The sequence below is a fragment of the Quercus lobata genome, chromosome 12 (genome assembly GCF_001633185.2).
Source record: "Quercus lobata isolate SW786 chromosome 12, ValleyOak3.0 Primary Assembly, whole genome shotgun sequence".
NCBI lineage: Eukaryota > Viridiplantae > Streptophyta > Magnoliopsida > Fagales > Fagaceae > Quercus > Quercus lobata.
In genome coordinates, this window is record NC_044915.1 from 13,486,532 (window position 1) to 13,620,248 (window position 133,717).

Consider the following 133,717-nt stretch of genomic DNA (forward strand, 5'->3'; position numbering starts at 1 on the left):
CAAAGAGGACATCCATTCAATGGATAAAAAGACTATTATGGGCACTGATTACGCAAGATTGAGTCTTAAGACCCAATCTTTGTTGAAAAGTGTTATTGCCAACTTGCCAACAGACATACAATCTCGTATTCTGGAAAGCAAGGCTATGTTTAAGTCTTCTGACTTATGGTCCGGGCATTTCAAGATACTTGTTACAACTGTTATTCCTGATCCTGCTAATTCAGATGATGTTGGTGATATTCTTCAACAAGCTGATTGGAAAGAACACTTTGGGAGTAGTTTCAGAGTGTATGAAAAGAAACACCCATTTCCCGGCCTTCTGGTCAATTATGATGATGGTTCAGATGATGATAAGAGGGGTCCTAATTGGCTCTCTCAAATGTTTGAGTATGGCTTTATTAGACTCATAAGACTAACAAGCCATGACCAAACTAGCCAGCTCCCACAAATCATTCAGACTGCTATTAAACAATTTGAAAGTCCTTTTGTTTCGATCAGATGCTGGAGCACTTTGCCTCAATGGGAAAGAAATAACTGGATGAATGTCCAGCCCTCAAAACATCTGATTCTCATTAATGGATACACGCTCCAAGGGCAATGGTATGAAGGAGACTCTTATTTATCCTTCAAAAATCCTTGGGCTCTCGCAGACTGCTGGAGTAATTATTTTACGAATCAAATTCGTGAAGTTGCTCAAAATTTATGGAAGAATTATCACTTTATGGGGAATTCAGGTAGAATTTCTGTTTTTGGTCCAAGACCCTATGCTAATGCCATTCCTCATTTGCGGATAGCAGATCACTATAATCCAAGAAGTTTTCTCACTCCAGGAAAAACTCCAGAGTTTGAGCCACTTCTATACTGTGGATTTTGTAACCAATATGTTCTCTATCATGAGCATGAATGTAATGATGATCCTCCATGGGAACCTTACGATGACTACCCATCAGATGCTACTTCCACTGATTAATGAGTTTATTCCTGAGGTGGCTACTGTTAAAGAGACTGGTGATACTTTATTTGTCTGGCTTGCACAATAGCCAAGATAAAATATTGCTCTTCACAAATATGTTGCGGAAAATCCGGTACTGGTTCATAATACTCCGGATTTTGCGGAAGATTTTGATTCTCTTATTTGTCTAGCCTGCACAATGGCCAATGCTCCAATATTTACTACTGTTAGAAGCTGGTTTTCCACTATTATGATGCTTCCAAAAGATGTTCACGTGAAGACAACAAAATGCATGCCTATTACTTCTTTTTGTTAGTCTTTTTCTTATTGGCTTCTTTTGTCTCTAAAGGACTCCAATGATGAAGCCTTGTTCCTGCACTTATAGGGCACTACGGAGGATTCCCTAAATCCTCACAAGATTGGGTCAAAAAAGGAGAGATTCCAAATTTTACTATTCACCTGTCACTATTCATCTGTCACTATTCACTGGTACTGTTCATCCGTTACTGTTCATGACACTGTTCACTCCGAATTTTGCCTATTTAAGGGGGGTTGTCCCTTATGTTTTAAGGCTTCTCAAGCATAGGAAGAAGCATAGTTTTAGTTCTGATTTCTCTTCCCTTAGAACTAGCCTTCTTAGAGAGAGAACCCACTTGCTTCCACTACTACTATTGTTCTACTACTACCTTGTTCATCCTTGATTACTATAAGCCTTGTAATCCTACAAACCTTGTAACTAGGACTAGTTCAAGCTTTGTAATTCACTACTACTACTGTAAGTGTTTATCCTACTTTCAATAAGAAGTATTTTCAGTTCTATGTTCATTTCTTTACTTGTTGCTACCACCACCTTGGACGGATTACCGCCATACCGGATGGTTTTAAATTGCTTTCATTTATTTTGAACTATTGTTATTATTTACTTTGAATTATTTTGATATATACTGCTTGGCTGGTTCTACCGCCTTATTATTGTTCTTACATTCAAGTTACTTACTTCCAACCTATTTCCGTTTACAATATTACTGTGCTTCCATTTTGGAGGACATAATTTATTAACAAAAGCAAGTTGGGGATCAATAAAAGTATCAGGAGTACCTTTAGAAAGAAGAGCTTGTTGACTGGATTCATCTCCATCACTGTGCCCATTTTGTTCCTTACTGGATTTATTAAGATTTTTATCAAGTTTTAACATTGTCAATTCTTGTTTGAGATTATTGTTATCACTTTTCATGCTTTTAAATTCATGTTTTAATTCAATTATCTCTTGTTTAACAATATGAATTTCATTATGGAGATCATTAACAGTTAATTCTTTAGATTTCTTTTTATTAAATCTTTCTAAAGTTTCTTCAAAACTTATAGTATTTACTTACTTCCAACCTATTTCCATTTACAATATTACTGTGCTTCCACTCACACTCTTCAGCAGCGTGTCCCCTTCCCCCTTTATGGTATCAGAGCCACTCTTTTCTGGCCGGTGGTAGTGTGGTTGTGTTCTTTGTCTTCTTGTCAGTATCTACCCGAACGCTTGACATTCCGTTGTTGTGTTCCCTTCTTACCGTCGTTGGCGCCACCCTAGTCGTAAAGTGAATTCCTAGGACCTAGCTGTAAGGCCCGTTTGAGCCAAGTGAGGGCGTGTAGGGCTTGAGAGGTATGAGGTTGGTTAGGGTATGTGTTACGAAATGCAACGGTTGTGAGAAAAACATGATAACTGAGTGTTGAACCTAGGATAATATGGATAAGTTGTGGAGATCCAACTCCTCTATCAGCTCCAGGACTAGTTGTCCTCCTGATATTGTAAATGAAGAAGATCACACTATTGATGATAATGAGGTGATCCCTGATTTTCGTAAATGGACTATTCCTAAAGTTGATACTAAAACTGTTTATAAAACTAGTTTTGTTGAAAGTACTTTTCATTCTGCTTACAAAGCTAGAACTGTTGAACAAATTTTCTCTATTTCAAGAATTCATGAAAAATGTTGTTTGTTTACTAAAAAGAATATTAATGACTTCATTGCCGCTAAAAAATTCTATTATTTGCATATTGGTATGGTTCAAGTTGCTATTAAACCACTCACCCGAAAGGGTATTAATGCTTCTGTTCTCATGTGTTTAAGAGATGCTAGATTTAAGATCTTTAAAGATAGCATTCTTGGTATGATCACTGCTTCTTTGTATGATGGTCCTGTTTATTTTAACTGTTACCCTGATCTTACTCTTGCTTTGGATGATCCTAATATTGTTAAAGCTTTGACTTTGAATATTGCTTCATCTGGTTATCACATGGAAGAGGGTAGTAAGCCATTTGCTTTGATTTACCGCATTTATTATAAACTTATGGGTACTCAAATGAATCCTTGTGCTATAATGCCTAGAGAACCTTCAGGTAAAACCATGTTAATTCAATGTTCAACTCCTGATGCTAAAATCCAAGTTCCAAAAATGATTCAATGGCAAGATGTTAAACTTCCTAATGATTGGTTGTTAGAACAAGAAACCCCTCCTGCTAAACCCATTTTTGATGAGCTTGATCTCACCCATATTCAACAATATCTTGATGGTACTGTTAAAATAAGTTTTCAAAACAATCCACCTTTGAGGATCAACGAAGGAAGACATTCCTTTGCTGGATCTGAAAGTATTTCAAAAAGAGATCGCGAGATCAATGAATTTTTGAAAAAGAATTTGGAAACATCCTCTGATTTAAAGCTAAAAGGTATTTCAAGTGATAAATCCCAATTTAGCTCTGTTTACTATTCAACTAAACCCGAAACTTCCACTCCATTTAGTAAAACTGCTAATGAAGATGAGGAAGATACTGTTTCTGTTACTCCATCTGATCTTGATTCTCCTATTGAAACTCCTCCTGTTTACCAAAATCAATTAAGAGTTTTGACTGTTTTAAATGATGATTTTGAAATTGATTGGGATGCTTTGTACAATGAGTTTATGCTTGCATCAAACAGAACCAAGAGAGAATATTTCCAAGATAAATTTGCTCAGTCTGATAAAGACCGTGTTAAAAGAAAATGGTTGGAAATGATGAACCAATTAAAAAAACATATTTTGTTTTTTGATTTTCTTGAAAACCATTATGTTCCACATAATGAGGTTTCAAAACAACATTTATCTGTGATAAAGAAATCAAATTTTGTTAAGATTGATAAAACCATTGTTAGGTCTAGTCATCCTCCTCTTGATTCTATTTTGATAACTACCAAGAAAGATGAAGTGACAAAAGAGGAAGTGAAGGCCTCTCCTTTCAAAATTGCTGATGATCAAACTCCTATTGTTAGCCTTATTGAACAAAACAATTTTACGAATCAATCTTTGCATATTATTGGTCAACAGCTTGACCGTATTGAAGAAAAATTTGTTGAAAAATCTGTTTCTGCTTCTGAAAAATCTGTTCCTGTTAAAACTGAGAAACCTTCGATTGATTTACCCAGTCAAAGAGAAAAAGTTGTGTTTAAAACTTCTCAGTCCAAGACTCTTGAAATTGTTGACAAAATGCTTTCTGATCTAAAGATTAAAACTGAGGGTACTGGTACTTCTACAAGTACTCCAATTAATCGAACTATTTCAAAAAAAGAAATTGTTTCTGAAGAAAATACAGATTCTGATAATGTTTCTTCTGTTCCTGCTAAAAGAATCTTTGATGATGATTTCCCAGAAATTAAAAGATTTGTTGGGAACTCCAAACCCATGTCTTTTACAAAAAATTGGTACCCAAAACCTACTCCTCCTGATATGCAGTTTGAAGAAAGATCTTTTCAAACACAGTTTTCTGTCTCTGCTGATAAGCTCTATGAATGGAATATTGATGGTTTGTCTGAACAGGAAATCATTAATAAAATGAGTCACATGTCTATGGTTGGTATTGCTTATCAAAACAACCATGATCTTGATCAACCTGAAATTGTTAACTTGCTTCTTACTGGGTTTTCTGGTACTCTTCGTGGATGGTGGGATTCGTACATCACTGAAGAATCCAAAGAGTCTATTAAACATGCTGTTAAAAAGAATGAGGAAGGTTTGCCTATTTTTGATGAAAGTATTGGTCGTGGTATTCCTGATGGTGTCAATACCTTGATCTATACTATCCTCAAACATTTTGTTGGTACTCCATCCAATATTTCGTCTCGTGTTTCTGATTATCTGAATAATCTGAGTTGTCCAACTATGTCTGATTACAGATGGTATCAAGATGTTTTTACTTCCAGGGTGATGCTCCGGAAAGATTGCCATAAGCCTTATTGGAAAGAAAAGTTTATTGACGGTCTGCCCCCTATCTTTGCTCATAAGGTAAAACAAGAACTAATGGGTAAAAATGATTCTATTGATTATGATAATTTAACTTATGGTGATATTTTCAGTACTATTAAAAAACTTGGTATTAATATGTGCAATGATGAAAAATTGTTAAAACACCAATTAAAGAATAAAAGAAAAGCTAAATATGAAATGGGAAATTTCTGTGAACAATATGGTCTGCCTCCTATTGCTCCTTCTAAGCAAAAAAGTAAAAAACATGATAAAAGCCATAAAAAATACAGAAATAACTTTGTTAAACCTAATGATTTCTATGCTAAAAAGAAAAATGTTTCTAAAAAATATGTTAAACAAAGATCAGGTAAAGGTAAATGCTTTAACTGTGGTAAACCTGGACACTTTAGTAAAGATTGTAAAGAAAAACCTGGTAAGTTGAAAAACAAGTTCAACATGTTAAACATTGATGATAATGTGCAAGAAGAATTATTCAGAATCCTCGAATCAAACAACTCGTCTGATTCTTTGGAAGATGATTTTTCTTCTTCATCTGATTCTTGCTATCAATCTGCTGATGATTCTTCTGATTCTCCTAATATTAAAATTGGTTGTAGAGACTCCTGTTGCAATGTTATTAATGCTCTCACCAAAAGTGAAGAAGATGAAAAATTGATAATTCAGCTAATCAATCAAATTGAAAACCCTGAACTCCAGAAAGAATATTTGGATAGGTTTAAGAAAAACTTGATAAGAGATGAAATTGGTAAAAAACCAAAATCAACCATAAGTTTTGAAGAAACTTTGGAAAGATTTAATAAAAAGAAATCTAAAGAACTAACTGTTAATGATCTCCAAAATGAAATTCATATTGTTAAACAAGAGATAAATGAATTAAAACATGAATTTAAAAGCATGAAAAGTGATAACCATAATCTCAAACAAGAATTGACAATGCTAAAACTTGATAAAGTTAATAAATCCAGTAACGAACAAAATGAGCACAGTGATGGAAATGATTCCAGTCAACAAGCTCTTCTTTCTGATAAAGGTACTCCTGATACTTTTATTAATCCCCAACTTGCTTTTGTTAATAAATTATTTCCTCCAAAATGGTTTACAAAAGTTAAAATTGTTGTTTCTCCTGATTATCATTTCACTGTTATTGCTATGATTGATTCTGGTGCAGATATGAACTGTATCCAAGAAGGATTAATTCCCTCAAAATATTTTGAGAAATCTACTGAAAGATTGGTTTCTGCTAATGGTTCTCAAATGAAAATTAAGTATGAATTGAATAATGCTCAGGTGTGCCATGATAATGTTTGTTTCAAGATTCCTTCTGTTCTTGTCAAAAATATGACTGATAAAGTGATTCTTGGTCTGCCATTTATTAATGCTTTGTATCCCTTTCTTGTTGAACATGATGGAATTACTACTGATCCATTCGGACAGAAAGTAAAATTCAAATTTGCTTCAAAGTTTGAGATTGATATTGATAATCTGTCTTATAAGAAAGACTCTCCCATGAATGAACTTGTTCAAGAACTAATAAATTCTGATGATTTTAAAGGTAATTTTCACAATACCAAAATGTTAAATACTATTCATTATCCTAACATTATCGATGATCCTTTGCAGGAACTGGACAATGATGCGTGGATAAATACCGCTAATAAGTGGGATAATAATAATATTCATATCTATACCACTAGTAAGTGGATCATTATGGAAAGGAAAAACAAGGGAAAAGCTCCTGCACAGGACTATTTTCAAAACAAAGGCTTCCCAGCGGGACGACCTTTTAAATTGCATGAAGGCGTATCTTCTGGTGTAAAATCCAGTGGATCAATATCCCTTCAAAGAGATGTCCCAGCAGAGGTGACATACTCTAATGGTGATATATTAATTGCTTTACAGGAAGTTTTGTCAAGAAATCTACAATTCCACAATGGAACCTATTCAGAATTACCAGATTCTATTAAATTCATTCTTGATAACCTTCAGTTTGCTTTTACCAAAAACCACAGTAATGTTTTTCATAAAACCCTTAGAGCCCTTGAAATCCACCTTGTTAACCTTACTGCTCAAAATGAGATTTACATGAGCCATTATGGTAACCTTATTCCAAATAATGACCTTGCGTCAAATATTGACTTTGTTCCAGAAAACAACCCTATTTCAAGAAATGAGGCTCTTGTGAGCCGTCTCAAAGCCTACATTAGTCAACTCTTTGGCAAAGAGGAAATCCATTCGATGGATAAAAAGACTATAATGGGCACTGATTATGCTAGATTGAGTCTTAAGACCCAATCCATGTTAAGAAGTGCTGTTGCCAACTTGCCTTCAGATTTACAATCTCGTATTCTGGATAGCAAGGTTATGTCTAGGTCTTTTGACCTATGGTCCAAGTATTTCAGAAAACTTGTTACTGCTACTATTCCTGACCCTAATGAAATAGACGAAGGTGATGATGTTTTTATTCAACTTGAATGGGAAGATCACTTTGGGAGCAGTCTCAGAGTGTATGAAAAGAAACATCCATTTCCCGGTCTCCTTATTAATTTTGGTGATGGTTCATATTTCACTGATGAAGATTCAGATGATGGTGATGATGATGATGATCCTAATTCTAGCTGGCTTTCCCAAATGTTTGAATATGGCTTTGTTAGGTTTGTAAAGTTGACAAGTCATAAACAAGCCAGCCAACTTCCACAGATCATTCAGGATGCTATTAAAGGGTTTGAAAACTCTTCCACTAGACCTTTTGTTACCATTAGATGCTGGAGCACTCTACCAAAATGGGAAAAAAAATAACTGGATGAATGTTAACCCCTCAAAGCATCTTATTCTCATCAATGGTCATACTCACCAAGGGCCTTGGTTCGAAGGCAATTCCCAATTGTCCTTTAAAGATCCTTCTGGTCTTGCAAAATGGTGGAGGTATTATTTTAATAATCAAATTCGTGAAGTTGCTCACGACCTATGGAAAAATTATCATTTCATAGGAAGCACAGGTAGAATTGCTGTTTTTGGTCCCAAACCCTACGCTGATGCCTTTGTTCACCTACAAACAAAAGATCATCCTAATCTAAACAGTCTCCTTATCCCAGGAAAAACCCCAAATTTTGAGCCAATTTTATATTGTGGATTCTGTAATAAGTATGCTATTTACCATGAGCATGTATGTGATTCTCCACAAGGTCCTTTTGATCCTTTTGATGGATATCCCTCTGATGCTGCCTCTACTGATTGATGAGGTCATTACTATCTCAAGACTGGTGTTACTTTATTTGTCTGGCTTGCACAAACAGCCAAGTTAAAATATTGCTATTCACAAATATGTTGCGGAAAATCCGGTACTGGTTCTTAATACTCCGGATTTTGCGGAAGATTTTGATTCTCTTATTTGTCTAGCCTGCACAATGGCCAATGCTCCAATATTTACTACTGTTAGAAGCTGGTTTTCCACTATTATGATGCTTCCAAAAAATGTTCACGAGAAGACAACAAAATGCATGCCTAGTTCCTTTTGTTGGCCTTTTTCTTAATTGGCTTCTTTTGTCTCTAAAGGACACCAATGATGAAGCCTTGTTCCTACACTTCTAGGGCACTACGGAGGATTCCCAAAATCCTACAATATTCCTCACAAGATTGGGTCAAAAAAGAGGAGATATTCCAATTTTACTATTCACCTGTCACTATTCATCTGTCACTATTCACTGGTACTGTTCATCCGTTACTGTTCATGACACTGTTCACTCCGAATTTTGCCTATTTAAGGGGGGTTGTCCCTTATGTTTAAAAAGCATAGTTGGAAGCATAGTTTTAGTTCTGATTTCTCTTCCCTTAGAACTAGCCTTCTTAGAGAGAGAACCCACTTGCTTCCACTACTACTATTGTTCTACTACTACCTTGTTCATCCTTGCCTTGTAATCCTACAAACCTTGTAACTAGGACTAGTTCAAGCTTTGTAATTCACTACTACTACTGTAAGTGTTTATCCTACTTTCAATAAGAAGTATTTTCAGTTCTATGTTCATTACTTTACTTGTTGCTACCACCACCTTGGACGGATTACCGCCATACCGGATGGTTCTAAATTGCTTTCATTTATTTTGAACTATTATTTTGATCTATACTGCTTGGCTGGTTCTACCGCCTTATTATTGTTCTTACATTCAAGTTACTTACTTCCAACCTATTTCCATTTACAATATTACTGTGCTTCCACTCACACTCTTCAGCAGCGTGTCCCCTTCCCCCTTTATATATATATATATATATATAAAGATGTACATAATAGGGGAGGATCTTGATTGAGTGGTCATTAGTTTTAATTAGAAAACTTCCCATCGATTGTATAAAATTTAATAAAATATGTTACATAATATATATTGAATATTTTAAATAATTAACTTTTATTTTTTTTTAAATGCATGCTAATTAGAGTTTAAAAAATATTAATAAGTAAATTTAAATCATAGACATAAAACACAAGAAATGATGTTATTACCACTAGACTATTACTTAAACCCCAACATTTATATTTTCTCTATGATAAACTTGCATATTTTATTCTCATTTTATGAGAAAGTTTTTATTTTCATGAAACTTTTAAACTCATGATTATTGAAATTTAGGGTAAATTATAATCATCCCTAATGGTTTGACCCATTATAATTTAGTCTACAAAATTTTCAATAGTTACATTTGACCCTCTAAGATTTAGCTTAAAATAAAACCATTAGAATTCTATCCAAAATAACGTTTAGGATTTCAGTTTTGTTCAAACCTTAGTGGTGAAAATGTTGGAAATAGAAAATTTCATGAAACTAATTTTTGAAAAGAGCATATCACAAAAATGAAAATAACTTGTCCATTAAATGCTAAATCTATTCATTCTTTATAAAAAAAAAAAAAAAGAAAAAAAAAAGAAGCTAAATCTATCAATTTGAATGAAACCCTAACCATATCATTTTATTACAAAGGAGTCAAAACTCAAATGAAACATTAGTAAATTGTAGATTAAATTGTGATCCAACCAATCAACAACAGGAAAATTGTATATATTTTTTCATTAAATTTAAGATCTATACACTTTATTTTAGGGAACTCATAATTTTATTTTCGGGGGGAGGGTTCAAGTAGAAAAAACTAAGTTCTAATTATGTTTTATATGAAAAACTAAATTTTTTTAGTAACTATATAATAATTTTTATACTGATACACAGGACACAATGGATCCTAATAATAAAGATAAGAGGGATAGTGATTAGGGCCCTTAATAAATAAAATACTGAAGTCCTTAGGCCGCGTTTTTATCTCAAGAAAACGCGGCCTCAGAACCTGTCTATAGCCCCGCGTTTAAAACGGGGCTTTAAGGATCTTTGAAGCCGCGTTTTTTAAAACGGGGCTTTAGGCCAAACCTTAGGCCGCGTTTTTATCTCAAAAAACACGGCCTCAGAACCTGTCTATGGCCCTGTGTTCAAAACGGGGCTTTAAGGTTCTTTGAAGCCGCGTTTTTTAAAACGGGGCTTTAGGCTCAACCTTGGGCCGCGTTTTTTATGGCTACGGCTAAAAAACGCGGCCCAAGGCCCCCGCGTTTTGTAGTGGGGTATCCACGTAACAGACCCGTTGTAGTTGGTGTTGAAGCTAAGAAAAGCATAGCTTGCCAATTGGTATTACGGTTTAGAAGTGATAGCTTGAGTGTTTTCATTGACATTATTATTGTTGTGTATGCATGAAATTGACTAATGGAATGCAAACGATTTCATGAATTTACAATAAATGAAGCCTCTATATATATATATATATATATATATATATGCCTGTATATAATTTTGGATTTTTTTGGAGTAACACAACAATATCATGGTTTTAAAACATAGACCGTTCAATGAACCGTAAAATAGAGAGGTTCAAGGTTTTTAAGGTTGAACCGAGGTCGAACCGTGATGATATCATAATTAATTTTATAATTATTTAAAATATAAATAAGTATATTAAATTAGTAAAAAATGAAAAAAAAGAGAGACTAAAATAGTCCAAGTAAATATATAGTTCTATCTTTCAAATGTATTTTTTTACGTCATAACTTTCATAAGATAAATAAAAACTAAGAAATCCTAAGCAAATATAATAAACAAAACATATAACAATATCATAGTTGATCTACTAATTATAAAAAAGAAAACTATTAATTTACATTGTAATATTTACATTATTACATAACACTTACGTTATAAACTAAATAAATGTATATAATATTATATTTTTTTTATGTAAATATATTCAATATTGTACACTTTATATAAATGTGCAATCAATCAGTTACAATATCAACCAATAATTATTTAGCAAAAGAAACATGGCTGATTTATCAAAATTACTGTTGAAGTAAACAAATAATAAGCCACTAGTATCAAATTTAAATCTAACATAAAATATTACTAAAATATTAAAAAAGTGAGTTGATGAAGTCAAAAGCTGCCGTGGTAACAAAACTAATAATTAAATATAACAAATATTGGTGAAAATATGAATTTATGTGGTCTTGATAGAGTGTGGTACACAAAGTGGTAGGCCTCATTTCTCATTTCCTAAGCTAGAAAGTGGAAACTACTTTTACCAAATAGATAGATAGACTTCAAGTCTTCAACAAGCAAATGACAGAATGAGATGACAGTTCTCAGCACAAGAGTCAAGACTTTTCCAAAATTACAACGCGAATGTAATTGTTCGATCCTTCGTCAAAAGATGAACGAAATGGGAAATTAGGCATAATTTCCCAACTATTAAGTTAGTAGTTCTGGATACAAAAGTATATTATTTACTAGCATCTCGAATATTTTAGACTCGATTTTGGCCTATAAATCGAGCATCAAAGACTCGATTTCTATGGTTTAATTACTTCCGACGTGGCATATTTTTCCATGTGGATACAAAGAAATCGAGTCTCTAAGACTCGATTTCTAACCCTTATAAATAGAAACAAGTCAAAGAGGAACCAGAACATCAGAGAAGAAAGCAGAGCAAGAAAAAAAAAAAAACCAGAAACAGAAAGAGAGATCAGCTTCAGATCGGAGTGGGTCGCGCGCGGCCTATATGCTCGCATGACCCAGGCCACGTGCTGCCTGGGTTCGCGCGACCAAGGCAGCACAGGTCGCGTGAGCCCAGGTCGCGCGTTGCCTGGGTTGCGCGACCTGCGCTGCCTGGGTTCACGTGACCCGTGCTGCCTGGGTTCGCGCGACCCAAGCAGCGCGCGGCGTGGGCTCTCGTGACCCAGGCAACGCGAGCCTAGGCAGCACGCAACCCAGGCAGCGTGAGCCCAGGCCGCGCGACCCGACTCTTTCTCTCCCTCTAATCTGAGTCTTTCTCTGCCTCTAAGCTATTTATCTCCCTCTGATCTGAGTTTTTGGATTGATTTGTTTGAGATTTTTTAAATTTGTTTTTGGGCATTTTGGCTTGTCTATGAGACTTAAAATTTTGAAAAATTTTATTGGGTTAGAAATCGAGTCTCAGAGACTCGATTTCCAACTAGGCTCCACATGGAAAAAAAATCCACATCGGATGTGATCAATCTCATAAAAATCGAGTCTCAAAAACTTGATTTATAGGCCCTAAATCGAGTCTTTGAGGCTCGAGATGTTAAAAAAAAAATTTCTTTCAAAATTGGACCTACTAACTAGATAGTTGGAAAATTAGTGTTAGTTACCTATTTTTCCCTCAAAAGATTTTTTGAGATATCTTAGATACGACCGGACTGTTCATAACTCTGTATAGATTTAGTTACTTTTATATAATCTTTTTCAGTCCAGAGTGTATTATGTTCCCAAAGAAATTTGACACGCTAGAAAATCTCGACAAAAGTAATACTAAATACTAATGCCCTAAACTCCACCACGTCAGGTTTGATTTCTTATAACGTGAGAATACTACTGAGACACGAAAAGGACAAGACAAGACAAGAGAGAAACTAATCACCTTCTTCTGTACAACAACAATCGGAAATTCAATAAATAAAGCAAAACGTGTGAAGGTGAAAAAAAAAAAAATGTCTATAACATTTTTACAATAAATTTTATGTGATAGGTTGTTGCTGGTTGTTATTGTTCGAGTAAAAAAGTAATGTTAGTATTAGTTTCAAATTTGAACCAATAACAACTAATCACCTGTAATTTATTGTAAAAATATTATAAACATACCATTAAAAAAAAAAATAACTTTAAGAATAGATATATGGGCACATAATGAGATAATCCTTCAAACTTTCAATTCTGTTTTTTATTTTTTGGTAAATAAGATTGTTTTTGTCAGAAGTGGGATTTGAGAACCCATGCCCTCGTTAGAGGACCAGAGCTTGAGTCTGGCGCCTTAGACCACTCTCTCTCTCTCTCTCTCATGCCTCTAGGACTTTTTTCTCTTTCTTTCTTCTATTAGTCATGCCTAGAAGCTTCTCTAGAGTTCTCTTCAAACTCATCTCTCTCTCTCTTTCACAATAGATTCATTTGGACTCTTACCTCATAAATTTTCATAAATTCTTTAGATTCATATTTACTCCTCTATCCATGAACGGCCTATTCGCATTAATGAAGTCTTTTTGATTCAAATCCTACTTCAGATCTCTTAACAAATGCTTCCCAGCTTTCTCATAAATTTTCATAAATTCTTTAGATTCATAAATTCTTTAAATTCTTTCATAAGTAGATATATATGGAATCAGATACAGCATTTCTATGCAATTTGCAATGAAATTAAGGCAAAGCAAGTCAACCCAGTTTCAGGAATTGTTTTACCTTTTGGTGGTAGTTTCGCATCACCATTCATCACACCCTCGTCACCTCTCCCACACCCTCCATTAATCTCACACACCGTACGGCATGATCACCTCCCCAACCACCGAATTTACTCGCACAGCCTCATAAGTAGATATATATGGAATCAGATACCCCGCGTTGGCATTATATGGAGCTCTCAGTCACTGTATCTTCATCTTCCTCCTCAGTCAATTCACCATTTTCATCATCCTCCTCAGTCTTTGAACCATCTTCATCATCCTCCTCCAACTTCGTTCCTGCACCTAAGGTAAGTGTTTAATATTTCTGTTAAATTCAAAAATGGTATGTTTACCGTTATTGAAATTTGTTCTTACTGTGTATGTCCTATTAGATGGCAGAGACATCCAATACTGCGAATTGGCCTGCACCACTGGAACAGAAGTTCATTGTAACTTTGATAGAAGAAACAGGTAAAGGGAACAGAAGTTCATTGTAACTTTGATAGAAGAAACAGGTAAAGGGAACGTTCGTAATGGGATAATAAAGAAAGATTGTGGGCAAGCTGTCACCGATGAGTTTAACAAGCAAGCTGAAAAACACTATAGCGTCAATCAAATAAAAGGAAAGCTTAAAAGGCTCAAAATCAAATACAATTTGTTTTCCCGACTGATTGGTAGAACCGATATGGAATGGGATTCTAATACTAACACCGTCAAAGGTAGTGATGCGGCGTGGTTAGATGCATTGAAGGTGAGTGTTATACATTTAATAAATTTTCACGCCGTTCATTCTTTAAATTCTTCATGTAAACAATCCCAGATATACTAGTGTCTCTAATCCCATGTATACCACATCTTGTTTGTTTCTAGTCGAACAATAAGTACAACGGCTTTCATGACAAGGGGTCGGACCACTATGGGTTGCTAAGACAGCTCTTCTCCACGGTTGCACAAACATCCTCTGCGCAACACTCTGCAGATGATGTGGACGAGCAAGACAATAACCCAAAAGGGAAGCAGCTTGCTGGCACTGACACCTCCACGGGGAAGAAGAGGAAGTCAGTGTTCATTACCCCTGAAAGTCGAAGAACAGTTGATTCTGCACGAAGTCAAGACTTCTCAATGGCAAGGGTCACAGAAATTTTGATGTCTATGGATCCTGATAAAGATACCAAGTTCAAGGCCCTTAAAATATTAAAGAATGACTTTGAGTGGAGGCAAGCTTTCATCACCTTTGATCAAAAGACACGATGGGAATGGATCGAGTATCTTCAGACTAGGGGGACTAGTTTACCCTAGGGACTAAGGGGGTGTTTGGTGAGTGTTTTTAAACAACAATTTTCAGTTTTTAAACAATATTTCACGTATTTCCACACATTTTTTCACCCACATATATTTCTACAAAAGTTTTTAAATAACAATTTTCAGTTTTTAAACACATGTACCAAACGGGCCCTAAGAGCATCCACACCAGCTCATGTAAATTTATCATCTATTTTACACGGAAAAAGCTACCTTTTCTATTTTACATTATCACATTTCTAAAACACCCACATCAGTTCATCTATTTTACAAATCTATTCTAATTAAATAATATTATTTATTATTTTATTATTATTAGGTATTAAAATCGTTTTTCTTTGTTTCCTCACCCATTCTCTCTTTCCCTCACCCACTCAGCTTGCCCGTTTCTCTCTACTCGCCCGTTTCTCTCTTTCCACTCCCAGCTTGCCCATTTCTCTCTTTCACTCACCCACTCCTAGCTCGCCGACCCAACCGATCTAGCTCGCCTATCCAGCTTGCCGTCGTCGTTGCCTCAGCCACCAGTTGATTCCACTCCCAGCTCGCTCGTTTCTCTCTTTCCCTCACCCACTCCCAGCTCGCCGACCCAGCCAATCCAGCTCACTCCCAACTTGCCGATCCAGCTCATCGCTGTCGCTACCTCAGCCACCAGTTGATTCGGCCTCCCTTTCGCTTTCGCCCTCCCACTCTCCTCCACAACCGACCCTTTGCCTCCCACCTCCAACCGACGACAGCAATGGAAGATCCGGCGGCAGCAATGGAAGACCCGACAGCAGCAGTGGCAGCAGATCGGGTGGCAGATCCGACTCCGTTGGGCTGGGTTTTCCGGTAGGTGCGTACTGTTTTTGGGTTGGGTTTCCAAGTGAGTTTTAATTGATTTTGAGTTGGGTTGATTTTTGGTTTTTTGTTGATTTTGGGTTGGGTTGATTTTTGAGTTTCTGTTGATTTTGGGATATTTTTCTATGCTAGGTTGCGGTGTTTGGTGGTGGCGCTGGCTTTGGTGGTTGGGTTTGTTGTAGTTTGGTGGTGGCGGTGGCACTAGCGCTGGCGCTGGAGCTGGGATATTCTTCTTCCTTGCCGCGCTAGTTTGTTGCAGTTTGATAGAGGAGGGAGAAAAAAAGAATAAAAAATTATTTACACATTGAACAGTAACCGTGCATTGTTCATATACACATCCAGGTGTATATTTTACACATCTTTACACCCACTGATGTGGGTGTTTTTTTGCCTAAAATGTGTAAAACTTGCACCTTTTTCTATTTTAGAGGATTTTACATGAGCTGATAAGGATGCTCTAAGAACATCCACACCAGCTCGTGGATACTCATCTAAAATACAAAAAAGTGCTCCAGTTTACACATTTTACCCAAAAATCCTTCCACATCAGTTCATGTAGAAATGTCTAAATATACAAGATGTCTTGCAAAATGAATAGTAACCGTGCATATATACACGGTTACTGTTCACCGTGCAAACAATTTTTTTATATTATTTTCTCTCCTCTGTCAAACCACTTCTCTTCCCCCCAGCGTGCCAGAATAACCACCCAACCACCAAACCTAGAGCCACCACCAAACACCGCAATCTAGCACAGAGTATTAACCAAACTCAACTGAAAATTAACCCAAAATCAACAGAAAACCCAAAATCAACTGAAAATTAACCCAAACACATCCACAGACAAATCAACATAGAGATACACTTGCTCAAAAGTGAAAAAAGAAGAAGAAGAAAACACAGAGATACACTTGACCGGAATGATCGGAGCTCGTGGGTCTCGCTTGATTAGAGCTCGTGGGTATGGGTCTTACCTGATCGGAGCTAGAAAGATACAATAACTGATCAGTGCGTGTGGATCGGAGCTAGGGAGATCTCGGTCAAATCTGATCTGGTCGGATCTGATCGATGCTTGTGGATCGGAGCTAGGGAGATTGGTGCTTGCCTGATCGGAGCTGTGGATTGGAGCTGTGGATCGGAGCTAGGGAGATCGGTGCTTGCCTGATCGGAGCTGTGGATCAGAGCCATGGATCGGAGCCAGGGAGATCGGAGCCATGGATCGGAGCTGTGGATCGGTATAGACTGAGAGGGAGAGTTGATTCAGAGAGAGAGAGAGAGAGAGAGAGAGAGAGATTTATCAGAAAAAATGAGAAAGAAAAATGGGTTCATAGAGAGAGAGAGAGAGAGAGAGAGAGAGAGAGAGAGAGAGAGAGAGAGCTGTATCAGAATAAATGAGAGAACGCGCACGTAGGTTGGTTGAGGAAATAATAAAAAAATTGAAAAAATTGATTATTTAAATAAAAGAGGTGGTAAAATAGATGAACTGATGTGAGTATTTTGTAAAAGTGAATGTGTAAAATAGAAAAAGTAGGTTTTTAGTGTAAAAATGGATGTGTAAAATACATGGACTGATGTGGTTGCTCTAAGGGTCACAGATTTTGGTGTGGATTTGTACTTTCTAGGAGTTCATTTGTTTAGTTTTGGAAGAAATCCTAGTGGACACCTGGAGAAAGTTGCTCTTTCCCTTTGTTTATCTTATAGGGCAGCATTAGCACCAGCAGTAGTTGTAGTTGTACAACTTTGTGTATGAACAACTTCACTTTGAATATGTTTTAAAAAGGTTCTAGTCGATTTTGTTTTTTCTCCTTTTCATTGTGTTTTGGAAAACCTTGTTTAATTACTTTCTGCTTGTAAAATGGTGGGAATTAAATATTATTAATAAGTTATACTTACAGACTTTCTGTATATGTTAAATGTGTTCACCTCCACTGTTGATCTGCCTCCAAGTTCCCACTATTTGGCATTCATTGGACCAATGATTTCCCTAACTATTTCTGGGATTAGTAGAACCTACAGCTAGATATTAGTAAGAGAATACAGGTTCAGATGCTTGGGGTATGCTGTATCAGATTGCCTGATCTTTGGATATGCTATATCAGATAGCTGAATTTTGTGTCTTATGAGCTCCTTGTGAACTCATTTCTAGAAGAATTACCGTTTCATACTTTCATAAATATGGAAATACACACAGATGACCTCATACCGTTTGCTATTTGGTATCTTAGTAAATAAGTCTGGAAGGAAATCAATCAGCAGAACGAATAAAACTTTGATTGCCAATCCTCAGCTGCTTGACATTCTGAAAGTAAGCATATGAAACGTTTTTCAACCCCCCAAGAAAAGGGAGTCAAGAATTTTAAAGATAATGTCACGTTCTTACAAAATTGCAGATTAGCTTGTTTAATCAGTTAGATAATTTAATGAACGTATTTTACATGACATCTACCAAGCTCACTGTAGTTGGCATCTACCATACTTGGTTAAGAATTTTGTACAAAAATTTATATTCTTCCCTGAAATTATTTTTTTGCCTCCTATTAACAACTAGTAATAATTTTTTTTTTTTTTTTTGAGAAGAAACATCTTGTAACATCCTGTTACTTAAGATTTGCTGTGAAAATACTGCAGGTATAACATTTCACATTTTATCTAAATGACTTATTGGCAATACACTTTCTTGTGCATAGTTACAGCTTTCAAGGTTAGATAATCAAATCTAATTTGGAAAATTTAAGATGCAACCTAATGAATTGTACCTTAATTTTCTTTTTTTTCACCAACGGTGTCAATATCTTTTTTTTCCACTTCAAATCACCAGTGCGTGTTTTTTATGTTTTTCTTCTTGGGTTCGCTTAAAAGCAGGTAATAATGGAAGAAAACAAGGAAGTAAAACTGAATTTAAGCTTGCCATAAGCTAAAATAAGAATAAATCAAGCTTGGGGGTTGGATTGAATAATATTTTTATGTAGTTTTAATATCCATATAATGTGGATATTGGATTATGTGTCTTCTTGAGAGAAGTTACCTTTGTATAAATAAAAAGCAATAATCCAAGAAGATTGAGTAAAACTATAAATAGAAACTACAACGGGAATTGTGTTTTGCCTTTATGATAAATTAGTTAATGTTTACTAAGTTAATGACCACTACCACCTTTTGTTTGTTCAGTTGCATGTATGGTTTAGTGGGGGTACATTGTATTCAAGGTTTTCAGACTCGGACTGTTTATTGAACCGTTAAAGGGAGAGGTTCAAGGTTATTGAGGTCGAACCGTGATGACGTCATGATTAATTAAATAATTAATTAAAGCCTAAATATAGATATTAAATTTATAAAACTAGCAAAATTGACAATATATCTATATATGTGAGGGAAATTTAATGATTTTCAAGCATATATTTAATAATTAAATAAGAAAGTTAATAAAATAAAATAATAACCATGAAAACATTAAAATTTCTAATTAATTTTTAAAGTAAAGTTGAATATCTTTGAAAGATTTTAATTATAATTTTTTTTTTATTTCTTGTAAGAGTTAATTAAGTAGAATAAAATTGTAAAAAAAAAAAAAAATTGCTAAGGGGTTGGACCACACAGTTCTCACCAGTTTGTACGGTCCAACCCCGGTTTTAGCGGTTCACGGAATTAACAAAAAATTCGGTTCTTTATGCTTAAAAAATCGGTTTTCATCCCGGTTCTCAGTTTTTACGGTCCGATCTCCCGGTCCGGTCCTAAAAACTATGAACAATATATATGTGCTACAATTATACAAAGTTACTATTTACTAATATACATTAATTTCTATCTAAAAGAAGTTCTTCTTGCACCATTAACTTTGTCCGTAGGGAGAAATCTATATTTTGTGCAATGTATCCAATAGATTCATTAGAGTTTTAAAATCAGGCAAATTGTGTGCCTTTATAATCCTTTTCAAATTCCTATTGTTATTTACCAATCCTCTTATCAAAATTTGAAAATCTTTATTTAAGCTCTGTTCAATTTCTAAGTTGCAAGCATAAAACCTTAACTCTTATGGATGTGACATGTGAAAAAACTTTATCAGAAACATATGTGGCTACCCCCTCCCAATTAGTCTATTCTCATCAAATTCTCTTGTGGCCTCTAGTATTTATTTATATGAACAACAAAATGAGTAACAATTTTTCTGTAAAATATCTCATAACTATAAATATGCATTTTAGGTCTCTCCAACTTTTAATTCTTGATGCATTTCGCAAGATATATTTATTTCAAATTGAATCTTCATTATTCATTTTTATTTGAAATACTCTTTTGACGGAGGCTTATCATTATTGCTTAAAAACATTATCATCATTAGCCTTATTCTTTCTTCTTCTTCTTTTTTAACTCAAAATAAAATTTTTATTCACTAATCAAATATCTACCAGCAATCAATCAGAAGTTTAGGATGACCATTAGTTTTTAGTTTATGTTGAATTTTATTGTTATTTTTTTAACGTTTATGTGTATTGCTATTGGTAGCACCATGCCCCCTAAAAGCCGCACATTAATGATATATATCATTGAAACAACAAACCCAACTCTAAGAGAAAATTTTGATCTCAACGAAACATATTTTATGGTTTGCTAGAGTTCGTCCAAGTGTAAGTAAAAGAAAAGAGTTCAATTTAATTCCTATAATTGTAATATTCCTAATAGGATATCATTATCTCCACTCTTGGCAACCCTCATATCGAAGAAGTAGCAAAAGGCAAAACAAACCATTGCCAATGTGTTTTATCATTTCCTATTAATTACCTCCACTCTTGGCAGCCTTAATATTTATGTTGATGTGTATTGTTATTAATAGTAATAAGTCGCTAACATGCGCAATGTGCACGAAAGTTATACATATAAACAAAACATGTCGTACCAAAATTAAAAACAATACAATATCACTAATGTAGAAGGTAAGTTAGGGAAAATAGTCATTTTTTAATAAAAATATTAATAACATTTTGTGCATAATTAAAAAGCATGTTAGAAACTGGAAATTAAACTTTCAATTTTTGCTAACTTTCTCAAACATTTTTAAAAATTCTTTCTACAATCCAAAATACCAAAACGCATCTAAATAATTAATAAGACTTCACAAAATTGCGTTGTAAAACCAAAGTGCAAAAAGATTTACTTCAACACCTTTTATGTGACATTAAGACCAAAGTTGGAATAAGAGATGAGAAGAAGATATAGGGGAAAAATACTTTAGTATATTTTGGGATCCTTCTTATTTTTCTCATTAAGAATATATCATTTGTAATTAAAAAAAAAGAAGATAAAATATAATTTATGTTGTGAGAAAAAATTGCAAGAATGCATAATTAAATTCAAGATTGTTAATAAGACTTTGAGAAACGCAAGGTGGTTGATCCTAAGTAGAAGTGTTAGTTGTACCTTAGGTATTGCACCTAATGCAATAGCTTTAGATGGTTGAGATTGATGGCTGAAAAAAAAAAAAAAAAAAATCAATCTCAACTATTGAAAAAAAATAATTAGAGATTTTTTTAAAAAGTTAAAATTTTGTGATAAAAAAAATATTGTGAGAGGAAAAGAGGTTAGTTGCACCCGGTACAATACCTAGCATACACCTTGTACATGATAACTGTCACTCTTTTCCCTTTAATTAAAAATAAAAAATAAAAACCTGGAGTACAAGTTGAAAGGAAGAAAACAGGTTGAGGAAAATTTTGAAAAAAAAAAATTTGTGTAAATACCATCAAAGATTACATAAGATTTGTGAATATCTTTTTTATAAACAACATTTTCATTGATTTCATTATTCAATGATAAATATCTAAATCAAGTATATGAATATTTAAAGGCAATTTTTTTTTTATATTCTTCATTGACTACAATGTTTAATTATAAACAATTAAATTAAAGTAAATAAATATATTAAAGCAAAATTATATGTATAGTTAAAATTACACCCAAGATGAATGGGTAAAGTCAATCTATTCATATTTTTAATGTATACATCTATATATATATAATAATAGGTGAAGCTGAGAGAAACTTAAATTAGAATTCCAAATTAGAGTTTTAATTTTGTGCCATGTGTCATAAATTATTTATTCTTAAAGAGTTTTATTTCTTATTTTTAGAATCAAATGTGGGACCACATGTGGGTTCCAGTTAACTCAGCTGGTAAAATTTTTGATTGTTGTATAAGAAATCTGAAGTTCAATCCCCGCCTACACCAAAAACTAATTGGTGTCTTGGTTTAATAATAAAGAGCTATTATTAGGAGCGGACACCATAAGTTAAAACTCTCTAAAAAAAAAAATGTGGGGCCACATCATAAATATTCATCCAAGTGAGTTATTAAATACAAAAACTAAAGAGTCTAGAATAAATGAATCGTAAAAAAATAAATAAAATAAATAAAAAGTGCTTCACAATAATTAAAAAAAAAGGACAATTTACATTTTATACTTAATAATATCCTTAAATTTTTTTTTAAAGAATTAATAAAATATAAAAATGACTATCAATAGTATTTAAATTATACATATAAGAATTATATTATGCATCTTATTATATATATTTATGTGTATCCATGCATATTATTATATATCTTTAAGTGTATCCATGCATATGCATGAGGTTACAAGCTAATAATAAATAAATAAAAAGAATGATGATGTAACGGATGAGGTGCCGCAATTAGAGCACCACAATATTAAATACCATGCTTCCATTTTAATATAGTATAAAATATAGATTTTGAGTTAACTCCACTTCCGAATGTCTTGCTTCTAGATCATGACCTAGTTTGGGATGACAATGCAAATATATTCAAAGAGTTAATCTAGTAGTTTCTAAGTTTCATGAAATGCTAGATTCGAAATCTCTAGCTAATGTTTTAGGATCAAGAGAATTTCTCCCAATAGTTATACACTCCAAAAAATGGTCAAGCTGTTTTAAGGGGTTATGGAGACTTGCCCAAAAGTAAATAAATAATAGATGACTTCCACTTGACTATATTAGAATCCCATGTTTTTCTTTCTCAAAAAAGAAAAAAAAAAAAAAAAAGAATCCCATGTTTTTTGTTTTTTTGTTTAGAAAAAAAATCAAGGGAACTTCTAATTACATGTTTTTTTTTAAAAAAAAAATAATAATAGTTGACAGCCAGTAGGAATAGCCAATAAATGGTTTGACCTATTCGCTTCCTAAGTCATTTGGGAGTCATAAATCAAACCACCATGGCTTTAAAACATTAAATATTATTTATATTGTTCTTTGGATTTTTTTTTTTTTTTTTTAATTGAGAGAAGTATTGTACTTTGGAAATGATAATCCACGTAACATATGCCGTGACCATTTTTATTTATTTATCTTTTTTGGAAGAAATATGATGACCAAGTTGTTACAAACTTTAGCAACGTTGATACAATGTCTGCATGTCAAAACTAAATTATATATGACAGATTGTTATGGGTACACTTTGCAAAAATTATTATTTTTTTGCTTTTCTTTTTGGGTCTGGGCAACCGGCAACTGATGCTCTTAGAGTATTTGCAAATATACCATTTTAGAAAAATACTTTTACCACTTTTATGAAAATTATAAAAAACTATTAAAAAAATAAGTTACTTTTTTATTTTCCTAAAAAAATTTCTTAAACCAATATCCGAAAACATACACTAACTTTTCCCTTTCTTTTTATCTCAACCTTAAAATAACCATATTTTTAAAAAGTAAACTATTTTTCATCTTTTGGTCACACATTTAGAAAATAAGCTACCAAACAAACCAATACTTCAAATTATTGTCGCAGGAGCATGTGCATATTGAACCCGAGAAACAAATACGCATGTCATGCTATTCACATTTTGTATTGAATAATTAATTAAACTTCATGATCATATAACATACTTATATGAGTAATGCACATAAAAAATGATAAAATTTTTTACATTGAGTTGACAAATTTTTACTAATTCTCACATTAACCCGTTACTTATATCACTTTTTTTATCTACTATTAACAATTTATCACGTTAGCAAGAATCAAATTTAGTAGATTCCACATACAATAAACAAAGTGACAAATTAGTTAGTGTGTTCCTGAAAATTAATTACTTCTTTCAGAGTCAGAACTCACATAAAATCTAAAGAAGATGGCAGTGCCTTTTAAAACGCATCAAAAGAGAAAGGGCTTGGTACTTGATTGATAATATGTTGTTTGTGTCTTCTGGAGAAGGTCGAGTTTCTCAAATGCAGAGTTCTATAAGGATGATATACGCTGAGCCCAAATCAACGTGGGGTTTTGCTAGAACTCATTTTAGGCCATTTACAATGCAGGCTTGGGCCCAAAAGAAATGGGTGGGACTCTAGCTAGCCTGGGCTTGCCTTTGAAGGCTGGTTCACATAAAAGAGGGATGGTGGGATACGGACTCAATGGCGCATTGAAATCAGTAATGTGTTGGGTTGAAGTGATAATCTGCAAGTAATGGTATTTATTGTGGTGTCTTAAGTTTATGGTTTGAATCAAATCCCCACCTTACTCCACTAATACCTATCAAAAATGAATACTCCCTCCGTCTCACTCTATTTGTCCTTTATTCCATTTTGAGATATCCCAAAATATTGTCATGTTTCTAAAAATAAAAGTTATTAATTTACTAATGTTCCTATTGTACCCCTATTTTATTAATAATTCACTTTTTTGATAAATTTATTTAAGGGTAGTTTTGGAAACTTATACATTTTTAAAAGGTAGACAAGATAATAAATGATGTCCCCTTAAAAAATTTGACTTTTCAAACAGGACAAACAAAGTGGGTCGGAGGGAGTAAATCAATAATGTCTGGGTAGGAATCAATAATCTAAGAAATAATACGATTTTTAGATATGTTGAAAACACTTTCTTTAAGGTGATAGTTTCTATCGAAAGAGATTTATTGTTACCTTAAAAGCAATTCACACTAGGATATAACAAAGTCACCAACTAGAGATAGTAATTATGAAGTTTCAAGCAAAGAGAGTTTCTTCCAAGATTGTGTATTTGAGTTGACTAAAAATGACAAAGAAAAACAAATGTAATTTCTCACTAAAAATTGTATTGGACTTGACGAAAAATGATGAAGGAAAACGAAAATAAAGTGAATATGTTTTAGACCCTTAATTTGTAGTCAATATCTTTAAACATATTTGTAATTTCTGTATCAAAAACCACATTCCATTTAAGTGTCACCCTTGTGGATGTGCTCCAGAACTACAAGTCCAAAAATTCACTTAGTTATTTTATTTGTTAGTGTTTGTGTTATTTTATATAACTTAAAGTTTATTTAGCTGAAAATATATATTTATACACCTCAAAAGCTTGGCAATCTTTCTATGTGCAACAAGTCTATTTAAATAGAAACTTACTTTCTTCCACTTCCATTCACAATTTATAGAACTTGAGAAAGATATCTAATCAAATAAATAATTAGGGGTCCATCCCACTTATAGTGAGAAGCCCAACAAGTAAGATCGTGGGCAAAACAGTTAATTTTCCTATTTACCAAAAAAAAAAGAAGAAAGTAAGAAAGAAAGAAAGAGAGAAAGATAGGGAATTAATAGTCCGTTTGGATTGAGAAAGAGTAAGGGGGAGTAGAGTAGAATAAATTTAGCATAAAATTAGCTTATTTTTAACCAACTTTACTTTACTTTACTTCTCTCAACTTCCCCTCCATCCAAATAGGTCATAAGGGAAGTAAATATAATAGGCAAAAAAAGAATAATAAAATCCTGTACATTGAGTAAAGCTAAAGGTTGTTGGAGAGTTTAAATAAATTTAAAACCTTTGTCTCTAAGAGAGAACTTTATACATATATACACTTAAATTAAATTAATATAAAATTTTATCTCAAAAAAAAAAAAAAAAAAAAAAACAACACACAACAAACAAAACAACTACTAAAGCCTCAGTCATCAACTTATTTGTCCATTGCTATGAAAATTGTACGGTATACTATAGTTAATCTAAAAGAAAATAAAACTTTCCTAGAAAAAAAAAAAAAAAAAACTAGTACATACATAAGGACAGGACTTAAATTCGTAGTAGGCCCAAATATATTTTATTGACAGCCTTAGGGGAAGGCCTAGAAGATACGCAGGGATAGGAGGGTTGTTAAGAAAAAGAAAGGTGGGGAATTCCATCACCATAGAAGTGGCTACTACTAAATGGGAATCCAATTCACCTTCTCTAGACTTTTTGTGTATACAAAAATGGAAACAAATGCTTTGGTTGGAATTGTCCTAATAAGCATACTCCACCTTCTCTAGACTTTTTGTGTATACAGAAATGGAAACAAATGCTTTGGTTGGAATTGCCCTAATAAGCATGCTTTCCACGTATAGATGCATAACAAATCAATCAATCTAACCCTCCCACATGGATATGATAGACATAATCTCATCAAGTGGTTCCACTTTCACAACCACACGAAACATGTGTCTTATATCAATTTCTTAATTTTTCTCTATTTGGAATATTGGTTTAATATACTAATATTTGTATTGGACTTGACTAAAAATGAAAAATGATATATCATAAGGTTCCCACGACAATAGACGCATGATTTATCCATAAATGAGTGTTTAGGGTTGACATTTAGGATCCGTTTGGATACCGTTGAAATTGAAAACTGAAAAATATTGTAATAAAATAATTTTTAAATGTGTAAATAGTACAGTGTGACTTATTTTTGATGAAAAGTTGATGAAAAGTAAAGTTTGTGGGTCTCGTAAATAGTGCATGGGACCCACAAATGTGCTGAAAATTGGCTGAAAAGTCAATAATTTCAGCTACTGTTCATGAATAGTGCATGAACAGTGAAATCTATCCCCTCTAAAACGCGTGCAGTAGAAAAAAAAAAAAAAAAAAGCAAACGCAAATGCATCAACTGGACCCAAACGCACACTTAGTTCTTGGATAGTGTGCAAGAAGCCCATGAATGACCCATGGTGGAAAAATTAAAAAGTTCAAAGTAAGAGGAGTTAGTTGGACTCATTCATGGACATAGGGAGAAATTGTTGGTTATGCACATATAAGTGGAAGTCCCACATAGAGGAACGGTTAAGGAGTTGAAGAATTAATATAACATAATTGAATCAAAACCCATATGCTCAATCTTCTCAAGTAACTAGTGTCATATATGTTATGTTAAGACCTAAGTTGGAGTGTCACCAAGGTCTAATCTCCCACAACAACTTGAATATACAGGCAAGATTCTACGGGGGTTAAATCTCCATTCCTTATAAGACATAATGGCGTTAGATTATTCCATCCCCAAAAAAAAAAATTCTTCGTGATACCTTGTTGCAATTAAACTATGTCTGCTCATGCTAAAAAAAAAAAAAAAACCAGTAAGCTTTTCATGTGTTTTTCCATACCACAAATTTACTGTTTCGTCTTGTTTGTAATGGTTGATTAGAGTTTGTCAAAGTATAGGTAGAAGATAAATGTTCAATTCAATTCTTCGAATGGTAAAATAAATAAATAAAAATTCAAGGGTGGGGGTTTATGAGGGGGCCATCTATGGAGATGTATCGGCCTTGTTAATATTCCTAAAAGGATGGGTCCCTGGAGTCATTACCCTCGTCTCTCTCTCTCTCTCTCTCTCTCTCTCTCTCTATATATATATATATATATATTTATATATATCTAGAATGGCAACCTTTAAGATATGTATGGGCTCTTCCATACTAATGGAAAACCTTATTTGAAAAAATCTCAGGTAGTGTCGCATTCTTTAAATGATTATTATGTAGTGTTAGCATCAACATAAAAGAGGAATAACAACAGTATTTTCTGTTATGGAGGCCAACTTCAATATGCCTCCATGATATTAAATGGTATTTTATTAATAAAAGTTATTTTTATTCTCCATTATACAAATTGGGATTGCAATATTTGCTTTTTTTTTTTTTTTTAATTTAAATAATTTTCGTGATTTACATAATAGAGTCTCTAAAAATCATCATGTTCTCCAACAGCCATCAAATTCAGAAATTTGTCACAGGCATCAATGCTTTGAAATCTCATTTTTTATTGTACATGTTATCTTATATCTCAAATACAAATGCAACCAAAATTGATATCAACCGGTCCATTCAATTTGCCATTCCCAAGCACCCCGGATAAGTTTACTATTTAAAATCCGAATTGTTAAAGCCAAAAATTCGTAACAAAAGAATAATTAATAATCCATATTATGATTTACTCTTGCCAACCTATAATTATTGGTAAAAAAAATTAAAAAAAAAATGACGGTTTTGGGTTAAGGGTATTGCTTGAAAATCAAATTCATAATCAAGAAGTATCATCATCATGATAACAAATAATCATCATTATTAATTTTAATATTTATGTTTATGTTTATTTCTTTTTATGTTTATCTGTGTTGTTATTAATAGTCACTAACATACTTGAAAAAATGGTCATGTTGTTTTAAGGGAATGGAGACATTACCCAAAAATAATTATATAATAAATGACTCCCACTTGAATATATTAGGATCCCATGTGTTGATTTTATTTATTTATTTATTTATTTTTTTGCAAGGGAAGTTCTAACTTCTAACCACGTTTAAAAATATATATATATATATATATATGTATATATTTATAAAAAAAAATTAACATTTTTTTTTTTTAGGAACGAAAATGGGGGTGTTTATGATTATATTAAACCCCCGAGCAGAACACACACGCTTAGGGATGTGATGTCCACCAATGAACTCTTGCTGGTAGCGAGAATCGAATCTGAGCGTGTTAGGCAGAGCGAATGAACCATACCTAGCTATGGCCAATAAACGGTGCAGAACGCACAATGGTTTGAACTATATTCGCTTCCTACCATAAATCAAATTATCTAACCACCGTGAATTTAAGACATTAAATATTATTTATATTGCACTTCAGAAATGATAATCCACTACGTGACATATCTGGTGACCATTTTTATTTTCTTGGAAGAAATATGGTGAACAAGTTGTTCCAAACGTCAGCGAAGTTGATACCATGTCAAAACTCATAACTAAAGTTATGGGTCCGTTTGGATTGAGCTTATTGTTGCTGAAACTGAAAACTGAAAACTGAAAATACTGTAGCAAAATAATTTTTAAATGTGTGAATAGTATCGTGAGACCCATGAACAGTACGTGAACAGTGCATGAACAATGCACGAATAGTGTTTTTTGTCCCCTGCACAGTGATTTTACTGTTCACTGCAGAGCAAAAAAAAAAAAAAAAAAAAAAAAAGGCATGAAAACGCAAGGCTGAAACGCAACTTTCAGCCCTGCCCAAACGCTCACTATAAATGACAGATTGTTCTGTGTACACTTGGCAAAAGTCTAGGGATGGCAATGGGTCGGTTTCGGGCCGGATTTTTACATACCCGAACCCGACCCGTTTATTAAACGGATTTTTTTCCCGAGGCTCAGACCCGCCTCGTCGGGCTCCACAGGCCCCGCCCAGCCAGGGCCCTAAAAACAGTGGCCCAATCCGTGGCTCAAAAAAAAAAAAAAAAAAAAAAAAAAAAAATTATTGTTTTCTGAGAAAAAAGAATCACAGCAGCACAAACAACAAATCCAAGTAAATCTCAAATCAAATCCACCAAACCCATTCAAATTTCCTATTCACAAACCAAATACATTTGAAATCAAACTATTTTTTTGGGTTAAAAACGACAATATCATTAAACTAAACAACTACATCCAAATCAGTACAAAGTCCGTTGAAATAAACTCCATTATAGCCATCCTCTAAGGTCTTAAGCAAGTCCACAGGCGGATTGGAAAACAAAAGGAAACCTGCCTCTTGATCAGCACCTATTCTAGCTAAAATCAAACTATTCACAGAAACCAAATACATTTGAAATCAAAATCTAAAATAGGCACATGCAAGGAACATCAAATCTTAACAACCAAATCTAAATCTACCATCCAAGAATCAAAACCAAAATTTCAAGATGATGAATGAGCATCACCACCACCGTGACGAAGCCAAAGCCGAAGCCGACAAGGCCCAAACCCTAGCCTCCTCACTGTCCAAGCTCTCCGCCTCCTCTTGCGGCGTACCCTCTGGCAAAGACTTTCACTTCTTCAACAACTTCGACGACTTCAAGAACCCCATCCATGAAATCTCCAACAAATCAACGTCGATGCTCCACACTATAAATGATAATGCGCAGGTTTGGAGACAACAAGAAGGACCGCCCAAAGCTGCTGCTGCTTTCCCTGAAGTAGACATGGCTAACGACTACGATTGGGAGAGGAGAGGAGAGGAGAGTGAGTGAGAGTGGGAGGGGCGGCTAGGGTAGTTGGCTGAGTGAAATGAGAGAATAACGTAGGGTTTATAAGTTTATATATATACTAGGGTTTTTTTTTTGGTAATTTCAGTTTTAAGCGGGTCGGGTTGGGTCCGGGTTCGGGTCAGGTTTTCATAAAAATCTGGACCCGACTCGGACCCGCTTCAGGTTTTTTTAAAAAAACCCAAACCCGACCCTATTTTTAATCGAACCAGATAAAACCCAGCCATTAGGGTCGGATCGGGCCGGGTATCCGCAGGTTGGGCAAAAATTGCCATCCCTAGGCAAAACTAAATTGTTTTACTTTTCTTATTGGGTCTTGTTAACGGCTCAGAGTATTTTTTAAAAGATCATTTTTTAGAAAAATATTTCTACCACTTTTATGGAAAAAATTAAAAGCAGTAAAAAAAAATCAAATACTTTTTTATATTTCTATAAAAAGTTTTTAAAAATATTTCTTAAAGCAATGTCTTTAAGGTATACATTAACCTATGGACAAGATTTAGATACAATACTTAGGTGTTTTTCTTTAGATTTCTTTCTTAAAATTCTGCCACATGTATTTTTTCTTATAAAATGAAAGTATATTATTTTAGTTAAGTAGCCACATGGCTAAATCTTAAAAGAGGAATCTAAAGAATATTATCTAAGATATTATACCTAAGTTTTGTCTTTATCCTATTCCTTTATTGTTATCTCATCCTAAAACAAAATAGCAAAACTACATTTTTAAAAAGTAGGCTAACTTTCATCTTTTTGTCACACATTTAGCTAATTAGCCATCGATTTTATATATATGGAGAGAGAGAGAGAGAGAGAGAGAGAGAGAGAGAGAGAGAGAGAACCAATACTTCAAATTGTTGGCGCAGGAGCATATGCATATTGAACCCAAGAAACAAATACGCATGTCATGCTATTCCGATTTTGTATTGAATAATTATTCAAACTTATTGATCATATCACTACTTATATGAGTAATGCTAGATACACAAAAAATTTGATTACATTTTTCACATTAGTTAAGTTAGTAAGCTTTTAGTAGTTCTCACGTCAACTCACTACTTATATCACTTTTTAACCTTCCACTAAAAATTTACCACATCAATAAGTGCTAAACATTTTGTCTCTCTAGACTATCTCTTACTTATATACTTTCTGCTTGATTGTTTTCTCTTTATAATTTTTTAGTAAATTCCACATACAATGAGCAAGTGACAAATTAACTAAATTGTTCATGAAAATTAATTACTTCTTTTCAATGTTAAAACTCTCAAGAGATTCATTTCTATAATAACTTGGTGTGTGTGAGAGATGGAAGGACTTAAAATTGCATATTCCCGAAAAAATAGTCAGATAATAAAAAAGGTCTGAACTTCGATTGTCCCAAAAAAAAAAAAAAAAAAACTCATAAATTCTAAAGAAGATGGCAGTGCCTTTTAAAACTCATCAAAAGAGAAAGGGATGGATAATATGTTGTTTATGTCTTCTGGAGGAGGTGTCTCTCAAATGCTGAGTTTTATGCGGATGATATTCGCTGACCCAAATCAACGTGGGGTTAAAACTCATTTAGGCCATTATGGGCTCTCGCTTAAGTCCAAAAAGTCGATGGGCTAGATTACGTTGTTATTCTAGGCGACATCAACAATGTAGGTTTGGGCCCAACAAAATACTCAATGGGTGCGACTCTATCTAGCCTGGGCTTGCCTTTGAAGGCTGCTTCACATGACTGGGGAATGGTGGGATACAGACTCAATAGCATATTAAAATCTACAGCCAAAAAAAAGAAAAAAAAAAAAAAGAAAAAAAAAACATATTGAAATCAGTAGTGTTTTCCGTTGAAAGTGATAACTGATAACCTACTAGTAATGGAGGTTTTTTTTTTTTTTTTTTTTTTTTTTTTTTTTTTTTTTTTTTTTTTTTTTTGTGCCTTTTGTTTAGGGTTTGAATTACATTCCCTCTTTACTCCATCAATACTTATCAAAAATAAATAAATCAATAATATATGAGTAGAAACAATAATCCAAAAAATAATACGGCTTTTAGGTATGTTAAAAATACTTTCTTTAAGGTGATCATTTATGATGAAAGAGAATTATTATTACCTTTTTTTTTTTTTTGAGAGAGTTTCAATATATAGCGTCCACTTCTGATGATAGCTCTTTTATCATCAGACCAAGACACCGATCAGTTTTTGGTGTAGGCAGGGATTAAACCTTAAATCTCTTATACAACCATCAGAGACTTTACTAGTCGAGTTGACTAAAACCCATAGAATTACTATTACCTTAAAAGCAATTCACTCACATGATATAACAAAGTCGCCAACTAGAGACCCACGAAATGTAGAGAGCTTCTAGAGAGAATTTTGATAGAGAAACCCCAGAGAAAAACAAGATTGATTCATTCCCAATCTTCACAAAGAGACTCTTCAAATTTCTCTACTCTCTTCCTCTCCATTGATACATCCTTTAGAGGTTCTTGGCCAAATCTTTTTCTCACCATACCCATATCTGTGAGAAGGTTTATTTGGTGCTTTGGGAAGCAGTTAGGAAGGGACCAATTCATATTGGTTGATACTATGGATTATAGCGGAATCCAGTAAGCTAGAAAAGAAAAAAGTTCGACGCAACTTCGTTAGAGCAAGAAGTTTGGAGAGCTTAGGTACATCGGGTAGATTAGGCTTGGAGGGTCTATTGCTGTTCATGTATCTCAACTACATTTTCTAGTGGATTATTGACTACTTGGAGGGCAGCAGAAAGGTTTTACGCCAAGGGCTTCGGTTTCCTCTCCATTGATACATCCTTTAGAGGTTCTTGGCCAAATCTTTTTCTCACCATACCCATATCTGTGAGAAGGTTTATTTGGTGCTTTGGGAAGCAGTTAGGAAGGGACCAATTCATATTGGTTGATGCTATGGATTATAGCGGAATCCAGTAAGCTAGAAAAGAAAAAAGTTTGACGCAACCTCGTTGGAGCAAGAAGTTTGGAGGGCTTAGGTACATCGGGTAGATTAGGCTTGGAGGGTCTATTGCTGTTCATGTATCTCAACTACATTTTTTAGTGGATTATTGACTACTTGGAGGGCGGCAGAAAGGTTTTACGCCAAGGGCTTCGGTTTCCTCTTCGATAACACATCAAGTGTTGTCCTTGTATTTGCATCTCTCTTCCCTTTATCTTTACCATTTAATTACTGCTGTGATTGTGAGTATTTATGGTTTAGATTGTTTATCAATTCGGTTATTAGCTTATGTTCATGTTTCGCACATTTATTGTTTGACATTAAGCTTGAATTAATATGTTTGTATTTGGAGTCTAAATGTTCAAGGGTGTTTTATACACATATTGAACATTCACATTTTATTTGAGAAATTAGACACATGTACAATCAAAAGGAGATTTCAATGCATTGATTTCCAAAACAATTTTCTAAATTTGATGGCTATTGAAAAACATGATGATTTTTAAGGAACTCTCTTTTTGCAAGTGGCGGAAATTATTGAAATTTTAAAAAGGTAAAAAAATTATTGCAACTCTTATTTTCATTAAGCAGTAACATAAAATTCTTGAGAAGGATAGAAAAAGTATTTATTATAACCAATGTGTTTGTTTAGTATCTACAGACTCAGAAAAACCATAATTCACATTGGTGGATTCCGCACAAATCATTGAGTTTTCCAATATGGCTGTGATAAATGATTTTGTAGTAATTTTCTATGATAAAATTGAAACAAGAATTGCCTAAATGAATAGAAAATGGTGAACACCTAGGCATCTGTCTACTTCCCCTTTTATGGCTTCTTCAATATGAAGGATACCAAGAGGAGGTTAATGACTCCGGGGAGCCATCCTATTAGAAATATTAATTAGGCCGTTGCATCCCTATAAAACCCCATCGTTGCCTCTTTTTTTTTTTTTTTTTTTTTTTTTAATTTTATATATTACCTTTCTAGGAATTGAATTGAACTCTTTTCTTCTACTTACACTTGGAAGAAGTCTAGTCGACAATAATACATCTTTTATTGCGATGAGAATTTCTCTTATGGTAAGGTCTGTTGTTTTCAATGATATATATCACTAATAAGTACTTGTTAGAAGGCATAGTGCTATTAATAACAATACACATAAACATAAACAAAATAACAATAAAAATCAACATAAGATAAAAAATAATGATTACCCTAAACTTCCAATTGCTGGCAAATTTATCTTTGATTGTTGAATAAAAATCTTATTTCACAGTGGAATAGTAAATAAGACAAGATATGATGACCTAGGAAAACCCATGAAATAAACCAGTTTCACAATAAAAAAACCTAGGGGGAAACCTTCCCAAAAAGCAATTCACTATAGTAAAGAGAAGTTTCAGATCTAGTAAAAAACCTTTGTCCCTAGACTTTACAATCCTTGTAGATGAACTTACAGTAGAAATCTTCTACCACTTCAGAACCTCTGAACTCTTCAATATATGAACGCCACTTTTTTGCACGAATCCCAATACGTGACTAACCAATGATGCACAGCTCCCAGTACGTGACTAACACACCAACTTGAGGAAGATTGTTGGCTACAAAGTTCTTCAGCTCATCAACAATGAAGATCAAGAAGCACTTGGTTACAAAACCCTAAGGCGCAAAGACACAGTAGCTTCTTTCAGAGAGAATAAGGCACTCGGTCACTTTTTGCATGTGTTCTCTTTATATTCTTTTATGTGATGGCCTTTAAAATAAGCCTTATATATGTCTAGGATTGTGAGGGGAAAAAAAAAAAAAAAACCCTACAGATACATGTTAGCATAGGCCGAAAATCATATTTGAAAATTCTGATTTCGTAAATCTTGATAGATATTTCTGTCGAGACCTCGATAAATATATCTATCGAGCTTTAATGAACAACACTTCTTCACTTGTTTCTTGAACAGATTTGCATAACTTCAATACTAGACTTGAACTTTTGTTCCTTGAAGTACTAAACCCATCCTAGATCTACCCAATTATAAGTAAAGTGCGTTTTGTCAAAGGATTAGCCAATTTACATAACATATGTTTCTAACAATATCCACATATGTCCTAACAATATCCACATATGTCTTAACAATCTCCCCCTTTGGCAATTCGTGACAAAACCACAACAAACAAATGAAGTATGAGAGAAGTCATAAATCACTAGACTTATAATCACTTATTGAGTACAATAAAATCTAATCCTAACACAAACTCTTGAAAAACTTTGCAAAAAGAAAGTTCATGGCATGATAGATTTTCTGAAACATTTTAAACAAAACTCATCAAGACATCTTAATGTGAAACAAAAATAAAAGATTGCATACATAAAGAAACATGTGTATAAAGATAAAAAAGAAATAACACATGTAGAGATAGATGAAGAAGACATACATCATCATCATCATCATCATATATATATATATATATATATATATATCAAAGATAAGCACAATGTATGTAAAAATGGTCACAAGACGGGTGTACAAAAAGCTAAAAGAAGCTCCTAAAACAACAAGGAGGAAAACACTCCCCCTAACAAGATGAAAACATCTCCTTCTTACAAAGGCATGTATTTCTCCCCTTAACATGTAGAATCTTAAAAAGAAACCACATTTTCTCCCCCATTTTGTTATGATTGACAAAGGTATAAGAAGCTATAAAACTTCACTTGAGAAACAAAGATGATTAAAGATGATCAAGGGGGCAAAAGGAATCCATAAAAAATGCATGAATGTAATGAAACAAGATGCTATGGATGACAAGATAATAGAAAGATGCAAAATATGTGAAAAACAATGCATGCACGAAGATCTTTGATAGATTGAGAAGCTGTCAAGCTGCTATCGAGTAGAAGCCATCCTCAATGGATCAAGAATCTATTGAGGATCTATCGGCCAGACAGAAAGTTTCTCGATGCATCGAGAAGCTATCAAGAAAAACTCCAGATATTTCAACGGATCGAAATTGCGTTAACTTCTGTCCAGAGAAGAAGAAAAAAGGGCTTGATAGATGCGAATCTGTCGAGGATTTGTCGAGAAATTGTCGAGCTTGAAGAAAAGGTGTTTTCAAAGAAGGGAAAAAACACATAGAGGTGAATGCAAAAAGCAAGCTACTCAATCATAGATTCAATCAACATGTTAAGCTCTCCAAAACATCTCTCAAAAAAAAAAATGCAAAGCATTCATAGATCCAAAACACACGCACACACACACACACTAAACAAGTCTAACCAATTTATATTTTAAAAACAAGTTAAGATAGTTTACTGAGCATACATTAACACATGTATCCCTTGTAATAGCCAAATTACATTGTACCTGCACATGTATCAAAAGTAGCAAAGAATTTGTGGGTTGTGTGTGAAAACATCACAAGAGTGCATAAGTGTCTCATATTATGACAATTTGAGATATGAGAAAATCAATTTAACTCACACACAATCATAACTGCTTGATAGGGACTATCACCTTCGAGATATATCCTTTAACTCTCATATCTCCTAGAAACATGCTTGCAACCATATTTAAAAGCATTCTGATTCTTTTTGCTTTTATTTTCTTTGCATATATATTTTTTTTCTTTTGAGCATATCATGCATGGGCATATAAGAGAGAGAAAAGAATTACCCAATTATGTTAAGTCAAAAATATCACAATTTTGCTATGCTGAAGCACACAGATGTTATACATGATTGGCGAGCTTTAGTGGTGAGATGGTTATTTATGCCTTTCTCTTGGGATTTTTTAGTCCTTCTCGTCAAAAGGAGTGGTATAAGTGTTAAGTACAAGAAATTACTTAATCGTACATATCACAAACATGAGCCACAAAGCTCACTTGCTTAATTGCGCATTAAAATGCTCATTTAAACTACAAAAGATACAAAATTTAGAAAACTTTGTTTCAATGGCCATCCAAGGTGCACAAGTACCAATGTACACAAAACACACATTATTTTTGTATTTTTCTTATTTTGATATTTCTCTTTTTATTTTGAAAAACAAACAAAAATAAAGACTAAACAATCCAACAAAAACAGATAAACAACATGAAAGCATGAAAGAATGGTGCATATGCATGAAAGTGTGATTTCAAAAACAGATAAGAAATCAAGCAAGAAAGTCCTACTTTAGATAGAAAGAATTAAAGTAGAGGACAAACAGAAAAGACAATTAAGTCTTAGGCTCCTTTCTCACCCATACAGCACAAGTCTTTGGCCATGAAGATGAAAAGGCACATATTGTAGTATGTCTACTAAAGGACATAGAAGAATTAAAATTCTTCTGAAATCAAGTTAAAAAACTCAAAACTTTTAATAACTTTCTAAACAAAAGTGTAGGTCCTTGAGAAGAACCCTGTGACCATTTAGACACTTGCTTTTGAGGATACAACTTAAAGCAATTAGGACGAATGTATCCAGAAACACCACATTGGTGACAAACATGAGCAGTTTTAGGACTACTAGATTTCCTAGAGTGAGGTATAACAAAGGATTTAGAATTAGACGAATTAGTTATGGATTTCATACCTTTATCACCTTTCTCAAACTGGGGCACGAAGACAGTCCTTAATCCAGAAGCCGTGGAAGAGGAGGGCCAGAGGAAATAGCATATCCTAAGTCAGTCTTATCAGAACTAGCTTTTAAGCACTCAATACCTCATCAAGCTTTGCACTAGACATCCTCTCTATTTGAGTTTTAGCTTGACTAAGCTCTACCTTAAAATTCTTGACCTTCTCTTCCAATGAGGTGTTCTCTCCACAACAAGAGTCTCAACTAAACTTGTAGTCTCATTTAATTTGACTAACAGATTAGCTTTTTCAGTTTTGACCTCATTAAGCTCTTTTCTAGAAAGATGAGAAGTCTTTTCAGATTTTATAAATTCAGTGCATAGCTTATCATAGGCTTCTTGAAGGGTCAACTTATTAGGTACTTCATCATCAGAAGAATCCTCATTGTCACTTGCACTCTTTACAATCACCTTATCGGTTGTGGCAGCAAAAGCCATAAAGTGACCATATTCATCTACATACTCATCAGAGGAGTCATTCTCAATATCACTCCAAGTAGCAACCAACCCTTTATCTTTTGACTTCTTGGCCTTTTCCTTCATTAGATAGTTTAGGCACTCTATCCTCATATGATCAAAACCTTTACACTCATGGCATTTGATAAGGGGTTTCTCACTTTTACCCTTCATAGAGGATTTAGATTTCCTAGGTAGTTTGTCCTTATCCTTTTTCATAAATTGAAGAAGTTTGATAATCTCATTAGTTATGAAGGTTAGATCCTCATCCTCATCTTCAGAGTCATCAATCTCTTCCTTTATACCCTTAAGAGCCAAGTTTCTACTCTTTCCACCTTTTCCCATTAAACCTAATCCCATCTCATAGGTTTGAAGGTTCCCTACAAGCTCAGTCAAAAGAATTTGATCAAGGTCCTTCACTTCTTCAATGGCAGTGATCTTGGCATGGTATCTTTTAGGTAAGGACCTAAGGATTTTCCTAACAATTTTGGATTCTACTATAGATTCTCCAAGGTTAAAGGCAGAATTCATAATATCCTTGAGTTTAGCATAGAACTCATCAAAGGTCTCATCCTCTTCTATCCTTATTTCTTCAAAACTACTAGTGAGTCTTTGAAGCTTCTCAGTCTTTACTACCTTGGTACCTTCATAGGTGGTCTCAAGAATGGTCCATGCTTCCTTGGTAACTTCTGTGGATGATATTTTCTCTAATTCCTTATTGATCACCCCACTAAACAAAGCATTCAAGACCTTACTGTTGAAATTTGCTACTTTGATTGTTACTTCATTCCAATCCACCAGCGCTTCTTTAGGCTTAATCTAGCTAACTTTAACAGCTTGCCATACTTTTTCATATAGAGCCTGCAAAAAAACTTTCATACGAACTTTCCAGTATGCATAATTAGTTCCATCAAATAAAGGAGAAAATAAAAGAGATTGTCCACGATCCATGACAATGGGGGTCAAGGATCACACTCAGGAAATTCATCCAATCAAAGTGTACCCGTTCTGATACCACTTGTTGGGAAATTTAGACCCCGGTTAATAGAATTAACAAGTTTTAAACCCAAGTTGGTAATTAGATTTATTATGAATAAACCTTGTTAAAACAAACAAATATCAATATCATGTCAAAACCATGCACAATAGAATAGTAAATAAGACAAGATATGATGACCCATGAAAATTAATGAAACAAACTAGTTTCACAGTAAAAAAACCTTGGGGGAAACCTTCTCGAAAAGCAATTCACTATAGTAAAGAAAAGTTTCAGATCTAGTACAAAATCTTAGTCCCTAGACTTCACAATCCCCGTAGATGAACTTACAGTAGAAATCTTCTACCGTTTCAGAACCTCTGAACTTTTCAATTTATGAACGCCACCTTTTTGTACGAATCCAGTACGTGACTAACCAATGATGCACGGCTCCCAGTATGTGACTAACACACTAATTTGAGGAAGATTGTTGGCTGCAAAGTTCTTCAGTTCATTAACAATGAAGATCAAGAAGCACTTGGTTACAAAACCCTAAGGCGCAAAGACACAGTAGCTTCTTTCAGAGACAATAAGGCACTCGGTCACTTTTTGCATGTGTTTTCCTTGTATTCTCTTATGTGACGGCCTTTAAAATAAGCTTTATATATGTCTAAGGTTGTGAAAAAAGAAACCCTACACATACATGTCAACATGGGCCGAAAATCAGATTTGAAAATTCTGATTTCGTAGATCTTGATAGATTTTTCTATTGAGCAGCTATCGAGACCTTAATAAATATATCTGTCGAGCTATCTGTTAAACTTTAATGAACAATACTTCTTCACTTGTTTCTTGGACAGATTTGTATGACTTCAATACTAGACTTGAACTCTTGTTCCTTGAAGTACTAAACTCATTCTAGATCTATCCAGTTACAAGTAAAGTGCATTTTGTCAAAAGATTAACCAATTTACATAGCATATGTCTCTAACAATATCCACACATGTCTCAACAAATGTGATATTAACATATCTAGTGAAATGCATCAAAAATGAAATTTAAGAGATAGTTTAGAGAAATATATTACCATTCCTTCTACAATTTGGAACAACTATTCCTAAACCAATTAGTATTTTGAATTCCTAAATTAAGTTGTAATTCATTTTTTGTTTTTTTTGGTTTGGTAAATAAGGATAAATTTTATTCAAAGAGGCAAATGAGGGACTATGGGACCCTGCTCGTTGGCATTAATCAGAGCCCAATCCAGAATAGAGTCGATGGGTTACACATTTACACTTCACAATTATACAATGAGAGGCCTAACATGCCCAATTGTGGGTCAGACCATTAAATGAGTGTTCAAACGGTAGCTTGTGAATGGATTTGCATCCTTGATTTGCAACAATGGAGAATGGGAGTTTTGAACGTGGAAGATGTGAAAATCTTTCCAGTAATCTTTTATTAGATGTTTTGAATGTGGATTGGACTAAAATTTATAAGTTTCACTTATTATTTTCATTTTTCACTTAAAAAAAAATCGTTTAATTTTTTCGCCAATCATGCAAATTTGCGCCTAGTAAAAGATAGTACTTGGAACCTTATAGAAGCACATGGTGAAGTCCTTACATTGGAAGAAAATGACAATTTAGATGTAGACCCTTTCCTAAAGGAGATGCATTTCTAAAAGGCATGGTCTTTTGCATTCCATGTTCATTGATAGACTTACATGAATTAATACACCTAACTCAGAGTTGAAATAAAAAGGTGTCCTAAACATTGACGCCAAATGGAAGGTGTAAGTTTGAGTGATCCACAAAAACAAAAAACAATTATTGCAACAGAAGCCTTGGAGAAGGAGACCCAAACAAATAGGATAGACTACAATTCCATTCTTGCCATGGAAAAGTGTATTCCACGTGTCTAGGGCCTTAACGAAAAAAACTTAAAATCAGTAAAGATAAACACGTTCAAACATGTAGCAATATTATATTTTGATATAAATTGTAATTTTCACTTTCAAAATAACTAAGTATTATGTCAAACAAAAATCAAACAAAAGCTATAAGATGGAGAGAAAAGGCTTGTGATGGAAAACTCAAAAACACACACAAAATCGTATATTAACCATAATTAGTGTTATAAAAAAAAAAAAAAAATACAATGATTCATCAACCTAAAGTTAAGTTGCTAGAAAGAATAAATAATCGAGAAAGAGAATAATCACCTTTTTTTGGGATAGACCTGAATTAGATAAATTTATAGAAAATAAGATGAGAAGAAGAATAGTCAAAATAAAAGATATAGTCACACCAAATTACCCAAGTCATGTTATGTAATTGAATAACATTATATTCTTATATACTATCTTTATAATGTAATATGATAGCATTTAACAATCAAAGAAAAGAAAAGAAAAGTAACAACTTAAAAACACAAAACCAAAAAGTTTGGAGCGTTAAATACAATTTAATCCTATTTATTTTTTGTAGGGGTATGCATCAACCTAAAATAGAGTTCTAAAGAACACACAAATTCATCAACCTAAAGTAAAGATATAAAACATAAAAAATAAAAAAAAAATCCACGCAAAAAAGGGAAAAAAAATTGAGAGAGGGAGGGAGAATAATAGTAGAGTTCTATATAACATTGAAATAAATTTTTTTTTGAGAGAGAGAGGGAGAATAATAGTAGAGTTCTAAATAACATTGAAATTCATCAACATAAAGCAAAGATACCGAAAAAAAAAAATGAGAAAGAGAGAGTTTAATAACCTTTTTATGTGATAAATATGTATAGAGAGAGAGAATTACAAATTTATAGTAAGAGGATGGAGATAAGAATAGTCAAAATGAAAGAAAGATGAAGGGATAAAGGAAGAGTGATATTAATGTTGATAGCAGTGGGAGATGAAAATGTAAAAAGGAAAGGGAAAAGTTGGAGAAAATGTAACAGTAAACTACAAAATTAATAAATAAATAAAAAGAGTAAAAAAATAAGAGAGAAATGATTGAAAATAAGTAGGTGATATGTCTACTGACGTGGCTTAACTAGAGTGTAGCAACATTAAAAGCTATGCTTTAATTTTTAGATATATATATATATATATATATATATATATATAGATTACAAGAAAGATGATTTATTGATAAAATGTCAGTAGAAGGAAAAGATGGGTGAATAATATAGTTCGATTCAGATAGAAATGAGTAAATATATGAGTAAAATCGAGGACCATATGTTTTAGATATGCAAATCTAAGCAATTTCCAAAAGTAACCTTGTCCCCATGGTATTCATTGTCAATCAATAGATTGGCCTATGCCCGCCGTGATGTTGGAGGAGGCCCCATTATCTGTGTACCATGTTTCATCATTAGAAAAATCTCCAAAATGCAGCAACCATGGCTGCAAATTTCTTTGTTGGTACTCTCCCTTTATATGCATTGTCCATGCGCAGTTGATGGCACACAACGTGGCCAAGTCTATGACAAAATTTGTAAGGTGACCTAGGTCTGTAAGGATCACCAATATTAACAATTTGTGGAGTTCTTGGTGTGGAGTCACATTAAATCCCTCGATCAAAACGTTCGTCAACTGGCTTTCCTGCTAATGCAAAGTTGTCAGCAATGGAGTCGATCTGTTTTGTCAACAAATTTGGTAATAGAGAGATGTCCTCTAGAGGTGGTTTGAAGTTGATGCTTTAGTTGTAGAATTCAAGAATGAGATTGAGACGCATTGCATTTTTTCCAGCTATAGCCACAGTGTGTATCATTTGTATAAAATAACCCTTCACTTTAATTATGTAAGAAATAAAATTCCCATAAATTCTTTAGCTTCTCTTATCATAAAAATAATATGTATATTATTTGTATTGACGGTTTTTGAAAGTTCACTTGGTGCGTAAAACACTAGTGAATGTTTAGACTTCCAATTTCAAAATTACCAACACAAACTTATACTCAAACAATATATGTGCGAAATGACAAGTACAAGCCATACCCAACCAAGCAAATAACTCTAAGCCATAAATTAATCACAACACAACAATAATTAAAAACAAAGAGTAAGAGTCAGAGAGAAGCAAACACAATATAACACCGGCACGTGTTATCGAAGAGGAAATTGAAGAACTTGGCGAAAAACCTCTCCGTCACCCTCTAAATGATAAAATGATCCACTAGAAAATCAGTTGGGATACATGAATAGCATGACCCTCCAAGCCTAATTTACCCGATGCACCTAAGCCCTACAAGCTTCTTACTTCAACAAGGTTAAGCCTAACCATGTCTTCTCTAGCTTTCTGGATCCTGCAATAAGCCCATTGCATCAACCAAAATGAATTGGTCCTCTCTGAACACCAAATAGCCTTCTCACCGATATGAGTATGGAGAGGTAAGGATTTGGCTAAAGATCCTCTCAAGGGTATGAGAATGGAGAGAGCGAGAATAGAGGAAATTGGAGAATCAAATGTATAAGATTGTAGATGAGTCAATCTTGTTTTTTTCTAAGGTTTATCTCTCAAAATTCTTTTGAAAACTCTCTACATTTCGTGGGTATAAGGGTATTTATAGTAGGGTATGTGAGGGAATGTGAAAAGTCATTTTCTACAAAATAGGGGGCTTTGGCAACTCACTCACGATTGGGACAAGTTGCGAGTTCTAGTCGCCAAATAACAGAATGGCCAAACTTTACTTTTTGTCCTATAGTGATCTTGCTGTACTAACCCTTCAACTTCCTGCATGCTTCACACGTGTGCCTGGATTTTGGCGAGTCACCACTCGCGAGTCAGTCGTGAGTTCCAGTCGTGAGAAAAAAAAAAAAAAAAAAGAATGCTCTTTGTGCACACTCTTGATTAATTTTTCACACTCTCGCACACACAATCCTTACATTATTCCCACCTAAATACAGGGTTTTTAATTGCTGAATTACAAGCAAATTTGGCACGAAATAAAGCTAGCGCATGGTTGAATAAATTCAACCTTACAATTTTGAATATTCGTTCAGTTTGATGAATATCGACACATGTTTTAAGATTCTTACCAAAGTGTACAAATGAACATAAATATAACCACAATATGATTATCTCAAAAGCACATGCTACCTATCGACCTGCAACCACTGTAACAGTAACATTGTTAACAGAGCATTTACTTTGGCTGCTTTGAGAGGACTCTGTATACAAAGCAATCTCCCTTTCAGTAAATGCAGGCTGCTTTGGATGAGGAAGATCAACAATCTCACTTTTAAGCATGGAAATAACAACAGATATAGTCGGCCTCTCTTTGGCAAAATCTTGCACACACAACAATCCGACATGTATGCATCTCAAAATCTCCATTTCAAAACAAGGTTCAAATATCATTGGGTCTATTAAGGCTACAATGTTGTCTACATTCCACAATTTCCATGCCTGGAAATTAACATAAAAACAAGATTGCAATTCTTAGCTTCAATACAAAAACACACAAGAAAGAAGCATTGGAGGTTTTCACAAAACAGGGAAATGAGAGAAGGAAGACTTACAAATCCTAAAAGGCTCATGCATTGCTCATCATGATGAAAGCTTGTGTTTCTTCTTCCACTAATTATCTCTAGTAACAACACTCCAAAGCTGAAGACATCTGATTTCTCTGAAAATCGTCCTTCCATTGCATACTCAGGAGACATATAGCCACTAAATTTTCATAACAAAAAACATCCAAATCTTGTCATCTCAAATAGGCATCTAATTGAATTGGTTAAAAACAAAAGGTACTTACTAAGTTCCGACAACCCTATTAGTATTGGCTTGGTCTTCATTTCCTCCAAAAATCCGAGCCAGACCAAAATCTGATATTTTTGGATTTAGCTCTTTATCCAACAAGATATTACTTGCCTTCAGATCTCTATGGATAATCCTTAATCTAGAATCCCTATGAAGGTAGAGCAGACCTCGACCAATTCCTTCAATAATGTTGAACCGTTTTTTCCAATCTAGCAATTTTTCTTTGTTTGGGTCTATTGAGTTTGAACAAAAGAGAGAGAAACTCACAAGGTGAATGAACATAAAGTTCGCAAAAGAAATTCATATAGTGAAGTCATAAGAGAACTGGAAAAGTCTGTTCAATTGATATATCAAATCAAAGACTACAGTTTCATTATCTCATAATACACTAACAATATTTATATGCAGAAAATGTAAAAATGTAACGTATTTGTATTATAATAGAGGGCATCAAAATGAACTAACCGAAGAGGAATGCATCCAGGCTTTTGTTCAGCATGTATTCATAGATCAACATCTTTTCATCTCCTTCAACACAACAACCAAGGAGTCTAACAAGATTCCGATGTTGGAGTTTAGAAATTACTATCACCTCATTCATAAATTCTTGTAACCCTTGTCCAGAGGCTTTAGAAAGTCTTTTTACTGCGATTTCTTGTCCATCGGACAATTCTCCCTATAAACGAACATCAAAATGATTAATTAGCTATTCAAATTATTAGACAAGAAACCTCTAGTAGAACAACCACTACCCTATATACGGGACCAAATCCACCCTGTCCAAGCTTATTAGATAGATGGAAGTTGTTTGTTGCAGCCGCTAGCTTCTCAAAATTGAATAGTGGTAGCTCTTGGGCTCTGACTTGGTTCAGGTTGTCATTATGATATTTTTGATGTGCTTCCCCTTGGTTAAACAATAAGATCTCCTTTGCTTTTGTTTTCCTTGCTAATTTACACTATAGTAGTGAGTAATGTAGTATATAGCAACATTTCTGGGCCCACCGTGATAATTTAAGTTGGAAAATTACCTTTTTGTTTTGTCATCCACCTCCACAGAAAATATGTGCAGATAGAAATGAAAAATGTTCCTATGATCACTGTGATTGTGACAATTTTTTTCGTATCTCCCACTTTCTCTGTAAATTAGGGGAAAAAAAAAGTATAACAATTATTCTAACAAAACATATGGCAAAACAGTGTTAAATCAATAGTCTTCTAACAATGATTTCCTTATCATGGAGAGCTGGGGGGTAATGGGCGTTGGTTGAAATTGAAAGACTAAGTTCATCAGTCAGTCCTAGTTCTGCCTCTGGTTTCTCCGTATTGTCCATATTTTACAAGTCATATTTTGTTTTAGTCAGATTGTGTTAAATTGGATTTTGTCTCAGAATTGCTAATAAGGAAGATTGTTAGATTTTAGTTTAGCAAATTCCATGACATTGTAATCTTAGTTGAGCCTGTAATGTTTGTCAAATGTTCAAGATTAAGTGTTCAAGATGCAGCTCAAAGAAGACAGTTATTGAAGATATCAATGGCCCTTCAGTCACTGCTCAATTGACTGAACTTGAGTTTTTGACAGTCTTTTGATCACAGGTTGATTGATCGAATGCCAGTTCTTGATAGTGTGGCTTGATCTGTTAAGCTTTGATGATTATACATAGCTTCAAGACTAAAAATACTATGATTGATTATATAGTAAATCCACAATAATTTTACTTTGAATGTACAAAATCAAAAAGTCATCCAAAAAGTCATCTTCCTTTTTGTTGAGAAACTCCTATTTTTGATGATATTTATGACTAAAATGCCCATCTTGTAGTTATAGTAGAAGCAAAAAGAGTAAATATAAGTGCAATTACTCTATAAACAAATTGATAAATTGTTGAGCTTTTAATCTTTATTGACCATTTTAAACTATTCAAAAAGAAATGATGAACAATTTAAAAAAGGAAAAATGTATGCTTCAGATCTCTACTACCATCCCATCAAAATTTTAAAAACAAGAAAAAAGGGAAATACATTCACAAACATGACCCATACATGCACATATAAAATCAAGTAACTAAGTTAAATAAAAATAAAAGTGTAATTCTGTTTCAAGACCCTTAGTCTCTTATTACTTAGTTTGTCCTAAATTTCTACTAATGAAGAAATATTTTTTTTTGCTGTTTACTAAAGATTGTTAACTGCATAAAAGATAAAACCCAAAAAAAAAAAAAAAAACATTTAAAAGAATATATTTTTTTAAAAAAAAATTATTTTATTTTAATTGGGTTACTAATCCAAATCAATAACTTACAGCATTCAACTTTTATTATAGATTACAGGACTCTTCTCAGCCATATACCGAGTCTAAAGATGTGGCATTGCTTTCAGAAAGCAAAATCAATATGCTGATGGCATGGCAAGGAAAGGTCCGACTTCAGCCACGATTTTGTAGTTTTTCATAGTCCCCTTGAGGACATGTATTTTGCTATTTTATGACAGAGTTGGTCTATATAATGAAAGGCATTGTCCTCTTAACTTTGTTTCTTCTGCTTCTTCCTCCTAGTTTATGAAATCGTTTATTACCTATAGTAAAAAAATTAAGGAGACCTATTGGGCTGGGAGGGTCATAGCCATTTAGGCTTAAAGTGGCTCCGTCCTTGTGGTGGTGAATGATTTAAGAGTGGTGTCTATTACACACACTATAGTGTACACATAGTACACATAAATCACAATTTTATTGTAAATTGTGACTTGTGTATAGAATATTGTGATTTGTGTAATCTAGTGTGTGTAGTGTGTATTAGTAATTATCCAAGATTTAAAGCATAAGATAAATTTTGAAAGTTAACAAAACAACTCACCAAGTTCTGAATAGGCAACACGAATGGAAAGATCAACTCCGCCACTGGAGAGTTTCTGTATGTCAATTAAGTTTCTAGTCCATGACATACAACCAGTGCCAATATCATATGCATAAGCTATACAAGAACAATTCTTTAAACACTGCTGTCTGCAATTGTCTTCAAGAGCAGGTGACGAATCTACCAGGTCTGGCACCTTCATCATCTTCAGTTTCAAAAATCCATCCATTTTGCTGGCTTCACCGCCAGTAGTGTTCACCCTCTCACACTGCAAGGGTGTCCTCCTCGAACATCCACTGGTCCAATTTCCTCTATTCCATTCTTCTGTATTCTTTGGCTCAAACCCTGGTAAACAGCTGCAAATTGGTGAAGTCCATGAAGTACAGCTTCCAAATGCCCCACAGGTACCATAATGATCACACTCACTGTCCAGAGCATTCCACACGATCCCCCAATCGTCCTTCTCATTATCCCAATATCTTTCTACCATATTTCCTTCCGTAGTCAGGACAAATTGAATCATATATTCGGTCGCATAAGAAAAACTTAGAGAAATTGTTCCATCTTGATTATCCACTAATAGACTAAATCCGCCATTAAATACAGAATTATCTTTTGGTATTCCAATAAAGATCCGATTGTTCCATGGACCACTGCGCCAAAGGGGGCTACCATCTTTCCAAATGAATATTTGAAAGAAACTTCGATGTTGAAGACCAGACGAGAAGTTTCCAAAGGATGGATCAGAAGGGCTTTTCCATGATGTCAACTGCAGTTTCTCACCTGTTCTTTCATTACTACTGTATTTCACCTTTTCCAAGAGTGTATCAGTAGGATGTTGGACACTCTCCCATATGATTGTCCCTGTAGTGTTTTCTCGCAAGACTAAGTTCCCCGAATCTAAAAGCTGGGCACTCGAATTGACAACAGAGTTTGTAAAATTTGATGACCAAAGAATCTCCTTTTGTCCATTTAGGATTACAAGATTGCCGTCCGCAGATATGGTAAGAACCCCAGAAGAATCCTTGAGGGGTTTATCTCTGTTAGCTACCCATTGGGCAGGTAAATCAGATTTTTTATTATACCATATTCCGAGGTAGCGATTGGTAGAATTTACTGGGCTGAAGAATCCCAGTTTGAAAGCATTCCCATTGGAGATTATGTAGTCAGAGTCTTTGATGGGTTCAAAAGATGTAATGGTGTCTGCAGCAGAGTCAGATTCTAAACAAAAGCAACATAGCAAGACTAGAAGAACTGGTATGCTTGTATTTCGAACAAGTCCCATAACTTGTTCAATGCTTCTTGTTTGAGCGGTTTTGTGGGGATACACACACACTGATACTCCAATATATTCAAACCATTGTTCATAGATGACTACGGGCCGCACATGGTTGGTGGGGGTGTTCTTTGAAAATTAATAAATTATGTTTTGTGCATGTTAGAGATTTGACCCACAACAATAGTTTTTATAGACTGTTCCAAACATTATCTTCAATTATTGACTTATCTTTGCTGTTGAGGGGAGACAAGCTCCCTCGTGACCTTGACAAAAAGGAGAGAAAAGAGAGACACACCAATCCAATTAGCAGGGCCGGCTCAACGAATTTTTGGGCCCTAGACGAAAGCTTTAAAGGGGACCTTTTATTATATTTAATTATAAATTCATATATTTTTTTCAATTAGTTCTTCTCTTGTCCTTTTTTTTTTTTTTTTTTGTTTTTCATATTCAGATAGATATTTTCTAGTAGACATTTGTAATTAAAAAATATTTATGAATAAATGAAACACAGTCTATAATAAAAAAAATTACAATTTAACTAGAATAATATAAATTTAATGTATAAAACAATAGAACCTGTTTTATCAAAAGCACAATTGCAGCTTTACTTAATATGATCACTTTACACTTTAAACCTGCACAAAAAAATTAAAATTAATATTAATACAAAGTAAATTATTCTAAATTTATAATTTTGTTATTAATACTCTTTTTTTTGTGTAGCAGTAACCCTTTTTTTTAGCATAATGTGTAGGACTCAACTTGATTGGATCCACTAACACTAAGACCAGCCCACTAGTAAAATGTGTAGGACTCAACTTGATCTACTAAGATTAAGACCAGCTATTATCCCTCTAAATCTGATTTCTTAAAAAAAAAAAAAAAAAAAAAGAAAAGAAAAGAAAAGAGAAGAGAACGTGACCTTAACTTCCATACCACTAATCTGATTTCTTAAAAAAAAAATAAAAAAAAAAAACGTGTAAGACTAGAACTTCTTAGAATCAATACTTTAACTCTTTTCTCTTTAAGTGGGTCTATTGACTATTCAACCATTCAAAAGGCTTCTAGAGAAATCTAAAGGAATCTAAAGAAATCTAAATTTAAGAGAACAAACAAAAAAAAGTTACGAGTACAACAACCAAACTAAAGTTCAGCCAAAAAGAAAAAAAAAAAACCCAGACACCCGTGAGCAAACTCCTCTTCAAAAGAAAAAAAAAAAAAAAAAAAAAAAAACTAGACACCTAGCAGTAAACATGAAGAAGATGAAAGAGACAAAGGAAGAGAAAACAAAAAACGAACCTTCAATGAACACACCAAGTTTATTGCCAACACCAGTTGATGAGTAAGTCAACTAATGAGTGTTTTTTTTAGAATCAAGATAGAAAGAGTCAGAGCGTGAGTGTTTTTTTCCTTCTTTCTTCTTTCTTTCTTTTCTTATTTGTCTCTTCTTAGTTCTTTCTGTCTTTTGTAATATTTTCTTCTGCAAGCTAAAGATTTGGTGATGGTCTGATGGGATTAGCCTTCATGTCACATTGTCACTTCAGCTTTTTTCTCTGTGAGAAACGGGCCTTCATGGCCTGATGGGATTTGGTGATAGCCGTTTGAAATCTTCTTCTATTTTTCTTCTTCTTCTTCTTTTTTTTTTTTTTTTTTTGGAGAAACAGGCCTCTGTGAGAAATGAGCCTTCATGGCCTGATGGGATTTGGTGATGGCTGTTTGTAATTTTTTTTTCTCAAATAAAAAAGTAATATTATATAATATATTATTATTATTATTTGGGGCCCTCTTATAAGTGGGGCCTTAGGCGGTGGCCTAAATGGCCTATAGCTTCAGCCGGCCCTGCCAATTAGTCTTCGTCTCTTCCTTGTGTGTGTGGAATAAGGGAAGGATGGAGGGAGACTTTGACCATGGGGGCAGTGGCTCCCCTAATTGTTTTGTAAAAAAATATTATTATATAATACATATATATAGGTATAAATTTTAGTAATTATGTTCTATAAAATTATACTTTACCCCCTTAATAATTTAATTGATTCTTTTAAGAGTAATATTATAACCACAAATTTTTCTACAACATTTTAAAAACTGCTGAAGTAGTAAATTCTTATTAGTTTATATATGGACTCATTTGTAACTCTAACATTTTTCTCATTTTAAAGGGCATAAAAAAAATTTATAAACCTAAAATCTAAAACAAAATATACAAGCCTAAAAAAAGTAACAATAATAGCTTAAAAAAAATTAAGCTCAATCAGCCAATTTTACCAAAAACAAACAACTTAGCTCTTTAAAAAATTTTAAACATAAAATTTTGTCCTTGCCCAATAACAAATGCACCTATAAAAAACAAAACTATATAATTAATTAAATAAATAAAAACCTTAATAGTTAAGCAATAGAGCTAGAGGCTATAGCAGCCGCACGTAACTAATAACAAAGCTGTTTCCTAACTTCAAGTTCTGGCTTCGTTAAATTGAAAGGAAAAAAAAAAAAAAAGAACCCTTTTGGCTATCTCCGGATGTCAATCTATTATTCATGAATAAATCACCACATCGAAAAGGGTCAAGTTCCTCTTCTTCCTGAAGGAAAAAGCATTGTGCCTGACGGCTATATTTGAAATGATGATGTTTGTAACAAAAGAATACAAGATTCTGATCAAAGGCCAAACAACGTCGTTTCAAACAAGTGACTTTTATCACTGAGTCTGTCAACGACATCGTTTTAAAAGGCTGAAGATTTAATAACAAGACAAAACGACACCATTTAGGGTATTGCACAGTCCCTGCACAGAGTCTTCTTCCTTCCTCAGTTCTTCAGCTCTACAAGTTTAGGGGGAAATATCTCTGTTAGCTACTTAACTACCCACTGGGCAGGTAAAAATCAGATTTTTTATTATACCATATTCCGAGGAAGCGATTGGTAGACTTTACTGGGTTGAAGAATCCAAGCTTGAAATCACTCCCATGGGAGATTATGTAGTCAGTCTTTGATGGGTTGAAAAGATGAAATGGTGTCTGTGGTAGAGTAAGATTCTAAACAAAGGCAAGATAGCAAGACTAGAAGAACTGATATGTAGGGATGGCCATACACATTGGGTAATGGATATCCAATCCTACCCAATCCAAATGTTCTGGGTAATATCCGATTCTTCATGGGTAGAGCTTAACCGGGTAGGGTATGGATATTACCCGAATTGTTCGGGTAGGGTATGGATATTATCCAGACCTGACCCGTAAAAAAAAAAAAAACCCAACCTCTCTCACCGTCACTACACTCTCTTTGGCATTAAGATTAGAAGGGTTGTAATGGACAGTCTCAGTGGCGAGATGAGAGAGGCCATCACCTCGAGCATTTCCCATCAAATCCTCAAGCAATTCGAGCTTCTGGGCAACTTCAGCCATGTCTGAAGCTCGAACTTGGTAACACAACACAGCTAAGAGCTCGTCCATGCCACCATCTTGTTGTACTTCCTCTTCCCAACACATCTTGGCTTTTCTAGTACTTTCGCTGCCAATCACAGATGAGTCAGGCAAGGGTTGGAGATCTTGCCGATCAAAACCCTCGTCGATCTCGCCGATCAAAACCCTCGTTCGATCAAAACTCTCATTTATCTTGCCGATCTCATTGATCTCACTGATCAAAACCCTCGTCAATCTCGCCGACCTCAAAATCTGTTGACATCACTCCATTCTCGTCTACTATCTCCATCCTTATCAATGTGTCCATCTTCGGCGGTAGAGGAGGAGGCAGCGGTGGCGGAGGAGGAGGAGGAGGAGATGACATCGCTCCATTCTCTCTCTATCACTCTGTTTGTTTCTCGAGAAACTATGGGGGAAAAAAAACAGATATATCATAAATATACTATGAGATGAGAATTGAGAGAGAGTGAGAATTTAAGGAAAAAAAAGACAATAATGGGATTGATGAAGAAGTTGCTGTATTTGGATTTATTTTAAATAATAATAATAATAATAATAATAATAATAATAATAAATTAAATGGGTTTGGGTAGGGTATGGATAACCATAAATAATATATTCGGGTAAGATTTAGATATGGATACTAATGGGTATTGATATTTGGGTATCTATGGGCAAACTTTTCAGATAGGGTATGGGTATACCCGATCCATACCCTACCCATGGCCATCCCTACTGATATGTATTAAATATCTTGTAGATATTTGAGTCTTGTAGAGTCTTGTAGATATTTGTGAGTCTTGTAGCTATCTGTCATAGCATAGAATATCTTGTAGATATTAGTATAGTTTAGTAGTTTTATATTGTAGTTTGTAAATTGTGTTAAGTTACATGCCACTTGTCATGTTTGTATTGGCTGACTTGGGATTGAATGTTGTTGGTCAAATTGGTTACTCTGTTTCTGTTATATATAAAGAAACAGAGTCAAGTATTTATATATACGGAATCATTTTCTCAAAGCTCTAGAATGTTCATTCTCTCTCTCTACATACCTTCATGTCTCTGCATGCTTTTTGCCATTGTTAAACCTTCTTTAAGCTTGCATTTTTTTATTTCAACATGGTATCAGAGCTGAACTAACTCAGAGAATCGTTCAAGTCTGGTATTCTCTGATTCTTCCTAGTTCAATTTCGTTTTCTTTTTGATTTCTTAGTGCTTCTTTCAAATCAATTAGAAATTTTCTTCATTGTGTTTCTGATTGATTCTTGCACTAAGTTCATCATCTTCTAGATCTTGATTTCTTTAGCATATTGAAATCTAGATTCCCCTCTTCATAATTGGAAATTGATTTCTTTCAATCTTAGGCCATCAACTTAGGTTCTTAGAATGAATCTGTCGCATGTAGGTAGTCAGATGTCTAGAGAAGCGTCAAGTGAGCAATCGTCGATCCGCAAAGGAGCGGGCTACGACGAGGTCTTTGGTTCAGATCATGAGCCTGAAAGCTTCTTCTGGTCGTCAAAGAGGGAAACATCAGCCTAATCTCCTGACGAGGAAGTTGGAAGTTATGGAGAGGAAGGTGAGGAAGAAATAGTAAGTGAGGAAGAAGTGGTAAGTAAGGAAGGTGAAGTTGAGGAGGGAGAAGAGGAGAGAGATAGTGACAGAGACGGAGATGAAGGTGACGAGGAATCCTAGGAGGGAACTTCAGGAAGCCTTGGAGGCAACCGTCCCTTCATCCTTCCAGAGAATTGGACCGTCAATAAATTTCTACCAAAGATGAGTAACAGGGTCTTTAAGGAGTTACGTACCCGTTACCAGATCCCAAACCATATTCCAATCTATCTCCCTAGAAAAAATGAAAGATGCTACTTGGGGAGGACCACAGATGTCGACATGTACGACGCTATGTTTGCTACGGGACTGAGATTACTACTGACGGCTTTGCACCATCAGCCGGTTGATTTCATAGGACTGTCCGTCAGCCAGATCGCTCCAAACGTCTGGAGGATCTTCATAAGTGCTGAGATCCTTTGGGGTCGTCTGAGTGGTGGGAATTGTCAACTTTCGTTGGACGAGTTCTTCTACTGCTACAGACCCCAGCACATCGTCTCTTCCCAAGGGATATATCATTTCACTGCCTGGAAGAAGGACTTGAGACTTATGTTCGACATGCCAGACTCTAATAGGAGCTGGAAAAGTAGATACTTTTTTATTCAGGAGACGGATTGGGTATGCCATCCAAAAGAATGGGTTACAATGCCCCGTGGTTTTGACAATACCTAGGGAATAGTTAAAGACTCAGGTTTTAGCTTCGACAGCTTTTATTTGTTTTTAACCTCGTCAACCTTTGCTTATATTATTTCATTCATTTTTGAAGTGCTTTAATGTCGTCATTTTGCTTTTCTTTTCAGCCAGTGCTCGTCCTCATATAACTGACGAGCAGAAGGAATTCATCGATCAGGTTCTTGACATCCCATTTAAGTAACAAAAGTGTAGGGACTTAATCACCCTTGACACTCTTCATTCGTACCGCGGGGGCCCGGAACTGATGCCTGAAGCTCACAGATTGAATGAATACTCTTGCCATCATAAGTAGATTTTCTACCATCCCCGTCAATTTTATTCTTATTGTCTACTTTCCTAACGCACGTCTTTTGTCTTCTGTAGAAATGGAGGCAGCTAGGCAAAGGGTGAGGGCAGCTGTTGCCCGTAAGAAAAAGGAGGAAAGGAGAGCTAAGGGAAAGGAGGGGGCGTCCTGGTTAACCCTTAAGGCCGTCTCTAAGGGTTCGGCCAAAAGGAAGGCTAACGGGAAGGACAATCGTCCTCCTAAAAAGGCAGCTATCACTCCTAAGGATGCACACACCAAGAAGAAATCACCCCTCAAGTCAAGTCGTGGTGTGAGTAAGGGAATGATGACTTCAACTGGTCCCGTCGTTGAGGGACCTCGTCGCCTTCTCACTTACAAGGACTACGCCGTCGAGTGTGTGTTAAGGCACTTCGAGATCGGTGCATTGCCAAGGAGGGGGTCGTCACCCTGGTTAGGAAACGTAATACAAATTTATTGAATGAGCAGGAGCAATATAAAGATGCCCTCTGTACTTTAAATAGTGAGTTGAAGGAGACAAAGGAGAAGTTGGAGGAGGCAGGTCATCAAAAGGAGACACTGCAGGGAGAGCTGTCGACCTTGCACGAGTAGGTGGAGAAGGCTAGGGCCGATGCCATTATAGAATTCAAGACGTCGCAATCATTCATAGACTCTTGTCCTGAATATTATGATACTGGGTTTGAAGATTGCCTTAAACATGTTGCATCCTCCTTCCCAGACTTGGATCTATCCGGGATTACCATGGATGACCCCATGCCACAGACACCTGCTAGCAACACCGTCACTGGTAAGAATGACAACTCTACTGAGTCAGATCTCCCTCCCAAGGATGATGGCGTCGTCCTCGCTCAACCTGCTGTGAATCCTCCTGTCACCACTTCCAATCCGTCCATTGAGCTCTTAGACGTGGAGAAACCTCCTGCTCAGGATAAGAGTGACGAGACCCTCAATCATGCTTTTGCTGCCTAGCCCTAGCCTTACCTTTTTTGTAACTTGTATATTTCATTCAATTTTCAAACAATGTTTAAATGCCCTAGTGTTTTTTGGGCTTTACTTGTAAAGACTTTATTTTTTGTATGGTTTCTTATGTCCATTGTCTTTAATCTAGTTTTCTACTAGTTAGTCCTTGTATCTTTTATTTCTCATGCTTGTATGCAAGGATATAAGTGTATCTGGTGAGCTAGGACGAACCTGTCCTGTAGTAAACTCATCCACTTTGTTAAGTAATGGCAATTTTAGGAAGTCGTCAGCTTTAATGACCTCGTCCACTTTATTAAGTAATGGACTCGTCCACTTTGTGGACCAATGAACCCATCCACTTCATGGACTAAAGTTTGTCCCTTTTGTGGACTTATTATTGAATACATCCACTTTATGGACATAATAAACCCGTCCACTTGGTGGACTTGATAATATTTCATCCTTCTGGGACGAAGTCTTCTACTTTATGGACTTTAATAAACTCGTCCACTTTATGGACAATAATAATAAGCTCGTCCACTTTGTGGACTTGATAATATTTCAACCTTCTGGGATGAAGTCATCCACTTTATGGAGTTTAATAAACTCATCCACTTTATGGACAATTTTCTGTAGACAAACACCTTAGCCATATCTGAATAAACTCCTTTTATTATGATAAACCATGCATTCGAAGAAAAAGTATTTCTTTAAAAGAAGAAGACCTGCCTTTTGGGCTCTAAAATAGTTATTGTAGCAAAACTAAAGTAAATAGAAAAATTGAGGAGTATAACTAAAATTGACTAAGGTAAACTAGAAATAAAGGGTTGCTGCTCTTCATGCCATCCTTTCTATTGGTAGTACTTCCGTAGGTGCTCGGTGTTCCATCCATCCATCCAGCGTCTCCAGGTGATAGGTGCCTTTCCTCTGCCATGACGTGATTCGGTAGGGTCCTTCCTAGTTGGGGCCGAGCTTCCCTTGGGTAGGGTCTCTAGCGGCGCCCATGACCTTTCTTAGAACAAGATCTTCAATCTGAAAATCTCTGTGTCGGACCTGGGAATTGTAGTGCTCGGCCATGCGATCTTGGTACCGTGCGAGTCTTTGTTCGGTCGTCGCCCTAACTTCGTCAACTAGATCAAGCTGTAGACACATAGTCTCGTCATTCTTGCGTTCATCATGATTGTCCACCCTATAGCTTGTGAGTCTGACCTCTGCTGGAATGACTACCTCACTCCCGTATGTTAGTCGAAATGGTGTCTCTCTTGTAGAAGTCCTTGCTGTTGTCCTATACGCCCATAGTATGCTTGGCAGCTCTTCAGGCCATATACCCTTTACCCCCTTAAGCTGAGTCTTGATAATTTTGAGTAAGGATTGGTTTGTGACTTCAACATGTCCATTAGCTTGAGGGTGGGCGGAGGAGGAGTAGTGATTTCTGATCCCTAACTACGAGCAAAAGTACCGGAAGGAGTCGTCGTCGAATTGTTTCCTGTTGTCTGAGACTAAGACTCTAGGGATCCTAAACCTGCATACGATGAACCTCCAAATGAAGCTTCGCATGTTCTTCTCTGTAATGGTGGCTAAGGCTTCAGCTTCCACCCATTTTGTGAAGTAGTCTATGCCCACTATCAAGAACTTCAACTGTCGCACCACTATTGGGAACGGCCCCATGATGTCTAATCCCCACTGAGCAAATGGCCATAGGGCTATCATTTGGGTCAACTCTTTGGATGGTTGTCTGATGATATTGCTGAACCTTTGGCATTTGTCGCAGGCTTTGACATAAGTCTGGGCCTACTTCTGCATGGTGGGCTAGTAGTACCCTGCTCAAATTAATTTGTGTACCAATGACCGTGACCCTAAATGGTTTTCGCAAATTCCTTCATGTACTTCTCTTATGACGTAGTCTGCTTCTTTAGGACCCAAACACCTTAGCTATGGGCAGAGAAGCCTTTCTTGTACAAGATGTCCTTCATCAAGACGAATCGCGTTGCTTGGACCTTCAACTTTCTTGCAGCCTCCCTCCCGTATGGTAAGACGCCATTTTTTAAGTAAGAGACTAATGGTGTGGTTCAGTCGCTTTTAGAGCCTATCTCCTGCACATCGGCGGAATCTATTAGTGGAGAAATCTGAACAAAAGAGAGTACATTATTTAGGGCAGTCATATGCTTTGCTGAAGCGGCTTTGGCAAGGTGGTCGGCTTACTCGTTTTCTCCTCTGGGGATTTGGATGATCTTGGCCTTCAGCTCATCTACCCTTCTCCTTACTTGCTCCAGGTATTTCTTCATTTTTTCGCCTTTGCACTCATAATCCCCATTTACTTGGTTGGTGATGACCTGAGAGTCGTAGTAAAGAACCATGCTTGCGGCTCTTGCCGCTTTGGTGAGATCAAGTCCTACCACTAAAGTTTCGTATCTTGCTTCATTGTTGGTGGTAGGAAATTGAGGCGAACCATACATTCGATCTTGTCTCCTTCAGGAGAAAGGAGCATGACACCTACTCCCCCGGCCTACTTGTTGGATGACCCGTCTGTATGTATACTCCATTGAGGGCATTCATTTGCCCCCTTGTCTTCCCTATTGGTGAATTTTGCTATAAAGTCAGTGACGACCTGTCCCTTGATGGTGGTACGCAGGCAATACTGAATGTCAAACTCATTTAATTCTATTGCCCATTATGCCAATCGACTAGTAGCTTCAGGGTTGCTCATTGTCCGTCGTAAGGACTTATCGGTTAGGATGATCACTGTGTGGGCTTGAAAGTATGTTTTGAGTTTGCGGGCTCCCGTAACTAAAGTGAAGGCGAGCTTTTCCATGGGTGGATACCTTTCCTCTACACCATGAAATGCCCGGCTGGCGTAGTCTACAGGTTTTTGAACCTTGTCTTCTGCTCTGACCAAGGTCACACTGACTGCTGTCGGGGAGACGGCCAAATAGAGGAAGAGCTCTTCCCCCGATTATGAAGGACTTAGCAGTGGTAGGGAAGAGAGGTAAGAATTCAGATCCTCAAACACTTGCTTACACTCGGTAGTCCACTCGAAAGACTTCTTCAGCGTGCGAAAGAAGGGTAAACACTTATCCGTCGCCCTTGATGCGAACCTGTTCAGGGCAGCTACTTTTCCGTTTAAACTCTGCACTTCTTTCACGTTCTTTTGGGGGGGGGGGGGCATCTCTACTATGGCTCTGATCTTGTCTGGGTTAGCCTCAATACTTCTTTGAGACACCATGAAACCAAGGAATTTTCTCGCTATCACTCCAAATGCACACTTACTTGGATTGAGCTTCATGTTGTAGGAAAGAAGGGTGCCGAAAGTTTCCTCGAGATCCTTTAAATGGTCCTCCTCTCTTCGGCTTTTTACCAACATGTCATCGACATAGACCTGAACATTCCTTCCGATTTGGTTTGCAAACATCTTGTTCAGAAGCCTTTGATATGCCACACCTGCATTCTTAAGGCCAAATGACATCACTTTGTAACAAAAAAGACCTTGGCTAGTAACAAATGAAGTCTTCTCCTAGTCCACTTCATCCATCCGAATCTAATTATAACCTGAAAAGGCGTCCATGAAGCTTAGTAGTTGGTGCTGAGCTGTAGAGTCTACAAGTATGTCGACTTGAGGGAGAGGGTAGCTATCCTCAGGGCATGCTTTGTTCAGGTCTGTAAAGTCTACGCATATCCTCCATTTTCTGTTGGCTTTCTTGACCATTGCCACATTTGCTAGCCAATCGGGGTAGTATACTTCCCTAATGAAGTTTGCCTCTTGTAACTTGCTGACTTCTTCTGCTATTGCTCGGTCTCATTCTTAGGCAAACACTCACTTCTTCTGACAGACAGGTGGAAAAGAGGATGACACATTCAACCTATGTACCATGACTGAAGGGTTGATTCCTGGCATGTCTTCATGACTCCAGGCAAACACGTCCTAGTTTTCCTTGAGGAAAGCTACAAGTCTAGGCGAACCGTTGTGCTGGCGAGAGTGCCAATCCTCATGGTTCTGTCTAATCTGGAGCTATCGAGGGGTATCTCCTCGAGCCTCTCTAAGGGTTCCACCCTCGTCCACTATTCTTCTATGCTCATGGTCTGTAGATGGTTGTCCATCTCCAACATCGCAATATATCATTCACGCGCAGCTATTTGATCCCCTTGCAATTCTCCTACTCCATACTCAGTGGGGAATTTGATCATCAGGTGGAAAGTTGAAGTTATGGCCTTCCATGAGTTAAGGGTAGGTCGTCCTATGATGGCGTTGTAGGCGAAGGAGCAATCGACAACAAAGAATGTAACACCTCTAGTAATTTGCTGAGGATAATCTCCAATTGTGATAGGCAATGTGATTGTGCCGAGAGGGTATACTTTTGTTCCTCCAAACCCAACAAGTGGAGCGTTGGTTGAAACTAGACGTTCTTTATTGATCCGCATCTGTTGTAAAGCCAGCTAGTAGAGAATGTCTGCGGAGCTTCCGTTGTCAACCAAGACTCGATAGGTGTTATATTCTCCTACGTGGATGCTAACGACGAGCGCATCGTCATGCAGGTGATGATGACGTCGGGTGATGAAGACATTGGTCATCATGCGGGTGATGATGACGTTGGGTGATGAAGATGTCGGTCATCATGTAGGTGATGAAGACGTCGAGCATCATTTTGGACGAGTTGATGGTCGCTGTGCCTCCCACAACCATCCTTATGTCTTCTAAGGGTGGTCTGGGATGCTCGTTGTCCCGTCGAGGAGCCTGCTATTGAGGAGGTGGATCTGCTCTCTCCCTGCTAACAAACTTTTGTAGCTTACCTTGCCTGATATGGGCTACAATCTATTGTTTCAAGTCGTAGCAGTCGGCTGTGTCATGACTGTAATCACGATGGAAACGGCAATATTTGTCTCTAGACCATTTGTTGGGATCTCCTTTCAGCTTTTCGGGGAAGGTTAAGGCTCCCTTGTCCTTGATTTGCATTAGGACTTGGTTGATTGGGGCAGTCAGTGGAGTGAAGCTCGTAAATCTCCATGCAGGGGGCTTAGAGTGCCTGTCATCCCTTCCTTCTCCAGTTCTTGTCATCTTCCGCCATCTGTCCTGTCATGTATCTTCCTGCTTTTCTCTCTTCTTGGGTTTCTCCTCTCAGGCTAGAAGCGCGTCTTTGGCATTCATGTATTTGGTTGCCCTGTAAAGCACATACGACATAGTCTTTGGGTCGTTCTTATATAGTGAAAATAGGAACTTACCCTTCCACAGCCCATTTGTGAAAGTGGCTACGAGTATCTTGTCGTCGGCTTCATCGATTGAAAGCACCTCTTTGTTAAAGTGTGCTATATAAGACCTCAGCATCTCATCTTCTCGTTGCCTGATGCTCATCAAGCATGCAGTAGACTTTTTATACCTATGTCCCCCGATGAAGTGCGAAGCAAACTAGGCATTTAGCTCCTTGAAAGTACCGATGGAGTTAGGTGTCAATCTACTAAACCAAATTCTTGCAGGACCTTTCAGCGTGGTAGGGAAAGCCCCATACATGATCTTGTCTGCTACTCCTTGAAGGTGCATCAAGGTCTTGAAGGATTCCAAGTGATCTAGGGGGTCTTTGGCTCTGTCATAGCTTTCTATTTGTAGCATGCGAAACTTCGGTGGGAGGGGGAAGGAATTGACGGATGCGGTGAACGATGAATCTGTTCGATGGACCAAGTCATTGAGGTCGCTAGATACTTGCCCCCTGAGGGCATTCATCATAAAGTCCATCCGTTCCTTCATCATCTGCATTTCTGCAACCATGTGAGGTGGAATTGTGTCCGTGACGGATGGTCAGCTCATGTCCTATCGTTCTGGTCTACTTGGGGCATTGCTACCTTCCGGCCCCTCTTGGTCTATTCTCTTAGCGCTGGTACCTTCTTAGTCTTCCTCTTGGGTACCCATCGCTGTGTTCTTCTACCGTAGCTGTTCCTTTAGGTCATGATTCTGTTTGGTGAGACGTTCCACTGGTGTTGTGAGTGTTTGGACCTACCTCTCCAGGGCAGTGGGTTCCGGTTCGTCTCCCTAAATGTTATTGGTGGTCACCATCGAGCGAGTAGGTACCATGCAACTATTTGTCCGGGAAGCGATAATATAGCTTACAAATCACAAAGGTTCTCACAAACGGCACCAACTGATGATGCCTAAAAAACCACCAGTAAATCACACGGTCCTCATGTGCTCGAAACAATACCTGCACAACAAAAATAGAAGACCTTACAGAGAGCACCGGTGTGGTGCATGCCAAATACCCTCTGAAGGTCAAGTTAGAACCTTTCTCACAACTTTAGAGTGCCAGAGTTGGGGTAAAATTATGTGTACCTTGATTTGTGAAGCTCTTGGGTTTTTATAGTCGTAAAGGCTTGACCTTCTCTCCTTGGGCTAGAAGTCTTTTCCTTATAGGAGTCTTCATGAGCGTATTTGGCGGAACCCTTTTCTTGTAGGAGTCCTTTTGATTAGCACTAAACGTGAAGCGCAAGATATTTCCTTATATACACAAATGTGGAGATCAAGCAAGGCCATGCCAGAGTCGTCAGCTTCTTCTAATCCCTTCAGATTTATTGGCGTTAGCTAATTGATGGCGTCAGCTCTGAGGTGCGCCTCGTGGACTCCCTAACGTAGTCTCTTGCCAATGGATCCCGTCGGGTTTATTTGGAGCGTCATTTTATACCTTTGCCAGGGTGAGTATTACTACTACAATTTTACCAATATCATTAACAAAATTAAGAAAAATAGCACTCACTTATAAATGCTAGAATAGAATCACATTTCATTTTAAATTTCTCAAATGCCTTTCTTGAAAATTGGATTTTTTTTTTTTTGTATCAATTATCATGATTGTATTTTGTTTATAGCTAAGTTTCTAAAATCAAGGATACCAACATGTACTAAATGTGGCATGCATGATACACAAACAAGTTTGATATGTTGGTTTTGTAATTTTTGTTAATAGTATTTTTGGGATTGTTTAAAATTATTTTTTAATTATCTTAATTCACATAAACTAGATTGTACCCACCAATTTGGAACTTGGACCATTTGAATTCTTAATTAATTAAATACAAAGAAACAGGGTGTCTACATGTAAGAATTAGCAAACTTGACTGAAATTATGTAAATAAAATTAAAAAATTTCAAGTGCATTTTCTCCACTCTAGCATTTTATAAATAAACAAATAATTTCTAAGTTATATATTCTAACTTCACACAATATAAAACCATTCAATTTTTTTTAAAGTCGTAATCGTAAATTTTAATTTTTTCAAGTGCATAAATTTTAATAAATTAAAAAAAAAAACTATAAATAGATTAGGTTACTTTTTTTTTTTTTGGGTAAATGAGAATAAATTTTATTCAAAATTAGGAAACTTGTCCATCAACATTAACAAGAACTCAATCCAAATCAGAGTTGATGGATTAGACTTTCCAAGTTATTTTCTATTTTTCATTTTCAAAATACAAATGAAAGAGGAGGATTTGAATCTAGTAAATTTTTTTTTTCTTTTTTAATGAGAAACAAAGTAACTTTATTAAACTATAAGTCTCTTTGACAAAATTAAGGAGAATACCACTCACTTAGAAATGCTAGAATAGAATCACATTTCATTCAAATTTCCCAAATGCCTTTCTTTTAATTATTTTTCTTCTTATTAAGCCCCAAATTATTTTTATACTTTTTCCAAAATTTTCCCTCTCTTTTACCTTTTCATCTCTCCACTACTATCTACCTTAATATCACTCTTCTTCCATCCCTTTATTTGCCTTTATTTTTTACTATTCTTATTCTCATCATTTTACTATAAATTTGCAATTCTCCCACATTCTATTCATAGCTTTCCCAATTTCCACACAAAAAGGTTATTTCTCTCTTTCTCTCTTAATTTTTTTTCATTTTTGGTGGATTTTTTATCTTGCATATTTATTTTAGGTTGATTAACTTTTGTGTTCCTTAGAACTTTACTTTAGGTTGATGTGATTTAGTTTTGCATTTTTAAGATGTTCTTTTTTTTTTTTTTTTTTTTTTGATTTCATGGATATTATCATATTGCATTATAGACATTGTATATATGAATATAATGCTATTATATTACATAGAATGACTACGATAATTTGGTGTTTATTACTATAACTTTTAAATATTTTTCTTCTCATCTAATTTTTTTATAAATTTTCAATTATCTCTTACATTCTCTCTTGAAAAGATGATTATTCTCTCTCTTGATTTTCTATTATTTTTTACAACTCTACTTTAGGTTGATGAAACACTATGTTTTTCTTTATAACTCTATTTTAGTTTAATATTTTTTGTCGTTGTGTTTTCAAATTCCCCAACGCAAGTAGTCTTTCTCCCTCTTATAACTTTGGTTTGATTTTTGTTTGAATTAATACTTAGTAATTTTGGAAGTAAGAATTTGATTTATATCAAAACACAATATTGGCTATGCATTTGAATGTTTCTATCAATTATTTGAGTAATATTTGTTGGGGACATATTTTTATGTAATTGACATATCCTTTGACAAAATGCACTTTACTTATATTTGGGTAAATCTAAGTAGGTTCAAGATGATTATTACAAGTGGTTAAATTGAAGACATGAAGACTACTCAAGAACTGTTCAAGAAAAGTGCAATCTGCAGGTCTCGATACCTGCTCAATAGAAGCTCTATCTGTCGAGATTCATTAAAGCTTGATAGATGCCTCGATTGATCGAGCTTACGGGTTTTCAGATTATAGCCAGCAATGTTTTTATTCTAAAAGGCTATTTGTTTATGGGTTTTTATAATCCTTATTGGACTAGGAAAGCCAAAGGTTTGTGTAAACCTATTTGGAATAGGAGAGCCCATTAAATTCCTATTTAAAGGAGGTGGAAAAAGAAAAACCTAACTCTAGAGAGTTTCATAAGGCTTTCTTTTTGAAATACTATCCTCCTTCTACAGAAGAAAGAGTTCTTACTGCGTTTCTTTTACGCCTTTGGGTTCTGTAACCAAGCAAAGTCTCTTGCACCAACATTGAAGATCTTATTGGTGTTTCTATGTGAAGCTGTTGCAAATCAACTACAACAATCAAAGGGTTGCTATGGAGTTAGTCATGTACTTGGATTCGTGCAAAGGAGTAAGCCATGTACTGGGATCTGCGCATCAAATTGGTTAGTCACGTACTTGGGAGTCATGCATCAGAAAGGGGAACTGTCACTACAAAACAAGTCCAATTGGGTATTGGGGTAAGGGTTCAACTATAGATTGGTAAGGTACTTGGATTTATTTACTTGTAACCGCTTGTTGTGATAATAGTGGAGTTTCAGGGGTGGTGACCTGAAAATCACCTAGTGGAGTTTTTGCCGTTAGGTTTTCCCCATTCGTAAACAAATCACCGTGTTATTTATTTTCTGCTGTATAATTAGTTTATAGGTGATTTGTTTGTGCTACCATGCGTTTGCATAATAAATTGATTAATTAATAACTTGGCTAATTAATTAATTAATTTTTATCACAAGGAGTCATTCGGTTTGTGGCCTCTCAATATTAAAAAGTAATTTTGTTATACATTTTGATTATCATGATAATCTCCTTTAAAAGAATGAGAAATTTGAACAATTTATTTGAAACTTAAAAATTTTATCTGTAGAGAAAAAATTGATTACAACATAATTTCAAAGAATATTGAGCAACTCATAAAGGAATAATATCAGTCAAACACTACACCAAAAATAATAGAAAAATATATTGGAGAGATATAAAGATGAAAAATAATCTTAGAAATTGTTTAATTTTTGGGGAAAACAAATACATTATACTACAATTACAAAATAATTATCTATTCACACACATCGGGAGAGCATGAGGCTCTACCATATGGTGTTTTGTATGAGTAGTATATCATTTAGCCTATCACCTCACCTCATCTTCTTATCAATGACTAGTTTAAGCCATAAATGCAAAAGATAAAGAGATTTGGTTCCACCCCCTTTTCCAACTTCTTGAGCTCTTCCTCTTTTAATTTTATTAATTTAAAAAATGAAAGGTTTTTTCCATTCAATGTTAGTTTTTCATGTTATAACACCTATTATTTAATATATTCCAGTTTCACAAAATATTAAAGGGTCAAAAGAAAAGTAGAAAGAGAGAGTGAGTAAGTGAGAAAATTTGTGTCAAAAAGAGTATGAAATTGGCTTTGGTTTTAAGTGCATATGATCTAAACCTCTCAACAACATTGTCAAAGCTTGATATGGTGCTTTAGTGACATTTGGGGTTTCTAAAAGGTATGTTTAGGGAAGGCATAGAGCATTTGCATGTGTTATTTGTGTTTATTTATATTTTTGAAAAGTGCTTAATATTTGTATGTGATTGAGGTATTTAGATGTATGTAAAATTAAACTTAAGATATGAAATAGTATAATTTTATATTTCTCCTGTTCAATTATTGTTATATTTTTAATCACTTCAAATGTATATTTAGTTTTGCAAATTAAAAATTATAAAACTTAAAACTTAGATGTTCAACCTTCAAAAGTTAATTTTTTTTAAATACTCTTAAAAAAATAATGAGAATTTTTATTTTGAAAGAGTTAAATGTAACCAAATATAAATTTACACTTGATAAAAAAAAAAAAAAAAAAGATCAATTGGCATATAGTGTTATTTTTAGGGTCTCTAATTAATTATGGTTAATTATATATATATATATATATATATGGATATATTGTATTACAATTTTATCTTCATCATTTTAGTGACATATAATAAATAATCAAAATTGATTTTCCAAACATTATAACACATATGAGTATTATAAAATAACTTATAACAAACATGCGCATCACTTGGGACATCCTCTAGTTACCCAAAATGTATGAGATAGGAGACATACATTGTAAACAAATACAGATTCTCTATTCCACTTTTTTGTCTTTTATTTTATGTTCTATCAATTATAACTTATCATGTACTTATTCGACTCTCTTAGTCTCTTTATAAAGGAACCAAAGTTTACAGTGGACAAAAATCAAACACGTGACATACCATGCACTACAAGAAAAATGCCTATTAGCGACCAAGAATTTTTGACGGACCCAAAAAGCCCTCTCAAAAAAACTTATTTGCGATGACAAAATAAAGCCCTCGCAAATACTTGGTAAAATGTGAAATATTTGTGACCAACAAGAAAAGTTGTCGCAATTATGTGTTATAGTCATCACAAATACTAATATTTTGGAGGGAAATTTTCCCTCCATATTATTTGCGAGGGACAATTAAAAATCTCTCGCAAAAAGTGTATTATTTGTGACGGTTAAAAAAAAGCCGTTACTGATACTAAATTATTTGCGAGGGCTAGGATCGACCTTCACAAATAATCATTAAAATGTCAAAAATTTTGGAGGGAAATGTTCCCACCAAATTATTTCCGAGGGACAATAAAAATCCCTTACAAAAAGTTTATTTTTTGTGTGGGTTAAAAATATACCCTTATTAATACTAAATTATTTGCAAGGGCCACAATTGACCTTCGCAAAAATTCATTAAAATATTAATTTTTTTTGGAGATAAAAGTTATTCTAAAATTCAAAGAAAAATAAAAAAGAAACGTATAAATATATAGCACTTTGTATTCTTTAGATAAACCTTTTGTTTACAGTCTAAAAAATAAAAAACCTTTTATATATATATCCTATATAAGAAATGTCTGTCCTTATTTTCTAAACAATTGTACCCATAAAAAAATGATAGCACTTTCAACTTCAAAATGGTAGCCTAAAATTCAAGAATTTCAGCCTATTGTACTTTCTCTCTCTCTCTCTCTCTCTCTCAAAAGTGAATAAAAATTTCTTCTCATTAAAATAATGCATAAAAGATGAGTTTATAGATCAAATAGAAAATTACATCCGATTGGCATGAAAATTTGCATGCATGTTAAGACCATATAGAACATATAATCCAACAATTGAATTTTCAAAGTATGAATTTAATAATAAGTTATTGGGTGATGTAACATTTTTTAGAGTTACATCACGTGTAACTTGAACCCAACTCTATATTTCTTAATTCGATGTGAATATTGAAAAATCTATCGTTAGATTACATTATCTTCATATATTTTTCATGCTTATAAAATTTCAAGGTGATCAAATATTAATTTTCATGTCATCAATCAATTGTTTAAATTCAAGCTTTTGTAGTTTAAAATAATACATAAAAGATAAGTTTATAGATCAAATGGTAAATTACATTTGATTGGCATGAAAATTGGCATGCTTGTTAAGAACATATAGAACATGTAATCCAACGGTTGAATTTTCAAAATATAAATTCAATAATAAGTTATTGGGTGATGTAACATTTTTTAGATTACGTCAAGTGTAACTCGAACCCAACCTTATATTTCTTAATTCGATGTGAATTTTGACAAATCTACCATTAGATTACATTATCTTCATATATTTTTCATGCTTACAAAATTTCAAGGTGATCAAATATTAATAGCCATGTCATCAATCAATTGTTTAGATTCAAGTTTTAGTAGTTTAAAATAATGCATAAAATATGAGTTTATTGATAAAATGGTAAATTATATCCGATTGACATGAAAATTAGCATGCATGTTAAGACCATATAGAAACTGTAATCCAAAGGTTGGATTTTCAAAATATGAATTCAATTATAATTTATTGGGTGGTGTAACATTTTTTAGAGTTACATCATGTGTAACTTGAACCCAACTCTATATTTCTTAATTTGATATAAATTTTTAACAAATCTACCGTTAGATTACATTATCTTCATATATTTTTCATGCTTATAAAATTTCAAGGTGATCAAATATTAATTGCCATGTCATTAATCAATTGTTTAAATTCAAGCTTTTGTAGTTTAAAATAATGCATAAAAGATGAGTTAATTGATCAAATGGTAAATTACATTCAATTGGCATGAAAATTGGCATGCATATTAAAAACATATAGAACATGTAATCCAATGATTGGATTTTCAAAATATGAATTCAATAATAAGTTATTGGGTGGTGTAACATTTTTTAGAGTTACGTCAAGTGTAACTCGAACCCAACCCTATATTTCTTAATTCGATGTAAATTTTGAGAAATCTACCGTTAGATTACATTATTTTCATATATTTTTCATGCTTACAAAATTTTAAGGTGATCAAAGATTATTAGACATGACATCAATCAATTGTTTAGATTCAAGTTTTAGTAGTTTAAAATAATGCATAAAAGATAAGTTTATAGATCAAATGGTAAATTACATCTGATTGGCAAAAAAAATGGCATGCATGTTAAGACCACATAGAACATGTAATCCAATGGTTGGATTTTCAAAATATGAATTTAATAATAAGTTATTGGGTGGTGTAACATTTTTTTGAGTTACATCAGGTGTAACTTGAACCCAACCCTATATTTCTTAATTCGATGTGAATTTTGACAAATCTACTATTAGATTACAATATCTTCATATATTTTTCATACTTACAAAATTTCAAGGTGATCAAAAATTAATAGGCATGTCATCAAAAAACCCTCTCAAAAAGTTTTTGACGAACCCAAAAAGCCCTCTCAAAAAATCCTATTTCTGATGCCAAAATAATGCCCTCGCAAATACTTGGTAAAATGTGAAATATTTGTGACTAACAAGAAAATTTGTCGCAATTATGTGTTGTAGTTGTCACAAATGCTAATATTTTGGAGGGAAATTTTCCCTCCATATTATTTGTGAGGGACAATTAAAAATCTCTTTCAAAAAGTGCATTATTTGTGACGGTTAAAAAAATGCCGTCATTAATACTAAATTATTTGCAAGGACCAAGATCGACCTTCACAAATAATCATTAAAATGTCAAAATTTTTGGAGGGAAATGTTCCCACCAAATTATTTCTGAGGGACAATAAAAATCCCTTGCAAAAAGTTTATTTTTTGTGAGTTAAAAAAATGCCCTCACTAATACTAAATTATTTATTAGGGCCATGATTGGCCTTCGCAAATAATCATGAAAATATTAATTTTCTTTGGAGTTAAAAGTTATTCTAAAATTCAAGGAAAAATAAAAAGAAACACATAAACATATAGCGCTTTGTATTCTTTAGATGAACCTTTTATTTACAGCCTAAAAAAAATGTCTTTTATATACATCCTATATATGAAATGTCTATCTTTATTTTCTAATAAATTTTACCCATAAAAAATGATAGCACTTTCAACTTCAAAATGGTAGCTTGAAATTCAAATATAGTAGCCTTTTGTCCTCTCTCTCTTTCTCAAAAGTGAATAAAATTTTCTTCCCATCAAGGAAAGCGAGCTTGTCAATTGAAATGTAAGCCAATCACAATATAAACATTATCAAATAAGTCAAGTCTCTTCCTTTTCTTTTTTTTTTCTTTTTTTTTTGAGCTAAAAAGGATAGAAAAGCTTTATTAGAAACAAAGAAGAATTACATTAAATAGTGCATTTAACACAGAAGCATGAAAATATTTTAGCAATTACAAACAAACAACCTGTGTTTCCTTCCCATTTTGTGGAAAATGCTTATTAGATAGATGTCCAACATCAGATTTGTCCTACAAATATATCTTACCCAAATGCATACTATCATGTAAAAAATGCATGCTTCAGACATTTTAAGTCTCCATGCAACTTAAACTAAATTTTGACCGCGCCTTTTTCTAAATCCGACCGTTTGATTTTGACCACAATTTACCAAAATTAACTTTTCATTACACCTTTCAGATCCAATGGTTAGATTTCAAATCTAAGTCTGGCGCGTGACAGACATGTGCTGTGTACTTGTATAGTTATGTTTTCTCAATCTGACTATCCAATTGGTCTCAAATTTCACCAACACTAATATGTCACCATACTCTTCAATCCAATGATCAAGATTTGAATATGATTTTCACCAAGTCTAGTGGTATCGGGACCATCTATTAAGTTTGATCGGGTTTGACCAACTTTGATTGCGCCTTTCTCTAAATCCAACCGTTTAATTGTGACCATAATTTACTAAAATGAACCTTTCATTACACTCTTCAAATCCAACTGTTAGATTTCAAATCTAAGTATGACATGTGATGGACATGTGTTGTGTACCTATATGGCTATATATATTCTCTCAATCTGACCATCCAATTGGTCTCAAATTTTACCAACACCAATATGTCACCATACTCTTCAATCCTAATGATCAAGATTTGAATATGAATTTCACCAAGTCCAGTGGTATCGAGACCATCTATTAAGTTTGACTGGGTTTGACCAACTTCTTTTCTAAATCCAATCGTTTGATTGTGACCATAATTTACCAGAATTAATCTTTCATTACACTCTTCAAATCCAATGGTTAGATTTCAAATCTAAGTATGGTGCATTATGGACATGTGTTGTGTACTTGTATGGTGATGTTCTCTCAATTTGACCATCCAATTAGTCATATTATTTATTTTTTTAAAGTAAACGTAGTTAGTTACATATTAAAATTCTTACATAAATATAATAATAGCTATGATCATTTTTTTTTTAATTTTTAATAAGATAGAACGTGTGATAATTTTTGTTGTGTGGTATTTCTTTTTTTTTGAGAAAGTTGTGTGGTGATTTTTATTGAGTATATGTGATTGTTTTTTGTTTTTAAATTTTATTTCATAGCTCATTAATATTATATTCTTAATATTTTACGCTCATTTATAGAGTGTATTGTGTGTAGTATAACTTGCCTCACCTTCTCTTAAAAGTTACCATGGTTTTTAACCATGGTTTTTGAGTAGAGTTGTGGTATGCTTTTGTGTTAGAATTCCTTTCCCTCTCCCCTGTGTGTGTTTGTTTCTCAAAAAAAACAAAAAAACAAAAAAACAAAATGCATGACAAAATGGTAATTGCCAATAAAAAATGGTAATTAATTAAAATTGTCTTCTTTTATTTTTATTTTTTCCTCAAAATAAATATGTCTTCTTTTATTTTTCGCATCCAAAATTTCCCAAAAATTTGTTTCCCTCCTAACATGTTCTCCCCCCCCCCCCCCCCCCCCCAACCAAAAAAAAAAAAGAAGCCAAAATCTGACTTTTTACTTTTAGTTTTTTCCCCCAAAATTTGTTTCCCTTTCTCTAAGCCATCACTCTTCTTCTCTCTCTCCAACCTCATCGGCCATCCTCACCAGCCATCAAACGACATCGCTTCATCCTCCAAAGAATCCGATACTCTCTCTTCTCTTTCCCCTCCCCAAACCCACTCCTCCTTCATGGCCGCCGCCGACCCCTTCAACCCTATCCCTAATCCCAAAATCTCCGCCTACTACCAGACCAGAGCCGCCCACACCGCCGTCGTCACTGAAATATTTTTGGGTAGGGGGCCCCTTAAGTCTTGCGCCTATCCATCTTTTTTATTTTATCCCTAATTGGAATTTGGAATTCCCTAAAGAGCTCTCTCTTCTGTGTTCCTTTTCTTCGATTGCAGAATAACGTTAAGAAACGTTTTAGGTAATTTTAATCTTTCATCTTAGCTTTCTGTTTGGTTGCCTATAAAATTGAGAAGAGACAAAAAGTAGTTTTATATTTACGATTCTTTTTATCAAACCCTATGCATTGCCCATTTTGCCTTTATTTTATGCATGTCTTGTTGGTTGCTATGATATTTTTTTGATTGTGCATCAAAATCTAAAATTTATAATATTTAGTAGTTTTTTTTTTTTTTTGGTGGTAGATTAAGATATAAGAAAACATATATTGTAAATGTATATGCCTGTCTAATTTATGGCTATCTTTAGTATTGTTAAGTTAGATCCTCATTGAATGTGTAAATAAGGTTTGCATGTCTTAGCTCCTATTCTTTATTTTGTAAAAAATCTGATAAAGATATTAAACTTTTACTGCAAATTGAAGTGTTAAGGAGGTTGGGTTTCCTTGAATTAATCCAAAACACCCTTTCATTATCCTTTTTTTTTTTTGGTTGAATAAAGGCTATAGCTATAATTATTATTTAGATATATCTTTGTGTACAATTGGGAGCAAGAAGAAAGGACAATCCTCAAGCCACACCTGAGGCTCTTCCTTTTGCTGAGAAAACTTTGCTAGCTCTCTCAAGTTGTGTAGTTACTGCACAAATTGGAAAGAAACACATTCTTAGCTTAACATGTTTTGCCTAATATCATTTAGCAATTGTCCCTATTCAACAAAATAGCGTGCTACATTTGTAAGTGCATTATCATCCCAGTGTCTTCACATTCCACAATCACTCTACTAAATTCCGTGACATGACTCCATTGCACTATATGTGAGACAGGAGTAATACACATTCTTTTAATCAACGATGAATCACAAACTCTTTCAGACAATGCAGCAAACACCTCACCTGCTCTATCACGAATCACCGCTCCCACACCTCCAGTCCCATCTTTGAAGCTCAAACCAGCAGCATTTATCTTAAAACAGCTTGAATCAGGAGGTAACCACTTCACTGGATCCAGATTGAAGTGAATATCCTGCTATTTCTGATCAATGAATCATATTGTCATTTAAACATTCGCCACTTTCAAAAGCCACAATGGGGAAGGAAATTGAAAAAAACTTAAACTGGATAGTTAAATGCATGTGTTAGGAACTTGTAACTCAAATGGGAAACTCAGATTTGGGTTCATTCATGTATCAAGGTGAATTAATCAATGTTAGTTACAAGTAGTTCATGCAAATTTCACTTCATAAATATTGGCATGTGAACTCGTTGTTTTGCATCTGTGTTATGTGAGGTTTTTTCATTTCTCATGCTATTCAACTTGCAATTCAGAGATTGGCACCTGTGCTTGTATTCTTGTTTCAAAGGATCTTCCACAAACAGTTTATGCGGAATGACGCTGTACTACATTTTCATGGTTCCATTGTTTCACTTCTTTTCATAATGAAGATTATCTACTTATTTGAATTACAGCCAGAGGTTATTTGGCACAATTAGTTGTTTCTTATCACATTTGAATAGGTATTCTTTTGGGGGAGAAGTTTGGTTTATACTTTATAGTTAATAAATATTTAGATGAAATCAGTTGCTTTTGGCATTTTACATTGTAGATATTGCAAACACATCTTATGGACCTATGCTTTTCTGGTAAGTTCATATATACTTTCTTTCAGCTCATTTGGCATGTTAATTGTAGTTAGTTGGTTCCTTACAAACATTTATGCTTTCAGCCCTATATGTGAAGCGGCAGCCTTCTCTGTACAGTATTAAAAAAGGCTGTTAAATTTCTTTAGCTGAATTTTGTTAAACCTTTGTATGCTTGTGTAGATAAGCTTGGAGGAGGAGAATACAAAGGCCTTTCTTATACTCAGTGAGAATTATACTCACATTAAAGGAGGTAAGAGCTATTATTTGTAGAAGTATGATGTTGTAACTGTCATATACAACTTTTGTTTGGTCTGTTGATTCTCTCTCAAACCTATTAGTTTCTTAAGAGTACATCTTTGAAGCTCTGCCTAAATTTTAGGCCTGATCTTGTGTAAATGTGAATAATGAGATCTTTATCCCATACAAATCACTCAGTTCTATCCTTTATTTATTTTTTTTTTGCCAAAAACCTTGGAGCTTAAAACTTTTAATCAGATAATGGCTGTTCACTTTTGTTTTGCATTGGGTGAACCTGTTGTAACCAGTGGCTAGGTTTGGACTTTTTTTTTTTTTTTTTTTGAGAAACTTTGGACTTGAAGTTTCACTTTTGTTAACTTCAAGGGCCAAGATATATTTTTCTTGACTTCAAGCTTTGGATTGTGTAGAGGGCTTTGCTGGCTGTTGCACATAAATCCGGAATTGTTATATTATTTTAATTTTTATTTAATTGTGATAGTGGTTTAAGTAATCAAATTAAGTTATTATCATTGTTAAATTAAAAAAAAAAAAAAGTTATTACTATTGTTTATGATATATTATTATATGATTAGATTTGATATGGTAATATGTGTACTTATTTATTGAAGCATTGATACAAATACAAATTTACTTTAATTGTTTCATTTTAACTCATGTTTAATGCTTTTTTTTTTTTTTTTATTTTTTTTTTAAGGATGGTACTAGCAGAGATGAAGAGGACAACTCAAACAATAACAAGGAGGTCGAAAACAGCTTGGAGGGTGACTCAAAGGAAGACTAATATAGATCTTGTGATAATTCTAGTTGTTTAAGTTTAAAACAAGGTTTAATTTCAGGATTTCTTTGTATATTTTATATTTTAAAGTTTGAACTTATATGAATTTTTATCGTTTGATGGATCAATTTCTAGTAATTATTGTACTATTGTAACAATTTTTAGTAATTATTGTACTATTGTAACAATTTTTAGTAATTATTGTACTATTGTAATATGATAGTTAAACAAAAATGATATAAAATAAATTAAAAATAAATAAATAATAAAATATTTCAAAAATTATATAAAATATTATCACTGATGATATAAAAATTTGGTCATAAATAACTTTATAGTGACAACAGTCCCTTGCAATTTATAGAATAGCGACGCCTCTTAGCCCCTTGCAAAAACGTTTTAAGTGACAGCTCAATGTCGTCACTATTATTCCTAACTAGTTGCGAGGGGTTAAAATCCCTCACAAATAAATTTTAGTGACGCATTATTTGTCTCGTCGCTAATTTAAAATTCACAAATAACTAGTTGCAAGGGTATAAAGGTCCTCACAAATAGTTATTAACGACGACTATTTCTTCTTGCTAAAAATAAGTTGCGAGGGGTTAAAAGCCCTTACAAATAAATTTTAGCGATGCCATTATTTGTCGCTAAAAAGTATGTCATCAATTTGGAATTCACAAATAACTAATTGCGAAGGTATAAAGGTCCTCACAAATAGTTGTTAACGACGATTGCTTCCCCTCGCTAAAAATAAGTCGTCGACTTTTCTCGTCGTTTGGTAATATATTTGTGAGGGCGGATTTGTTCAGTAACGACGGTGGATTGCCCTCGTAAATTATCTATTTGCGAAGGTATGGTCGCAAAATCTCTTTTAGAAACAAGAGCAAATACGACGGCCTTCGAGGGCCATATGCCCTCGCTAATAACCTTTTACGACGGTATTTGAATTTTTGCGAGGGCATTTTATCCTCGCTAGTAGACTCTTTTTTTGTAGTGATGATTGATGAAAAAAATAGAGAAATAAAGCAGGATGCAAAAGGAAAAAAATCAATAAAGTAGAACACAAAAGGTGAGACAAGATTTTGTATTCCCATGTACTAGGGTTGTGCATCTTTGCGCTTTTCTTTTAATTTTTTTTTAATTTAAAAAATCTTTAAAATTCAAAATTGTATTTAATAAAAATGAAATGTATTTATATGGGTTAATGAGTTTATATTAAAATGACAAGTCAACCCAATTTAACACGAATGATGAATTGAGTCGTCTCAAATTAATTGTCTAGGTTAACACAAAATTAGTCTAATAATTAATCTAGGATCACAAAATATTTCACAGCATTTTTTTTTTCTCATAACTCTAAAACGATAAACTATGAGTAGCTATTTATCACTTACATATTAACTTATTATTTTTTTCTCCACCACTTACACTCTACCCTATCGCAATTGTGGCAAAAAAAAAAAAAAAAAAAGTGAAATAGTTTGTGTTCTAAATTTTTTCTCCGAGAAAATGTGTTTGGTTGTGAGTCAAATCAAACATGGCCACCCTTTCCGACCTCTCAATTATGTGTAAGCTCATATGCATTCACATGACTGTAACATAAGTTAAATAATGACTAAATTATTAGAGATTGGGTCATTGTAAACTCTTATGGTCTGTTTGGATTGGGGGGAGGAAGAGTAGAGTAGAGTAGATTTAGCACAAAATTAGCTTATTTTTAACTAATTCTTATTTACTCCCCTCCACTCCCCCTCTTTCCCCCCTCCATCCAAACAAGCCATGGTGGGAAAGAGGTAAAGAAATAACGTATCATGCCAAATAGATGAAGTCAAGGACAGTCAAGTCGAATGAAAGGGATGTAGCATACATCCATTGAATAAGATATGTTCTGAATAGGCGAGAGCAATGCAATCAAATGCTGACTTTCAGTATTGAGTGATTACTCCAAGATGAAAACTCTTTATTTATTTTATTTTTCTACGATAAGTTACAAATTGTCCTGTTATGAGCACAATTCTTTCTTTCGTTGTTGTGATGGAACCAAAGTCACCAAGTTGATGAAATGGACTATTTTGAGGGAGTTTAGAGCTCCAAGTAAAATTTGGCTCAATAATAATATTTTATAGTTTGAATCCTTATTGATAGGCCAGAAACGTATTGACCTCTTGTGATAAATTAATTGATTAATTATCCAAGTTTATTAATTAATCAAGTTAACATGCAAACGCGTGGTAGCACAAATAAATCACCAACTAAACTAAGTGCAGCAGAAAATAAATTGACACGGTGATTTGTTTATGAATGGGGAAAACCAATACGGCAAAAACCCCACAAAGTGATTTTAAGGTCATCACTCCTGAAATTCCACTATTATCACAACAAGCGGTTACAAGTAAAGGAATTCCAATACCTTATACCAACTTACAGTTGAACCCTTATCCCAATACTCAATTGGACATGTTCTGTAGTGATAATTTCTCCTTTTGATGCACGGCTCCCAGTACGTAACTAACCAATTGCGCGGATCCTAGTACGCGACTTCAATCACCAACTAGAGAAGGTTGTTGGCTACAAAGTTCTTCAATTCATCCAAACGATGAAGATCAAGAAGATGCTTGGTTACAAAACCCTACGGTGTACACACATAGCAACTTCTTTACAAAAGAGATGTACTAGGGAAAAACTCTGTCTTCGGTCACAATTTGCTTGAACAAACTTTGCTCAACACTTGTGCAACTTGTGAACACTTTGACGGCCCTTAAAATAATTATTTTATATGTCTAGGGTTGTGAGAAAAGAAAGTCCAAACACATAATCACGGATTAGAATTAAAACAGAACTAAAAATCTGTTTTTCATAATCCTCGACAGATGCCTATCTATCGAGCTACTGTTGAGCAACTGTCGAGCCACGGGGCTGGAATAGCTTCTTAAGCTCGATAGATGCTTGCCGTTGAGCTTTAATGATAGACACTTCTTCATCAACTTGAATCTTGAACAGACTTGCATGGCTTCAACACTTGATTTTGAAACAAAGTTTCTTGAAGTATTAAACACATCCTAGATCTATCTAAATACAAGTAAAGTGCGTTTTGTCAAAAGATTAGCCAATTACATAAAGTAGTGACATATGTTCCTAGCAAGTGAATCACATATGTCCTAACACTTATTTATTTAATATAAGAACAAGATTTTCCACCAAACTATTTTAGCGTAATCTCCTACACTTCTGACCCTTAACATGACAATTTATAATACTATTCAATTTCACCATAATTCATTTCAGTCTCTGTTAGACCTCTGTTTATCTCTATTGTTAGACCCACCAAAACAATGCCATTTTGATATATTTTTTAATTTAATTAATAAATTTTTTATATTATTATTTATCTCTAAATTTTTTTTAAAAAAACTTTAATTAAATAAAAGAACCCTGAAATGGGCCAATAACGCCATTGAAAGGTTGCTTAAAATTACGTCTGGCAAAGGAACAGACTATATATGATCCTATAGATATTGTTTTTGGTTAATTTGAAAGAAAGAAGAAAAGATTTAGGTTTTGATTGGTTCTTTAAGCCTAGTTTTGAGGATCCTATATATATATATATATATATATATATATATATATATATATATGCAGTCACTGATGTAGAGAGCGAAACAAGGGTTACGCTGTTGTAAAAGCGAAATCTTTAATGCTAATTTGTTGAGAATAGCAGAATCGTAAATATTTATTTGTTGGGTGTTTATTCAAATAACAATGGGTTTATGCAAAAAAGAAATAGAAAAAAAAGAAGAAGCAACCAATAAAGTAGAACACAAAAGGTGAGACAAGGATTTGTATTCCCATGTACTAGGGTTGTGCATCTTTGTGCTTTTCTTTTAATTTTTTATTTAAAAATCTTCAAAATTCAAAATTGTGTTTAAACAAAATGACATCTACAAATATGGCACTACAAGAAATTTGGTCTTTAGCGACGGCATATAATCGTCGCTAATGCTTTAAATATCGTCGCTAATTATATTGGCGACGAAAAATGTCGTCGCTAACTTTCGTTAAACGAATTTGGTTACAAAAAAGTTTTTTAGCGACGATATTAATGTCGTCGCAAATACAATACTATTAACGACAACAAAGTTGTCGCTAATAATGACAGTTGTCGTCATAAATAACTCGAGACCCCAAGACGAAATGTCGTCGCTACCATCTCATTAGTAGTGACAATTTTTTTTGTCGTCGCTAATAGATTATTATTAATGACGACATGTTTATGGTCATTGATATATCATTACTAGCGACGACGCTTGTTGTCGTCACAGATAACAAAATATAAGTGACCACAAACATGTCATCACTAAAAATTCTATATTAGTGATGATATTGTTTGTCGTCACAAATAACGATATATAAGTGACTACAAACATGTCATCACTAAAAATTGCATATTAGCGATGATATTGTTTGTCGTCACTAATGATATGATAAAATATTAGCGATAACATTGTCGTCGCTAATAATATTTTACATTTTTTTTTTAATTTTAGAGAATTTTCTCTAAAATTTACATTTTGAATTTTACAATGGTACCTGTTGGGTAATAACAAAGCTCAATCCTATGCACATAAAAAATTTTCAATCACAAATACTCATAGAAGCATAACAACTGCTCAATCAATAACTACTAATAAAGGAAAATAATACCCAAGTTCAATATCACATACATAATAAAAGCTCCAATCTATTCACTCAAATACTAATCAAAGGATAACGAATTTCTCATGAAGATATGCAATCAAGCTAAAACTTGTTGCAATGAACAAAACACAAAACAAGAGCCAACAAGGAACAAGACAAAGAAGAAAAAGAAAAGAAAAGTATCCGCTAAAATTCCATATCCAATTTTCTTAATATTTCCAAACTAGTCTCCTTTTAAAAAGTACACCATAACTCAAATTAAATTAAGACCCTTTTTACAATTCACCAATCAGTTACACCCAAAACACACAAAAACTCCAAAAATCATTCAAAACCCATGAAACTCTAAGACAAAGAGACCCACAACTAAACCATGAAACAACTGCTGATTTTCAAAGATACCCACAACTTGTTTACCAAAATTAAGGAATACCCAGAAGGTAAAATGAAGAGAGATCATCAAAAGTACCTCAATTTAACACAACCAGGAAAGATGTGAACTTTGACACTCCCCAAAGTTGAAGTGTCAGACTTTGAGTTTAGTTGCTTCTTCTATAAAAAATAAAAATAAAAACTTTTTTTCTTTCACATAGTGTCTGGTAAATGCCTTGGACTTAGAAGTTGAACAAAAGAGTGAAGTTGTGCTCTTTTCTGATCACGTTTGTGCCTTCAAGACAAACTACCACTGGTACTTTCAGCATAACCTTCAAAACAAGTAGAAGATAAATAGTTATAACCAAAAGGTGTATAAAATTAAGCACATGGGTTACCTTTGACCCTTCCACAAAAAAACTATCTCAAGCATTAACTTAAAAAGATTTTAATTTTTAGAAAGATGAGGTAATGGGTCTATGTAGATTTTTATACTCCCTCTCCAAATTGAGAGTCCCACTTTGGGAATTTAACAATAAAGTGAAAATGATAAATGGTCAAAAATATACCTCAAAAGCTAAAAATATACTCAGATTTTCTTTTCTTTTTTTAAATGATTCATTTTTTCCCTCCAAAAAGATTAATTCAAGAAGGTTCTAATTTTTTAACTTTACTATTCAAAATGCTACATTTAGGGAAGGCAGGGCGGGGTGAATATTCTTTGTTGGAAAGATTATGGGCAGGTTCATGGTTTACTTTATATCACAGGTTTGCAGTACAGGTGTACTTTCAAATGCTAAGAGAAAAATACAATACATGAAAAGCAACTCACATATATTTTGAGTGAAACTTAATCACGACATTAATTAACGTTTAAGCATACCTATATTAGTTTGAATGAATGCAAATTTTTTTCACTTTTGCAAATAAAAAATGAGAAATAGAAATTTGGATGCGATGTTTAATTTGTAAGTGTAAGAAAATTAGGAGCAAGATAGAATTAAAAGGCAAGCATCCTAATAAACTAGAATATGTCAGGCTTCTTCATGGTTTTACAAGAAAATGGCATCTGATGACACCTTTAAAATTTTAGATTTATATGGAATAATTTACAATAACATTGAATTATAGAAATAAACACAAAAGGAAGGAGAAGAAAGGGAGACTACTCACAGCCTTTGAAGACTAGAAGACCCGAAACCGAAATATTGGAGGGCTTTAACACTTCACCAGCCAAATTGTTCAACTCCACAACAACAGCAGAAGCTAGTTCTTTTGCTTAAAGAAGCCTCTTCAGCCAATTTTTTATTCTACACATATAACCCACTATTCTCCTTTGAAAGCTAAACATGTTCCAACTTAAGTTTCTCATTCTCAATCTCCTATCCAAACAAACAAACACACCAATGAGTTCCAAAAGTGCAAGCACTTGTTAAAATGTAAAATGACACATAAACAATGTGCTTTAATACCAGACAACTGTGCAGTATATTTTGCAAATAAATCAGGAAGTTTCATAGTATGAGTGGGTCAAGCAGCTAGATCTTTTACAAGGATCACACACTAGCCATTTGTGAATTAGATTTACCCAAATGGATTGCCATGATGTAGAAGCCAATGTGTTATTTGCATGTTATAAACAGGAGTTTTAAATTGGGCCAAAAAAGATGAACTCATGATAAGGACAATCAAGTTGCTACCATAATAATCCGACTTTAATAAATCATATTTTCACACATCACAAATTTTCAATCACAAATACTCATATAGGCATAACAACTACTCAATCAATAACTACTAATAAGGAAAAACAATACACAAGTTCTATATCACATACATAATTTAAATTCAAATCTACTCTCTCTAATAATAATAAAATAATGACAAATTCCATAAGAAGATATACAACCAATTTTGCAATGAAAAGTATCTCCCCTTAACATCATCAGTAGCCCAAGGTATGCGACATTTTAACCTGAAATAAAAAGAATAAACCAATATAAAGGTGAACTAAAGTAAATGACAAAAATGTGTACAAAATAGTTTTAACATCCAAGTAAAACTTTAACATTTTTATTTTTCAAAAATACCATAGCTAAGAAGATATGAAAGCTTTATGTATTTAACAAAACTTAACCTGCATCAAAACTCAACTTAATTTTCATCCCTAAGATCTCCAATAGATTCATCATTGCTAGATAAATCTTTTTCCTGATCTGAGCTTGAAACATCGTCATCACTATATGTTTCTTCTTCATTATTGGAATCTGTATCCCATTCCTCATTAGACAAGTCATCATTGATGAACATACTTTCATCAAGTTGCACATATACATCATCAACAGGTATGAAGTCCTCCAAATCTATTGCTGGCACACCATCTCTATGTAACAAAGTTGAGTCTTCATCATTTTCTTGTTGAACAGTTGCATTAACCCCAATGCATTCACTTTCTTGGTATACCGCATCACCATTATCTTCTTCATTTTCTTCATGCACTTTCTCTGTGTCTGTGGGAATATCATACATGTTTCTATGCGTCATATGTTGCACCACTCGCCAACTACTGCCCAATTTGGTATCATTCAAGTAAAAAACTTGTGAAGCTTGGCATGCTAGGATAAATGGGTCAGAATGATACCATGTACGAGATGTATTCACACTTGTACAATGCTCATCCCTTTGCATTCCTGTTCCATCCCTAGTGTCCCACCAATCACACTCAAATAAATATACACGATTATTGCCCATATAGGTTAGCTCCAAAACATTCCTCAACTCACCATAATAGTTAGTTTTTGTTCCACCATCTTCACCCGAAACAAAGACACCGCTATTTTGAGTACGACGAGTATGTTCACGGTCTTTTGTGTGGAACCTAACACCATTCACAATGCAACCTTGGTAAACTGCAACTAGAGCATCAGATCCGCATGCAAGACTATATAATTCTTTTGACACATTTGTCGCATTACTCCCACATATACGATCTTTGAACCAATTTTCGAATTCAACTTCATGCTTATGATCAATGTCAATGATGCCTTCTCCCTGAATCTCCAAATAATGCTCACTACATTATAAATACGTAAAAACACTTCATTTTATTTTTAAGTAACATGAAAATTTTCTTTAAAAAAAAAAATCAATGGATCTTCAGATAACACTTACTACATAATAAAAACATATAAGCACTTCATTTTATTGCTAAGTAACATGTAAATTGAAAAAAAAAATCAATGAAACACTTACGTTTTGTACGAATCAATTTCTGAGCAATTGCTAAGCACATACCATCGAGCCCGTGTGAGATGCGTATCATCAAGTCTTACATATTTTGCTGCTCCTAAAGGACGTACTGGTTGTGAAAAAACAGACAAGCCTACATCCCTTTCCCCCTGGCACCTATCGCTATTCCGCTCCTCACAACTCCATACTGTCTCAATCTCATGAAGATACATGGAGCAAAATGTCAAACATTCAACAGATAAATATCCCTCAGCAATTGACCCTTCTGGACGTGCTCTGTTTCGCACAAACCGCTTTAATTTACCAAGAAACCTTTCAATTGGATACATCCAACGAAATTGAACAGGGCCTGCAAGCTCTACCTCTCGAGGTAAATGAAGAGCTAGATGTACCATTATATCGAAAAAAGCAGGTGGAAATATCATTTCCATTTTGCATAAAATCACAACAATGTCTTCCTTCATTTGATTTAAGACATCTAACTTCAATGTTCGTGAACACAAGTCCTTAAAAAATAAACACAGTTCAGTCAATGTTGTACGTATATTATCATTGAAATATCCACGAATTGCAACAGGAAGTAATCGTTGTAAGAGTACATGAAGATCATGACTTTTCATTCCTGAAATCGTACCCTCATTAGTGTTCACACATCTACTAATGTTAGATGCATACCCATCAGGAAACTTTACATTTTTCAGCCAATCACAGAATCTTGTATTCTCAGCTTTTGTCAATGTATACTTTGCTTGTGGCATTTTTGTAGATGTACCAGTTTTCTGTAAGTGCAGATCTTTACGTATGCCCATATCTTCTAAATCCTTTCGTGCTTTAGAAGTGTCTTTATTTTTCCCTTTTCCACTATCATACATCAGTGTACCTAAGACACTGTCACATATATTCTTCTCAATATGCATGACATCTAAGTTATGTCTCAGTTTCAATGTTGACCAATAAGGTAACTCAAAAAAAATACTTTTCTTTGTCCAATTCAACTCGATCTTCGTGCGTTTTCTTTTTCTTGTAGCTTCATCATCTCCAAATTGCACTTTTGGAACATTCATTAGTTGTTGTAACAGTTGATCTCCTGATAATTCATTAGGAGCAATCCTATACTCTTCAGTTCCATCAAAAAATTCTTTTTTTTTGCGCCAGTTATGCTCCTGAGGTAAGAATCGACGATGACCCATATAACACAATTTGTGGCTAGACTTCAAATAACTCGACTCTGTATTCTCGTTACATATGGGACATGCTAACTTTCCCTTGGTAGACCACCCAGATAAGTTCGCATATGCAGGAAAATCATTTATAGTCCATAATAACGCTGCATGCAACTTAAATGAATGTTGCGTTGATGCGTCATACGTCTTGATGCCTTCATTCCATAATTCTTTTAAATCATCCACCAACGGTTGCAAGTACACATCAATTTTGTTTCCAGGTGCCTTACGTCCAGGAATAAGTAAGGACAAAATCATATATGGATCCTTCATACACCTCCATGGAGGTAAATTATACGGCATAAGTACTACTGGCCACATGCTATATGATGTACTCATGTTACCAAATGGATTAAACCCATCGCTTGCTAAACCAAGTCGCACATTGCGGGAATCTGCAGCAAACCAAGCATGTTTTTTATCAAACTCTTTCCACACTATTGAATCGGCAGGATGTCTAAGGTAATCTCCATCTTCAAGTCGCTCATCTTTGTGCCACCTCATGTCTTTAGCTATATCTTTCGACATAAACAATCGCTGCAACCTTGGTTTAATTGGAAAATACCTTAAGACCTTCCAGGGAATTTTTTTACCTTTACCAGTGTCCTCTTTCCATCTTGAAGTATGACATTTTGGGCATTCTTCTTTATCAGCATGTTCCTTCCAAAAAAGTGTACAGACTTTTTTGCATACATGTATCAACTCATAGCTAAAACCCAAGTCTCGCCTAAACTGCTTCGCTTCATAATACGATTTTGGCAATGACTCCCCATCTGGGAGTGCCTGCTTTATCAAGTCAATCATCAAATCAAACGACTTATCACTCCAATTGCAAAGTGTCTTTATATGAAGCAGCTTCATACAAAAAGAGAGTTTAGAAAACTTCTTGCAACCTGGATAAAGCTCACGTTGGGCATCTTCCCACAACTGATCAAAAGGTCTTGCTTTGTGATCATTGTTTGATGGACCTGGAGAAGTGGAGGATTCACCTATATTTGCATCTGGAAATGTCCCCCTATAAATGTCATCTAACATTTCTCCAACGTCATCAATGTCCTCTGCTTGTGAATTATTATCATTATGCTTAGCTTGCACATGTTTAAAAAACGGATCTTCTTCCCCATGAAATATCCATTCGGTGTAATTCAAATCAAATCTATTCAAAATCAAATGAGTCTCCACCGCATCTATATGTTGATAATATCGATTTGTGCATTTACGACATGGACACTTAATCCTACCAACTCGATCCGCATGATCACGTGCCATGTTAATGAACTGCTTAACACCTTCACTATATCGTGTACTAGTTCTATCAGTTTCATGCATCCAACTTTTATCCATCTTGATGTCCCTATCATAATTTCAACAAACATATTCTTATTGGAAATGAAGTGGGTCGATGAGTTAAACAAGTTCTCTATTATGATGTCTCTATCATAATTCATAAATATAAAAGAAGTGAACTACTTACCAAGTATAACCCAATTTTCTTCATAAATAAAATCAATTAAAAAATATAAACAAAATTGCTTGTTATAGAAACAACAACAATCATAATAGACTATTTTCAACTAGTCCGATCAATTCATTGTACAAGACTTCAAGTGCCTCAAAAACAAATTAATATTTTTTTATCAGTAAAAATAATAATTATAATAAATATGTACATTGTACATACTAAATTTATAAAATTTCAGGGTGACACCCATAGTTTCAAAACCAGACTTGATCAGTTGATTCAACTAGTTTAGCCAAACCTATATGAATCAACTAGTTTAGCCATACCTATACCAAACCAATGATTACCCTAAAACCGAAAAAATTCAAAAACTAGTCAAAATTAGTAAATAGAAGGTTCAATCTCCAAAACTGTGTACCAAACAAATAACTATTGCACAATGAAAATGTATAGAAAAAAAAGTTAAGAAGGTAAAAAGTAAAAGATTAAATTTTTATTAATCTAAGAACTGATATTAAAAAAGTGAATATTTTATTTTCTAAAAAAAATAGTAAATATTTTAATTTTTAATTTCAATATTTAAAAAATTATTAGACCATTGGCATTGTAATTATTGAGGAATAAAATCATTACTTCGTAGGCATTAAAGTTGAATGATTTCACCCTTTTTTGCTTTTGTACCAACGAGAGGTCTGGACTCAAGGCTCAAATGTACCTATCCCAAAAGGTTGGTAAGATGAATAAATTTAATTTATCATTATTTTGACATTATTAATAATCATTATCTGAACTGAAACGGAACCACTGAACTAGATTTATTAACAATGAAAGATAAAAGGCATTAGCAACCAAAGAAAAGTATTTTGGGTGGGCCAGAAGCCAGACCAATAGATCGCTTCAACTAAATTGTATCCATCGTTGCATGTAAAAAGCTTTGCGCAACATATGACTCCCCACTCCCCACCCCAACAAAAAAATTATAATAAAAATGTAAATGTCAATTTGAACGCCTACCCGTGTCAAGACTCCACACAACCTCCCCAACTAACAAGGAAGAATAATTCTCCTCTAAAAAAACAAGGAAGAATATTACTCCTATTAAAAAATTAATAAGTCTAAATATAGGACAAATTTCATATTCAAAACTGTGCATGAGACTTTTATCTTGTATGGCTTCTTGTTCATCAAAAAAAAGTCTTGTATGGCTTCTAAATTAGTATAAAAAATAAAGAATAACTCGTCTTCTTTACTTTTTTTTTTTTTTATATATATATTTTTTTCAATTATAGAAGTAATAGATTGTGATATCTGCGTCAATGGAAATGATGTTTAGAGTCCAAATCAATTTCACAATTATCTGTCTATTCTTTTTATATAAGATTATATCAAACCTTATTCAATATGAAAAACAATTATTACGTCATAGAGAATAGCTTATTTTAGAAAATAAGGATTATCTTCAATTCAAACAAAAAAAAAAATCATCAATGACTAAAACATTTTTAGCTAACAAATTAGTTGAGCAATTGTATTGTTTACCTACATGGGAGATATGAACATGACGAAATTCATCCATAAAAGACAACATATTGTAAACAATTGAAGCAAACTAAACGTAAGAGGGGTAAAATGTCTGGGAAATAATGAGCGAGTCATCTTCAATAACGAGCGAGTCATCTCCAAAATTAACTATTTTAGGTCTACTTTATGTTAATTTTAGGATTAGAAATAAACAAATATCAATATATTTGACAATATTTCAGAAACAAAATCAAAAATAATAATAAATATAAGACAGTCCAATTAGTGTAATTGAACTCTCTTCAACCACAAAATAACTATAGAGATAAAAACAATACGAATATCTAACCTTTACACGCTTTGTAGCGACAACCCAATTACGTTTTCCAAATCGCTAACCTGCAAAATACAACAGAAAAAAAACACTCTCAATGCTCAATTATGTTTCCCAATTACGAATTCAAGGGTTGAAGGCAAAGAAGCCGAAGGAAATAAACAGACCAAACTGTTCAACATTGAGAGTGTACCTGATCGACGCCAGAGTCTATGACAATTGAATGGATATTTCGAACTTGTTCAAACAGTGATAGAAGAGGAAGGTTCTCTTTTCTTTTCTTTTTTGCATTCACTCACCGGTGTGATTAGTGAAACCCTAGAAATTGAAATTAAAATGGGAATTGAATCTGAGGGGTGGGATTGGAAATCTGTGGAAATTGAAAGCTGTAGAATTGAGATTTAAGAAGATCTGGAAAGGGTGTAGTCTGTGTAGAAAATTTGAGAAGAGGAAGACGAACACCCAAAGCGTGTAGGTTAGATAGTTGTATTGGTTTTTGGTTTGGCTTAGAGATGAGGAAGCATTCTGAGACCCTGTCGGCTTACACGCCCACATAAATGAAGCCTAGTCTAGTTTAATTGAAAACCACGTCCACATCAATAAAGCCAATAAAGCCTAGTGCACATAAATAAAGCCTAGTCTAGTTCCTTTTTTTTTTTTTTTTTTTTTTTTACTGAAGAAGATAGAATTGATATATTAAAAAATAGCAAGAGCACAACAATATAAGAATAGGTCCTGAGCCACAACAAGCCTACCCGCCTACGCTGCAGGACAAGAAGCAGGCTAAACACTGCCACAAACAGAAGACATGACTAAAGGAAAATAAATAAATAAAAATAAATAAAAAAATGCTGCGGCAGGCCAAGTCTAGTTTAGTTGTGAATTATGTCCACATAAATAAAGCCTAGTCTAGCCTACATAGTAGAGATGGCAGATGCTTTACTTTTAAGTGTACTTTACCATTTTTACTCTTTTTCTATCAATTAATTTGGGGGCACGTTTTACTCTTTTTCCATCAATTAATTTGGGTGACACGGCATGTGTGGTATATATCACTATTCTAACTTTTCAAGAATAACTACCAAAAAAAACTCAAAATACATAAAAAATATTTTGAGATATTAAAATTTTGTAAGGTTATTTAAGATATTCTACAATAAAATATTTTAAAAATTATAAGATTTCAAAATGATTTAACTAAGAGTATAACAGTTAAGGGTATTTTCTCAGTTTTAAAGTTGAGGGAGTAATAAAATTATCCCAAACTTAATTTTCTTTTGGTGTAAAACTATCTTTTTATTTTATTTTATTACTTTAAATTTTAAACGGTGTGCAAAAAAAAAAAAATCAACCCAAGAAAAATGTGCTTGAAAATGTGAATTTTGGCTTACTAAATTTGACTAAATGAAGAAAAGAAAAGAAAAAAATCTAGGAACACAATCTAATCTAATATTTTATTAGATTATTTTGACCTATAAGGAACTTACACCTCAATAATTATAAAAATATTGTAATAACAACAAAATGTCATGACATTTTCACAATACACAATACAGTACCTTTATTTTTAATTGTGCTAGTTCTTGGTTTGATATTTTATTATTTTATTTTAGTTTGACCTAAAAAGAATTGTCACGTGTTACAATATATTCACAATATCTCTATATTTGTATTGTACTTGCAATGAAAATTTATATTGTAGACATATAAAAATTGACAAATATTGTACACATTTGCAAAATTTATACAATATTTACCATTGTTTTACAAATATGTTTAATATTTGTTACTTTTTGTGTCTAAATTTTACACTATAAGCTTACATTATAAAGGTACAAAGTAAACATATAAAATCATTAAAAAAAAAAAAAAAAACGAATACAAACTCAATCCAAACTGGCGTACTTGAAGGAAAAAAAAATGCTCACCAATTCTCCTTATTTTAAAGGTTTTAGATAATAGTATTAAATACTAAGTGTTACGTCTATAATATATTTACAATACTTTTTCAACAAATTTTTAACGAAAAGTTATTAATGATTCTAATTTGAACCCATCATTAAATTTTTTTTTTTTCTCACCAATAATAGTAAATAATAACTTGCTACTTAAGATAAGAGATTTATTGTGAAAATTTTGTGGACATAACTTTTTTTAATATTAAAAGTTTTTCTTTCTCACCTGTAGCTAGAGACATTTGCTCTTTTTATATACTTAGTAGATAATTTATACGGTAATTTTATTTTCCTTTTCCTTGATGATTTCTTCATGCATTTATTGTAAAAAGAATTTTTGAACAAGTTGCATTGTTATAGTTATGTACGTGAGTCAGTTCTTAATTTTGTCTCCAAAAATCAAATCCTAATTTCTTATAGTTATGTACTTGAGTCAGTTCTGATGAACATTAACACTCCCCATAATTTAGGGATGGCACTTAAAATGATTGTGATCTTTTTCATGCAAAAATCCCTTTCAAAAACCTCTCAACTCCACTTCTCATATCTACAAAATACTTTTTCCTTGTAAACTAAGACGCAAAAGTGAAAGCTCAAACTGAAGATAACTTATTTTTCCTAAACTATTACATCACAGGAACGGTAAAAGATCCATAAACCAGTTCATAAACCACACACACATTCAGTTAGCAGTACAATTAAGTAAATAGAATAAATAAATGAAATCCCCACTATCATTTCCTAATTGATTTTCCAAACCTACAACTTCCACCACTGAAAATTTAGGCACCGGTTTTTGAAAAGTTAAAAGATATAACTTAATTGGAGCATACCAACAAAAAACAGAAACAGTAAATGATAGTGATAAAAAATGGAGATTATGTTTGGTAAACAAAATGGAAAGACCTGGGAAACCATCAAAGGAATAAAGGCAATAACTACTAATAAGGAAAAACAATTCCCAAGTTCAATATCACATACATAATTTTAATTCCAATCTATTGTCTCAAATACTAATAAAGTAATAACAAGTTCTTCATAAAGTAATAACAAAGTCTTCATAAAGTAATAACAAAGTCTCAAATACTAATATACTAATAAACTAATCACCTTATAGACTAGCTACCAAACCTTGCCATCAGTATAGCTAGTTGCTGACGTTGTTCCTCTACCTGACTCTGCAACTGTGCCACTTGGTTTTGTGTTTCAGCAAGTTTTTGATCCGACTCACCCTGTTTTTGCTCCGCATCAGACAGTTTCAGCATCGTATTGGACAAATCTTGCTTGCAGGTTTCCAACTCCATATTCATGCTTGTCTCATATCGCAAATGAGAAGAAGGGGTTGGGGTCGGAATCACAAATTTCCCCATCCCTCTTACAAAGCCTCGCCTTGTCCCTAGCACTTCTGTAAAAATTTCCTCCTCAGTGCTTTGGTTCTCTTCATCAGCTACTTTTTCTATCATTAGATTCTGCACAAGTGACAAAATTTTACTAAATAATTTATGCAATTAATTCAAGATTTACTCTATAAATTATCTATATGAAATCAAACTTTGATATATATGAATACAAATTGGAATATTAATTACGTAATTTTCTTCACTGGTAGTAGTCACAAAAGAACCATCTTTCTTTGTGCGGGTCATCTTATAAAAATCCACTTTTCCAATCTCTTTACCACCTTGTTTTTTCTGCACATAATAAAGATAAAATTAACATGTATACACTAGCATTATTATAAATAATAAAGAATTAAATTGTTGCAACCTCTTCATAGTAAGCAATAAATGATTTGGATCCACAAGTGTGACCAGTTTTGTTCTTTCCTCTGTTCTCCTTATTCCGGTCAGACTTTTTCTAACAAGTATTAGATAAAAAAGAAAAAAGATAATTAAAACGAAGAGAATTAACAATCATAACAAAAAATATATGAAAATATACTTGTGTTGAAAATTATTAACATTCTAGTATGAACAAGATTTACCTTCCATGAGGTTGTTTCATATAGATCACATAAAGCATCCCATTTGTCCTGTGTCAAATCTGGTGGAACATTGGCCCTCACTTCCTCCTTACTAAATGGCAAGTACTCCTTGTAATAGTTACTCCGAACATTATTATAGCAACTTGACAATGAAATCTCCATACACATCTTATCCTCAACGCGATTTGAGTCCAACGTGAAATCAGCCTAAAACATAATAATTAAAAAAACAATTATCATTCATTTTTTTACACAAATTTTAAATACCATAGCCTTTGTAGTAACAACTTACCACCAAACGATTCTTCAACATTTGTCGGTGTTCTTGTGGGGCCTTAGACCAAGATTCATAGCTAAGGTTCGCATGTTCACGAACGATGAAGCCCACCCTTCTTGTAAACACACCAGCATTTTCACCCACAGGTCCTTTGGCCCCTGGAGGGATGGTTATCGGAACGAGTCCATTTTCCCTCAATTTTTTAAACTTGGTGCATAGATTTCTACCTCTTTTCCGTTTGTTGGGCATATTAACTATTAGGAAAAATAAGATAGCATAGTCAGTAACATTTTGGCAACGTTATACAAATTCTATACTAACAAAGACAACTACATGAAAGACTAAACTTGCACTAACCAGATGCAGTAGGGACAACCATCTCGTGTGATGGTCCATCAGGTGGAGACATTCTTCTTAGGGGGGCCAAAAACTAATATATATTGACAGAGAGAGAGGAAGACAACAAATAATATAATTGACAAAGAAAAACAATCATTGTAAAGAAAATAAAGTAAAAGAATTTAAAGCAAATGAAAAACCATTAACACAAACGAAATATCACTTATCTAAAAAACAAATCATTCATAGTGGACTTAAAGAAAAAGAATTTAAATGGATACACAACATGGACATCCAAACAACAGAGTCTCCGGTTCTTTCTTAGGTGATGGAACTTAATTTCCCAAAAGAAAATCTTAGGTGAAGTAAGGATTAGAATTCACAAAGCTAGTAGGATACTACAATGACATCATCTAGATAAAAAAAGTCACTCTAATCATTTCCTTCTACTCTTTATTTTTAGTTATAATATAAACAAAAACCAAAAAACAAAATGCTTTCCATATCTGTTGAGAGAAGATTGTTAGTGACCAAAGAACTTTTACCAGTGAACTTCTTCCATCCCCATAAAAAGGAACTAGACACAATTTTTCTTTAATTATTGAGCCAACTAAATAAAAGTTCAAACAATTAACATTTTTGGTATCATCATTTATCACCATAAACAAAAGATTACTTTAGAAACCCATTTGAAGGAAATAGAAAAAAAGAAAAAAAATCCCAAATGTCCACATTTAAATAAATCTATTTTCTACGTGCAGTTGACTATAAATATTGAACTATCCCCAACCCACCGAAGGATCAATTTTGAACCAATCAGTTTTGACCATGACGACTCATGAAAACAACTATAATTGGAGAAAATGAAAATAAATTAAGGTAAGAATAAAAAGTAAATTTTAGAATTTGGATATTATATTATATTGTTGATCAAGTGATGTCGATTAAAAAGCTATTGTCAGGCCAACTAATAAGTAATAAAATTTATGCCACTTTTTAACAATTTTCCTATTTTAATAAGTTGAAAACTTGAGAACACTAAGAACAAAATTAACCAGAAGTAAAGAAAAAAAAAATACCTGAACAGCAGTGAATCTACAGGTTTAGCGGGTATGTGAGAAAGAACGAGAGAGATGATGAGTGATATATAATTGGCGGTAATGACTGAGAAAGACATGGGATCATGCTCATCATGGGACTACAAAATCCGTTATATTAGGTGTTTTTTTCATTCCCATTTTCCCTCCAAATACAAACAATCCTGACCCATTTTCCCTCCAAATTCAAACAATCCTTTCTCTCAAACATCTCTAAACTGCAGTCAAAAGCAAAAATAAATTAAATTAAAATAAAATAAAATAATTTCCCTCCAAATATAATTTTCGGCCCATCCCCTAACCCATTTTCCCTCCAAATACAAACAATCCTTTCTCTCAAATATTTCTAAACTGCAGTCAAAAGCAAAAAATAAATAAATAAATAAAATTAAAAAAGACAGAACCCATCTGGGATGCATTGAGGAGGAAGATGAGAAAAGATTATGCGCAAATCCGCCCCAATTTTGTGCAAATCCGCCTCTTGCTCTTGCTGTTTGCATAGCTCTAAGTGGTAAAAATAAAAAGAATAAGAACATAAAAAGAGATGAGCTTTACAGACTTAGGCAGCAAAATGAAGAAGAAGATAGGTAGTGAATGAACATAAACTATAATGCTTGAATCTTGAAATTTACAGACTTGGGGAGCAAAGATGAGACGTGGGAACTCAAATATTTCCTTGAGAATATAAACTATAACACTTCCCAGCTGTATTACTAGCCTATAGCTACTATTACTCACTTATGTAGCTACTATTTTTTTCTTTTACATAAAAAGTCAGAACCTTGGAATTGAGACGATGATAGGACGTCTCAAGGACACTGCCCCCATTGAATGCTCAAGTAACCTGCTCACTTTTTTGCTGAATTTTTTTTTTTTTTGTTTTGGCTGGATAGTTAGCTGCTCACATGTACACTTTTTTAATATTTATATCCAACTTAACATTAGTTTTGTCCTTTTTGATGTGCTTGACCCAAAGTATCTCATGAAACCTTTTTATTAATTTATTTTGAATAAAATAATGTTATATTTTACTTATGTCTGACATCTTTTCTTTTTTTTATTACTTTTTTTTAATACTTTAAATACGGTACATCAAAATAATATCAAATATTTAAATAGATTTATAATTTTAATCTTAATAAAAAATAAAATTTATTACCATGTGCCATCTAAAAAAGGTTTGTATTTTTAATATAAATGTATAATGAATTTATAAAAAAATTAAGATTTTAACTAAAACTTAAGAATCAAAAATATTAAAAAACTTTTATAATTTATAAATATTTTTAACAAATTGTGTGGCCTTGAACTTTTACCAAAATGTGTATATATATATATATATATAAATTTATAAAATAGTAAAACTCTGAGATGGTATGCAATGACTATAAATAAATTTTATTTATACCCATAATTATAATCTTCTTACTAGCTAGCAGTGCTTCAAAACTAAGTATATATATAAGTAATATGTTTTTAAAAGTAAATAGTTTTATATATTTTGAAATCCGAAACGTCTTAAAATAGTACATCGAAATTGGTCAGTATTAAAATATTTCAATCCATTGGATAAATCGAAATGGGATCCTAAACAGTATTCATAACATTGGATAGAACATAGCTATACAAGTACACAACATATGTCCATCACGCACTATCCTTAGATTTGAAATCTAACCATTGGATTCGAATAGTGCAATGAAAGGTTCATTCTAGTAAATAAAGGTCACAATCAAACGGTTGGATTGAGAGAAATGTGCGGTCAAGTTTAGTTCAAGTTGGTCAAACCCGATCAAACTTAATAGATGGTCTCGAAACCACTAGAATTGGTAAAATTTATATTCAAATCTTGATCATTAGGATTGAAGAGTATGGTGACATATTGGTGTTTGTGAAATTTGAGAACAATTGAATGGTCAGATTGAGAGAACATAGTCATATAGTACACAACACATGTCCATCACACGGCATCTTTAGATTTGAAATCTAACCGTTGGATTCGAAAAGTGTAATTAAAGGTTCATTCTAGTAAATTATGGTCACAATCAAACGGTTAGATTGAGAGAAATTTGCGGTCAAAGTTTAGTTAAAGTTGGTCAAACCCGATCAAACTTAATAGATGGTCTCGAGACCACTAGACTTGGTGAAATTCATATTCAAATTTTGATCATTGGGATTGAAGAGTATGGTGACATATTGGTTTGGTGAAATTTGAGAACAATTGGATGATCAGATTCAGAGAACATAGCCATACAGGTACACAACATATGTCCATCACATGCCATTCTTAGATTTGAAATCTAACCGTTGGATTTGAAGAGTGCAATGAAAGGTTAATTCTAGTAAATTATGGTCACAATCAAACGGTTGGATTTAGAGAAATGTGCGGTCAAGTTTAGTTCAAGTTAGTCAAACCCGATCAAACTTAATAGATGGTCTCGAAACCACTAGAATTGGTAAAATTCATATTCAAATCTTGATCATTAGGATTGAAGAGTATGGTGACATATTGGTGTTTATGAAATTTGAGAACAATTGAATGGTCAGATTGAGAGAACATAGTCATATAGTACACAACACATGTCCATCACGCGGCATCTTTAGATTTGAAATCTAACCGTTGGATTCGAAAAGTGTAATTAAAGATTCATTCTAGTAAATTATGGTCACAATCAAACGATTAGATTGAGAGAAATTTGCGGTCAAAGTTTAGTTAAAGTTGGTCAAACCCGATCAAACTTAATAGATGATCTCGAGACCACTAGACTTGGTGAAATTCATATTCAAATTTTGATCATTGGGATTGAAGAGTATGGTGACATATTGGTGTTGGTGAAATTTGAGAACAATTTGATAGTCAGATTGAGAGAACATAGTCATACATGTACACAACATATATCCATCACACACCATCCTTAGATTTCAAATCTAACTGTTGGATTCGAAGAGTGCAATGAAAGGTTAATTCTAGTGAATTATGGTCACAATCAAACGGTTGGATTTAGAGAAATGTGCGGTCAAAATTTAGTTAAAGTTGGTCAAACCCGGTCAAACTTAATAGATGGTCCTGAGACAACTGGACTTATTGAAATTCATATTCGAATCTTGATCATTGGGATTGAAGAGTATGGTGACATATTGAATTGGTGAAATTTGAGAACAATTAGATGGTCAGATTGAGAGAACATAGCTATACAGATACACACCCCATGTCCATCATGCGCCATCCTTAGATTTCAAATCTAATTGTTGGATTCGAAGAGTGCAATGAAAGGTTAATTCTAGTAAATTATGATCACAATCAAACGGTTGGATTTAGAGAAATATGCGGTCAAAATTTAGTTAAAGTTGGTCAAACCCGATCAAACTTAATAGATGGTCTCGAAACCACTAGACTTGGTAAAATTTATATTCAAATCTTGATCATTAGGATTGAAGAGTATGGTGACATATTGGTGTTGGTGAAATTTAAGAACAATTGAATGGTCAGATTGAGAGAGCATAGTCATACAGTACAGACCACATGTCCATCACGCGGCATCTTTAGATTTGAAATCTAACCGTTGGATTCAAAAAGTGCAATTAAAGGTTCATTCTAGTAAATTATGGTTACAATCAAACGGTTAGATTAAGAGAAATTTGCGGTCAAAGTTTAGTTAAAGTTGGTCAAACCCGGTCAAACTTAATAGATGATCCCGAGACCACTAGACTTGGTGAAATTCATATTCAAATTTTGATCATTGGGATTGAAGAGTATGGTGACATATTGGTTTGGTGAAATTTGAGAACAATTGGATGATCAGATTGAGAGAACATAGCCATACAGGTACACAACATATGTCCATCAAATGCCATTCTTAGATTTGGAATCTAATCGTTGGATTCGAAGAGTGCAATGAAAGGTTAATTCTACTAAATTATGGTCACAATCAAACGGTTGGATTTAGAGAAATGTGCGGTCAAAGTTTAGTTAAAGTTGGTCAAACCTGGTCAAACTTAATAGATGATCTCGAGACCACTAGACTTGGTGAAATTCATATTCAAATTTTGATCATTGGGATTGAAGAGTATGGTGACATATTGGTTTGGTGAAATTTGAGAACAATTGGATGATCAGATTGAGAGAATATAGCCATACAGGTACACAACATATGTCCATCACATGCCATTCTTAGATTTGAAATCTAACCGTTGGATTCAAAGAGTGCAATGAAAAGTTAATTCTAGTAAATTATGGTCACAATCAAACGGTTGGATTTAGAGAAATGTGCGGTCAAAGTTTAGTTAAAGTTTGTCAAACCCAATCAAACTTAATAGATGGTCCCGAGACCACTGGACTTGGTGAAATTCATATTCGAATCTTGATCATTAGGATTGAAGAGTATGGTGACATATTGGTGTTGATGAAATTTGAGAACAATTGGATGGTCAGATTGAGAGAACATAGCCATACACGTACACAACATATATCCATCACGTCTAACCGTTGGATTCGAAGAGTTTAATGAAAGGTTAATTCTAGTAAATTATGGTCACAATCAAACGGTTGGATTTAGAGTAATGTGCGGTCAAAGTTTAGTTAAAGTTGGTCAAACCCGATCAAACTTATTAGATAGTCTCAAGACCACTGGACCTGGTGAAATTCATATTCGAATATTGATCATTAGGATTGAATAGTATGGTGACATATTGGTGTTGGTGAAATTTGAGAACAATTTGATTGTCAGATTGAGAGAACATAGTCATACATGTACACAACATATATCCATCACGCGCCATCCTTAGATTTCAAATCTAACTGTTGGATTCGAAGAGTGCAATGAAAAGTTAATTCTAGTAAATTATGGTCACAATCAAACGGTTGGATTTAGAGAAATGTGCGGTCAAAATTTAGTTAAAATTGGTCAAACCCGATCAAACTTAATAGATGGTCCTGAGACAACTAGACTTATTGAAATTCATATTCGAATCTTGATCATTGGGATTGAAGAGTATGGGGACATATTAAATTGGTGAAATTTGAGAACAATTAGATGGTCAGATTGAGAGAACATAGCTATACAGATACACACCACATGTCCATCACGCGCCTTCCTTAGATTTCAAATCTAATTGTTGGATTCGAAGAGTGCAATGAAAGGTTAATTCTAGTAAATTATGATCACAATCAAACGGTTGGATTTAGAGAAATATGCGGTCAAAGTTTAGTTAAAGTTGGTCAAACCCGGTCAAACTTAATAGATGGTCCCGAGACCATTGGACTTAGTGAAATTCATATTCAAAACTTGATCATTAGAATTGAATAGTATGGTGACATATTGGTGTTGGTGAAATTTGAGAACAATTCGATAGTCAGATTGAGAGAACATAGTCATACAGGTACACAACATATATCCATCACGCATCATCCTTAGATTTGAAATCTAACCATTGGATTTGAAGATTGTAATGAAATGTTAATTCTAGTAAATTATATTCACAATTAAACGGTTGGATTTAGAGAAAGAGGCGGTCAAAGTTTAGTTAAAGTTGGTCAAACCCAATTAAACTTAATAGATGGTCATTTGACCATTGGACTTGGTGAAATTTATATTCAAATCTTGATCATTAGGATTGAAGGGTATGGTGACATATTGGTGTTGGTGAAATTTGAGACCAATTCAATGGACAAATTAAGAGAACATAGCCATATAGATACACAACACATATCCATCTCACACCATACTTAAATTTGAAATCTAACCGTTGGACTTGAAGAGTGTAATGAAATGTTAATTTAGTAAATTATGGTCACAATCAAACTGTTAGATTTAGAGAAAGGCACAGTTAAAGTTTAGTTAAAGTTGGTCAAACCTGATCAAACTTAATAGATGGTCTTGAGACCACTAGACTTTGTGAAATTAGGTTTAGTAGGAAGGTTTTCAGTGGATTATTGGGTATTGGAGTAGTTGTTAGAAAATGTTAATAAATAAATAATTTTGAAAGATGATGAACATCTTGTTAACATTGACTTAGATAAAATTGATTAGGCAAAATGATGAAAAAATTTATTATTTTGGCTCATATATCACGTATTATTACTTTTGATTTTAATTAATTTGAATATGTATGTTATAAATATATTTTAATTTGATTTATTTACTTACTTTTGGTAAATATCATTACATAATTGATGATTGAATTGGTTATTAGTTGAATATATTGTGAATTTATAATGAATATACCTTTCATATATTTATAATGAATTTATTAGTTTGGTAAATATTGACTAATACATTTCTTATGACACATGATACAAAAAAATAAAAAATTGATTCCCAATACGATTCACATTTTGATAACTATGAGAATTAGTCAGTATTTTGAGTGGAATTAGAACGTTCTCAATTTTTATTATTTTATCGATTTCAAGTTTCAAATGGGTAACATTATGATTTGAGAGTATATTGAAGCAACAAGCCCTCCGTTGTCTCATATATATATATATATTTTTTTTAACGGATTTGAAAGTTTTAAATTACTTTGGAGGCTGCAAGTTTATTTTGGTCATTATATAAGTTTAGGGGTATTTTGGTCATTTTGACGAGGTTAATGGTATTTTAATCATTTCAAACATTTTAAAGGAATTTATGTCATTTTTAATATTTGAAGAAGCATTTGGAGGATTTGATAAAAAAATAAAAATCATATTATATCAAAATTGTTTTGGTCACATATTAGTGACGACAATCTTTGTCTTTATTAAAAGATCCCTTATAGCGACGACCTAATTCATTGCTAATATAAAATCTGCTTCCCTCCAATAATTCCCACCACTTTTTGAGAGTGAAAATTTTACCCTCCATTATATTTAGGTAGATATATTTGCGATGACATGTTATGTCATCACTAATAGCATTCTAATAGCGACCACTAATGTGCCATCACTAATAAATAAAGCATATATATAATATATTTACTATATATTTTTGGCCACATATCTGTGACGAAATATAAGGTTGTCACTAAAGATGATTATTAGCGATGATAGATGTTGTCATTAAAATACACCTTATTTTAGCGACATAAATGTCGTCACAACAAAATTTATTGTCATTGCTAAAAGTTTCCCTCCATTTTTCCAAAAGTAAATAAAATTCCCTCCATGGCGTTAGCGATGACTTATTAGTGACTACCTTAGTGTCGTCGCTACAATACACTCATTAGCGATGACCATATATTTTCGTCGCTGATGTATGCTTAATAGTGACGACTTTTTGGTCGTCGCTAAAACATTGGTCGCAAAAGACCAAAATTCTTGTAGTGTGGGTTAATGAGTTTATATTAAAATGACAAGTCAACCCAACTTAACACAAATAATGAATTGAGTCGTCTCAAATTAATTGCCTAGTTTAACACAAAATTAGTCTAATAATTAATCCAGGACCATAAACTATTTCATAACTTTTTTTTCCTCATGACTTTGAAATGATAACTATGACTAGTTGTCTATCACGAGTCCAAATCTTCTATTTCATTTTTCCTGCTCCACTCTATACTCCCCCAATAAATACTTGCCATGTGTTCACCTAATTAATTAAATACTATCAATATTAACTTATTAATACTACAGTTATTAATTAATAGTAGTATTTAATTAATTAGATGAATACGTGGCAAATATTTATTGGTAGAGTATAGAGTGTAGCAGGAAAAATGAGACAGAAGATTTGGACTCATCTATCACTTACATATGAACTCATCATTTTTTCTCCACCACTCACACTCTACCACATCACAATTATAAAAAATAAATTATGAAATAATTTGTGTTATAAATTTTTTCTCCGAGAAAATGTGTTTTGTTTGTGAGTCAAATCAAACATGGCCACCTCTCAATTATGTGTAAGCTCATATGCATTCACACAAAACATTGCGTAAGAGAAGAGATAGGACCTTGAGGATGCGAGTAGGCTTGAACGATTTGGTGGTAGAAAAAAACTTTCTGTGTGCTCAGTTTGAGAGAGACAATAATTGAAAAGGAAAACTATTATAGTTAAAGTTGGAGAGTTACGGAAAGTTGTAGGAACTATGAAGTTTCGTCATTGGAATTGCTTTTTCTCGTGGGACCGGATAATTCATCTTTGTTTGGTTTTAGTTTATTGGCTTTTTTGTGTTTTAGTTGGAAGATTCCTCCTCATTATGTTCAATAGTCTACAAAGCAAACGAAAAAAGGAGGAAAAAAACGAAGAAGAATGCTTTGCCCAGTGTAATGATGAAATGGGACACACCGTGTGAGTCATCCACCATTATTAAGCTCACTTTTCTTGACTTCTATACATCTTATTTTTACTGTTCAACTATGCTTTTAAAAAGCTGGTGGCACTTGGAAATGCTTAAAGATAATTGAAGGTCTTGTCCCTATCTGCCGAGGAGAAAATATTAAGTTCACAATTAAAATGATTTAGGACCCATTTGTATTTCTAACATTATTTAAATGACATAGAAATATGTATGGGTGAAAAAGTATTGTGAAAATATACGTTGTATTCAGAGCTGGCTGAATGGTGGAGTAAGAAATGCGGTCGCCTAAGGTCCCAAGTAAAAAAAAGGCCCCCAAATTTTAACCAATAGGGTTATTTATAATCAATAAATAAAATAATTTTTTTATCAGATGAAAAATAAATTAAAAATAAAGAAAAATGCAACGTTCACAATATTTTTCATAACACTTTTACAACTAATGTTAAGTAACAGGTTGTTACAGCCCATTGTTGATGGCAAAAAAGTAATTATAGTGATATTTTCAAATAGAAAACAAAAAGTAGTTTAAAATCTAGGATTTGTTGTAAAAAAATATTGTAAATGTCGCACTTCTAAAAAAAAAAAAAAAGAACAACAATAAGAGTTTAGTTAGCAAATTTTTACTAGTTTTCATCTAAGTCTACCACTAACACCACTGTTTTACTTACCACTATCAATCTACCACATCAACAAGTATGAAAAATTTTGTCAAATTTTTTCTTTCTATAAAATTTCTAAAAAAGGAAAAAATTCTACGTAATTCATGTTAATTATTAGTAGTAATTTTGCATCTAAAATAAGATGATCAATTTTTGCTTAAGGCCCCCAAATGCATCAAGCCGCCCCTAGTTGTATTAACAAAAATTGTTGTTTAAACAACACCAATAAACACAGACCGTAATAGCCAAATTTATTTTATTTTATTTACTTGATAGCCACATTTTTTGTTTTAGGTTCGGCATGTTATAGGCTTGGCATTTCCATAGGATCTTTGAGAAAATATCCTGTCATGCTGCATTCCAGTTCTTTTTCCTTCCATTTATATATTAAACACTTAGATTTTTTTCATATTCAAGTTTTAAACTTTAACAAAATATAATTAAAAAAGGACACCATGGAGAAAAATAAACAAGAAAACGATAGAAGAAAAGTCCCAAAACAATAAATTTTTGATAATTCGACAAAAATATCGAACTTCTTTCCATTTTTTTCCTTCTTTGTTCCTTTGCGGCAGCTTTTTTTATTTTATTTTATTTTTTTATTTTTGCTAAACCAGCTCTCTGAACGAGTTACAAATTGTCCTGTTAGAACATCAAGCCTTGGACGACGACTCCGACTGTTCTCCTCACCCTTACTCTATCAAAATCCTCAGCTTTCTTCCTTCTTTTTTTCTTATTATTATTATTATTTTTTTATTGATTGAAATGAAAGAAATTGTTTTTCTGTAACTGAAAATATAATAATAGGCTTTAGGATATGGTGGCTTTTACTCTTTAGGGGAAAAAAAAAAAAAATAGTTGTAAGTATACATATCGTATTGAGGGGAAAAAAGTATTTCTATCATTTTTATTATTAAGTGCTTGTGAATCTTATGATACACTATACAATTTACATTTTGACAACTATGGATATTAGAAGTAAGAGGAAGTTGCTGAAAGAACCTAAAATTTGAAGCCGACGAGCTCTAGCCTCTAGCGCAAAAAGAACTTCATCTTCTATAATAATAGAAGATATGTATTGAATTATTAACAATGACATGTGAATTGTTACAGTGTGCTTTAAGATTATGTATGTCTCTCACTCGAAATAGGTCTTTAATGATATACTCTTACAATCATTTGTGGAGGCGCAGCCACAGAATATTTTAGAATTGGTCCTTGTTGCAATTGAAGGTTTGGATAGCAGGCTTTAAAGTCATTTACTTGGAGTGATTTGTAATTTAAATATTGAGAAAGTGTGTGGCGATTTACTATGTTTATTGGAATTGTTTCATTCATCTATTGTGTGTTTTTATTTATTTTGAGTGGGTTTTTTTTAGTTGAGTCTCCCACACTTCTGACCCTTGACAATTTATAAGACTATTCAATTTTACCATAATTCATTTCAGCCTTTGTTGGACCTCTGTTTATCTCTGTTGGCAGCACGCACAATGTTGTTAGTTTACTATACCGAAAATCTCATAGACAGTGTGTATCGTTTCAAGTCAATAACATGGTCCATTTCTCAACTTTGCCATCTAAAAACTTATGAATTGACGGTAAATTATTCTCGTGTTATGAGACTACTTTAAAGTATATATCATTGAGGTAATATATTTCCACTGTTCTCTAATTTTATGGTAAATTTTAATATATGTGAATTGTTATTTTTATATGATAGTTTGAAGATTATTTATTTATTAATTATTGTTCTTAGTAACAATAGTTAGAAATCGTGATTTATGTGCAAAAATGACATGTATATAATAGACATTGCCCTTTCCAAAAGGTTGTTTTCTAAGAAAATGCTACTCCAGACTCGTGAATTTAACTAACATCGCCATCATAAGTCAAGTCTTCGTACCTAGTATAGAATAGAAATTGCTTATATCTCATTCTCTTCCGGTGGCAAATTAAAAAAAGACGGTTGAATAAAGACTTGAAGAGTAGGGACTACGGTGGAAATTAAGGAGATTTTTTTTTCCCTAACAAGTGGAGGAGAATGATTTTAAAATTATTTTTTTATACAAGATAGAAATTCTACTCTAGCCTAATTTAAATGTATATGTGTGTGAATCTCCCTCTTAGAGACTCAAACTCCGACCTTTGCCTCCCAAACCCCATAAGCACTTATACTTATAGAGTGACCAAGCACCAAAGATATGCAGTGGTAAATTAAATTCTCTATATAACAAGAATAAAATAGTTATATTGAACTATAAGGCTATAGACTAAATTAAGAAGAGAATATCACTCACTATTTATACTAGATAAGATGCTAGAATAGAATCACATTTCTTTTAAGAGAGCAAATTTTATAAGGATATGGTGTAAACTCTATGGTTTACACTGTCCCATACAAGTTTGCAATATCAGCATTTTACTTTTAACTCAATATATTTTACCACAAGATCAAAATCTAATTTACATTTCTCTTGACAAAAAACAGAGAAAAAAATGGAAAAGAAAAGAAAAGAAAAGAAAAAAGAACCAAGTCTTTGGTCTATAGTAAAGTAGCTTTTTTTCCCTTTTAACGAGAAACAAAGTAACTCTATTGGACTATAAGCCTCTTAACAAATAAAATATATAAATAAAATTAAACAATTTCCAATCTTGCAGAATATAAAACCATTTAATTAAAGAAACTAAAAAGTCGCAACCATAAATTTTTATTTTGCCAAGTTCATAAAATCACAATGAATGATATAACAAAAAGCGTCATGTTAACGGATACCCTTAGGGTAATGGCTAATAATCCATTTTAGGAAAGTTTTGACATCACTTTTATGGAAAATAGAAAAAAGCTGTCAAAACATTAATTTTTTTTTCTCCCATAAAACTTTCTTTAAATGGATTATTAATCATTGCCCTAAGGGCATCCATTAGCATTTCCCAAATAAAAATAAGGGCAAGACTTAGATACAATACTTATGTACTGTTCCTTAGGTTCTCTTTTTAAGATTCTGTCGTGTGAATTTTTACTCATTAGATAGAAGTGTATTTTTTAATTAAGTAGCCAAATGACTGAATTTTAAGATGGGAACTTAAGGAATAGCACTTAAAGTACTTTGCCTAACTTTTGTCCATATAAAAAAAAAGTATAAATATATTACGTTTTTGTGTGTGTGTAAATGAGAATAAATTTTTTATATGGGTTACACACTTACACTTCCCAATTGTGGGCTAGACCATTAAATGAGCGCTCGAATGGACCAGTCTAAACACGAGATGGGCCTGATATCAACATCAATTACAATTTTGGTATCACCTTCACTACGAGTAAGGCAGCCTTAGCTACGGCTTGAAGGAAGATGTGAAAATGTTTACATTGACTCTTTTATTATTAGACATTTTGAATGTGGATGGCTAATTGGACTCAAAAATATTTGGAAAGAAGATCATTTTTCCATTGATTTGAACTAGAGAGGATGAGGTCTTCTACTTGGCTAATTTCTGGGATTGGTATTTGACCCTTGTTAAGCAATGGAATTGAATTCCCTTCCAGATTGCAGCAGTTGATTTCTTCAATCTTGGTGATATTTGGATTTCAGGAGATGATTATCTGCATTAGAGATCGAGGCTTTATATAGATCATCAATTCTTCAAAGGCCAAGACCTTCAACTGATTTAGGTTTAAAAAGTGAATACCATGCTCTCAGCTATGCTATCTATTTCGTAATATGAAAATTCATTTGTTATTGGTATGTGCCACATTATATAGCAATTTTTGGAATGGATACTAACCCCTAATACATCGAAATTTTTTTGTTAAAAGGGGTAAATCATCCTTAAGTGTACCAAGAAGACTTCTTAGATTGAGCTAATCATGGACATTAAAGAGGGAATAGAGGAATCATTATTCATACTTTAATAAACTCTCCAGAAATGTTTAAAATGCATATGTAACCACCACATGATTATGTAAATAAAACATGCTAGCTATCGACCTTGAACCATTGTAACAGTTACATTGTTAACAGAGCAGCTTTAAGAGGAGTCTGTACCTAAGGCAATCTTCCTTTCAGTAAATGCAGGCTGCTTTGGATGAGGAAGATCAACAATCTCACTTTTAAGCATGGAGATAACAACAGAAACATTCGGCCTATCTTTAGCAAAATCTTGCACACATAACAAGCCTACATGTATGCATCTCAAAATCTCCATTTCAAAGCATGGTTCAGATATCATTGGGTCGATTAAGGCCATAATGTTGTTTGCATTCCACAATTTCCATGCCTAGAAACAAGAAAACAAGATAGAAATTTGCATCATCAATACTAAAACATTTAAGAAACAAGCATTGGAGGTTTTCTAAAATAAGGCAATGAGAGATAACTATGACTTACAAATCCTAAAAGGCTTAGGGACTGCTCATCCTTATTAAAGCTATAGTTTCTTCTTCCACTAAATATCTCTAGTAACAAAACCCCAAAACTGAAAACATCTGATTTCTCTGAAAATCGCCCTTCCATTTCATATTCAGGAGACATATAGCCACTAAATTTAAAAAACATAAAACAACCAAATCTTGTCATCTCACATATCAATATTAGTATCTAATTGAATTAAACAAATTAAAAGGTACTTACTAAGTTCTGACGACCCTATTAGTATTGGCCTGGTCTTCATTACCTCCAAAAATCCGAGCCATACAAAAATCTGATATTTTTGGATTTAGCTCATTGTCCAACAAGATGTTACTTGCCTTTAGATCTTTATGAATAATCCTTAATCTCGAATCCCTATGAAGGTAAAGTAGACCTCGACCAATTCCTTCAATAATGTTGAAGCGTCTTCTCCAATCTAGCAATCTTTCTTTGTGTGGATCTAATGAATTTAAATAAAAGTAAAGAAACAAGAGAAAAAAGTTAGTATCAAACTTACAAGGTGAGTGAACACAAAGTTTTCAAAGGAAGTTCATTTGGTGGAAGTCAACGAAAAACTGTTTCAAGTGAAGTACCACAACAAAGAATATTGATCCATTGTCTACAATACACTATTTCTGTCAACAAAATAAATTTTTTTTAAAAAAAGTATAGCATTTTGTAATAAAAAATGGTATCAAAATTAACTAACCGAAGAGGAATGCATCTAGACTTTTGTTTGGCATGTATTCATATATCAACATCCTCTCTTCTCTTTCGACACAGCAGCCAAGGAGCCTAACAAGATTCTGATGTTGGAGTTTAGAAATTACTACCATCTCATTCATAAATTCTTCTAACCCTTGTCCTGAAGTTTTGGAGAGTCTTTTCACTGCAACCTCTTGTCCATCTGACAATTTTCCCTAGAAACAAACATCTAATCATTAACTAGATATTCAATTTATTAGACAAAAATCCTCTAGAATGTTACCCTGTATACGGGACCAAAACCACCCTGCCCAAGCTTGTTAGATTGATGGAAGTTGTTTGTTGCACTCGTCAGCTTCTCAAAATTGAATAACGGTAGCTCCTGGACCTGAACTTGGTTCAGGTTGTCTCCAGGCATGTTTTCACTGGGGAATTTTTTGTGTGCTTCCTCTCTGTTGAACAACAAGATTCCCTTTGCTTTCTTTTTCATTGCTGATTTCCAAAACAATGGTCAGAAATCTGTAATATGTAGCAAAACTTACCAGCCCATTGTGTAAATTTTTGTCAGAATATTACCTTTATGTTTAGCTATCCACCTCCACAATATTAAAGTGCATATTGAAATGGAAACTGTTCCTATTACCACTGTGATAGCGATAATTTTTTTCACATCTCCCTCTTTATCTGTTAACAGCAAAAAGTATTACACTAATTTTTGGGCTTTTTAAATCAGAAAAAAAGTATTGCTATGAGGGCTTATTAGCTTACTTTTTGGCCCAAGTTCTCAAGGCTTTATAAACAAAGTTACTGGACTGTTGTAACTAAGAAAATACACAATGGTGAGAGACAAGAGTTTGGGCGCGAATTTTCTTCCATGGCCATTGTAACCTATTGAAGCATGCCTATTATTTGGGTTTCTTTCAAAAAGTTGTTTGGAAGATTTAATTGCGCTGAAGTTGTTAATCTTATATTTTTTGAAGTTTGTTGTGTATGCTGAAATTGCGTGACAAAACGATTAGTGTTAATTATAGCTCTCCGCCATTATTTATAAATGTTGAGTCTTGTATTGGTCCTACCTTAATTCCACGCCAAATTTGTATGTAATTCAATTCAATGCATTGTATTTTGTGGGGTTACTGTAATGGGATAGAGGTTCATGTGCTTAAAATGCTGCTGCTGATAAGGGCTTTGAGCTCAAGCGAAATTAAGATTTGCTCCCGCGAGATAGACACATGGCAACCAGTTTGAAAATCAGTTGGGACCAGCTCCCGATACCTTTGCGGGACTCCTACTCCAATTAATTTATGATGTCCTTCCAGATTAATGGATAGCTATTTACCTTATACTATAAGAGTACATTGGTGATGTACATGCTAAACAACTAAAAATTCTAAGATTAACACTGATTAAAGATTAATTTTATCACACTAATATGCTTGAACACTAATTCGAAGCTTGACCCTTGGAAAACTCCAACTTGATTAATAATATTGGTTGAGATTTTGCTCTCACCATGAGGTGGGATTTTTGGTTATTGGTTTTATGTTTTTTATCCCCAACATAATTCACACAAAAGAGATTACTAAATATGTTTTCTTTTCTTTTCTCTTTTTGTAAAACAAATTGTCTTTTACCAAATGGACAAGCAGTACATGTGATTTGAAGCTTAAGATAAATTTGGACAGAAAATAACTCACCAAGTTCTGAAGAGGCAGCACGAATGTAAAGATCAACTCCGCCGCTGGAGAATTGGAGTGTGTCAATCAAGCTTCTAGTCCATGGCATACACCCCGTGCCAACATCATATGCATAAGCTATACAAGAACAATTCTGTAAACACTGCTGCCTGCAATCATCTTCATGAGCAGCTGACCAATCTGCAAAGTCTGGCACCTTCATCATCTTCTGTTTCAAAAGCCCATCCATTTTGCTGGCTTCACCACCAGTACTGTTCACCCTCCCACGCTGCAAGGGCGTCCTCCTCACACATCCACTAGCCCAATTTCCTCTACTCCATTCGATTGTGTTATTTGGCTCAAACCCCCGTAAACAGCTGCAAATTGGTGAATTCCGTGAATCACAGCTTCCAAATGCACCACACTTACCATAAACATGGCACTCAGTCTTCAAAGCTTTCCACCGGACCTCCCAATCGTCCTTCTCATTATCCCAATATATTAGCTCTAAATCTCCTTGCGTAGTCAGGACAAAATGTGACAAAGACAGGTTCACATAAAAGAAACTTAAAGATAATGTTCCATCTGGATCCTCTACGAGACTAAATCCATGATGATATACAGAATACATTTCTGGTATTCCAATAAAGTTCCGAGTGTTCCACGGGCCACTGCGCCAAAATGGGCTACCGTCTTTCCAAATAAATGCTTGAGGAAGACTTTGAGGTTTCATACCACACGAGAAGCTTCCAATGGATGGATCAGAAGGGCTTTTCCATGGTGTCAACTGATCTTTCTTACCTGTTCTTGCATTAGAACTAATTGTCATATTGGGCAACATTGTATCAGTAGGAAATCGGAAACTCTCCCATATGGTTGACCCATTAGTGTCCTGCAAGACTAGGTTCCCTGAATCTAAAAGCTTGGCATTTGAATTGACAACTGAGTTTGTGGCTTTCGATGACCAAATTATCCGTTCTTGTCCATCTAAAACTACAAGATTTCCATCCTCAGATATGGTAACAACCCCAGAAGCATCCTTCAGGGGGTTTTGTCAGTTGGCTACCCATACCCATTGGGCAGAGAAAGCTGAATTTTTATTATACCATATTCCGAGGTACCGATTGGTAGAATTTACAGGGCTGAAGAATCCCAATTTGAAAGTACTCCATTGGAGATTATGTAGTCAGAGTCTTTGATGGGTTGAAAAGAAGTAATGGTGCCTGTGGCAGAGCCAGATTCTAAAGAAAAGCGACATAGCAAGATTAGAAGAACTGATATTCTTGAATTTTGAACAAGTCCCATTGTAACTTGTTCAATGCTTCTGGTTTGTGTGGTTTTGTGGGGGATGATACCCAAATCTATTCAAACCATTGTTTATAGACCAACCATGGTGGGTGGCGGGTCCTTTAATAGGACCCACGGACAAAGGGCACACTAAAAATTGACTCCACGAAAACAAAGCTGGACAAACAAACAGATTTTCAAATCAAATCAAATCAAATCAAATGTACAATGATTCTGGTTTGTGATAACAATGACTTTGGACGCTAGTAGCAGTCACTGTTATTCTTTTCCCACATATATTGTACACAAATTCTGGTTTCTGAAAATCATGATTTTGGATAAAGGGAGCATTTATTGCTTAAAATTTTATTCTTTTCCCATATTTTTCTTTTTGAAGGTTAACATTTGTTGCACACATCTATACACACAGCCAGCCATCATGTTTCAGTTTTAACTGACGTGTCGCACCCACTCCATATTTTCCGGTATGTAATAATCATGGTTCTTTCTTTGAAATCTCTCGCATGAGCCAAAAACTTGACTTTCTATTGCTTAAAGACCCCGCCCACCTATCAAAAAAGAAGAAGACCGTATTGACTAAAAACGTGAAACATTTAGATCCCGTATTGACGAAAACGGGATACTGTCGGCTTTGTGAGTTGTAAAAATTTTAGGGGATAACATATTGAATTTCGGTTGCAGAATTGCGTCGGATTGAAATCTGGGATTACATATATTCTGTATCAAAGTCATAATAGTGTGAATGATCACTTAAAAGTTCTATATATTGTCTCATCTTTATATGTCATGGAAAATAGAATGTGATAGGATGAGATAGAATGTAATAAACAATTAATAATTCACTTATATTTTTAATCACATGATTTATTTAATAAATTATGTGACTTGTTTAAATAATACAGGTGGACCGTTTTATAACTCACTACATAAATTAACCATGATGGTTAAAAAATACCCTAAGAACACACATGGTTTAAAGTGAAAATCGAGTTGGGTCTGTTATGTTTTAGGAAAAGAAAACATTCACATCCAAAAACACGTAAGTCTGAGTAATCGCAATGTAGGTTAAAAAGTTTTTCAGAAGGAGAAACATAGTCCAGCCCTTTAGTTGGTAGACGATATATTAGATAAATAACACAATTGAAGTATTATACCCAAAAACAAGTTTCCATTCCAACCTATGCGTGCCTTCTTGAGTTACTTGTCTTTCCTATTCTGGGGGATTGTTGGATGTGTTCCAAACAGTCTTTCACTTTTGTTTCATTTGTTGTCTTATCTCAGTTAACGTCCTTGGTTGTTGAGCATAAAATAAAATAAAAGGAAAAAGTGGCAGACAAGCTCATCCCAAGTGACCCTGACAAAAGAGAGAAAAAAGAAAGAGACCCACTCCCACCCTTAAGTGAATGTCTCTTTTTGTGCGTGTAGAACGAGCTGAAAAAAATAAAAGAAAGAAAAAGGCTGAAGATAGGAAGCAGGAAAAAGGGCCTTTCGGCCATCTCCTTCTCTTCTCTTCTCTTCTCTCTGTTTTAGCCGTAGGCCCCTCACTCTCTTAGAGTGCGTTTGGATTGGGCGTTTTCTGCCCAATCCTGCGTTTGCGTTTTTTTTTTTTTTTCACGCATTTTGGGGCGTTTTGGGTGTTGTGGCTACTGTTCATGCACTGTTCAATGAACAGTAGCCGCAAACTTTGACTTTTCAAATTTTTTTGGACCAATCACAGCACATCGTGTACTGTTCACGGACCCACAAATTTCACTTTTCAGCAACTTTTTCATTAAAAATGGGTCCCACGATACTATTCACACATTTAAAAATTATTTCGCTACAGTGTTCTTCAGTTTACAGTTTCAGTTTTCAGTTTTCAGCTGTATCCAAACGGATCCTTAGTCAAGAAAAAAATATCACCATATCAAAGATAGTTTTCAAGGGTTGAAAAGATTTGCTTCTTGCTTTCTCCCCCTCTTTCTTTAGTCCTATTCTTCCTCCACAGTTGGGTTTTGCATTTGGGTTTTGGAGAAGGCTAAAGTTTGGCTACAAATTTGGTTATAGTCTAAAGATACAAATTACGTTAAAAAATTAATATGGCTATATATTTTGAAAATCTAACTATTGAATTACATGCTTTTTATATTTTTAACACATAAGTCAAATTTTGTGCCAATTAAAAGTTATTTACTATATGATGCATAAACTTATTTTTTATGTATAATTTTATATTACAAAAACTTGCAATTTAAATAATTGATTGATGACATAACTATTAATCTATAACTTTTTTAGAAAATTTTCAAACATGGAGGACATAAGAAGAAAATGTAATCCAACGGTGGTTTGTCAAAATTCACATCTAATAAAAAAATATTGAGTAAACTATTGAATTGCATGTTTTTTATACTTTTAACACATAAGTCAAATTTTGTGCCAATTAAAAGTTATTATTTACTATATGATCCATAACTTTATTTTTTAAGTATAATTTTATACTACAAAAACTTGCAATTTAAACAATTGATTGATGATATAACTATTAATCTATAACTTTTTTAGAAAATTTTCAAGCATGGAGGACATAAGAAGAAAATGTAATCCAAATGTGGTTTGTCAAAATTCACATCTAATAAAAAAATATTGAGTGAAGTTGCAGCCTTAGACTACAACCAAGTTTGTAGCCAAACTTTGTCTTTTGGGAAATCATTTTATGATTAAGGAAATGCATTTTTTAAGTTTGTTCTTGAACCTTCGTCTTTGGGTGTAAGTCCATTAAGAAGGCTATTGCTATAGTCTAATCGTAGGGGGTTATTCCGCCAAGAGGACCAATCACACCAAGTTTTACTCCGAGTGGCACGAATAAACTTTTAAAGACAACACTTTCACTTGATTCTATAGCTCCTACTAAACTTACTCTTTTGATTCTATTGTCAATATTTTTTTAGGATTTATATTCTTGAATCAAAACTTATTTATGTAGCTATATTTTCCAACAAAAATACCCTAAGAACACACACGGATTAAAGTGAAAATCAAGTTGGCATATGTTATAGGGTTTTAGGAAAGGAAAGCATCCACATCCAAAAACACGAAAGTTTGAGTAATCACAAGTTTTTCTGATGTCGTAGAAGTTACAAGAAAGCGAACACGTTGTTTTCTAAATAAAAAATAAACTAAATACATTAGCTTTTGAATGAAAACCATGAATCCATGAAGGGTTCTTTGAATCTATAAGGTGATATAGGGTTCATCCACCAAAGAGAAATAATAAATGAAGTCTGAAATTTTATTAATCTGAAAAGAAAATCTAGGGCGGCAAGGAAAATGCCTAGATAACTTTAATTCGCATTAATCGCGTAATTAGGTGGCAAAATAGTAGTTTTTACCAAAAATTGCAAAATTGATATAATTGCGGAAATTGAAAATATCGTCTCTAAGAGACGTCCTAAAACAAATATGACTTATTCTGACTTTTAAATTAAAAGTTATCAAGGAAAACATATATTACTTAAAATAGAAAAATAATTGTTTTCTGGGCCTTAACGGAGGAATTCACCTAAATTAGAATGTCGTTTCCCTTCAAGACTCCAAATTTAAGCAATTCCAACATCGTCACTCCATTGACTTTTACTAATACCTCCCCTTGATATTGCACCGGGATTTTCGGCACCTTTGCTGCTCCAAAAAGGTTTTTGATATCTGCTCTACATCATTTTCATAAGGGAAACATAGTCAAACCCTCCTTTAGTTGGTAAACGATATATTAGATAAATAACACAATTGTAGTATTATACCCAAAATCTAGTTTCCATTCCAACCTGTGCTAGAAGAGTGAGGCCAGTATCAACAACGTGTCTATGTTTTCTTTCGGAAAAACCACCTTGTTTGGGTGTGTGAAGGCAGGACATGCGATGAAAAATTGAAAGAAAATTTTAAAAGGCAATGTCAATATACTCTCCAGTCTCCACCTCAATTAAGTTGAAATTTTTTATTTTTGATGAAATTTTTTTTCAACGAGGGACTTGAAAATTTTGAAATAATGGAATACTTCACTCTTAAAAGGATATATCTACGAATATTTAGAGTAATCATCAACAAATCTATAAATAAAATATTTAAAAGTTGAAGTGTAAAATTTATGTTGCTAATCTCTTGTTGAGTCACATCAATATGCATTTTGATCTATTAGGTCCACTTTGGTCCATTCAATTCATTTCAGTTCATTTGGTCCATTCTGGTCCATTACGTCCACTTTGATAATGCTTTAAGATGAGAGGTTTGCGTAGAAAGAGGAGTTGCTTTATTGACAATTTTGTCACATTCTCAGTGTAATGTGGGTAAGTTCTTAATAAAATTACACATTTCTTATGTTATTAAAATTTTGTATTTTCTTTTTCTTTTTCTAATAGGTGATAGATTTACTTATATCTACTTCCCATTTAGACCATTCAAGACATATAGAGGATGAATTATTTGTGAGGAGCACTAGAAAAAAATTTCATCCACAGACATTAGATTATACCTTATATTATAATTAAATGTAAATGCATTATGTTTCCTTGAAAATAAAAACCTTATAAAATTTAAAACATTTTCAAGTAACAACTATGGATAACTTAATTTAGAAAATTTAATATATTGTAAAATGATACATAGTTAGAAAATAATCACATTATTTGAAAAATGATTTGGGACTAACACTTATAAGTCTTCTTTATCATTTTCATTTAACAAAAAAACAAATTGTCAACTTTTTCCGCATTGCACATATCTACAACGAGTAAAAGATCATACTTGCAACCTTATAGGGGCACACGGTGAAGTCCATACATCGGAAGAAAATGCATCTTAGATGAAGACAATTAAAGTAGCAACTTCGTGACCCTTTCCTAAAGGACATGTATTTCAAAAAGGCATGGTCTTTTGCATTCCTTGTTCATTGATAGACTTATTTGAATTAATACAACTAACTCAAAGTTGATATAAAAAAAGGTTACATTAATGCCAAATGAATGGTGTAAGTTTGAGCGATAATCAACACGAAAGCAAAAACATAAAAAATAAAAATTGCAAACTGCGCCAATATGGGCTACCATTTTTCCAAATGAATGCTTAAGGAAGACTAAGAGCTAGAGGGTTGAATGCCGGCAGATAAGCTTCCAACGGATGGATCCAAAGGGCTTGTCCATGATGTCAACAGGACTTTCTCATTCTATGTGATAATTCATAAGCTACTATTGTATTATCAGTAATAAACCGATCAGAGACAAAGGCACTTTGAGCATCAGAGATAACATTAGGCAAAATATGCTTCAACCTATTTGCAATGACTTTTGAAAGAACTCTAGGTACTAAATTCCCCAAACTAATAGGTCTATAGTCCAACATCTGCTTTGGATCATTTTTCTTTGGAATTAACACAATATGAGTGTAATTCATTTTATGCAATATATGCCTCGAATTTAATACTAAAAGTATGGCCAATGTCACATCAGGACCAACAATACTCCAACATTTTTGAAAGAAAAAAGGAGACATACCATTAGGTTCAAAAGATTTTGAGAGGTGCATTTGAAATAAGGTCGTCTAACCTCTTTTGGAGCGCACCGCTAGAGTAGAAAATCATGTTTGGAGTGATCAGCCTATCCACCGAATCTAGCGCACTCCCTAAGTCAATTAGTTTTGCTGAAGTGAAAAGATCCTGAAATTATTGCTCTGCTACTTGGGCTATATGATCCTTAGAGGTATGCCAATTTCCATCCTTGTCCATAACACCCGAGATGTGGTTCTTATGCTGACGTTGGCTGGCCCGTTGGTGAAACAATTTGGTGTTATTGACACCAGCAAGTAGCCAAATAGATCGAGATTCTCGATCGCCAAAACAATTCATCCTAGTGAAGGATGGTATTTCTTTCCCCTTTCAGCACTTTGATTGCTTGACAATGATTGATGTTATTCTATAACGAGTGCTCTTAGAATATTTGCAAATATTCCATTTTAGAAAATTAGTTTTACCACTTTTAAGAAAATTATAAAAAATTTAAAAAAAAAAATCAATTACTTTTTTATTTTCCTATAAATTTTTTTAAAATTTCTTAAATCAATATCCAAAGACATACATTAACGTTTCCCTTCTTTTTATCTCAACCCTAAAAAAACTTAACAAAACTACCTTTTTAAAAAGTAAACTAGTTTTCGTCTTTTTGTCACACATTTAGGAAATAAGCTATCAAAAATGATATGATCATATTATATATATATATATATATATATATATAGTACCAAATGAACCAATACTTCAAATTGTTGTCGCATTCACATGAACATGTGCATATTGAACCCAAGAAACAAATATGCATGTCATGCTCTCCCAATTTTGTATTGAATAATTAATCAAACTTATTGATCATATCACTATTTATATGAGTAATGCTACATACACAAAAAATTTGGTAACATTTTTCACTTCAGTTGAGTTGGCAAGCTTTTACTATTCCTCACATCAGCTCACTACTTATATCATTTTTTTACCTTCCACTAAATATTTACCACATCAGTAAGTGTTAAATGTTTTTTGTCTCTAGACTATCTCTTACTTATATACTTTCTGCTTGATTGTTTTCTCTTTAGAAATTTTTAGTAAATTCCACATACAATGAGCAAGTGACAAATTAACTAAAGTGTTCCTGAAAATTAATTTCTTTTCAAAGTTAAAATTCTCATAAAAGTCCCAAGGGATTTCTCTCTATAATAACCCGGTGCGTATGAGATGGGGGACTTGGAAGTGTATACACCTAAGAAAATAATCAGTTACTCGAAAAAGTCTGAACATCTTTGTTTGTCCCCAAAAAAAAAAAAAAAAAAAAAAAAAAAAAAAAAAAAAGAAACTCTCATAAAATCTAGAGAAGATGGCAATGCCTTTTAAAACTCATCAAAAGAGAAAGGGATGTTATACGCTGACCCAAATCAACGTGGGGTTTTGCTAAAACTTATTTAGGCCATTATGGGCTCTCCCTTAAGTCCAAAAAGTCGATGGGCTAGATTACCTTGTTATTCTAGACGACATCAACAATGGAGGCTTGGGCCCAACAAAAAACTCAATGGGTGCTACTCTATGTACTATCTAGCCTGGGCTTGCCTTTGAAGGCTGCTTCACATGATTGAGGGATAGTATATTGAAATCAGTAACGTGTAGGGTTGAAGTGATAACCTACTAGTAATGGTTTTTTTTTTTTTTTTTGGTGGTGCCTTATGTTTCTGGTTAGAATCACATCCCCTCCTTACTTCACTAATACCTATCAAAAATAAATAAATCAATAATGTGTGTGTAGAATCAATAATCCAAAAAATAATACAGATTTTTGGCATGTTAAGAACACTTTCTTTAAAACGATAATTTATGTCAAAAGAGATTTGCTATTACATTAAAAGCAATTCACTCACATGACATAACAAAGCTGCGAACTAGAGATAACAATTATGAAGTTTGGAGCAAAGAGAGTTTCTTACAAGATTGTGTATTTGAGTTGACTAAAAATGACAAAGGAAAACAAATTAATTTCTCACTAAAAATTGTATTGGACTTGACTAAAAATGATGAAGGAGAACGAAAATCAAGTGAATATGTTTTAGACCCTCAATTTGTAGTCAATATCTTTAAACATATTTGTAATTTCTGTATCAAAAATCATAACCACAAGTCCAATAATTCACTTAGTTATTTTATTTGTTAGTATTTGTATTACTTTATATAACTCAGAGTTTATTTAGCAGGAAATATATATTTAGGCTTGGTAATCTTTCTATGTGCAACAAGCCTATTTAAACAGAAACTTCCTTCCTTCCACTTCCATTCACAATTTATAGGACTTGGGAATGATATTCAATCCAATAAATAATTAGGGGTCCATCCCACTTACAGTGAGAAGCCCAACAAGTAGGATCGTGGGCAAAACAATTAATATTCCTGTTTACAAAACAAAAGTCCCAACAAGATAGGGAGTAAAGGGAGGAAGATATTATAGGCACACATGTATACACTTCACACACATGTACTTAGACTAGGATAGAATAAAATTTTATCTCCCCCAAAAAAACAACTAAAAATCCTCTATCAGCAACTTATTTGTCCATTATTATAAAAACTGTACGGTTCTATAGTTAATCTAAAAGAAAATAAAACTTCCCTAGAAAAAAAAAATAAATATAAAACTAGCACATGCATAAGGACTGGACTTAAATTCATAGTAGGCCCAAATGTATTTGATTGACAGCTTTAGGGGAAGGCCTAGAAGATAAGCGGGGATAGGAGGGTTGTTAAGGAAAAGAAAGGTGGGGAATACCATCACCATTGAATGGAAATCCAATTCACCTACTCTAGACTTTTTGTGTATACAGAAATGGAAACAAATGCTTTAGTTGGAATTGTCCTAACAAGCATGCTTTCCACATATAGATGCATAACAAATCAATCCATCTAACCCACCCACATAGATATATAGACATGATTGAGTCATCAAGTGGTTCTACTTTCACAACCACACAAAACATGCCTCATACCAATTTCTTAATTTTCTCTATTTGGAATATTGGATTTATATACTAATATTTGTAAAAGCAATAAAATATTATGCTGAGATAGGATTCTATTCCACCGGACCATATGTCTCATTTCTACGATCCCTTTGGTTGCATTAACTTTTTTTCTTTACAACGGTTTTGATTCAAAATGTCACTGGTGAAAGTTAAAACATTTTCATTAGTATTTTACGGTCATCTAATGAAGAGTTTAGGGAGTTGAGAGAGATTGCAAAATATACGTTCCCAATTCCCATGCCCTCCACTTTAATCATGTCAAGAGTCTTCTAGTTTAATGGTATAATTCAATATTTTTTATAGAGAGAATTAGGGTTCAAATGTCTCGTCCTCACTTATTATAACAATCAAATTATAAAGAAAATAAAGGCTAATGAATCGAGATTCATTATAAAGAATTTCAAATAATGGTTGCATTGATTATTCATTTGTTACATCCTTCAATAAAGAAACCTACACCTACACCTAGTACAAAACAAAATAACAAAACAAGATAGAGTTACGTTGTAGTGCTAGGCTGCTAGCCTCAGGCTTGCCTAAGTTAGGTATTGAGCCCAAACACATCAAGAACTCTTGTAGATCAAGATTATTATTAGATAATCAAATAGTTTCTTTATTTGGATTAGGTTAACTTGAGTCATATATGCCACATTAAGGTTTCAATTGAAGCCTCTCTAACAACTGGCATCAGAGTTAATGGTAGTATGTGGCAAGGTTCTTTAGGCCTTTTTCACACTTGGAGCAGAAATGAGGTAACAAGAGAATCAATGTACTTTTGTAGTTAGAGCGAGGATGTCATGCATGTACTTGAAGCTCACAAAAGTGTGCATCACATAAGACAAACCTGTAAAGTGCAAATAGATAATTAATCTTGAAGAAGGGTATAACAATGTAGTGTTGCCAATGGTGCGAGATCAAAGAATAACGCAGTGTAAAGTTCTCACAGACATATAATCATATGGGGTTCTCAAGAATGATCGTTCAAGGTTGACACATAGTTCTTGGAAGGTGTGCTAGAAGCCAAAGGATGACCAATGACCTGTGGTGAAAAAAATTATAAAGTCCATAGGTAAAGGGAATTAGTATATAGGACTTATTCGTGGTCCATATATAGACATTGACCCACGTGATGGAGAGATTGTTATATATAGACAGGTGAGAGGAAGTCCCACATAGAGGAAAGAGTAAGGAATTGAGGAATTAATATAGCATAATTGGATTCAAACTCATATGCTTAAGTTTCTCAATTACATGGTGTCATAAATGTCATATTAATGCTTCAATTGAAGTCTCAACAACTATGCCTGTTGAAAATTAAATTAAGAATACACTACCAATCAAAATTAAGTCTAAAAAAAACAAATAGCTTTCATGTGTTTTTCCATATCACAAGTTTGCAGTTTTGAAATGATGACATGTGTTCACTTTTGGACACATGTTATCATCTGACTGGGTCCAGTGCATCGTTATCATCTGACTGGGTCCAATGCATTGGATGCACTGGACCTAAACCAAGTCATTCATATCACGCATCCAATCTAGGGCTAGCCCACAGGTTTTAAGGCCAAACCACATTTACTATGTTGAAATTTAAAACAAGACCTTATTTAAAAGGTGGTCAGTCGGTCACAGGCGTTTCAATCTAATCTCATATCAACTAACGCCACAATTGTTTTCCCTCTTCCAAAGAAAGGCTCGATACAGATATATCATCCAATTTGAGTACTTTTATATAACAAAGATGTACATAAATAAGACAATCTTTTGAGAAAATATTATTTCAAAAATGCTATAGGAAATAGTGTAAACCAATGGCCGGAAAGTAAGTTTTGATACTCTTAGGTGATCCAGAAATTTTTATTTGGGTGGCCAGATTATAATATGAAAATATTAACTAAATTATACACCCACATACAGATTTTTAAATAAAAAATATAAAAATCAGGGGAGGTTCTTGATTGAATGGTTATTAGTTTTAAAGATATCTTCCCTTCGATTTTATAAAACTTAATAATTAGATAATACATATTGAATAATTTGAATAATTAACTTTAATTAAAACAAATTGAGTGTTAATTGGATTTTTTTTAATTTTAAAAAAAAAAAGATCAGTAAATAGCTATGAAAGTTAATTTGAAATTCGAACAACATATATAAGATACAAGAAAGAATACCGTTAATTACCACTGAGCTATCACTTAAATCCCAACATTTGTATTTTCTCTATGATGTACTTGCATATTTTATTCTCATTTTTTGAGAAAGCTTTTATTTTCATGTAACTTTAACCTCATGATTATTGGAATTTACAGTATATTATAATTATCCCCAATGTTTTGACCCGTTACAATTTAATTAGTTTACCAATTTTTAATTGTTACATTTGACCTTCTAAGCTTTGGGCTAAAATAAAATCATTAGAATTATGTCCATAATAATGTTTAGGATTTCATTTTTGTGCAAACCTTAGGTGAAAATGTAGGAAATTGAAAAGATCATGAAACTAAGTTGTGACAAGAGCATATCACAAAAATGAAAATAACATGTCCACTAAATGCAAAATCTATTTATTTGGATGAAACCCTAACCATATTATTTTATTAAAACGGAGACAAAACTCAAATGTAGCAATTGAAAGATGTGAATTAAATCGTGATCCAACCAAACAACAATAGGCAAATTATATGTTTTCATTAAATTTAAAATATCTACACTTTATTTTCGGGAACTCATAATTTTACTTTTTGGGGGTAGGGATCAAAGTAGAAAAAAACTAGGTTCTAATTTTTTTTATGAAAAATTAAAACTTTTTAATAACTAGAATTCCAGCGTCTCTAGACATCTCCTTCTATAGGTGTATTTGATCCAAAGCCAAACTTGAAAAACATGATAAAACTGGACAGTAATTTTTATACAAATAAACATGACACAGTGGATCCTAATAATAAAGATATGAGCTACAAGTTTCTCAAAAAAAAAAATATATATGAGCTACAATGATTAGGGTAGGGTACTTATTATTCACGTAACAGACCCGTTGTAGTTGGTGTTGAAGCTAAGAAGAGCATAGCTTGAGTATTGTTGTTATCATTGGCAGTGGTATTAAAGCTTAGAAGTGATAGCTTGAGTGTTGTCATTGACATTGTTATTGTTGTGTATCTTGTGTATGTATGACATTGACTAAATGGAGCTTATAGTTATGCAAAAGATTTCAAGAATCTACAATAAATGAAGTCATATCTATATATATATATATATATATATATATAATAATAATAATAATAATAATAATAATTAGCTTGCAACTTCATGTATATGCATGGATACACTTAAAAAATATACAATAAGATGCATAATATAATTCTTATATTTATATAATTTAAATACTATTGATAATTATTTTTATATTTTGTTAACTCTTTAAAAAATTTTGTAAGGATATTATTAGGTATAAAATATAAATTGTCAATGTTTTTTTTTTTTTTAATTATTGTGAAGCACTTTTTTTTTAATTTATTTATTTTAGACTTTTTGGTTTTTGTACTTAATAACTCACTTAGATAAATATTTATGATATAGTCCCACATTTGATTCTAAAATTAAGAAATAAAACTCTTTAAGAATAAATAATTTAGAACACATAACGTAAAATTGGAACTCTAATTTGGAATTGTAATTTGAGTTTCTCTCAGCTTTACTACTTATTATTATTATTATATATATATATATATATAGATATATAGATAGGTGAAGTTGAGAAAAACTCAAATTAGAATTCCAAATTAGAGTTTTAATTTTGTGTCATATGTTTTATGCCACGTGTTCTGTTTAAATTTTTTTTATTTTTTGATGCCAATTGAGTTAATAGACTGCTAAAATTAAAGAGTCCAAAATCAATGAACCTCTAAATTCAAAAAAGAAAAAAAATCAATGAATAGTATGACAATTGAGTTAATAGACTGCTAAAATCAAAGAGTCCCATATCAATGAATCTCTCATTTTTAAAAAAAAAAAAAAAGAAAAGAAAACCCAATGAACAATCAAAAAAGAATCATCAATGTTCTCTACATTCATAATCCACATCTTTGCTCCCATAATCCCTAAAAGACCTTAGCTTTTGGAACTCCGAGATCTAGAGCCTCTACCCTAAAGTCCAATCAAACTCAATCACTAAGAGAAAGTGAAGATGGAGGAACAAACTGAGAAGGTGTAAAGCAAACAGAGAAAAAGGAGAATAACGAATAGGTTTAATGCAAGTTTTCAACGATCTCCTCACAGGTACCTTCTCTTTACTCTCTCTCGGATTTTCCATCATCAATTTTTTGCTTTCAGGCCAATTTTTTCCTTTGGGTTTTTCAATTCCTCTCAAAGTATTCGAAGAAATCCTTGAACCATCTTTTTTGTCATCAATTGCTTCTTAATTCTAATTTTGGTGTAGGTGTGCGGAAGAACAAAGGATATTATTCATATGGAGAATTTCTATTTGGGCTCAGACAAAATTTTCATTTGTAAATTTCATAAATTAGTTTAGTTGCTGTGGTTTTTTTTTTTTCTAACTCCTTTGCTAATTTCCTCATTTTGTGTTATAGATTCTCATTCTTAGGTTGTACCAAAAAATTATAAGATTTGGGGAGAAATAAAAATAAGTAGCTTCTTATTATTTTGGAATTTTTAATTTAGTTTTTTAATCTTTGGTGAGTATGTAGGTTGGGAATGGCATTGATGGGTGCGATGAGGCTTGAGTTGGAGATGAAAGTCATTGTTCAGGTTATGGTTGGAGTGTTGTTATTTACTATTTACAGCCTCGCTATTGATGTTATCATTTGTACATAATTTAACCCAAAGGCCAAATAAAAGTACATTTTTTATGATTATGCACATATATCTTTTGGTCTTGCTTGTGATCTTGCAGGGCTAGCTGCTGGTATGGCAATTACTTGTGTTGGTGATGTTGGTGTTAGGTATATTACTATATTTCTAATCTCTTATATATCTATTAATATTTGCATGTATAGATTGGTTCCCATTATCATATCAGCAATTGTTATTTACTAAATTGTGGATTGAGTTTTTGGATTGGTTTTGAAGTTATTATTAATTGCTAGATTTATGCTTCAAATTCAGACTTCTTATTGATTCATCTACTTAAGTCACCAGTTGGTTCATTTGCATTGGTGGTTCATATTAGTCTGCATAGGTAGTTCATATTAGTCCTAGAGTTCACTTTTGGCATTAAGTCCACTTGTCCTAACTCTGTCCATAGGTAGCTAACAATTTGAAGTTTCTTTACTTGCATGAGCTTGATTTTGCATAATTGTTGGTGTGACAAGGTTGACATTTTTAATTTTGAAAAACAGCACAGTTGTCATTGGAAATTGAAGGATCAAAAGAATGCAGTGCTTACTCAACATTTATTGAAATTTAGGCTATATTTTGTTTATAAACCCAAGGCTTAAAAAACTTCACTAGCCCAGCATGAAAGGCTTTAATTTACAACTAATCTGCTTTGGGTGGTTTGAACCACATATGATGAACAACAATACAACATATGATGATTTACTTCATAAATAATGCTATAAAAAAAAATTAGAGTTTATTTTGGAAGCATTAGGTATTTGGCTTCATTGGGTCATTAGCTTTGTCACTAAAATTTGGATTTATTAAAAGTCAATTGTAGAATTTCTTTCCCTTTTTCTTTGAGCTTTTGCACTATAAATTATTGCAGTATCAAATTTTTGTTTAAATTTTTGCACTAGAGTTTGTTTTAGATGTTCAGTAAATTTACTTGAAAGTAATGAAATTTTGCACCTTAAGGTGTTTTCTCCTTTTTTGTTCATAGAAATTTTTCTATAATAATTTAGATTCAAATACAGATTTTTTGGAGCTAATCAGATGATAATATGCTAGAAAAACAAGAGGTCAATTGATTACACAGGAGATGTGCTTGCCTTATTTGTAACATTTTTAGACCCATGGGCATCCCTTTGTAATTCAAATTTTTTTTTTTTTTTTTTGGATTTGGTAATTCACAGATTTTATTATTAAATATTTGTGATTGAACATAATATGATAATACTCTTAAAGTTTGTATAGATCCATATTTAGTAATTAGTTTTGATGAGTTATAATATCATTCACATATTGTGATTATCACGACTATCATTAAAATTATTATCACAACATGAAAAATTAAAGATCATTAAAGCTTAGGAATAATAGATCCTGGGGTAGTTTGATAGATGGGAAGGCATTAAAGTGTAAAAAGCACAACTTTATTTGAGTAAAAAAAAATTTCCAGAATTTTTGTCAAATAAAAAGATCGAGACATTTTTTTATTATTTAAATTACATCTCTCCCCTCTCCCTCCAAACAATGGGGGAAAATAATTTTTTTTTTTTTTTTGGGAAAAAAAGGGAAAAATAAAACTTAAAAGAGAGATTGTAGGAAAAATTAATTAATATTGTTTGCCCTCATATTATTGATACTAATTCATTTATTACACATTACTATGGATATTCAGCATTTAATGAGATAGTAAAGTTCTAGACTCAAGCTAGCAAATTATAGATGTTAGGATTGCTAACAATAATTCATTCATTGCATACTAATATCATTGATGTTATGAGATTGGAAGAAAATCTAATATTGCAAATGTGAGATTATGTCTCATTAGTGGTTGTATCTGTCAATCTTCACAATAAAATGTGGACAAGCTTAGTATAAAAATATTAACATTAGTAATAGCAATCAAATTTTGTTTTCACTACTATTCAATGATTCCGTGCGCAAGCACGGGTTACATGCAAGTATATATAGCCAAAATTCAAAAAAAATCCAATTAAATTTTAATTAGATTCTCAATTTTGCATCACATGTCCCATTTAATTTTTAATTTTGTGCCAAGTGAATTATTGAGTGTAAAAATCTAGAAGTCAAATCTAATTATATTCTAAATTGGATTTCAATTGGAGTCCAATTTTCAACCACATGTCCATCTAAGTTTTTAATTATTGAGGCGAGTGAATTATTGAGTGCAAAAACTAAAGAGTCTAAATCCAATTAAATTTTAAATCATATATATATAATGAGAAATCAGTACATATTTTAAAATTTTATAGTTTTAAAAAACTTTTAAGCTAATACCGTGTATAATTTGAACTTTTTCTTAAAAAAAATGTATAATTTAAATCGTATAATTGTGATTGTTTTTAATTGTACCAGTGCATATGCAACGGGCTACACATTAGTTCTTATATAATTTTGGAATTCTTTTGAAAAGTTACCATTTCCTAATATACATAACATTTTGTTAGAAAGATGTTCTTCTTGCACCATTAAATTTGTCCATAGAGAGAAATCTGTACTTATTGCAATGTATCCAATAGATTCACCTAACATAGTGCATGCACTAGAGTTTTAAAATCAATCAGATTGTGTGCCTTTATAATCCTTTTCAAATTCTTGTTACAATTTACCAATCCTCTTATCAAAACTTGTAAATCTTTGTTCAAACTCTATTGAATTTCTAGATTGCAAGCATAAAACCTCGATTGTTATGGATGTACCAAGAGAAAAAAACTCTATCAGAAACATATGTAGCTACCCTCCCAATTAGTCTATTCTCATCAAATTCTCTTGTGGCCCTTTAATATTTATTTATATGTAACAACACAATGAGTAACAATTACCAATTTCGGTTTAATGGAATTTGGAAAAAAAAAAAATCTCTAAAATATCTTATAACTATTATCATGTATTTTATGTCTATCCAATTTCATTATTGATGCATTTCGCTAGATATGTCTATGTCACATTGAATCTTCATTATTCATATTTATTTGAAATACCTTTTCAATGGAGGCTTATGGGTATTGCTTAAAAACACAATCACAGCCACGAAGTATCATTATCATCATTAGTTTTAATCTATCTTCTTCTTCTTCTTTTTAACTCAAAATAAAATTTTCATTCAACAATCAAAGATATATCAACCAAAAATTGGAATTTTAGGGTGATCTTTAGATTTTAACTGATGTTTATGTTGATGTTGATGTTGATGTTGATTTTGATTTTGATTTTGTTTATGTGTATTGTGCCATTATTTTCATTTTAGTGACAGTTTTGAAGCGTCGCAATAGACTGCATTTTTTGTAGCGTACACCACGTAGAAAACACTCATTAGTGATATATATCATTGAAAAAACATACCTAACCACAAGAGAAAATTCTCATCTTAATGAAAAATATTTTATGGTTGACTAGAGTTTGTGTGTAAGTAGAAGAAAAGTGTTCAATTTAATTCCTAGAATGGAAAAAAAAATGCAACTGTTGGTGTTTATGAGTAGGACCATCTATGGAGATGCATCAGCCTCATTAATATTGAAGAAGCAGCAAAAGGTGAGCTATCATATGCCAAGGTGTTTCACCATTTCCTATTCATTTTGGCAATTATTACTTCAATTATATCATTAAAAATTACAATAATAACATTTAACACGGCTGCAATGGCAACCTTTATGATTTGTGCGTGATATGGTATAGATTAGAAAATCTTATTTGTAATTAAATTAAGTAAGGAGCCTTAGGCTCCGTGGAAGATATAATATTTACAATGGTTTATCATGGATATAACTTTTCCATAATATTAAAAGATATTTTGTTGATAAAATTTCTTTTTTTATTCTTCATTACAAAAATTAGAATTGCAATATTTGCTTTATCTTTTTGAAATTCAAATAATTTCCGCGATTTACAAAAGAGAGTCCAAAAAAATCAACATGTTCTCCAATAGCCATCAAATTTAGAATATTGTCTTGGAAATCAATGCTTTCAAAACTCCTTTTTTTAAAAAAAATTTGACTTGGTATCTTGTTTCTCAAATACAAATGCAACCAAAATTGATATCAACTAGTCCATTCAATTTGCCATTGCCAAGCATATCGGTTGGGTTTACCATTTCAATTCCAAATCATTAAAGCCGAAAATGCATAACAAAAGAATAATTAAATTTCCATATTTTGATGCACTCTTGCCAACCTATAATTATTGGGAAAAAATATATAAATAATGAAGGCTTAGGATTAAGGTTATTGCTTGAAAACCAAAATCACAATTAGGAAGCATCATCATCATGATTACTGTAAGGACACGATTCCTGCGCGGCCCAGTGACATTTTTGGGTTCACGCGGGAGAGATCCCTCACAATACGATTTGTAGAGAGTGGGCTTGAAAAGCTTGGGCTTGGTCACGGGGTGATGGTCCGGTCTGGATTTCAGAAAGGTCCCTGTGGAAAATGGACTGGGCCTAAACGTTTAAAGCCCCGCCATGCTGCCACTTCTGAGAATGGGCTCCTCGGACTTGATCCGAGGACCCTTGTGGTCCTTTCCGGCTGTCCAACGGAGGACCTTCTCTGTTCTGTGCATGGATCGTTCCGGCGATCTTATTCATGAAGTCTTTCTTTTTTCTCCCCCTCTACTAGATTCACTTACTTCTCCTTTTATACTAGCGTGCATTCGATGTCCTTCGTCCACGTGTAGGGTCAGTCTTTACAAATACTGACATTGGTCCCATCAGTCTAATCCCGGAATTGTTGGGGATGACTTGATAAAGCTGCAGAGTACGGTTCTGTCAGGCATTGGGCCTTATCCAGAAGGGTATTTAGGGTAATCGCCCCAAGGTATTTTGGATTTCCTTACGAATTTATCCCTTTATTCTGGGCGGATTATGGGCCTGCCGAGGACTAGACTGTCCTCGGCTGCCTCCCAAAATTGGTCTGTGCTCTGCATCATGGAGCTTGGGCCACAGTTCTCCTCGGATTGGGCCCTCGAACTCTCTAAGGGCAAATGGGCCTGGTCCACGAATTGTTGGGCCCCACAATAGCCCCTCAAAACCCTTCTATCCGAATTCCGGATTGGAAAGGAGGGTTTTGGCAAACCCGGGCCCTTAATATGGCCCATTTAGCTTGATCCCGCATTTATGTGAGCGGTTTCCCAGGAAGTTAGGCGGTTTTTGAGGGATTCCTTTTAATCCGCTCGGAATCTGCTCCTGCCGCTTGGATGTCCCAGACGCGCCCTTAATGAATCCCCTTAACGAGGCTCATTTATATCCGGCGGCTCATTTGATAAGGCGGAGAAGTGGAACGGACGCCTCTTTTTTCTTCAGATTCTTTGGGAAGGTTGAATGCATTTAATGCCATCCGTTCTGCTCTTCCTATAAGAAGGCAAGCAGGAGGCCATCACTTTCGTACTAACTCCCTTCTATTCTTCTGAGATCGCAACAAATGATGAAGAAATCATGCCCCTCCTCTAGACACCATATTCTGATAAAGCTTGAAATGGCTCAATCAGGGCAAGGGTGGCGCAGACTTAAGATCCGTCCCGCCTCTCTTTTAGCCAAAATCCGAAGCAGGGGCTCACCACGCCGAACTCTTGGCGTGACTGAGTCGAGAATACCCAATATCAGCACCACCCGGCTCCTCACGAGCGTACCTAATATGGCACCAACGTGTTAGGAGTCAGGGCTGAGGCAGGGGCTAAGTGCTTCTGCTTCTCCCTCTTTTGCTCCTTGGTGCCCTCCTCCACCTTCCTCTTATAGTCTTCCCAGCACCAGTTCCGCCTTGGTGCCTTCTCTTTTCCCTCTTTTGCTCCTTTTCTTTCTTTTCATCTCTTCTCTCTTCTTCTCTTCCTTCTTTACTCATGTCCTCCATCTTCCTCATTCATCTCCTCCATCTTCTTCATTGATTTCTTCCTTACTATTTCCTTCTCCTTCAATTCTTCTTCCTTCTCCTTCGATTCCTTTCCCTTGTTCTTCATCCTTTTCCGAAGAAGGTTCTTATCATGATATGAGCAATATTGAGGCAGAGACTGAAGAGACCTTGAAGATGAGTTTAAAAGAAGCCTGACTGCTTACTTCTCTGTACTGCGAATGTTATCGTTGCTTCAGCAGTCCTCCTTTTGTATAGGCTTGTTTGAGCCCTTTTTTGTACATTGTAATAATCTCTTATATTAATAAAAGTGTTTATTATTTCATTTTGCATATTCCGTTTATGTTTTTGTATATTGGTAAATGCTGCTCGGCTCAATGAGAAAGTATCTAAACCGATGACAACTAAGACCAAAATACTTGATAATAAAAAGATGTTGCCATAACTCTAATATAAGTGTTTGGCCCAATAAGGCCGACCAGTGAAAAGTAATGATTACCCATGCTGGCCGAGGAGAGAACTGGAGGCTTGATGCCGTGTTTGGGTCCGAGGACCATACAAGGCCTTGATTCTATCCAAAACTCGTAATAATAATAATTTTTATACTTGGTTTCCCCATAGGCTTGAGTCCGAGGACCATGCAAGGCCTTGGTTCAGTCCATAACTTGTAATAATAATAATTTTTATACTTGGTTTCCCCATAGGCTTGAGTCCGAGGACCATGCAAGGCCTTGGTTCAGTCCATAACTTGTAATAATAATAGTTTTTATACTTGGTTTCCCCATAGGCTTGAGTCCGAGGACCATGCAAGGCCTTGGTTCAGTCCATAACTTGTAATAATAATAGTTTTTATACTTGGTTTCCCCATAGGCTTGAGTCCGAGGACCATGCAAGGCCTTGGTTCAGTCCATAACTTGTAATAATAATAGTTTTTATACTTGGTTTCCCCATAGGCTTGAGTCCGTGGACCATGCAAGGCCTTGGTTCTGTTTTATTCCCTCTCCTTAGGTATCCCGTACGCGGCCGGGCAGGAGGTTGTCCTCGGCATTAGTTATTACCCGGCGTGGGCCGTAGTCCGTGGGCCATCATGTAGCAAGGGCATGGGCCGCGAATTTACTAGGCCCACAGATCAGGAGATATTTCCATAGTCTTTGGCCACGCGGTACTTTTGGGTGTCCCGATGTTCGAGGTGCACCTCCACGAGGCTCCTTTAGTCTTGTCGTTGCAGAGGTTTGTTGGAAGTCGAGCTGGAGACGTTTTGTCTGTAGCGTTCCTTGGGAAGCTGCGCTAATTAAATGCCACCACCCTATCTCCTCAAATAAATAAGAGAGCAGGTTTCTTTGCCTAGGCACCAGCTCCTTAGTCTCCTCCTTCAGCTTCCTCCCGCAGTAAGTCATGTTTGAGACGAGGGTCGGGGAAGAAAAACTCTCTCCGCCGCAAAGGCGCCACGTTCTCCTCAGGCTCAGAAGAGTGATATACGGGCAACGAAGGCATAGATTCAAAGAAATATTCCCTTATGACAGAGGGGAGAGGGTGTTTCCCACGCTTTTAGTCAAAATCTGAAGCAGGTTCTGGTCATGCCAGATTTTTGGTATGTCCGAAGAAGGAATTTCCACCATCAGCACTGTCTACCTTGTAGCCGGCAAATTTCTGCGGGGGCTTCCCAACTTCCGGCTCCCTGCATCTTCTTTGTAGATGGTGTTAGCCTAAGGTCAGGTTCTTTTGCTGCCTGAGTTTCGGGCACGTGAAAGCATTGAGGATGAAACGAGGTCTTGAGGCAGTAGCCGACCTCTCCTCTGTGCTACCTGCATCCTCCCCACTGCGGCGTGAGGCTCAAGTTGGGCTCCTTTGCTGCCGGAGCTATGGGCATGCGAAAGCATGGGGGAAGGGACAAGGCCTCGAAGCAGTAGCCAACCTCTCGTCTGTGCTACCTCCTCGGCCTTCTCTTGCTTCCTTGTAACTTTCCTTTCTATCATGTAGCAAGTTTTATCACAAGTTGATTTCAGCTTTTTGTTGTATGCTGTACTGTTTCTTTGTTTTAATAAAAAAGGAAATTTTGCCTACTTATTTTGAATACTACTCTTTTTGCAACATTATTTTGTGGAAGGGTGTGCTCCCTGTGTTTGTTTCTTCAATGATACTTAGAGCAGGAAGTTTTGAAACATAATCCAATCAATTCTAATGTACCAACACTACCAAACATTACGGCGATAATTCATAGCAAGTTTAACTCAGGAAACTAGCAAAAATAACAATTGAATATTCTGTGATAAGTATGAGAGTACCGTCCGAGGAGTTGACGGAGGGTAAAGAACTCAAATCGTTTCTCAGGTGACGTATTGCCCTACGTCGCATCGATTCCCTTGGTGCTGCAGATTTAAGAGCAGACTTGCGAATCCCCGCAATTTGGGAACTGACCCAATGGCGAGTGGAGAGTTTTCCTCAGATGAATCCAAATTCTACGTAATGTAGTTTTTCCTTACGAGTAGTTGGTTTTCCCATAGGTTTGAGTCCGAGGACCATACAAGACCTTGGTTCTGTCCAAACTTGTGATATTTATCTCTTGTACTTGGTTTCCCCATAGGTTTGAGTCCGAGGACCATGCAAGACCTTGGTTCTGTCCAAAGCTTGTGATATTTGTTTTTTGTGCTTGGTTTCCCCACAGGCTTGAGTCCGTGGACCATGCAAGGCCTTGGTTCTGTCCAAAACTTTTGATTTTCATCTCTTGTACTTGGTTTCCCCATAGGTTTGAGTCCGAGGACCATGCAAGACCTTGGTTCTGTCCAAAACTTACGAGATTTATTTTTTTTGTGTTTGGTTTCCCCACAGGCTTGAGTCCGTGGACCATGCAAGGCCTTGGTTCTGTCCAAAACTTTTGATTTTCATCTCTTGTACTTGGTTTCCCCATAGGTTTGAGTCCGAGGACCATGCAAGACCTTGGTTCTGTCCAAAGCTTGTGAGATTTGTTTTTTTGTGCTTGGTTTCCCCACAGGCTTGAGTCCGTGGACCATGCAAGGCCTTGGTTCTGTCCAAAACTTTTGATTTTCATCTCTTGTACTTGGTTTCCCCATAGGTTTGAGTCCGAGGACCATGCAAGACCTTGGTTCTGTCCAAAGCTTGTGAGATTTGTTTTTTTGTATTTGGTTTCCCCACAGGCTTGAAGTCCGTGGACCATGCAAGACCTTGGGTCTGTCCAAAGTTTGAGATTTGTTTTTTGTGTTTGGTTTCCCCACAGGCTTGAGTCCGTGGACCATGCAAGGCCTTGGTTCTGTCCAAAACTTTTGATATTGATCTCTTGTACTTGGTTTCCCCATAGGTTTGAGTCCGAGGACCATGCAAGACTTGGTTCTGTCCAAAGTTTATGAGATTTGTTTTTCGTGTTTGGTTTCCCCACAGGCTTGAGTCCGTGGACCATGCAAGGCCTTGGTTCTG

The 133,717-nt window shown here is 33.9% G+C and overlaps 3 protein-coding genes, 1 long non-coding RNA gene and 1 pseudogene across 12 annotated transcripts; 1 reads left to right on the forward strand and 4 right to left on the reverse strand.

The window, feature by feature from the left end:
* Positions 1-44,563: 44,563 nt before the first annotated feature.
* Positions 44,564-49,360, reverse strand: LOC115970256 (G-type lectin S-receptor-like serine/threonine-protein kinase At1g11330). The gene is made up of 7 exons (XM_031089918.1): positions 48,076-49,360; positions 46,255-46,350; positions 45,979-46,172; positions 45,692-45,902; positions 45,222-45,459; positions 45,027-45,136; positions 44,564-44,892 (listed from the first exon to the last, which is right to left on the reverse strand). Exons 1-7 carry the CDS (start codon positions 49,358-49,360, stop codon positions 44,564-44,566), a joined length of 2,463 nt encoding a protein of 820 aa, XP_030945778.1.
* Positions 49,361-72,370: 23,010 nt separating this feature from the next.
* Positions 72,371-75,606, forward strand: LOC115970941. Its single transcript, XR_004087178.1, has 3 exons — positions 72,371-72,806; positions 74,605-74,674; positions 75,377-75,606. It is a non-coding gene; the product is annotated as an uncharacterized LOC115970941 (long non-coding RNA).
* Positions 75,607-80,321: 4,715 nt separating this feature from the next.
* Positions 80,322-88,891, reverse strand: LOC115972117. 4 transcript variants are annotated; one of them, XM_031092280.1, is made up of 7 exons: positions 88,507-88,891; positions 88,329-88,378; positions 83,777-86,350; positions 82,679-83,597; positions 82,434-82,499; positions 81,698-81,906; positions 80,322-80,856 (listed from the first exon to the last, which is right to left on the reverse strand). In XM_031092280.1, the coding sequence occupies exons 3-4, from the start codon at positions 86,338-86,340 to the stop codon at positions 82,679-82,681; spliced, it is 3,483 nt and encodes a 1,160-aa protein (XP_030948140.1). In that variant the 5' UTR covers positions 86,341-86,350; positions 88,329-88,378; positions 88,507-88,891; the 3' UTR covers positions 80,322-80,856; positions 81,698-81,906; positions 82,434-82,499. The 4 variants fall into 4 exon arrangements, with proteins under 4 accessions (XP_030948140.1, XP_030948138.1, XP_030948139.1 ...); XM_031092278.1 differs by having other exon boundaries at positions 82,662-83,597; XM_031092279.1 differs by having other exon boundaries at positions 81,698-82,499.
* Positions 88,892-91,224: 2,333 nt separating this feature from the next.
* Positions 91,225-94,818, reverse strand: LOC115971041. Of its 5 annotated transcripts, none has more exons than XM_031090713.1 (7): positions 94,747-94,818; positions 92,887-94,469; positions 92,545-92,783; positions 92,253-92,459; positions 92,036-92,125; positions 91,858-91,959; positions 91,225-91,737 (listed from the first exon to the last, which is right to left on the reverse strand). In XM_031090713.1, the coding sequence occupies exons 2-7, from the start codon at positions 92,936-92,938 to the stop codon at positions 91,387-91,389; spliced, it is 1,041 nt and encodes a 346-aa protein (XP_030946573.1). In that variant the 5' UTR covers positions 92,939-94,469; positions 94,747-94,818; the 3' UTR covers positions 91,225-91,386. The 5 variants fall into 5 exon arrangements, with proteins under 5 accessions (XP_030946573.1, XP_030946571.1, XP_030946572.1 ...); XM_031090711.1 differs by having other exon boundaries at positions 94,602-94,813; XM_031090712.1 differs by having other exon boundaries at positions 92,887-94,183; positions 94,370-94,813.
* Positions 94,819-106,885: 12,067 nt separating this feature from the next.
* On the reverse strand, positions 106,886-110,999 carry LOC115970257 (annotated as a pseudogene). Its single transcript, XR_004087121.1, has 8 exons — positions 109,712-110,999; positions 108,728-108,738; positions 108,595-108,690; positions 108,302-108,510; positions 108,023-108,233; positions 107,536-107,773; positions 107,293-107,443; positions 106,886-107,182 (listed from the first exon to the last, which is right to left on the reverse strand). The product of XR_004087121.1 is annotated as a G-type lectin S-receptor-like serine/threonine-protein kinase At1g11300 (transcript).
* Between the last annotated feature and the right edge of the window lie 22,718 nt (positions 111,000-133,717).

What these genes read in the sequence shown, in the direction of transcription:
- LOC115970256 (XM_031089918.1), bottom strand. Translation starts at nt 49,360, where the DNA reads ATGGGACTTGTTCGAAATACAAGCATACCAGTTCTTCTAGTCTTGCTA. An exon ending in GATTTGGTCCCGTATATAGG is followed by an intron (nt 45,903 to 45,978) that starts GTAGTGGTTGTT and finishes GTTCGTTTATAG; the next exon opens with GGAGAATTGTCCGATGGACA. An exon ending in AATAGGGTTGTCGGAACTTA is followed by an intron (nt 45,137 to 45,221) that starts GTAAGTACCTTT and finishes ATGAAAATTTAG; the next exon opens with TGGCTATATGTCTCCTGAGT.
- LOC115972117 (XM_031092280.1), bottom strand. Translation starts at nt 86,340, where the DNA reads ATGGATAAAAGTTGGATGCATGAAACTGATAGAACTAGTACACGATAT. An exon ending in GAAATTGATTCGTACAAAAC is followed by an intron (nt 83,598 to 83,776) that starts GTAAGTGTTTCA and finishes TTTATAATGTAG; the next exon opens with TGAGCATTATTTGGAGATTC.
- LOC115971041 (XM_031090713.1), bottom strand. Translation starts at nt 92,938, where the DNA reads ATGTCTCCACCTGATGGACCATCACACGAGATGGTTGTCCCTACTGCA. An exon ending in TTATTGCTTACTATGAAGAG is followed by an intron (nt 91,960 to 92,035) that starts GTTGCAACAATT and finishes TATTATGTGCAG; the next exon opens with AAAAAACAAGGTGGTAAAGA. An exon ending in CTACCAGTGAAGAAAATTAC is followed by an intron (nt 91,738 to 91,857) that starts GTAATTAATATT and finishes TCACTTGTGCAG; the next exon opens with AATCTAATGATAGAAAAAGT.